Source organism: Sorex fumeus, unplaced genomic scaffold (assembly GCF_029834395.1).
Source record: "Sorex fumeus unplaced genomic scaffold, SorFum_2.1 ptg000055l, whole genome shotgun sequence".
NCBI lineage: Eukaryota > Metazoa > Chordata > Mammalia > Eulipotyphla > Soricidae > Sorex > Sorex fumeus.
The window spans coordinates 1,619,567-1,763,745 of record NW_026606112.1 but is presented as its reverse complement, the minus strand read 5'-3'; the positions used below and the strand labels follow the sequence as shown (position 1 = coordinate 1,763,745).

Sequence of the window (144,179 nt, the reverse complement as noted above, 5' to 3'; positions counted from 1 at the left end):
TTTTAAATGGCTAATTAGGTTTTGCACAGAAAAATTAGATTTAACATTGCTTACATTGCCTACATTTTCAGTGGATGCTCCGGTAATTTCGGATAGGCCGGGCAACCGCCATGCAAAAAGATAATAAAAAAATTAACTATTTTAACATATATTACAGCTCTCCTATACCGAAATAAAGCAAAGGATATTTTCATGATCAAATATTATATACATAAAACTAATTATCTTTTTTCCGGCTGCCTCCATCAATTACCAGGGAGGGAGGAGTGTCGTGCGCCCTCTGGTGGACATCGTGGTGAACAGGCTCAGCTTTCAACCAAACGGAATTAAAGGGGAAATTAAATTCTTTTTCCCCAACCCTCCTTTCATCCATCCTTTGGAAGTTTTCGGCGGCGTGTTAAATCGCTCTTGTTTATTTTCCACTCCGAACCAACCAAGAGCGGTAACTCAAAACAGCTTCCAGCATCTGGATAGATTAAGGTGCCTACTAAATTAAAATGCATCCTTTCCGCGTTTAAGAGGTAACATGGAAGGTCAAACCTACAATCTGATTTGGGGACTGAGGGAAAAACCTGTCGCCCTTTTGTTTAGGACACACTATCTGAGCCGATTTCACTGTGGCACGAATACCTAAACAACCGCAAATCCCACCGGGCTCAGAAAGTGTATAGTGAAATTCACCCCGGTTGTTGTCTCCAGGTTAATATAAAAGAAACCCTCCTGGACATTGGGGCATTTGCTGAGCAGAGAATATTAGCGCCTCCTTTCCCAACTGGCATTGCCTAGAACAAAATTCAGCATTTTGTTTTGCTGTTCCTCCCTGGCCTCCAGGCCTAACGTTCTGCAGCTGGGCCCTGGCCCTAGGATGGATTAGGATCTTGCTTTCCCCAGCCGGAATGGTTGATGGTGGGATGGAGCGGGAAGAACGTCCTCGCACTCTTAGTCCCGGAAACAAACCACCATGCAGAGAAGTGGGAGAGCTATTTGGGGAAAAGGTGTTAGCAAAGTGAATTTCTTACAAGGACAAAATAGAACTGAGGCCCAAGAGACTAAGATACCAACAATAAAAGGGCCAGGTAAGAGGCAAGGAACAAAATAATAACAAAAATTCTCTGGGGAGTAAAGCATATGTCCTGTATGTCTAGGTCACGCCAAGCACCTTTCTTCCGTTGACTCTGTTTCATTATTGCACCTGGAGTTTGTCTTGAGGAGGGAGAAATTGGGTCACACCCCCAGTGCTCAGGGCATACTCCTGGCTCTATTGAGAATTCACTCTTGGCAGTGCTCTGGGGACCTTATGCAGTGCTGGGGGATTGTAAGGCTTTTACTTTGTACTCGAGTCCAAGCTTGTCATTTTTTTCAACCCTTCCTCCCAAACAGACTTGCAAATTAGCACTACGGAAGGGGAGGCCCTGAGTTATTAGGTGCACTCTCTCCCCTAAGATTTTCTAATATATCCCAGTGAGAGACCATGAAATCAACCAAAGAACCTAGCTTCCTGCCAGCCACACATGGTTATTGGGTCTGACCCCACAGTGGGGGTAACTAGTGCCTTGGTGCTATTTTGGTCTGTGGGTGGGCAATTTCCTTTGCAACACCACCAGAGCCTTTTTTTTTCATAGCCAAGAGCAGCTCTGAGAAGGTTTGGATTTTTTTGTTTGATTTATTTTTCAGGAAGATGAGAGAGAGAGAGAGAGAGAGAGAGAGAGAGAGAGAGAGAGAGAGAGAGAGCAAGGCTCCACAGAATGGATTTGACTGGCCCTCTTCCTAAACAAATATCTGGTATTACAGAGTCTGGTGGTTCCGGGAGGCAGGGTTTTATGAGCTAATCGCACCCTGGGGGGGATTTGGTTGTGTGGAGTGTCATCTCACCCTAGGGTAACCACACCCACCTGTCATGCTTTATTTCATGACTAATAAATCACTACAAATGATGGGATCCATGCAGTCCCTGAGCCCCATGTTCTCCCCTGCCACATACAAGCAGTTTGCACTGCTGTGGAGAGAATGGTATTCTCGGAATCTAATCTCCCAGCTTGCTCTTTGTGGCAAAAAAAAAAAAGTTCAATTAGGGTGTGTTTTCGCTATACTGATTTTCTTCTGCGCTGGTGTGTGTGTGTGGAGGGGGGGGAGGAGCACATTCCCAAGAGGTTCCAGATTCGGCTGGCAGCCCGAGTCTCTGTAAGCTAAGCGCCATCAATCCCTTTGGTTCCCAGAAGGGTGTCCAATCAGGCATTTGGCAGATGGCTCCCAGAATTCAACGTGAGATTCCTCTTGGTTTCTGGTTCTTTGGGAATGGAAGGCAAGCAGACTTTTGTGTCTTTGGGTCTTTTTCAAGGGTGCACGTGTTTTTTAGCTGCCTTTCAGCAGGACCACTGTCATTGCTATTGTCCTGGGCTTCCCGCAGCCTCGTTTTCTCGCCCTCCCTGTGTTCCATCTTCCTCAGGAAAGCATTCATTTGCTTTAGCTTCACCTAGGCTAATTGACAGGCTCTATTGTTGTCAACTGCAAACTTTTGTTCTTCTGTTTTTTTTTTATCTGCCAAGTGAGAATGCCAGGTCCAACCTTTTACTTTATTTTAGTTGTTTTCTGTTGCTGGGACTGTGTCCAGGCAAGACATAGCCTCCGTGGAAGGCAATTATTGGTCTTGGGACAGTGATAGAGCTTTCCCTGATGAGGCCACCAGCCAGACCGTCACTGAACCCCAGCCTCTGAGATCTGGCCAAGATCAAGAAGACACATCTATGAGAGGGGAGTTCTGGTTTACTGGGGGCATTTCAAAGGGAAGGAAACTGTGGGCTTAAGCAGGGAAGTTGCCTGGTTTTCACACATGGTAGATGCGCTGAGAGAATGTGCTACCAAATTTGGGGAAGATTTGGTCTAAGAGAGGGTTTTGTCTCTAAGGTCAGCTGTCAGAGGAAACAATAATCCTGCCAACAAGTGTGGCCAAGATAGCCAGAAGGTTTACCTATGTTTGTTATTGTTTGTTTGTTTGTCTTTTTTATTTTGGAGTTGCACACAGAGCTTTTGTGGGCTATTCCTGGTGATGCTGGGGAACTATCTGAGATGTAATGGGTATTGAACCTGAGGCTCTTGCATACAAAGCCTGTGTCCCAGACCTCTGAGCCTTTTTTTTTTTTTTTGCTTTTTGGGTCACACCTGACGATGCACCAGGGTTACTCCTGTACTCCTGGCTCATGCACTCAGGAATTACTCCTGGGGGTGCTCGGGGGACCATATGGGATGCTCAGAATCAAACCCAGGTTGACCATGTGCAAGGCAAACACCCTACTCGCTGTGCTATCACTCCAGCCCTCAGGAATTAGTTCTGGTGGTACTCAGGGGGAACCATATGGGATGCTGGGAATCCAACCCCGGTGGGCCACGTGCAAGGCAAATCCCCAGGGGTGTCGGGAGCCACGAGGACTATACACAGCAGTGCTCAGGAGGCCAAGTAGTGCCAGGGATTGAACTCAGTGCCTTGTGTTGCTGTACTATCACTCCAGCCCCCTTCTGAGCCTTTTCTGCACACCAGGTTTGCCTCTTTTGTGTGTGTCTGGTTTGGGGATTCACACCCTCCGGTGCTCGGAGGCTTTTTCTGGTTCTGTGCTCAGGACCAACCCCTGGTGGTGCTTAGAGGATATATGCGGTATTCAGGATTGACCAGGGGCTGGCAGGGTGCAAGGTAAGTACTTAAACCCCTGTACTATCACTCTGGCCCTCTTATTCAGAATTATTCTGGCAGTTTTGGCCTGCTCTTCAGCGCCCATGGTTAGAGGTGGTTTCTGTCCAGTGCCCGGCCTGCAGCACTTGTTGCCAAGTTGGACCCTGAGGGCTAGAGCATGGCTTAAAGCACTTCACCAGGAGAGCATGAGCAAGAACTTATATATTTTGCAATTTTATTTTTCTGACCGTGGCACTTTCTGACTTTGTTTTCTTCCTGTGGCCCCTTTCTTGTTTGACTGGTGATCCCCCTGAGTCTCATGTTGGGGCCTTTCATGGATGTCATTTTTTCACCAGTTGCCCCCTTTCAATCTCCTGGAGTCCCCAGGTCTCTCTGCCAAAAAACACTGCTCTGGAGACTCCTATCCATACCTCCTGGGACAATTTCACTCCAGCAAAAAGTTTTCTCTTGCAGTGGCCTTGGAGCCAAGAGTCAGCTATGAGCTTGGCTGGATTCTACTCCATGGGCTCAAACAGATTTAGTCTCTGATTGCTCCCATGCCCATATTCATATAAAACTCCCTCCTAGGTCCACCTCTCTGGCTGGCAGGAATTATTATCCCAAGAGTGCAGCCTGCCACGCTGATGAACCTGTCCTTCTGCTATTACAAAAATTCCATGCAGGGGCTGGAGCAGTAGCACAGCCGGTAGGGTGTTTGCCTTGTATGCAGCTGACCCGGGTTCAATTCCCAGCATCCCATATGGTCCCCCGAGCACCACCAGGAGTAATTCCTGAGTGCAAAGGCAGGAATAACCCCTGCGCATCACTGGGTGTGAGCCCCCTCCCCCCCCCAAAAAAAAAACAACCTCCATGTAGTCCCACAGGTTTCAAAGCATCCTGCTCTTGATATTTGAAAGTGGAGATCAGGGATGCTTCATGCTGGTGTGTTCCCATGCGTATGGAAAGTGAGCCAGCTCGCACATGGATCCATTTGCTCTTGCCCGACCCTCTACTTCCCCCCATCGTGCTCCTTCAACCTTGTGCTTTCCTGGCAATCCACTACTTGGACCATCCTCCATAGTTTATTTTATTTCATTTGTTCTTTTTAATGGTGTGTGGGGAAGCCTCCCCAGGGGTGTCAGGAGCCACGAGGACTATACACAGCGGTGCTCAGGAGGCCAAGTAGTGCCAGGGATTGAACTCAGTGCCTTGTGTTGCTGGACACCCATCCCAGCCTTTGAGCTGGGCCCCGTCCCTTTATCTTTTGCTTTATGGCCTTTTCCTTCTCGTTGTTGGAAGCCTTACATCAGAGGACTAATAGTACTGGGGAAACGACTTGAGCTATCCCCAGCCGGGCTCAGAGCTTATTCCTGGCTCTTTGCTCCTTGGCTCACTTCTGGTGGTTCTCAGAGGATGGAGATTGTATGTGGTGCCGGGGATCAAATCTAGGTCAACGCACATGCAAGGAAAGCACTCTACTCACTGTGCTCTCTGTCTAGCCACCAGGGATAGATACTATCTACAGGTGGCAGCATGATAGCAGAAGGAGCATTGCCCAGGGACCAGAAGGAGCAGGTTTGAGTTCTTGTTCTGCCCAGATTCCCTGCAGAGAGCCCAGATTCCCTGCAGAGAGCGTGGGAGAGAAGGAAGCCCCTGTGGCACTGGTTGGGGTTCTGAGCCTTTGCATGTGGAAGAAAGCCTCAGGGCCAAGAACCTCTGCTCCCTGCTGCTCCCTGCCAGTCCCTCGAGCTCTGTGAAATCTCAGGTCTAGGGCCAAAGTCTGAGAAAGGTGGTTGGGGAGCAGCTGACGGATGTGGAATAACTTGCCGGACATTTGGGGACAACTCGGGGTGAGGATTGAGACTCCGAGACTTGGCCCAAATGGGATGAGTGATGGGGCGTCCCCCTCCCCCAAGCTCCTCCTTTGGCTACCCAGCAATAGTTCTCCCCTCCGGTAAACGGTAAACGTGAGCTCAGTAAAGCAACGCCAGGGGACAGTTGAGGTAACAGGGGTTCAGCCAAAAGGAATCAACATCCTGTCTTAACCTTGCTTTCACTCTACACAAGCGCATTCTTTACTTCGTGCAAATACGTTCTGGAAGACTCCTAAGATGTTTGCTTCTTGCCCCTGATGGTATTTCTTGCCCCTGCTTGCAACCAATGAGCTGTCTCTCTGAAGTGCTCCCCGAGTGCGTGTCTTTCTTATGCCTCCGCGTACTCAGTCTCCTTCTGAGGCCGCACAGAGCGAGGAGAGCTGCCATGACTGGCCTCCCTGTCAGTCTGGTGACTCCTGCATGTCGAGAGGTATCGACAGGTGACTCCTCCCTGTCCCTTTAAGCCACTGGGGTATGTGCACAGTTTGCTGGGGAGCTCCCTGGTACTGCCCCAGGGATGCCCTGTGATGGTGCTCCCCAGCTGCAGGCACCAGACGCCTCCATGATCTCCTTAGACACACGCAGGCAGCACCTGGGATTGAACTTGCAGCCTCAGACCCACCATCCCCAGCCACCCCTATTTGTGTTTTATATGCAGTGCTGGAGATCAGACCCAGGTGCTCTACCACTGAACCACACCCCTCACCCCTCACCCACCTTGTTATATTCTTTTTTGGCGGGGAAAGGTCCTGCAAGCAAGACTCAGGAGGCTCAGGGGCCACTCCAGGTCATGCTCAGCTAAGCAGGCAGGTGAGTCAGTGCTGGGTCCGAGGGTGGGGTGTTGCCCAGGCTGGGCAGTGCTTGGAGGATGCCAGAGCCACACCTGGAAGTACTAACCCCTGGGGCAATATCCCTGTCCCCTTATTTATTTATTTATTTATTTTTTATGTAGGAGTACTGCTATTTATTCCACCACTGATTAGCTGATTGAATTATCCCTGCCCCCTTTATATATATGTGTATATATATATATGTATATATATATATACACACACACAGACACACACACACAGATATATACAGCTACTTGCGAGCCACATCCAGAGGCACTTAGTCCTGGCTCTTTGTTCAGGGATCATACCAGGAGAGCTGGGAATTGAACCCAGGTCCACCACGTGCTAGGCAAGTACCCTACCTGATGAACTATCTCTCAGCTCTCTCCCCGTTGTTATATTTTTAAGAGAAAAGAACTTCCTACTTATGGCACAGTTTCTGTTTATTGTAACTGGTGTCTCGGAATATGCATGGGAGAGAAAAAGAAAAGAACTATCAGCTCAAGTCTAGACTTGGACCTGCAAAGCAGTAGCTTTGCATAAGTCACTTTTTATCTCTTGGATCTCAGCTTTTTCCTTCTTGGGGAGAGTGGTGGGTGTTGGGGGGCCAGAGCCAGTGGTTTTCATGGGCCCCTCTGGACAGTGCTTGGGGATCTGTCTCAAGGGCCATGCAGTGCTGGGATGGAACACTGGTCTCCGGCATGCAAGGCACCCTGATGCTGTTTTGCTAGCCTTCAGGGCTTCAATAACTGACACCGGGGAGGTGACAATTGAGGGCACAGTACAGCAAGTGCCCACCAACACTCAGGTGCTTCCTGTGAATTGTCTTGGTTAACTCTTGCATAGTACCCACTGAGGAAGATCTTGCAGGGAGACATTGCATTGAAAGTATGCATTGAGGGGAGAGCAATAGTACAGCGGAGAGGGTGTTTGCCTTGCACATGGCCAACTTGTATTCAATCCCCAGCATCTCATAAGGTCCCCCAAGCACCGCCAGGAGTAATTCCTGAGCATAGCTGGGGTTAGCCCAAAAACCAAAACCAAAAACAAACAAACAAGAAAGAAAACATGCATTGAAATTTGAAATGCATTTCATTTCCCATTTGACCTTGGAAAAGCTTCCTGAATATGGGATACAATCATACCCCACAGGTGGAAAAACATAGTTCTGACTCAATGGTATATATTCCTTATGCCTTAAAGTATTATCCCCTGATAGTTTTCCAAACCTCTCTTACACACACACAGACACACACACACACACACACACACACACACACGTTTTTGTGGTGCCAAGGATAGAACCCAGGTCCTCTGCATGAGAGGCCTGCAGTCGACCATTGAGCCACATTTTCAGCCCACTCTCACATCCATATTGCCTGAGGTTACATAACATAACTGAAAAGATGAGGCACCTCGGATTTATAGCTGTCTCCTTCAAACCGCCTCTCTATTAACTGCTTCCAGCTAGTTGCAAATTACAGCCTATTTGGATTCAACTGTCTCTTAGCTTCTTGCTGGACAGAGTGGGATCCATGGGCTGCCTCGCCCAAATCCTGACTGTTTTCTGGCAGTGATACCCATCTGCAATGGGACTAAAGGTCAATTCTGGGCACATAAAATATGACCATCCATTGTGGATGGGGGTGTTGATTTGTCCAACCTCTTTGGAAAACAATGTAATACGGACATCTCTCAAAAAAATAAGAGTTGACCTTCCATGTGATCCAGCAATCCCACTTCATGGCATTTACCCCAAGGGCCCAAGAACACTAGTTTGAAAAATACTACTCCTTTGTGTTCCTGTTTGCACTCCTACGTTCACTGCAGCACTAATCACAGTAGCAAAGATCTGGGAACAACCCAAGTGTCATGGCATATATACACAAAAGAATAAATAGTACTTGGCTATAAGGGAAGAGAAAATTATACAATTTGCTGTTATATATATATGTATATATATATATATATATGGATCTATAAGGGTTCAGGTTGAGTTAAGTAAGTCAAGAAGGAGAGGCACAGAAATGGAATGATCTCTCATTTGCGGGATATAAAGAAATGTGATAGGGGAATAACAAAGGCATCAGAACCTAAGAGCTGGTTGACAGAACTGAGTTTACCAAGGTCAGGGAATAGGGGTCAGCTGGGAGGGGACCCTGAGACATGGTGGAGGGAAAAGAACACTCCGGTGGGGGGTGTGGTATTGAAATGTTGTATGCATGAAACCCTATCATACAGGATTGTAAACCACGGGTGCCTCAAAAAATCTTATCTGTGTATGTGTATGTGTATGTGTATGTGTATGTGTATGTGTATGTGAATGTGTATGTGTTTGTGTGTGTGTGTGTGTGTGTGTTTGGGTGTGTAGCCACAGTCAGCAGTTTTTAGGCCTGGCTTTTTGCTCAGGGATCACTCCTGGAAGGCTCAGGGGACCACATGATGTATTAGGGGTAGAACTCAGATCAGTTGTGTACAGGGCAAGTACAAGCCACTGTACTATGGCTGCAGTCCGTGTGTGTGTGTGTGTGTGTGTGTGTGTGTGTGCATGTATTTGTGTATATTTAAAGATGTACATTTAAATATGATCATTGATTTGAGTGTAAATTTCTTTAGATTTGCCTAAATGTATGCTAGTAATCTGGAACTTGAGGTTATAATACTTAGAAGCTCATTATTGTTTTTGCTTTATAGCTATTCTCTCACCAAAGTTTTAAAATAAAACATCCTTTGAGGACCATGTACTTAAAAACCTGAATTTTCTAGAGCCAGAGAGATAGTAGGTTATACTCTTGCCTTGCACAGAGCACGCATATTTGATCCCTGGCACCCCATAAGGTCCCCCTATCCCTGCCAGAAGTGATTCCTGAACTCAGAGTCAGGAGTAAGGCCTGAGAACCATTGGGGATAGCCCAAAACCAAAACCAAAATCAAAACTGAAATCTCCCACCAATTGTCACTAATTATCTTGCATTTAAACACAACTGTTCTGAACGCCAGGGGTAGCTCAATGGTAGAGCACCAGCTGTGCAGGGGTAAGGCCCTGAGCCTTCTGCAATCTGGCAACCTTGACTCTGTGTTCCCGCATAAGTCTCCTGTGCACCACGACCAGTATGTGTGTGCATTGCAGCCAAAAACATGAGACCCCTGTCATACCAACCACTACAGCAACAAGGGGACAAGAAGAGGGAACTAAATACTATTCTTTGCTGTGACTTTGTATCTGTGTGTGCTTAGCCTTGGTATCTGATCGAAACTGGATTTAGATTTGTTTTTCCTCTTCCTTTATCCTGTCTCTGGATCACCCATTCATCAGAAGGACCCCATCTTCCATGTGGCTGCAGCGCTAGTAAAAGGTTTATTGAAACTGAAACTGCTTTAAAATGTGATTTGCCCCCACCTTTTAGGTTGAAGGATTTAATTTCTTCTGGTCATTTCTAGCCCTGGTTTCAATGAGTGGACTGCCCCCTGGTGGAGAAATGTCTAGCTCACATGAACACTTGTTTGTTTTGGCTACTTTCGGTAATACTATGAATCATTTCTCTTCAATGAAGTATATTCACATATTCACATAGACAGTCATAATTAAGTCCCGACTATGTCCAAGAATTTAAATACAGAGATCTTATGTTCCTCCTGGGACTCCTGGAATATCTTCAAGCTGGTATTTGAACGGTTTTTTAGTAAATCTAGAAAGGGAAACCATTTCAGCTGACAATGTCATATTATATATTTTATTTTTTAATTGAATTATTTTTTGGGGGGGCCACACCCTGATGGTGCTCAGGAGAATATCTGAGCAGCCGTGGACTGAACCCAGGTCTGCCATATGCAAGGCAAGCATCCTACCTGCTGTACTATCTCTCTGGCCTCTGTCAATATAAATTTTTTTGTTTGTTTGTTTGTTTGGACCGACACACAGTGATGCTCTAGGGTTACTCCTAGCTTTGTGCTCAGGGATCACTCTTGGAGGTGCACGGGGATCACATCGGGTACTGGGAATCGAACCCAGGCCAACTGTGTGCAAGACAAAAAATGCCTTACCCACTGTACTATCACTCCGGCCTCTACCAATGTAACTTCAAAGCTTTGTATTTCATACAGACATCAAAAATAAAATCCTAATGGAAGTCAGAAGTGAAGTTCTCATCAGGTTCTATATCAAATATCATTAATGCAGGCTTTAATTAAGATTTCTTCCCCTTCCTCCCCAGCTGGGAGGGGGCAACCTTGCCATCTGCATTCATGCAGAAGCACAAGCATGATTGAAATCAGACTGTCTGGGTGTTGGGGACACAAAAGAAACCTTTGAAAGCTCTGATCTGCACACATGAGTGTCAAGAACCAGCCCCCCCACCCTTACCGCCCAAACAGAACCAATCCAAATGTGCCACGCTGTTTCCATTCACGCAGCATCAATGTGCCTCTTTAGTAGTTTCTCAAAATCCCAGGAAATTGTGATTACATGGCATTAGCTTTTCATTTTCTAAAGAATGGATGAAAAGCGTGCAAGTCGTCTCCACAATGTGAAGAGAAGTATTTTTGGTCCTGGTAACTTCTGCTATTCTCTGATCAAAACTACACAGAAAATGCCTTTACGATACCACACAATTCTACACATAATTGGAGCTCTATAGTGTTGGGACTAGGGACACTAAAACCTAATCCAGCCTGGAAAAGACCCCCAAATGGCTATTTCCCCCCAAATGGCCACTTTGTCAGGGATGGTATTCATTTTAGTGATAGCAGGATTTTTTCCCCTTTCTCCAGAGATCCACCACAATTTTCCATGGGGGGAAGAGATATTTTCAATAATGTTTTGGTGGAAATGTCTTTCATCTCATGGAACACTCATTTGCTCTATAGATGAGTTCCATGATGTAGACACATTGGAGGAATAACACATGCCCAGGTGTACAATGGGCATCGTTGCGGCTTAACTACCCAAAGCACCAAGGATTGAACCGTATTGACAGTGGCTTCAAAAGATCTTTGCAGAAACCTGAAGTTTCCTTCAAAGGTTCAGAAATCTTTTTCTGTTTTGTTTTATTTTGAGACCACACCCAGCAGTGCTCTGGAGTCACTCTGGGTAAGGCTGGCAGGACCATAGGTAGTACCAGGGATTGAATCTGAGTCAACTATGTGCAGGGCAAGCATCTTCCCACTGTGATATCTCTCCAAGATCTAGAAATCTTGAACATATTGGAATCTTCCAGAAACCTAAATCAGCACTTCTCTATCACTAATAGTTTCCTTAGAAAACTGGTTGCAGGGGCTGGAGAAATAGTACAGTAGATAAGGCAAAGCTCTTATTACAATATAAGATGCATGTTGCTGACCCAGATTCAATCCCTGGAATCCTATATGATCCCTAAAGCCCACCAGGAGTGATTCCTGAGCGCAAAGCCAGAAGTAACCCTTAAGCACTGTCAGGTGTCGCCTCAAAACAAAGAAACAAACTCCCACAAAAATGAAAACAAAAATCACACACAGACTTGGTTTCAGCAGAGTTGGTGTGTGAAAGAAAACTACCTTTTGGAGCAGAGAAGGAAGTGGGGAACTCAAAGTCAGTGCTCACTGTCTCTGGGATGAGACCTTCATGCAGAAGGCACTGAGTATCTGCTGCCAATAATAGCCTATAGGAAGACTCTTTGGACATTTGCTTTGTAGCAGCTCAAGAAGTTTGAGGTTCAGGGATGGAAAGAGAGTGGACGGGGTAAGGCACTTGTTTTGTATGCAGGTAACCCTGGTTCAAATCCCCCAACATCACGTCTAGGAGTCACTCTTGAGCACAGAACCAGGAGTAGTTCTTCAGCACCATGGTGTGTGGCCCAGGAACAATAGAATAGATAAGTGTGAGCTTTGATATGTCCCAACACTGAGCTGTTGGCCTCAGATTGACCAACAAAAGGTTCTTGGACCAGTTCATCAGATCATTCTTCTGAATATAGAAAGACGATGACTGACGGGCCACTGAGGATGAAAGTCACAGGGTTTTGAGCCCAGGTGCTGCTGGAGTGAGCCCCTCTATACCTGCCAATAGGAGCTGAGAGGCCTATGAATAGCAAACATAGGCCTTTAGGGGAAGAATTTTTTTCCATGCATTTCTGGCTTGGGAGAGCCGCAAAGTTAAGTTTCTTCACTGTCATTTCTGGGGAAAAGTTCATTCTTATCTTCTGATACTGAGAGCATTTTCATCCAAGCTGGGAGTGAACTTTGACAAAAACCTTCATCAGCAGGACTGTGCCAGGCTTATTAATCTGGTATTCAGCAAGAAACTGATTTCTTTTGCACTCAGTGCATTTTATGTTTTTCTTTCTAGCAGCCAAAATTTGTTAGGTTCTCCCTTTTAAACAGTGAGTTACAAATACCTGTTATAGCCTCCAGGAAAAAGAAGATTATATAAAAGCCTATGATCTTGTAGGACACTTTTGGGTGTTTGCCATAGCTGGGGGTGGGTGTTCTTCACCAGTGTAAGAGACCTGAGGCCAATGACAAGACGGGAGGAAGCCTGAGGATGGACAACTGATTCTTTCGGAAGCAGAAGGTGCTAAATATTTCACAAACGCTTTAAATATTGACCAGAGCCCCAGCACTGTGCTGCATCGTCAAGTGTCTTCTTTGTCCCTGTCACTGCAGTCTCTGGGGCCACAAAAAGTGAGTGACTCACTCATTATGCACAGCCCTGTACCACAATATCTGTGTGATCCCCCCTCCCTTCCCTAGACATTGCAACAATAGCAACAAAACAGGGAAGGAAAAACACATATATTGATAAGTAAAAAATTTGCCTAGATTTCTCTTTTCCACTATAATTAATAATGGCTATATTGAATAAGAGCTTTGCCCTAAATTCTGCTTAAATATTGATAACATTTGACATATTTACATGATACATGTAAAGTAAACACAGGCACCAACAGCCCTGGTCCAGATATGCAACAACCAGTCCAGGACGGCACCGCAGCACCAGAGATAATACCAAGCTAATTTCACCAGGGCACCCCAGATGAAGCAGGTGCAGTCTCCCCACCTACTCCAGATGGAACCCTGGCGTTCAAGAGCTTCCACAAGCAAGGCCCAGGTATGTGGTTGCCAGGTCTGAATCTCCAGGCTGCATGGCCGCAGAAGCCGTGCGGTCCCTCCCAGGCTGGCCGCCTCCTCTGTGGCCTAGCTGTCACACCCATGAGCATCAGCTGGGTGTGCCATCTTGGTGCACCAACATGCCTGGCCCAGAGACTCCCAATTGAATTCCAAAATAGATTAGTGCCCTACAGAGATTTCTCTGGAACCCAACCATCTACAACCTTGGATCCCAAAACTCTCATGATATTCAAAATGAGCAATGGAAAATAAATTATTTGGCAGGCAGGCTTGATTGGTGGTGGGAAAATTCGGGAAAAACATAATACCCAAAAGGAGAGAGAAAGAGAGAATATTGGGGAAATTGCCTGCCATAGAGGCAGGGTAAGGACTGGGATTTGGTGGGAGGGGGGCGGGGATACTGGGAACATTGTTGGTGGAAAATGTGCACTGGTGGAGGATGGGTGTTGGATTATAGTACGGCTGAATGTCAAACATGTATCTGTACTTGTAGCTTTGTAACTATATCTCATGGTGATTCAATAAAATAATTTTAAAAAATAGTTATAAACACATACAGGCATATGTGCTTGCATGGTGTAGTCACACAGGTTTGCATGCACACAGATTAATGACACAGAGATTAATTCATGTTTGGGGGTTACATGGATGATAGCCAGGAGCTACTTCCCAGCACAGTGGTAGCGGGGGAATGAAAAATAGGTTTCCTGCGTGCAGACTGTGAGCTCAGCCTGTTGAGTTCCATCTGCAGCCTGAATCGTATCTCGTTTTGAAGAGCCTGAATTCACACAAGTTCCTGAACTCTTTGGGCTATAATATGAGTGCTCAATAGCAGAAGAGTGGAAGATAAAGGTGCACAAAGCACATTTGATATCATCTTGATATCCAACTTATGTTGTAGGACCATGTGCTCCCCCTTTCTGCCCCCACCCCCCCCCCCCCGGCCCAGCTTAGGGCGTCAAGGAATACTGTTGGAACTGTTGGGTGGAAGGATGGTATCTTTAGACTCTCACCAGTTCACACCATGAGTTGGGAGACTTGACCTGCATTACTACTCTTATCCTGATACCTTTCATCTCAACCCAGGGAGACGAATGGGATTGCTTTCTGGCTTTCAGGACTATAACCAGTGGGACCAGAGAAATAGTACAGGGTTGGGGGAAGTGCTTGTTTCTTATGAAACTGATCCCATTTTTTGAATCCTCGGCATTATGAATGGTCCTTAGAGCAATACCTGTGATCAGGCAATCATAGAGCTAGTAGGAAGTTTATAGCAACACTGTGTGAGCCCCCAAACAGGCGCAGAACAAACAGAATTGTTACCTAGTAAAAAGATTTGTGTTTCCTCAAGCCAACAAAAGTGTAGTGACTCTTAACAGCAGCAACAGAAAACTAACATAATAGGAAAGTGTTGTATTGCTGTAGTTTATATACAATTTACAGGTTTTGCAAAGTGGCCGAGGGATGGGCTTCTGGAGGGATAGGACAGTGCATGAGGACAACCTCGTTTCGATCCCTGGCACCACTTATGGTCCTCTCAGCCCTGCCAGAAATGATCTCTAAATACAAAGCCAGGATTGAGCCCTAAGCAACCCCCTCCTGAAAAAAAGAAAACCTCAGAAAAGACAAAGGCACACACGACACATTACAGACACTTAATTAAATGCAGTCATACTTATGCTGCACTCTCAAAGCTCATGGAACTTACTTTTCAGACAGCAAATACAGGTAGGAATGTATTTCTAATGAGATGAATGATTTAGTACTAGCAAATGCAAATGTGCCCTGTCCAACCACAGGCTCATTAATCACTGGGGGAAGAGAAATGAGCAAATTGATGACTTGATGGTTCAGTAGAATCCCCATTGAAAACTGGGAAGAGCCAACTCATCAATAATTCTGGAATCAATTCCTCCTCCATCAGCCAATTTCTAGCCAAAGGAGTAATGGCCTCTTGATAAACCGTTGCTTCAACTTGAGGGTTAGTGTTATAATACAATTTCTTTTCTTCAATTAAAATCAGTTGGGTAACACATACACGTGAGCCTTCATCTTATGGAAACTCTTTTCAAGTAAAAATAGACAGAGCATATTTTAAAAATAAGATTAAAAATGATCATTGGAGTAGAATTATATTATTTTGTTTTCTTGACAACCATACCTCCTTCTATAGCAACATACTGAAAAGTTTTGAATGAGGCTGGCTTTCAAACAAGAGTGGGTGAATTTGATCCAAACCTGGTCCATGTTTCTCAATTAATGGACCCAATTTTCAAAAAAAATTTTGGGAAAGAACTAGCCCTACTGAACTGTGTGGAGATCATTATTTGAAAGTATACAGAAAGATGCCCTTTCTATAGACTGGTCTGACTGGTAAATATGGCCTAAGGTTGAGGAAAATAAGCTTGACAGTGATGTCAGCTCAGCAGATGAAATGAAAACACAGACCTCTTCGATAATTGTACTTTTTAATAAAAATTTGGTTTTTAGACAATACCCAGTAATGCTCAGGGCTTACTTCTGGCCCCACAATCAGAACTCACTCCTGGTGGTGACTGGGGGAACCATATGTGGTGCTGGGGATAAAGTTCTGTTGGCCCCATGCACAGCAAGCACCCTACCTGTTGTAGTATTGTTCCAGCCTCTCATTTGTATTGTTGTTTTCCTAGGGATGGTACATGCAGTGATGTTTGGGGGTTAAGGAAGCAGGAGGTAGGGGAGAAAGACCCTTTCAGTGGTACTCAGCAGGTGCTGGGGTGATGGGATCAGTGATGGGACCACTAAGATGATAAGGGATTCCAGGGATTAAACTCAAGCTTTGTACACCAATAAGCATGGGCTCTACCAGTTTGAGTCATAGCCCTGTACCCATCATTTGTACTGTTAAGTCCATATGCTTATTATTAAAATCCTTTGCTCTTGAAATTTGAACTACTTGGTGGGTGGGGTGTAACTAAGAGGAATTGAGGGCAGAAAGGTTAAAGGATTGACACCTCCCCCATTGAAAATTTATAATTTTTTATTTTCTCAAAATTTAGTTACAGTTGTCTCATGATCTCATAGGGGATTGGTTTCAGGATGCCCAAGGATACCAAAGCCGATGCTGCTCAAGTCCTCTTATGATCAGTTCCCTATATCCAGTTTCATGCCCCCCAATTTTTTTAATTTATTTTTTTGTATTGAATCACTGTGAGATAGTTACAAGCTTTCATGTTTGGGTTACAATCACACAATGATCAAACACCCACCCCTCCACCAGTGCACATTCCCCACCACCAATATCCCCGGTATTCCCCCCTTTCCCACCCTCCCTCTGCCTCCACAGCAGACATGATTCCCCATAATCTCTCTCTACTTTTGCCATGTACCCAAATTTAACCAATCTGTGTCCAAGTTTGGTTGAACCTGTGACCATGGAACCCTCAGAGCCAAATGTACTGAAGAAAAAAAAAACACATATCAAGTGGAAAGTTCAAACCAATGTTATTTAAGCAAGAGTCAACTATTTTGCTTCCAGAAGTCTTTTTGGCTTAATCTCTGTCGTTTGCAATCAAGAGATCCTAAATGTGACATATGGTGCCATAGTGATAATACAGCAGGGAGGGCATTTGCTTTGCATGTTGCCAACCCAGGTTCAATCGCCAGCATCCCATAAAATCCTCCAAGCCTGCCAGGAATGATTCCTGAGTGCAGAGGCAGGAGATAGCCTGAGAACCACCAGGTATGACCCCAAAACGAACAAACCCAAAAAGATTTTTGAAATATATTTCAGAAATTTTCTCACTACTTTTACAAGATAAACTGAGTCATATTAAAAATATATTAAGAGAGCCTAGATCCTGAGTCAATCCTTATCATTGCATGGTCTCTTAAACACCTCTGAAAAGTGACCCCAAAGTACCGAGCCAGAGTGGTTCCCAAAGTGAGTGACCCCCCCCCAATCTAAAAATAAATAAATCCTTTAAAGAAAGAGAGTTCATTTGAGTAAAACTCTGTCTGGATCAACAAGCATCAGTCCAAAAGTTATGTGAAATACTCCAAAGAAGCTAGAGGAGAGACTTTTACAAACAGGGTAAACAAAACAAGAAAATGATCTCAGGGGTTATAGCTCAAATTGGCAAAGATCTTATTTGGCAGAGCCTGGTTGGCTGTTAGTGGTCCAGGCCCTCTTACATGCCAAATATATGACCTCCTGCTAAGCTTTTTCCCTGGCCCCGGATCTGATTTCTTTAGCCTGAATGCACTAATAGGCTTTTGATTTTGGACTTTATTTGTTTATGTAGGCTGCTAAGGGTTTAGAGTCATTTTAGTCCAACAGCCTTCTAGTTTGATTTTCATTATTACTATTATTATTGTTATCATTTTATATACATTTATTTATAGCAGAGCCTGGCAAGCTACCCATGACATATTCCATATGCCAAACACAGTAACAACAAGTCTCAAAATGGAGACGTTACTGGGCCCGCTCGAGCAAATCGATGAACAATGGGAGGACAGTGTGCAGTATGCTTTATTTATATGCATTTTCTGTCCCTCTTGGAGAGCCCAGCAAGCTACCGAGAGTATCCCGCCCACACGGCAGAGCGTGGCAAGCTCCTTGTGGTGTATTCGATATGCCAAAAACAGTAACAATAATGGGTCTCATTCCCCTGACCCTGAAAGAGCATCCAATACGACACCATTGGGAAGGACGAGTAAGGAGAGGCTGCTAAAATCTCAGGGCTGGGACAAACGGAGACATTACTGGTGCCCGCTAGAGCAAATTGATGAACAACGGGATGACAGTGATACAGTGATACAGTGATTATTTTATGGAGGAGGGAGTTATATGCTTGGTGGCTCATCTTGGATCAGTGCTTTGGGGAATACCATGTTGCTGGGGATTGTACCCAGGACTCTAGCACAGAAGTCATATGCCTGACACTTTAATCTGTCCCTGCACCCCATCCCAATAATATTTCATTTTTATTTCAGGGGAGTGGTTGTGTTATATGAAGTGGTGCTCAAAATTTACTCCTGGGTTTGTACTCTGGAATCACTCCTGGCACTGCTCAGGGAATCATTTATTGCCAGGGATCAAACTGGCTTTGTCCATATTGAAGACAAGCCCCTTACCTCTGCGATATCTCTTAGACTTGCCCAATACAACTTTTACGTCATCAAGGAAGGAAGGAAGGAATTAAAAAAAGGAAGACCTGTTTCCATTGTTTAAAGCAAAAAGAGAGAGGCTAAAGATCATCCATATGTAAAGCAAAACACAAAACATAATTCTCCCTACTTCTTGCTAAAAAACAAAATGATAGCTATTGCTGTATTTAATAATTAACATTAACCACTAAAAGGTTTTGCAGAAAGTGGCTTCAACTTCTCCCACTTTGGCCTCAGGATATTTTATATTGTCCTTAAATTGCCTGAACCCACATCAGCAGCAATTGTCTTGCTGGAAACCTTGGGGAAAGTCCCAGAAACGGAGACTTTATATTCTGCCCAGAGACTGACGCCCCACGGAGAGGCAAGAGAAGGGAAGAGGACAATCAGGCTATTACTAAAAGTGAGCACCGCTTAAAAGACTAACCAGAGTATAAATCTGATAAACTCTTTGCCCCTCGTTTTAGTCCACTCAAAACAAACTCTTCTATGAATCCTTTCTAAAACCTGCACAGTGGCCCTGTCTGTGATCCTTTATGGGCTTTCTTTGGCACATCTGAGCCGGCAGAAGCAAGGGGAATGAAATCAAAATAACTCAATTATTAGAATAATAGGATTAAGTTGATTTAGTCAGCAAAATGAAGTCAAGCTATTAAAAAGAGTTTTAATGGGAAGTATCATCTTTCATAAATCAGCCAAACAAACTCAGAACCATTTGAAAAGCAACCTCGTGGCTGCCCCCTTTTCCTTTCTTTTGATTTTGCAGCTTCATGGAGCCAGGGACCGGCAGTTTCAAACCCAAGTTGATGTTTAAGGTTGTGTAGGACAGACTGTTTCTCTCTCCCTCATGCTTAGGGCCACTTACTGCTTTAATTCAGCTTTGAAAATAAATGGCAAAAGTTTGGACTTCTAACAAAAGGCTAGTATCAAAATACAATTTTAAGATAGAGACATAGATTTTTAAACTCGAACAAACCAATATTAATGGGTAAATATAAAAGATAACCCAATAGGGGGCTGGAGCGATAGCACAGCGGGTAGGGCATTTGCCTTGCATATGGCTGACCCAGATTCGATTCCCAGCATGCCATATGGTCCCCCGAGGAATTACTCAGGAATTACTCAGGAGTAATTCCTGAGTGCATGAGCCAGGAGTAACCCCTGTGCATCGCTAGGTGTGATCCAAAAAGCAAAAAAAAAAAAAAAAAAAAGCATATTTCTCTGAAAAGATACTTTAAATAACCAAAAAAGGTTCAAGGTGAAAATATGAAAATAAGGTGGAGAGATAGTATAAGATAGAAGTAGATAATAGAAGGTGGAGAGACAAGGCACTTGCCTAACCTATAAAAATGAATACAAAGCCACGGTGCTCTCTTACAGCCTGTGTTCAGTGGTCTCAGGCCACTTACCCCACCCAGGATGGCCAATGGCAATGGGTGGATGAAGGAGAAAATGAGGGCCAGGCAGGTTGGTGATCAGTTGCAGTTTATTCCAATCCTGTCCCGATTCTCCTCGATTCTCCTCAATTCTCCTCCCCTTATCCTCCATCCTCCTTTTTTTCTTCTCCATCCCCCTTCCTGTTCATTTTTACAATCTTAGTTATATCCCAAATTATTAGGGGTTGGGATAGCAATTACACATAGGTGTGGTCATACAACAACAGATGTAAACTCCTTCCCTCAGAGGAAACTTTTTCTAGGACAAATTCTCATTTAGCAAGATGACCCCTGAGGGGGAAATATCATCCAGGGGTGTGTTTCTCCTTCCCTCAGTCCAACAACCATTTAAACATTCATCTTAATTCTACTTCTTAATAATATTAGTCATTTTGTATGGACACAGTAAGAAATGCACTAAGCTTATAGGCTGACTCTCCTGGGACATCTCGCATATAAATTTCAGACTACAGTTCTCAGTCCAGATTAGTCTTTCCTAATCCTAGAAGGCTCCTAATCCAGTTGTTACTCTTTGGATCATGAAGAATTTGTCCATGATCATGCTCTTAACTTATAGTTTAGTATTATGGCACTTGGCCTGACCCATTTTGATGCCAGGGTAGCTCCCAGCTTGCCCTGCGTCTATGCAGTTCCTCATCAGAACCCTGCTTCTGGGGTGCTAGGAACTAAGGGCAACTGAGGCTTAAGTTGAGAAAACACATGCCCAAGAATAAATATTACTCAGAATCAATTAACTCCCAAGTTACAAAAGCATAGCATTAATGTCTTCCTGTGTCTATACAAAAAGGACATTGCTCTAAATTAACTATGCAAAGGAGATAAAGAGAAGAAAAAAGAAGTATCTCACTTACAAATCCAAATCCAATGTCCTAGAAGGATATGACCTTACAGGTTAACAGAGTCTGATTTGGGGATAAAGGTGATTGACTGGTTGGGGAGGCAGAGCACAAAGAAAGAGGTTACAGATAAACACAGAGGAATGGGAGTGCCTCGGGAGTACTGTGATGGGTGTAACCCAATAAACCTAAGCTCCTTGTGGCAAGGGAGAAAGGACATACCAATGTTAAACCTAAAATGTTTAGAGCTATATTCCAATAAACTGTAGTTCCAATAAACTATAGTTCAAGGAACACAGAGGAATGGGAGTGTCTCAGGAGCACTGTGGTGGGTGTAACCCAATAAACCTAAGCTCCCTGGGCCAGGGAGAAAGGACAAATCAGTGTTATCCAATTGACTCCAGTTTGATGCCCAGTACCTAATGACCCCTTCCCGAGCCACTGGGTGTGGTCCAGATTAAAGTTCAAGTGTGTTATCTGATGCTCTTACATTGTGACAAGCATTTAAAAATTGAGTAAGTAGGGGCTGGAAAGCTAGTACAGTGGATAGGGCACTTGGTTTGCTTGAGGCAGACTCAGATTCAATACCCTGTATCCCATATGGTCCCCCAGCATATCAGGAGTAATTCCTGAGTGAATTGGCAGGTGTAGCCCATCATATGCCCCCTCCCCCCAAAAAAGAGTAAATCCTTTTCTAAGCTTCAACAGTTACTATGCAATTCAGTAAAGATGTTGATTACAACACTGTTGGAGAGGGATGTTTCATTCTGTCTCAGTTGTTTCACTTTCATTTTGTTCCTTAATGAAGGTATGAAACAACATTAGGGGAATCATATGTGTATGTGTTCATTAACTGCAACTATATATTTCAACAAATACAAGAGTCCGATCAAAATAAAAAGCACAAGTGTTTTGTGAACATCAATATGGTATATGAAATTTGTTGTAGGGGACACAACATTTTAATGATTTACATAAGAGGGTTCTTCAAATCGGTAAAAGATACATATATATGTAATAAGCATATTGCTGTGAACTGAATATAAGGACACTTACAATTTAGGAAGAAACTGGATTGGGGACTCAGGGTCAAGTGCCTGCTTTGCTGACATGAGATCCTTGACTCTGCCCCATTTGTATAGTGTCATCCCAGTCTCATAATCCATGTGCCCCATGGGTAAGCAGTCTATGGGGCACTACAACCAAGTATGTGCCCCTCACTCGTCACAAACAGAATCACCACAATGAACAGGAAAGGGGAAAATAATCATATTATAAAAGAAGAAAGTGGATTTATCCAACAGGGAGACCTAGAGTCACTAATAACATGGCTATAGTTTCTGTTTGTAATCAGACAGAGGCATCTTGGAGACTAGGAAGATGGCTGAGGGTCAAAGGCTCTGTCTCCCCATGCACCAGGAAGCGAGTTTGATCCATGGAATTATCTCACATGCTGAATTCAATGCAACATCACTGCTGTTGATGATCCCTGGCTCCATTAGCGAAAGTATTTGTACAATGAAAATGGGTATGAATTCCAGCACCCAACCTGGTGTGTCCAACTAAAGTGTCACGGCTCGCAAGTGTACAAACTTGATTCATCCCAAACAATAACATCAAGGAAAGTAAAGGGGGACAAAGAATAGTCTTTACAATAAAGGATTTTTAAGATAACGAGAAATTCTACATTAAGTAACTTTAATAATAGTGTGAAAGAAAAAGATTATATTGAAGCTTCTATTTCCTAAGTTATATGTCTTGGTCATCTTCTCCACAGCTTGCTTAACTCTTTATATACTACTAAAGTATATATGTTAGGCTGGATCAATAGCACAACAGGTAGGGCACTTGCCTTGCATACGTGTCTGATCCAAATACAATATTTGGTACCACATATGGCCCCGCCCCTCCGCCCCCTGAACCCTCCAGGAATGATCTCTGAGCTTGGAGCCAGGAGTAAGTTCTCAGTACTGCTGGGTGTGACCCCCAAACAAACAAAACAAAACAAAACAAAAAGTCTTGCTCTAGGGTTGGGGATGTAGCTCAGCAGTAGAGCACTTGCCTTGCATATGACAGACATAAAGTTTGATTCACAGCACCTCAAACAATAACAAGAAAAAGAGTCTTGTTCTTGATTTTGAGTATGATCATATATGCTGTAATTACTCTAACTTCCTCAAACTTAATGCCTGAAAGCTTCATAAATTCAAACTATTCACCTTATTAAAATAATTTATAAAACATTAGCAGGGGGAAAGAAAGACGGCGGCCGCACGGGAGCCTTGTGGACAGCAGGTTTGAGCCGGGGGCGGGGGGCAGCGGGGGCCTCATGGGAAGGGGGGCGTTTTGGGCCGTCCCTCACGCCCGACCGAGGTAACCGGCTGCCCCCCACCAGCGGCTCTCCGGCACGGCCACGGCCCCGGAGGCACAAGGACTTAGCACAGAGAACCAGCCGCTTGGAGCAGAAAAGCAAATGGACTTTGTGTTAAACCGCGCCACCAAGCCTGCCCGGAGGGGAAAGGGTGTTGACCGGCCCGCCCGCTCCTCTCTGGAAAGAAAGATGGCGGCCGCACGGGAGCCTTGTGGACAGCAGGTTTGAGCCGGGGGTGGGAGCGGCAGGGACCTCATGGGAAGGGGGGGGGGGGCGTTCTGGGCCGTCCTTCACGCCCGACCGAGGTCACCAGCTACCCCCCACGAGCGGCTCTCCGGCACGGCCACGACTCCAGAGCACAGAAACCAATCTCTTAACTATCTAACTTTTAATAGAAATACTTCCAGGGTTAATAAGTGAAACAGCAGAAATCCAAAACCGCGCGGCCACTATCGCGGCCGCGCGACATCATTTTATTCTTAAACCAAGCTGTAGAAAGCAAATCATTTCACAACACTGTTTCAGCATATCTGATTGGGGGGGGGGGGTCGTAAACTCTAAACAATAATTGTGTATCTTCTATCGAAACAATGTATCTAGTCAAAGTAGATAGAGTATTAACTAGAACTCATCTGCCTCACAGGAATTGGGAGGGGTGGGAGGTGGGGTTCTATTGGGGTTCACGGTTAAAAATAAGTATTGGAAAAGGGAAATGTGTTTGATACTTACATGACTGAGACCTAAACCTGAAAGCTCTGTAACTTTTCCCACAGTGATTCAATAAAGAAATAAACTATTAAAAAAAAATAAAGTAAAAGTTTTGAAGTTAAAAAAAAACATTAGCAGGGTTTTTTTTTTGTCACAAAATTAGATGTATTGTGAAAATGTAGTCTGGCAAAACTAAAGGGGCTGGAGAGTCAGTACAGAGAGTAAGGGGGTTGCCTTGTTTCTAGCCAACCCAGTTCAATCCCTCCTACCACATGTGGTTCCCCCTGAGAACCACCACGGGGCACTCCTGAGCACAGAACCAGAAATAGCTCCTGAGCAACTCTGGGTATGGCCCCAAACTCAAAAAGTGAGACAGAGACAGCGACTGGCTAAGCTTTCTCTTTTCCCTCCTTCACTTCACATATATACCTACCAGGGAAAGAACTTGGGAGCATACAGTGAAATGAAGATCATGTACAAGTCAAAAAGAGAGGTCTCAGACTGAAGCCTGCATTCATTGCCAGCACTGATTCTTGGACTTACCAGCCTTCAATACTGTGAGAAATGCATTTTTTATTTAATCACCCAGCCAACAGTATTTCATTACAGCTGTTCAAGTGCATGCATGCTCTCTCTCTCTCTCTCTCTCTCTCTCTCTCTCTCTCTCTCTCTCTCTTTCTCTTCTCTCTCTCTTTCTCTCTCTAGTTATTGGTGCTGTAAATGATACGTGAATCATGCAAAGCAGGTGGCATTTTAGCTTAGCTAGGGGAAAGGTAATCTAAGCTGAAGAACTTGCAGTCCTGAATGTGGTTAGTGGCCACAGAAAAACACAAATTGGGATGTGATTCAGTGATAGAGCACTTGTCTTGCCAGTGTGAGATCCTAGATTTGATTCCAGTATCCTCCAACCCCTCCCTGACACCCTCCCCAACACACACACAATTTGGAGGACCCAAGAGATGACTTCTGAGCACCACTGCAAGTGGGCACAAAACCACAAATATACAGAGAAAAGGAAAGGAAAAATAAGTTTACAAGAGAGCACCATTTGCTTGATCTGCTATTATGACTAGTGCCAGCAGTACTGATTAGCACCAAGGATATTGATTAAAATCCCTCATCAGAGAGCCAGGGACAGTGGCTCATGGTTTTCTTTCTTTCTTTCTTTCTTTCTTTCTTTTTCTTTCTTTCTTTCTTTTCTTTTTTTTTTTTTTGCTTTTGGGTCACATCTGGTAATGCACAGGGGTTACTCCTGGCTCATGCACTCAGGAATTACTCCTGGCGGTGCTTGGGGGACCATATGGGATCCTGGGAATTGAACCTGGGTCGGCCGTGTGCAAGGCAAACACCCTACCCGCTGTGCTATCGCTCCAGTCCCGGTTCACGGTTTTCAAGTGGGGTCTGCAGCACTATATATGTTTTGTCAGTTTTTTTCATAACCCGCTTAGAATTTGTTCTCAATCAACTATTTTAATTCTCCCTTTTTCACAGTTCTTCAGATTTCCAAAGATGATCTAACCTCCCAATCCAAGTGAGTCACCAAATCTTGGATGGCTTCTTCAAGTCATCTCTTCTCCCACAATCTCAGAACTGCCTCAGTTCAAGAATTTCATTACTTTTCTCCTTTATGTATGTAATGGCTTCAATACATCATTTAATAATCTGGCTTCTTTGCTTACACCTTGATCATGTTGTCTCTGCTCAGAATAGTCTTTCTATATATCAGGATGTCACATTTCTGCTAAAAAAAGTCCTTTGGGGGCTGGAAGAAGAGTATAGGGTTATTGAGGCACTTCGATTGGCTAATACAGCTCAATCACTAGCACCATACTGTTCCAAAGCCCTGCTGGGAGAGACCTAACCCTGAGCACAGAACAAGCTGTAGACCCCCAAGGACCTGAGGGTGTGAGCTACATCCTCCCCTCCCCAAACTGTACCCTGTTTTTCTGGTTTCAGGTTGAAGTTCAGAGCCTTCCCTCAGTACACCTGCCTCCCTCTCCAATCTAGACATTTTGCTGGCACGTCATTCTGACCATATTGATGAGGTCCTGTTGCCCAAGGCGTTCTGTTCTTCTACCTTGAATCCCCTCCTCAGTTTGGCCAACTTCTCCTCAAAGCTTAGAGCCAGAATTCCTTTTTTCCACGAAATCTGCCTTGATCTCATATGATCTAGACCTCCTTCTACATATGTCTGTGGTTAACTGGCTCTCTATCTATATTATACAATTACTGAACTGACATTTCTATTTCCTTGTCTGTTCCACTTGCAGTCTGTGTCACCTTCATCTTTCAATCCTCCATGCCCAGCACGACGTCTATCACATAACAGATTCATTAGGGGCTGAGGGAAATAATTTTAGAAACGAACACTATCGGTCTTGCTCAGCTGGAGAAAACGGCAGGCTTTTCTAGACTTCTGCATGATAGAGTCGGGAAAGTTTGTCGTTTGAACACAGGCAAGACAGGAAGACCATCAGTGAGACAGAGATAAAGAGGAAACTGGCGGGCCAATTTTGAATCGAGGAAGTCAATTGAAGTGCGGGGGGGGGGGGGGGGGGGGGGGCGGGGCGGGGGTAACCTCAGGAGGGAAAGAACTACATTTCCCGTGATGCCTCGGGACACTGGGCCCGCCTCCTGGTCGCGGCCTCTTCCGGGACCAAAGTGCCAGGAGTACTTCCGGGTCGCGCCTTAACCCGGAGCGGGCGGCATTGGCTCGGCCCCGCGAGCCTCGCTCCGAAGCTCCTCCTCCGTTCCGGTCTTTCTAGAAACTCATCTTTGCTCCCGACCGCGCCGGACAGGTACTTCCCGGCCCCCGTGAGCACCCCGGGGAGAAGAGGGCTGCCTTGGGACGGTCGGGTGGGCTCCCCGCGGAGGCTGGAGCGCCCGGAGGGGGACCCCGGCGCTGACAGCACCCCCGTCATTCTTTCTTTCTTTTCTTCTTTTCTTTCTTTCTCCTTTCCGCTTGCAGCGTCCCCGGCGCTCGCGAATCCCGGATGGCGGATACGACCCCGAACGGCCCGCAGGGGGCCGGCGCCGTGGTGAGTGAGCGCGGGGTCCGCGTCGGGACGGGGCGGGGGGCGCTCGCAGGCTGGGGCCGGGCGCTCGGTGCGTGCGGCGGCCCGGCCGGGTGCAGGGACCGGAGCGCGGGCGAGGCTCCCGGTGCAGGTCCCCGAGGCTGCACCTGGCCGCCTACCTGTGCCCACGGCGACGGAACCGCCTCCTCCTCCTGCCCGGCTCCCCGGTGCCCAGGTGGAATGTGCCCCCGGAGCCGGCGAGGCGGCATCGCGCCTCCTTCCGCAGCGGCGTGTGCAGGCGGAGACGGTGTCGAAGGGCTTTCTAGAAACTCAGCTTCGCTCCGGACCGTGCCGGGCTCGGTATTTCCCGGCCCCTGTGGTGCGGGTACCCCCCCCTCCCCCGGGAATTATGTAAAAATTTACGAAAAACGGAGTGATCAGTTTTTTTTTTTTTTAACTCCTTTCGTCATTTTGCCTCTTCTTGTGAAAAGCAATAGACGCTCCTGTACATTCTCCCGCCCCCCCCCCCCCCCCCTTTATTCCTAAGATGCAAATCTCCGGCTTTTGTGGGCTAAGCATTGTTGCCTCTTTTCAGGAAACACTATGGCCAGGTTGTGAGTTCAGCGGGAAGCTTTTCTTTTTGAGCATTTTTTTTTTGTAGTATCTATTCTGGACACACTTTTTTTGTGTGTTTTGCTGAACCGTTGGAGAGTTTGTTTGTATGCATCATTTGAACCTGTCAAATTCTTAAGTGTTCTACAGGACCATAATGCAGCCATTAGTCTTTGTTGTTAAATTGGGGAAATTAACAGTGAGTCACGTTTCTAATAATACAGTCCGTGTTCAGATTTCATCAGTTGCATCTTAAGGTTGTTCCTTCTTATTCTGGAGATTCCGTCAAAAAGCATGCATGGTGGTACCACAGTGGTAGAACAGCGGATAGAGCACTTGTCTTGCATACAGCTGACCTGGATAGTTCCCCCCACTCTCTATATGGTCCCAAGCCCTGCCAGGAGTGATGCTTGAGATTAGAATCAGGGGTAAGCCTTGACCACCACCAGGTGTGACCAAAAAAAACCCAAACATGCATGCTGTCTTTGGTTTCTTTCAGTCTAGACCAAGTTTCCTTGTTATAATGTTCTTTATATTGGAGTCTGGGGGGGCTTTTATTTTTTCTGATGGCTAGAATTCTGGTGACTAGAATTAAGTTAAACATTTAACATGAACAATTGCACAAGTGATACTCTGCTTCTCAGTGCATTGTTTGTCAGAAAGCATTTTGTGTTCAGTTCTACCATCACTATAGGTGTCGGACTTGGTGATTTGGTTTAATGATGTCCCTCAGGTTCTCCTCCTCACCCACTGTGATATCTGTGGTGTGATAATTTGAGGTGCTAAATAGCTTCTCACACAGATATTCATTGTTACTTTTTGCCTAAACTATTTATGGCATGCTGGGCATTTGACTCTTAGAATGTAAACACTTTTAAAAACCTTTTTTATTGTATAACGAAATATATATCCATAAAAGTGTACAAAATGAAATGCGTAGCTCAGTGATTTATCACAAAGTGAAGACCCCAAACAAAATACCCTTGAATTTTTATTTAATTTTTATTTTTGGGTCACACTTGATGCTCAGGGCCTCCACTCTGAGGAATCACTCCTGGCGGTGCCAGGGATCAAACCCAGGTCTACCCCACCTTCTTATTATCTCTCCAGCCCCACCATTGAATATTTAGATGTACTTGGGTCCCTCCCACAAAGTTTCTAAAACTTTGAAAATGGTTAGTGTCTTTTTTTTTCCAAAGATAGATTTCATAATATAGTTGGAGGGGCGTTGGTTGTTTTTTTTTTTTAATTGCATCTCCATGAGATACACAGTTACAAAGTTGTTCATGATTGTGTTTCAGTGATACAAGTTTCAATACCCACCCCTTAACCAGTGTATGTTTCCCCTATTCCCCCCGTGGTAGTCTTTCTCTCCCTCTCTCTTCCCCCTCTCTCTCCCTCTCCCCCCTCCCTCTCCCCCAAAGGATAGTAATGCTTTAAGAAGTTTTTGCTTGATCTGAGTGTTGGGGTAAAAAATCCCAAATAATGTGGGTCTGGTGTCAAAATATTGAATGTAATCAAAGTAGAGCGAGAGTAATGTGGAAATCATCTGCCCCACAGGTAGGGGGAGGGTGTTGGATGGGGGTATACTGGGGTTTTTGGGAGTGGAAAATGGGCACTGGTGAAGGTACAGGTGTTTCATTGTATGACCGAGACTTAAACCCGAAAGCTTTGTAACTGTTCTCATGGTGATTCAATAAATAAAATTATAAAAAATGAAAAAAAAAAGTTTTTGCTTATATCCCCACATGTATTGATACTGGGTTTGATGTAAAGGGAGGAAAATGTGATTTATAAAAATAATTTGGGGGGAAGCATTCCCAGCTCTATGCTTGGGGGGTGGGTGTCACTCCAAGTACTGGGAGGACCATGAACCAATGTGGGGCCATCGATTAAACCTGGGTCTGCAACATACCAGACTCACCTCTGACCCTGTACGGTCTCTTTGGCTCTGAGTCTTATTCTTATAGATCCTATTCGATATATGGACCACTGTACAAGTTGAGCATGAGATACATTTTGACAGAATTGGCTATTGTGTTTGTGGTAACGGACCCATTCTTTGGCCAAAAAGCAGCAAAGGAAGTGCCAGAATGAGAAGAAAGGGTACGTGGAGGTATAGTTAGAATCCCTGAAACTAGGCTAAGACTGTGGAGAGGCGCATTTCAAAGTGAAGAATAAGGTAAGTATCCCGGAGGCAGGTGCCTTTTGACTCCTGACAGCCGGATATTGAGCACTTACAGTGTATCTGGTCCTGTGTGTGGACAGTCATCTGTAGGCCAACGAGTTCATTAGTGAGTGACTAATACTGTGGTTTCACGGTTCTTCATTGTGAAGGAATTTATTTGATGTTTTTCAGTTATTTTTTTTTCCCCCTTTCTCTCTGGTGGGATTGAACCCAGGGCCCTTGCAGCGCCTGTGCCCTACCACTTGGTCCATGTCAAAAAGGGACCAGGAGTCTTTTTTACTCAGATCTAAGACTTACCTATTTGAATTTGAGACTTTTCTAAGAATAGATATTTCAGTACTCTTGAGAGCAATTAGTTCCTATTTAGCACTCTTTATAATAGGTGAAGCTAGTATTACAAGTGTTAAAGGAATATAGACAATCATAAATTCTCAGATTATTTTTTCCCCAGATTCATTTTTTTGTTAATGCCAACTGGTATTTTTTTCTCTGTAAGTACCTCGCATGCTTTCTACTTTCCCAAACAATAAGGTGCTTGGATCTGTCCTGAATACCTACATGAACTGTTGACTTTACAGTGTCCACTTACCCTGAGCGCTTGCCAGGTGTGGCCCTAACTTCCCACCCTCATTTTTTTTTCCCCTTAATGATCCTTTTGGGGGGAAAAAGTTACTAGTTATTGAAACGTGAATAAGAATAAGACTACATGATCTTATGCTTTAAAATGGTTTGCAGGCCTAGTTTACAAAGTTTTTTCTTTTCCAACTTAGCAATTCATGATGACCAACAAACTGGACACGGCAATGTGGCTCTCTCGCCTGTTCACTGTTTACTGCTCTGCTTTGTTTGTTCTGCCTCTTCTTGGGTATGTATTATGTGTCTTTAAGTGTGTTAGTGTGTACTTTCCATTGAACATGTGGGGGGAATGGATGTGCAGGGATGGGATGAGCCCTTTGAGTTTGTGTTGTTCCATTGCTTTAGAAAATCCAATTGGGTATTTATAGGAAGTGATGCTTCTAAGACGGTGTAGTCTCAAGTCATTTTTTTTCTTTTGCTAAGTAATAGATTTAGGTGTTGTGCAATTATGATGCAATTCACAAAGGAGGAAGAAATGTGGTAGTTGTTTGTCTCCTGATAACCTCTCCTCTGGCAATTTGCAGGTTGCACGAAGCGGCAAGCTTTTACCAGCGGGCTTTGCTGGCAAATGCTCTTACCAGTGCTCTGAGGCTGCACCAGAGATTACCGCACTTCCAGCTCAGCAGAGCATTCCTGGCCCAGGCCTTGTTAGAAGACAGCTGCCACTACCTGTTGTATTCACTCATCTTTGTCAACTCCTACCCTGTTACAAGTATCCTTTTGCACCTTCAGAAGTGGAATAGCCTGCCAAGCATTGAGCCTCTCACTTTTGGCTGTTGGGAGGACTCAGTAGTGAAGCAGGGCACGAAAAAGCCTGGGTGGTGGTTTGGCATTTCGCTTTCATCAGGGTATATTTAGTTTGACATTTCTGGCTTGAAAGTGTAAAATCAGAGTTTTGTAGAACTCATGAGGGTATTTTCTTACCATTGTGTGCGTGTGTTTTGGGACTACACTGCTAGGGGGTGGGGCCAGGGGCATGCACACAGACGGATCACTCCCCAGGGTGCTTGGTGGTGCCAGGGATTGAACCAGGCCTCCAGCATGCAAAGCACACACTCAGCCCCCAAAGGTCTCTCTCTCTCTCTCTCTCTGACTCTGGTAAGGGAGTTTTATTTTTATTTGATTATTTTGGCTTGGGGGTCACTTATGGCAGTGCGTTGGGGGGGGGTCATTTGCAAGAGTGCTAGAGACCAAGACATATGTGTGTGCTGAGGATCTTACCAGGACTGGCCATGTGCATGGGAAGCACCTTAGCGCCCCTGCACACTCTGTCCCTTCAGTAAGACTGTCTAAACTTAATATGTTCATTCTTACCTCTGGTAGAGTTTCCAGCAGCAGTGATTATTTTAAAATTCAGATTCAATGTTTAGACTTGTGGGGGAATTATTTTAATATTTACTCTTTTCTTTACAGTCTTCTTTATTGTAGGACCTTCATTATGCTAATACACATTATGAGGCTAGCAGGAATTTTCCTAATCTTGTCAGTTCAAGACCCAAACCCCTGGGTTGTAGATCATCCTCAAAATTTTTGGTTTTATTTTGGGGCCATACCTAGCAGTGCACGGGTATCACTTCTGGGGTTGCTTAGGTGGTACTGGGGATTGAACCGGGGTTAGCCGCATGTAAGTCTAGTGACCTACCTGCTGTACTATATCTTTGGACCCTAGAAAAAGTATTTTTTGAATTTAGGCGGTAGTGCTCTTAGGAGTTCTTGAGGGGCTGGGAAGGTGGCTCAGAGCTGAAGTAGAGCATGTGGCAGGCCCAGGTTCATTCCCCGACACTGCTTGATCTCCAGAGCACTGCTAGGTATGGCTCCAAAATAAATATGAAGGTTTTTAAGGTCAGAGATGTGGCTTAGTGGTTGAGTACCTGCCTTATATGTGTGAGGCCCTGGGTTCAATCCCGTGCACCACACAATACATGAAAGGTTTTGAATATTTAAGACACAACTATACTTAATGGGAAGCACTAAAGCAATGTCTAAGACATACTTCCTTATTGAGAGATTTTCTATGTGTTATATCAGACTTTTATAAGTCTTGGGGAAAAGAAAAAAGGAGAAAGTAACATTTTTTGTCACAAATCTTGAGAGTGTATCTGAATGGGACATACCACATCCTGGCCATACCCTGAGGAAAAATACCATATATCTCATATTATGTATTGAAGCTCAATACCCCTACCACTGCACTCTTGGGCTTTTGCATTGAACCTGGCCTAGTGGCCGAGAATTGCTAGGAACTCTGCCTGGGAGATGACCAAAGTTGAAAAGATGCCCCCCAAAGTTGAAAATTGCTTCCCTGATGTCACATTGGTTAATAAGTAGTAATGCCGGCAAGTAGTGATGTCTGGCCTGAAAGGTATATCTAATCTAGAGTGTGAACAGATACACAGCTTCTTATTAGTTTAGAAATAATTCTGTCTGTCCTTGTACACATAATAGATATGGAGACCCTGGTTTTGTTGTTTGTTTGCGCACCGGCAGTGCTTGATAGCCATACCTAGTAGTGTCAGGGTGCATATCTGTAGAGAAAGAAGTAGGAATGGTAGAAACTGTATTTTTCAGATAATATAAAATTAACCAGTTACATCGGTAACCAGTTATATACTGACCTTGGGGTCAGTATGTGCCCAGAGCAGGTAGTAAGTTTAGTTACTTCTGATGGTGCTAAATGAAACTTGTGACTTAGAAGTATTTACCTCTAGTATTTCTATGTACGTGGTTATTTGCAAGCCCTTTTCTATGGAAAAGATTACTTATTATATTCTTAAGGGAGGGGAGTAGGGAACCAGAGGAATAATAGTATCTGGTAGTTATCAAATGCTCATTGGACTCCTAAGATAGCGGGATAGTATGTTCTTAAATAAAACGGTGAGCTTTCTGTCATTTTACACATTCCTTTGCTATCTGCAATGGTGATATCTTGTATTTAGCAGTGACAGGTACCGAGGGTTTAAATTGTAGATTTTTTACCTATATTTTTTATCTAAACAGTTTAAAGGTGACATTTAGGGACCAGAGAAAACAGGTGAGGTTCTCACTTTGCATGCGGCCAACTGGGAAACAATCCCTGCCACCACATATGATCCCCAAACTTGCCAGGCGTGGTCCCTGAGAGCAGAGCCAGATATGACCCAAAAAACAAAAACTAAAAGGTGACATTAAAAGCTAACACTGGAGCAATAGTACAGCAGTTAGGGCGTTTGCCTTGCACGCAGCTGACCCGGGTTCGATTCCCAGCATCCCACATGGTCCTCTGAGCACCGCCAGGTGTAATTCCTGAGTGTATGAGCCAGGAGTAACCCCCGTGCATTGCCGGGTGAGACCCAAAAAAAAAAGGAAAAAGCTAATACTGTCTAGTTCAAGCCTTTGGAGAAGTTTGTAGCTTCATTAATTTGAAAGGGATCTAGTAGTCATTTAAAAAGTAAATCAAAAATAAATAATTGAAAGTGTAAAGCTGTTATAGGTAGTGTGTGTTTGTGTATGTGTGTGTACATAGAGGAAATTGGCATTTTACTTCATTTTTATGAGTGACAGAATAGTTACTATCTTATTGGCATCTTGAGTTGAATATTAAGAACCTATGGGCCTTAAAATAGGATTGCAGTGAATTTAGTATTCAGAACTACTTGATATTACCCTGGCTGAAGAAATTGGGGTGAATGAGGTCTTCTGGGAAATTTTCATTTTTTTTTTAGAAAGCTGAATTTAAAATTTTACATCCATAGAACTTTGAAGTTTTTAGTTGGTAGCATATAAACCCAAACATACACATTTTTTTTTAATATTTGCAAATTAAAACAGATTACCCACTTGATAGGTGCAGTGTTTGTGTCCCTCACTAGTAAATGAGAAAGGCTCTTTGGTGGTGGGCTCTATCTTGCAGGCAAGAAGCCCTGACTTCCTGTTCCACCAGCTGTAGCCCTGAGGGGCACCCAGGACCAGTAGGGAGGTCATTCCCCCATCCCCCACTTCCTCCTGAAAAAAAAAAAATCTTTAGTGGAAAATTTGGAAACTACCCTCTACACTATTACCCAGATTCTTTCCTAAGCATTGATATGATGAAAGCACCCCAGAAAGATTATTTGTATTTGAAGGTTAAACTGTTTTGGCCAGAATGGCATTTGTGGGTTTTTTTCAGTATTTTCTTCATAAAAAGGACAGCAAGTTCTAGAAAATAAAATATTTTACCTTTCTATAGATTAAAGAAGTGAACTTTATTTGGTTGCTAAGTTTATAGTAAAACAAAAGCCATCTGAAAAACAACTCATCTTGGTAGATAGCCACTTTAGATCTGTTTGGACATGATCTGGTCTGTTTTGCAAAGTTACTTCGTGCTTTTTCCATATTTTCCTTGATCGTTCTCTTCAGTGAGTATTTTCCCAGTCTTGCTGTTCTCTTTGCTTCACGCGGCTACATACACGAAAAAGGTCCTTGATGTAAGTAAAAGCTGTGCTTTTTTTAAAATTATTTTTTAAACACACAGTTGACTTGCACTTGAATTCTAAAAGATTTTGGCATTTGTTACAAAGGTTCTATTTTTTATGAACTGCTACCTTATTTAGTGATTTGAAAAGTTTTAAGTTTGGAATTTTGAATATTTTAGTGATAATTTTGCAAAGTATATTTTATAGATAAAAGATTATGCTTGAAATTGTCCTGATTCCCAAAGGAAATTTTGAAGTTTAAAATAGATCTTTCCGTTTTGTTTTTTTTTTTTTTTTTTAAAAAACTAATCCAACCTTTTAGATTTGATAAGTTGTCAGAGATCTTTTGTTCTGTCAGTGTTTAATTCTATTATCAGGTAAGTAAAATGTACTGAGTTTCTTTTAGACTGATACTCAGAATTGCCGCTTCGTAAAATTTATTCCCCGGGAATATTCAGCCTAACTTCATTCTGCTGGGAAGATTGATTGCATGTGTGCTGATACTGGAATAAAAATTGCCAATTTTCTCCTGTATAGTGAGCTTTTGCTTTTCGTCTACAGTTCTTTGGTGAAAGCTTAATTTTTTTTTTACCTTTAGTTTACCTCCAATTTTTACCTTTAGTTAACTAGGAGGTCACAAATACTTCATCTCTGTTACTGGGTAAGAAGCATCTTATTTTGGCTGGAGAAAAATAACTTTTTTTTTTTTTGCTTTTTGGGTCACACCCAGTGATGCACAGGGGCTACTCCTGGCTCTGCACTCAGGAACTACCCCTGGTGGTGCTCAGGAGACCATATGGGATGCTGGGAATTGAACCCGGGTCGGTCGTGTGCAAGACAAACGCCCTACCCGCTGTGCTATCACTCCAGCCCCAAGTTGGTTTTGTTTTTGATTCTTCAAACTCTCAAAGTAGAATAAGGCAGGTAACCGTGCTAACTTGAGTCCTTAAGTAGTTTATGAACTTTTATATCATTTCTAAATAATTGTCCTTTGGCTCTATTATTTGTGGGACAGGCTGGTCATCTAAAAAAGATTGAGGGACCAAAACGCTTTCTTCTGATGATTTTTTCTTATGTTTCAGGCAAAGGGTTCAAATAGTTTACCTCTACTGAGATCTGTCTTGGATAAATTAAGTGCTAATCAACAAAATATCCTGAAATTCATTGCATGTAATGAAATATTCTTGATGCCTGCTACAGTCTTTATGCTTTTTAGGTAAGAGTAAAAATATATTGTCTGGGGTGACTAATGACGTAAGTGAACGTGTTAAACGTATTAACTTGAATTTTATGCTGCTTAAATCTGTACAGGTGTAGTTCAAGTATAGATAAGCATAGCTAGATAGATCGTAGCAGTTCTTTCACTTTATAGCAAGAAGAGAACATGTGCTCTTAAACTTAGGAACTTATTTATTTCTTCGAAGTATCGTCATTTCTGCTGTTATTGGGAGTTCTTTTCTCAACACAGAGAAAAACTTACAATTCTTAAAAATTATGGTCATATTAGTAATTGCCTTTACCTGTCCGTTTTTATTTTGGCTTGGTTTGGTTTTGGGTCTACAGCAGCGATGCTCAGGGGCTACTCCTGGCTTAGTGCTTGGGAGGTTGTTCCTGGCAGTGGTAGAAAACCATGCACTGTTGGAGAGAATATGGGGCTTCTAAAACTTGGGCAGTAGCCCTCAGTCCCCCTCCCTGACCCTGACTGCCTCCATATTTTTTTGTATTTTAATTATGGAAGCAATGTGTGAATAAAGAAAACCTTTTAAAATATTAGAACGTTTAGCTAGTACTGCTTGGTTACCAATATCTCTAAGTTTCAGAATTGTGTTTCTAACCAAATTATTTGGGCTTTTTAAATTTTAGTTTCACTAGTACTACCACATTGCAGAAAAAGCTAAATTAATTGATTAGGAATCCTAGTTGCAATTTTGTCCTTTCTTCTAGGAGTTAATTAAGGTGCTCAATATGGATACAAAAGTATTTTTTTTGTTGTTGTTGTTTTTTAATCAAACCATGCTACACTCAGGGCTTACTCCTAGGCCAGTTTGGGAGATCATATGTGTTGTGGAGAATTGAACCCGGGTTGCCTGCATGCAAGGCAAGCACCCTACCCATTGTGTAGTTACCTATGTGTAGTCTTTTACAAGTCCTCATACAAGGGCCAGACACAAACTTCAGAAAGCCAGAGCACACCTTCCCAGGAGGAGCCCCAGCACCACCTGGTCCTCGCAGAGACCATGGAGCAGTGAGCAGAAACAGTCCTGGAGCACTTCTGGGCATGACCCAGAAACCAAAACAGCAAAACCTATGTAGAAAATACATGGCGGGGGGGGGGGGTGGTGGTGGTGTAGATTTTGTTTCTTTCCATTTTATGTTTGTTTGTTTTCATTTTTCTTTTTTTCTTTTTTTTTTTTTTTTTGCTTTTTGGGTCACACCCGGCGATGCTCAGGGGTTACTCCTGGCTCATGCACTCAGGAATCACTCCTGGCGGTGCTCGGGGGACCATATGGGATGCTGGGAATCGAATCTGTATCAGCCATCTTGGCTGCGTGCAAGGCAAACGCCCTACCCGCTGTGCTGTCGCTCCAGCCCTGTTTGTTTGTTTTCTTGTAAATCCAATATACTCTGTTATAACACATCAGTTGTTTACTTTTTTTTTTCACCCATAGTGTGTTTCCATGACCCAGTCATGTTGACACACACAGTTCTTTTTTTTTTTTTAATTTATATAGAACCTGGAGTAGGCTTTTGAGTACTGCTGATGTGACCCCCAAACAAGCCTTTAATCTCTGTCCGCTGTCAAGAAAATAAAAGCAGTTCCAGCTCTGTAACAGTATTCAGGGATCACTCCCAGCGAGTGCTACTTGGGGTGGGGGGTTGGGGAGGCAGGTGATGCCAGGGATGGAACCTGAGGCTCCTGAATATAAAGCTTATGCTCCAGCCTTTTGAGCTGTCTTCCAGACCCCAGCGTTTTACTCTAGCAATAGTTATTGCTAGGAACATTTGATAGATTTCTTTTGTTGTTGTTGTTTTGGTTTTTGGCCACATCCACAATGCTCAGGGGTTACTCCTGGCTCTGCACTCTGGAATTACTCCTGGTGGTGCTCGGGGGACTGTAAGGGAAGCAGGGGATCGAACAAGGGTCAGCCATGTACAAGCTAGCACCCTACCCACTGTACTATCTAGCCCTCAGATTTTTGATGTTCTTCATTTAAATTGCCTTTAGATTTTGTGAGTATACTTATGAATTTGTAATACATATTTCTTGTCCTGTGTTGGTTTATTTCAGTGGTCAAGGAAGTTTACTCCAGCCATTTATATACTATAGATTTCTTACTCTTCGGTATTCCTCGAGAAGAAATCCTTATTGTCGGTAAGCTGATTGGTTTAGTCTTGTTTTACTTGTCAGATATGTTGTGAGGTGAGATATGGTTTGGTGAGGAGATGGATGTATTTTTCAGAAACTGGTGAGACTCAAATTAACCAACTCTAAAACAGTATCAGAAATTTCAAGAAATTTAAAACTGTGTGGGAAACTTTTCTAGTTGTAAAAACAAAGCACATGTGAGATAATAAAAGAGTAGAGCCCATGATGCTTTATTAACAAGGTGAGAATTGGTCAGTGATAGAGAACCATGTGCAAAGTATATGCTCCAGCTCTTTGAGCCTCAAGTGTTTGATTTATTTGGTATGAATCCATAGGAGTATGAAGATGTAAGAACCAGGAAAGGTTCAAAATAGAGTTTTAACATGATTTGGAAGGGTTAAAACCTTTAAGACAGGTTTATTATAAAAACCTTTATTATAATAAGGGGGAAAATGGTTTATTTTCAATTTTTTAATTATCTTTGGTTTCGGGCCACACCTGACTGTGCTCAGGGCTTTTCCCTGACTATAGTCAGGGATCACTTTTGGTGGGGCTTGGGAGACCATATGGGGCACTGGGGATTGAACCCAGGTCATCCGCTTGCAGGGCAAACACCCTGCCCACTGCATTCCTCGGGCCCCGGGAAATCCGGTTTAGATTAGAGGAATACAGAAATATGAGTCATATTAACGGGGCATCGAGGGGCTAGCACTGAGGGTTGGAGTGCAGGCCTGGGTCTTGTTTTGGTCCCTGGCACCCAGTGACATCCCATTCCTAAGCAATGCTGATTGTGGCTTGGTGGCCCCCCGCATCACTATACTCAAGCAGCATCTTGCCCTCGGTGACTGGCCCCAGCACTGACCCATCAGGCCTGTGCAGCCTGGCTGAATAAGACGCGGGTGGCCCTGGGCTCATCTGAGCACTATTTGGGTGTTTCCCAATCCCAAGTACGTTGGGTGACATCATGTGTGACTCTAATGGAGATTTTAAATGATGAGTGGTTGGAGCTAAGATTACAAAGGCATATTGGAACCATAGAAAACATTTTTTGAGTTTTTAGGTAAGAAGTTGCTATCTTTTAGATAAAGATTTGGCAGAATTTTCTCAGATTATTTATACCCTTTTCTTCGCCACACATTTCTTCATATATCCTCAGACTATACGAGAAACGTAGATATGTTCAGATGAATGGATAAAAGGAACAACAGTAAGTCAAGGTTATACAAATATGTGCTAATATAGGTCTTCAATGAAGAGCACACATTTCACTCAAAACCAAGAAAAGCCATTGAAAGTACATTAGTCTCACTAATATAATGGAATACTAATGTATATGGTAGCGTTCTTATTGTATTTCCTGTACTGTTAAAGGAGATAGCTTTATCTCCATTTTATACCACTTACACCCATCATTATATTTATTCTCATGTTTCTTACTATCATTCCCTCGAGATTGCCTATTGTCGGTGACCTGACCTGTCCTCCCAGTACTGTGGCCACTGGCCACACATATCTGTTTGGATTAATCACAGCACATGAAATTAAAGCCTTGGTTCTGAGTCTTCCTAACCACCTTCCCTCCACCTCCAAAATAAAATAAATTTCTGTTGTTGGCTTGCTTCAAAGGAACTCTGATTTGTTCTTGATTATACCATAATCTAGAAGTGTTGGAGCTTATTCTCTTAAGAGAATAAGCCATAAAACTTCAGACAGGCCCTTGGCCTCGTCGGGTCTCATCCGTTCCCTGAGGATGTTTGATGAGGATGCTTTTCATTTGGGTGCCAGGATTCAACTTGGACATTATAGAGTTTTTTATTTTATATTTCTGAAATAAAATATTCTATCTTGCAGGACTTTGTTTAATGAACTACGGATTGTTGTTGAACATATAATAATGAAACCTGCTTGCCCCCTGTTTGTGAGAAGACTTTGTCTCCAGAGCATTGCCTTTATAAGCAGACTGGCTCCAACAGTTGCGTAGTTTGATATCCAGCTAAGTTATCTATAATCTTAGCATTCTTAGCAGCTGGTACTTCTGTTAGGGATTGTTAATTCCAAATGTAACACTGACCTCAATCTAATTTACATAATTCACATAAATGCATCTCAATGGAAATCATGTACCTGGCATGTTAAATCAAGCCTTCTGAAAAAAGTTCCCGAGAAAAAGTTTTCTGTGCTCTGTTGTTAATGATTAAGGAAGTTTGTATATTATGATCATTGTATCAAAAATTTTTAGATGCTGCTGTGCCTTTATCATGAAGTACATTTATTTCTCTTGTGGAGCTCTAAAATTTATTTAGACCTAATTGGTAATCTGAATTTATATCTGGCCTGAGTTCATTACGGTGATATTAAAACATAGATGAATTCAGTATATTTTGAGACAGTATTTTGCCATTCAGTAATTTTAGTTGATGATTTTGACACTGTATTTAATTTCAAATTATTTAAAGTGATTTTGTGCTGCTTTGTTGGGACAAGTTTATTTTGGATGTACTGTTTTCAGGAATTTTCTCTGTGTCTTAGGCTGTGACCTTGCAAAATTTTGTTTCCATCATTTTTTCTGTGACTTTTTTAAAAAATTTTAAGCTTATTAGCCAGTAGGTTAATATTTGGGGTCACCTACCCATTTTACATCAGAAAGCAGTAGTCATACAGCTTGCTTTCAGAGACGCATTGAGTAAGTGAAATTTCTCAAATACGAAACTCTTTTCCTAGGTTGTTAGTATTATTTTAAGTTATAGAGTTACCTACATAAGATTCTTGACTGCCAATTTTCTTGGTTTCTTAGGCTTGACTTTTCATAGACAAATGCAGCAGTTCAGATGCCTTTGAAAGGAATGTAGCTGAAGATTGAGCATGTGAACTATACTTGGTTTCTGTTCAGAAATAATAATGAAGATTATCCTATAAATTACATATTTACCCATCAAATTTGATTTAAAAGGTTAGATCAAAAGGTAATGATTAAGAAGGATGCTGGAGAAGAGGTTGGGGTAAAGTGTGCATTTTAGTTTCGTAAAACATAGATAATTTTGATGGAATTAGGTTTATTATGCAACTGTGATTTGAGTTGTAGAAGATGTTAAATTGTTTGTTGAGCTTCCATATATTTCTTTATAAATTCACTCTGATCTTCATTATCGTTGCATGATTGAAAATGTTTAAAACATGCAAAAGTTTTAGTATAATGTAATGGTTTTTGTGACCAATTTTCTTCTGTCTGCATGTAATATGGATTTCTCCAATACACACACTACTAACTTACCAATAACATTAGTTTTCCTTCATTCAACTCCCAGTCTATAAAAATGTGATCTGCCTTGATAACTCAACTGTAACCATCTATTTTTGTATTTTTGTAATATTTATCTACTAAGTTAGAGAAATTGCTTCTTACCATTTAGTTGATGTGTGTATGTATGTGTGTGTGGGCTAGCCACATTTTCACTCTATGTGTGTTCTGATGGTTTTAAGAACTAAATTTTTTAGAGCAATAAAGTAACTATAATGTTAAGTAACCAGTATATTATTGATTTCTAGTGATGTTTTTAAAAATTAAGTGTTATATTACGAAAAATTGGCAGCTGAAATATTTTTTAAGTTAGTAGGTTTTTTTTGTTTCCTCCCATTTTTCCCCCTAAAACTTGAGATAATTTTAAAATGTATAAAAAAAAGCTGCAAAACTAGTACAGAGATTCCTGTGTGTTTCTGTGTGCTCTTTACTCTGTAGTCTTACTCAGCTTCATGTATGACAGTTAATATCTTACATAACTATACAACGTTTATCAAATTGGAGGAACTAACTCTGGAATGAAACTATTAACTAAAGTATAGAGTTTACTCAGATTTCACCAGTTTTTCCATATTTTAGAATCCTTTTTTGTATGCTTTGTTTTTACCATAATTGTCGTATACTTTTATTGATGTATAACTATGCCTCTTTGAATTTTTCCTCCTATTTTGAAAATTACAATCAAAAACATTTTCTTAAATAATTTGTCTTAACACAAAGAATTTTATTAAAGCTATTATAATTTAAGCACCCTGTTTTTGAAAGTTGAGGCTTTTAATCACATAACATTTGTCTATTACTGATATACCTGTGTTTATTCTTTAAAGAGGCTTGGTTTGAACTTTTTCATGGCTTTAAACTCATGAAAAAATACACTTTAAAATTGGAGCATTATTAGATGATGTTTGCATGAATTTGTAGGTAGAAATTCTGCAAAATGAGTATGTTCAATATACTAATTGATTTGACATCTGAAATTACAGTTTAGCATGCACAGCTGTCACATGAAAATTTAGGAAATAAAATCGCAGAATTAATGCAGAAGAAATTAATATAACTGCATAACTCAACTTATTTTCATTTGCAGGGTAAAAAATTAAGTTGATTTAACATCCAGAATATCTGATTCTTCAGGAAGCGGTAGAGTGCTATTGGTGTTCTAGCACTTTTAGATTTGATGATAAGATAGACATTAAACCCTCTTCGATAGATGGAAACCACATTCAAAATCTAATTGCTCTAACAAGGATTCTGTTTCTTTTATGTACTTGATTCTTCACAAGTTAAACTTTGATTTAATATGAGTAGAGAAAGTTAACAATTTATATTTAATTTTTTTGGAAATAAAGTTTGTTGGTAGTTTCTTTTGGAAATAAGCAAGAAAAATTTTTTAAAATTAAATTTAGAAAGAAGCCTCAGAGATAGTACAGTAGATAAGGTCTTGCCATGCATGTGGCCGATCTGTTATTAAATCCCCAGCATCCCATATGGTCCCCTGAGCACTTCCAAGAGTGAGTGCAGAACCAGAAATAACTCCTGAGCATCATTGAATGTGGCCCTAGAGCTCCCCACTCCCCCCATTAAGATCTTAAGGAAACCCTTATAGAGAAAATCAGCTTGCAACTATCAAAGAAGTTATAAAAGTTAAAATTGGGGCTGGAATGATAGTACAGTGGGTAGGGCGTTTGCCTTGCACCTGTCCTGGGTTTGATTCCCAGCATCCCATATGGTTCCCTGAGCACCACCAGGACTAATTCCTGAGAGCAAAAGCCAGGAGTAATCCCTGTGTATCGCCGGTGTGACCCTAAAGACCAAAAATAATAATAATAATAATAAGTTAAAGTTATCAAAATTCTTTCTTCTGGGATAAATGAACCCAGGTTAGCTTTCCAAGTTTAGGATATGAGTAGTGTTCATCTTAATATTAAAAGTCAAAATATATGCAACAAGTAGAATGAGAGATGTTGTTTTTTTTAAGTTTGCGATCAGAATGAATGAAATTAAGCTTTTGTTTGTTCTTGGGCCACACCTGGCTGTGCTCAGGGTATCCAGTTCTGGCCCATTGCTTAGGAGACCATGAAGTGCTGGGAATCTTAAGACTTGTTTGCTAAGAATGCACTCTGATCCCTGAATGAATTTTAATTTGGAAGGATTGTGACAAAAATTCTTATTTAATGCTAAGAGGTTTTTTCTGATCATTATAGTTTTCTGAAGTTCCTCCCACAGATCCCCTTAGGATCTGTGAGAATCAAAACTATGACCCCCGTTTAGACTACTTTTGATACTTGTCCTCAAGACCTCCAGGGAGAAAGTAAACAGGGGTAGTTTCATTCCTGATGTGTACTCCACAAGTAGTACCCCACCCTGGGTTTTTACATGCCATGTTGGAAAATGAAGCACTCAGAAGTGCTGAGTTAGCTATCAGCTAAGCATCTGAATTCCATGATGCTCTTTAGGCATTTCCTTTGAATACGTTTTTTAAAATAAGAAAATGTTCCAAAGCTGAAAGATGCAGCCTGTTAATAACTGCTTTCAAGTAAGCAGTGTGCAGTAGACCACTGTTGGGAGTGACATCATTCAGGTCATGATCTTCCAGGTGTTGCCTTTTTATTGCAAGTGCCTATGCCTCCATCCCTCGAGCATACCAGATAGTAAAACTGTCTTTCGTTTTCAGGTGTGTACGAAAGTGGTACTTAGAAAAAAAAAATTACGGTCATTATAGGTCTAGTTTGCTTCAGCATCTTGAATTTTGGGCTATAATGTCAGGAATAATACCCAGATTTGAACGTTTAGCACAAGGTGCAGAGATAACTAACACTTCACAGTTATATTTCTAGGCATAGGAGAGTGTTCTCAGAGACTCTCAGGTAGTAATGCGCAATAGACAGTAAATACCAAAGTCATGCATTTCCGAGTCCAAGAGTTTCCAGACTCTTCCAAAGCAGTCACCTAAGGATCTGAGTGGAAAGCTGCTGAACCAAGGAGCTGCTCAATGTTTGAGAGGATTCCTGGGAGTAGTAATTCTAGGACATGTTTTTCTTTCCAAGGGATATTAAGGTGGGTTCTGAGAAGTAACTTGGTGTCCTGTGGGCACATTTACCCTCTCTTCTTAGGAGAAAATTTATATTTCAAATTATAAAATAAGTCGAAAAATTTTATAAAATAAAATCCAAGACTGGCTTGCAGTGCACTTGAGATTATCTGTGTGATGAGAAACATGTACAGTATTGTTTAATTAAAAAGCAGTTTTTTTTTCTTAGAAAATGTTAGGGAGAAAAATGATTGCTATCTTTCCTAGAATATCAAAGTTCGCTTATAATCCGGGAGATAAATGGGCCCAAGAGTTTGTTTTTCCTTCCTTTCCTAGCTTTCTGAAGCTATTCTTGTTTTAATGTACTTGGTACTTTTACACTAACTTTTTTTCTTGATTTATAACAGTTTGATTCCAAACTTTGACTATTTTCTTTTGTAGTTACAAAACAGCACAAATGTTTTTAAATGTGAAATTTTGCCTTCATACTGATTAAGACCAAACGGGCAGTCTTGGGTAGGTAACATCTGTTACCCATGTGCGCGTGCGTGCATGCGTGCGTGCGCGCGCCGCGCACACGTATTGTGTTGGAGCAAGTGTAAGAGGGTTGCAAATTTAGGAGGAGTCATAAAACTGCTTGATTTATAAATGCATTACTTCTGGTGCTTTATATAATGGGATATATTGAACTAAAGAATTTGTATATACAGTATGTCAGCATTTCTTAGGAACGTCTCCTTAATCCATTTTTAATATCTAATACTGTGCAGGTTGGGGAGTTACACTCTTCAAAAAAGCCAGTACTATCTGGACTATATAAATTTATAAAATAAATTGAAAAATTCATCATTCCCTAGTATTCAGACCAAAGCACATAAATGCTAATGTAAGGCTCAGAGGGGAAATATATTTCTCCTGGATGTTTGAGAAAATGTGAAGTCCTTTCAAGAAAATCTAATAAACATAATAATCATAGCCTGCTGACACTAAGGAAAAAGGGCTTCATTCGCTCTTTCTTTTATGCAGCGATTTACTGGTCCCTACTGATTTCCAAATTGGATCACTGTAGTAAATTATCTATGCCGGTACCTGTGAAAGTAAGCCCTGAGATCCATATTTGTTTTGTGTTCTGCTTAAATCAGCAAGAATGATAAATTTGATGGTGTGAAATTGGAAGTGTCAAGGGCTTTCGTTGGTGATTGAGCAAAATAATGTTGTCACTTGTAATTTATTGTGACCCTTTTTCCACTGTATGTGCTTTGTATATTTAATATTTATTTCAATACAAATTAAATTGTTCCTTCATCTGTATTGTTATATCTGAGATTTTATTGATGTAAAAATCAAAATGAGTAATAAGATCTTTAAATTTGAGCAGATTCTAAAATGTTACATTGCGAGAAATAGAATTCAGTATTCCATTTTATTTTATTGTTAAGAGTAAGGTGAATTTGAATGTATCCATTGTTCTCAACTCATCACATGTTAATAAAAATGGCGCCATCTTGTAGTCTAGTATAAAACAACAGCAACAAAAAATGTGATCTAAGATGAGACTAGGGGAAAAAATTACACCACATCTTACAGATGTTTGTTTCCTTGCTTCTGTACTTGTGTTGGGTGAAATGTATAGCCCAATGGCTGAGAGCTTTATTACTCAAAAAATTATTTATAGCCAAAGTTAACATGAGGTAGCATCAAGGAATGTGTTTTCCTTCTTGGTGTTTAGAGTTGGCAGTATGTCCTGTGACAGTTTTAACCACCGATGGTAAGCAAAACGCTCCACAAGCAACTTAAATCTCTTTCCACTTTAGGTTACCACCTAAGAGACATGATAGAAATCCGTTGTGTAAATGCAATTCTGATAAACAACGGTAGGGATAGATCCTATAACTTGATCTTAGCGGGAAGACTGAGAAGCAGTAATAAATAATGGAGTAGTAAATGAATTGTCCAAATAAGAGGAAAAGTATATGACAGCCCAGTACATCTTAAAAGTATCAAGAAAATTGATTTCCTGAAGATTAATGGTGTAAAGTCTAAATGACATACATGTTACTGATTCATAATGCTCTTTAGCATGTGAGAATATGTGGAACTGTTTATGAAATCATATTTGTATTTTGGGAAAGGAAGGACCATCACTTCAGTCTTAGGGAATAATCAGGCAGACGATTGTCAAACTTTTTAAAAAGTTTTAATATGGTGAGTATTGAGCATAAAAATAGAAGAGTATATTGAATGTTTAGATTATGATCCAGCCCTCACACTCTTCCAGCACCATCAGGCATGCCTTTTGTAAACTCTCTTAAGCCATAAACTCCTGGTTTAAATTCACATTTCCTATTAGTGAAATGCTGTGCCTCTAAACGGCTTTTTTTCTTTTTTCTTTTTTTTTAGTTGTACATTTAGGAGCCGGAGCCATAACACAGAGGGTAGGGCGTTTGCCTTGCACAGGGCCAGCCTGGATTTGATCCCCAGCATCCCATATGGTTCCCCCATGCCAGGAGTGATTTCTGAGTGTAGACCCAGGAGTGACTCCTGAGCCTTGCTGGGTGTGACCCAAAAACAGAAACAAAAAAAGTGCATACTGGAGCCCCAAGTTAAATCCCAAAGTCCACCTGCACTGCCATCATGATTGACAAAGGATCATTTTCATGAAATTCTGCAAATTTAAAACTATTACTCCCTAAAGCATCAAGTGCAATTCCTTAATAAAAATGCTCTCAAGATGAAGCACAGTGATTCAGAATAAAATTCATGTCCTTTAAAAAAAATCATAAAAGGGTTGTATATACAGGTTTTTCAGTGGTCCTTTTGAAGTATTTAGAAATTATATTTTCAGTGGACCTTTTGAAGTATTTATATTATATATATAGAAATTATATTTAGAATATATATAGAAATTATATATAGAAATTATATTATATATTATATATAGAAATTATATTATATATTATATATAGAAATTATATTTTCTTCGTGCTCCAACTTGAATGGAACTGGAGGATATTTTGTTAAGTGAATTAAGTCTGAGGAACAAATGCTAGATGCTCTCACTCATTTGTGGAGTATAGAACAAAAAAAAGAATGGCACCAAACAGTGACAAACACTGCCTGGCAATACGGTGGGGGTTGGGGGGTGAAGGGGCTGTGGTGGAATAAAGATTGGATTAGAAGTGACCTGGACAGTGGTGGAGGGGTGCAGATACTTTGTATATCAATGGCATAAACTTTATTGTAACCTTGTTAGCTGAATTAATATCAAATTTTTTTAATTAAAGAAGAGCCTTTTCCTCTTTATCTAGAAATCTCCCCCCCCCTCACCTTTATTTGGCATGTGTTTGGGTGATTATTGTACTCAAGCATGTTTTGAGTTAATGTGTTACTTTGTGCTGTCAGGGATCAAACCAATGGCCTCACATGTACAAGCAAGTGTTATACTGCTTAGCTACATCTCCCAGCCTCTGATTTCATGTGTTTTTTAAATAAACATCAGATTCTTTTTCCAGGACTATAAAAGCTGCGGGGTGGGGGGTGGAAGATGGGAGAGCCGGGATGTAGATGTCCATGTCTTGTGGTACAGTACCTGCCTACCCCTGGCTCTACTTGGGATGGGACTGTGATATGCTGTGGTCAGAACCGGGGCCTCTTCCATAGACAAGGCAAGTGTCTCAGCCCCTAAACTCACTCTCTGGACCCAGAAGCAGAACATTTATTTTTGTTTGTTTTGGGGCCACATCCAGCAGCACTCAGGGCTTTCTGCTAGCTCTGTGCTCAGAAATTACTCCCGGTACGGCTCAGGGAACCATATTTGATGCCAGGTATTGAACACATCCAAGGCAAGCAGCCCTACCCGCTTGTATTATCTCAGGTCCAGAGGTAGAACATTTTTTTTTTAAGGTTTTTGGGTCACACCTGGCGATGCACAGGAGTTACTCCTGGCTCATGTACTCATTAATTACTCCTGGCGGTGCTTGGGGTACCATATGGGATGCTGGGAATCAAACCCAGGTTGGCTGTGTGCAAGGCAAACACCCTACCCGCTGTGCTATCACTCCAGCTCCAGAGGCAGAACATTTCCTACCACGGTGTTGGAATAGTTTTTGAAAAAAAAAGAACCAGTTTAATCTTGACTTTTTCACATAAGCATGCTTTATGTGAGTGTATGTATATATGTATATCTGGGAATGATTTAATATTTCAAAATGAGTAGTAAACATTTGCCCTAATGATGAGCCTGTCAGACCTGTCTTTGTTCCTGTCTTTGTCTTTTCTCTCCTTTCTCATTCTCCCATTTTAAACATCAGAGTCTTTTTCCAGGACTATAAAAGCTGCAGGGGTGGTGGGTGTGTGTGTGTGTGATATCCGTGCCCTGTGTGCCACAGGACCTGCCTACCTCTGGCTCTGCTTGGAGCCCCACAGCCCCACTCCAAGCACAGAGCTGCATCCAGTGTTGCTCGTCGGCCCCTTCTGGCTCTATTTGTGAAGGTTGCTCCCCATAGTGCTCAGGAAACCGTGCTGAGCATCGGGCCTGGGGCGTCCACATGGAAGCGTGGACTCCAGCCCTATGTGCTCTCTTCTTGGTTTCACCTTTGCCACTCAGTGTTTCAGCAAAACCAAAGTATCTGTAAGACTTGGTACAACTTTCTTAGGTTTTTTTGTGTTCATTAATTATTTTAAGATGGTTTTGGGCAGGAGTCATGAATACCTTCCTTGGCATCAGTATCTCTTAGCCCTTTGATATTTAAAATGCACAGATCACCTTGACACAGATTTGTGACATCATTCTTGGTTTATGGAAAATAAACATTTAACACCAGTAGTTAACTAGATAATCAAATTTTAAAAATCAGACAAACTGCCCCCTGGTGGTTGCTTCTGAAAATAATCCTAGTGGCTCTCAACTTGCAGTAATGAAAAACCCGAGATGGGGAAAGACATCTAAGTTAATCATTTTGCTTGTTTGGGGCCACACTTGGCAATCCTTGGAGGCCACTCCGAGCTGAGCTCAGGCATATGTGTGTGTGTGTGTGTGTGTGTGTGTGTGGCCGGGGTGGAGGGCGTGCTCGGGGTTGGTTGTGCTTGCTGTGTCCAAGGGCCTAAATGTGCTCAGCACATGTGCTACCACTGGAGCTATTCCCCCAGCTCTGTTGGTGATTTTTCTTTTCAGGGTGGGGAATAGAACCCAGGTCTCATGCATGCAAGCAGGCACTGAGTCACTGAACAACACCCCCAATACCTCATAAGGAATTTTTGTTTTGTTTTGGGGCTGCATCTGAGGATACTCAGGGCTTACTCCAGGCTCTGTACTGAGAGATCACTCCTGGCGGGGCTCGTATGGGGTGCTGGCAATCGGACCAGGGTCAACTGTGTGCAAGGCAAATGCCCTGTCTGCTGTATTATCACTCCGGACTCCGTTATTACGAATTCTTAAGGGAGATTTTTCTCACTTGCCCCTTGCACCAAGGTTGAAAAAAGGTTGAAAAACTTTTATGTGCTGTCTCTCTAGACTTCAAACACAAGCGTTTGCTATGCAGACATACCCTATGACTGATGGTCACTCGAATGGTCCCTCTCCTGCCTGGTTTCCAGGTCTGGTTCCCATCTGTTCTCTCACATTTGTAAAGATCTTCTACTAAGCTGTAAAATAATTTACATTTTGCCATCCAGGACCTACTACCCATGTATGTGTGGTGAAGCTGCACACATTTTTCCATTCTAATATAATGTGACTATGTAAACAAAGAAATTTCATGTATTTCATGAATTTCCCAGTGTATGACTTTACCACTGAGCCACATCTCCAGCCAGATATGACTTTTTTTTTTTTTTTTTTTGCTTTTTGAGTCCCACCCAGCGATCCACAGGGGCTACTCCTGGCTTTGTACTCAGAAATCACTCCTGGCAGTGCTTAGGGGACCATATGGGATGCTGGGAATCGAACCTGGGTTGGCCATGTGCAAGGCAAACCCCAACCTGCTGTACTATCTCTCCAGCCCCCACATGTGACTTCCTTTTTTTTTTTTTTTTGCTTTTTGGGTCACACCCAGCGATGCACAGGGGTTACTCCTGGTTCATGCACTCAGGAATTACTACTGGCGGTGCTCAAACCATATAGGATCCAGGGAATTGAACCCGGGTCAGGTCGCATGAAAGGCAAATGCCTTACCCGCTGTGCTATCACTCCAGCCTCCAGATGTGACTTTTTAAAGGATAGTTTAGCTAAAATATTTCTTGGGAGTGTCTAGTTGACCATATTACTAGAAAATCAGCACAAAGTTAGATCTTGAGGTTTATCCATTCTGTCATTTACTTTGTTTTATTTTTGTTTTGGGAGCCACACTCAGCAGTACTGGGTTCTGCTGCTGGTTTACTACGTAGGGTCACGCTCCTGGTAGTGCTCAGGAGATCACCATGTGGTGCCAGGGATCAAACCTGGGGTTCTCACATTTAAGACATACTTGGTAATCCTTTGAGCTACCTCCCTGGTCCCTACCTTGAAACTTAAAACAAGTAGCATTAACCAAAGGAAAATCTGTCCGGGAAGTATCTAAAGACATGTTCTTCAACCTTCCAAAGTGACCCCTGTCGACCTACTTTCATTTCCCGGTGGCCTCCATGTTCATGTTTTTCACCTGTGACACCCTTGGAACATCCTGGGATGAGAAATGGCCTATCTAAAGGAACTGGATTTTCTCTAAAGACTGATGGGATGGAAATGCCTGTTACAAATGGAACTTACTGCAAGGCAGTAAGTTGGGGGGGAAATGTGGTGAATGGGCAAGGACCCAGCAGAGAAATGGCCTGTCATCTGGGGTGACTATGATGTGATCTGCCAAGAGGTTCCATGGAACTGTTAGGGTCCAAGCTCAGGACAGCCTCACCTGTCAAGGAAAACTCTTGAGAGACCAAGTCCATGCAAAAGCAAGAGGTTTATTCGAGCATGCTCGGGCTCACAGCATGACCGCAAACCGTCAGTGACTGAGAGCCCCGAGCCTCTTCAAAGGGGGCTTTTTATAGGGCATCTTCCCGCGCATTTCAGAAAGCCCACGCACAAATCACCGAATACATTTGAATTATCATATTAGATGCTGCACACAGGCAGCCAGTCATTTTGCAACAAGCCATCAGCACCAGCCACTCTCTTCTGTACAGATCACCAGGCCATCCCAATGGGCAGCCAATTAGGCCTTTTCTGGTCTTATGGCGATATTAGGTGAATTCCAGGGAAATACCTTATTAGGCCCTCTCTGGCCCTGTGGCCTTATTAGGCGGATTCCAAGGCAAGGAAATACTTCATTAGGCCTTCTCCAGCCTTGTGGCCTTACCTGGCAAATTTCCAGGGGCAAGGAGGAGATGGGGGTACTTAGTGTTGTCAGCTTGCCGCAGCTGCAGGGCAGGATATGGGCTGGGACTTGCTTTGCTAGGGCCCAATTGTCATGGGGCTATCTTTCAGAACAAGGCAGGGAAGGCTCTGCTATGTTCTCTGAGCTCATTTTTTTGTGGGGGGTGTGGGAGAACATCATGTGATGCTCTGGGGTTACTCCTGGCTCTGCACTCAGGGATCAGCCCTAGAGGGGCTCCAGGGACCATATGGGATGCCGGGGATTGAACCCAGGTCAGCCGCATGCAAGGTAGATGCCCTACACTCTGTACTAGCAGTCCGGCTCACATTCTCTTAAGTTCTTAATTGATTTAGGTATCTCGGGTTTTCTTTCTGGTGATGTAGTCAACTGACTTGTTAGGTCAATTGTTAAAAAAACGCTCAGGGAGATAGCTCAAGGGCTTGAGCAAGTACAAGACCATGGTCCCTAGCACTGAATGTTTCTCCAGCACCTCAGGGTGTGGCACCAGCACTGATGAACTAAAACTTACTGAGCCATCGAGATGGCCTATTGACCGAGTATCCTCAAGGGTGGTTCCTGGGTCCCTGGAGCTTGGCAAGTCGTAAAACAGAAACAACCTCAAAATGGCATGTGCGCGTGCGTACACACACACACACACACACACACAACCAAGGAATATATACAATGTCATAAGTACCCTCGGAATGTCCATAAATAATAACTCCGGGTATTCTCTTATTTTTCTTGGACCTCAATTTCCTCATTTTTGGGAAGTTATTAATTTCTTTATTGAGGGGAGCTTCCAAGGGGGGCTCAGGTGGGACTGGGGGCTTCCATTCAGGCAATTCGCAGGTAATTGGTTCCACAATTCAATGTCAGGGTTCAAGAATGTGCTGCTGCTCTGGCTCTGTGGTGCTGGGGTTTTCCAAAACTACTCCAGTTGTGTTTGGGGGTCTTCAGTACTACATCCAGTAGTGCTTTGCGTGGTGGAGTGGGGGGGGGGGAGGGAGAGGGGAATGGTGCTGGGGATTGAACCAGTGCTGTGTGTGAATCATAATCTAAGTATCTTCTCATCCCTAGGAAGTTACTTTGAGAATTGTTTGAGGTGACAAAGTCCATTAATATTTTACATGCTTTATATAATATTATGCTTGCCATTTTACCATAGGAGATCCTGGGATTCTTGGAATAAAAACGCTTCCCTCTAGAACCTACTTGATGAGTCATTGTGGTTGCAGTTTATATTACCATGTTTAAGTTAGTAACATTCTAGTCAAAAGTGGAACGCTGAACCTGTTAAAAGAATTTTTCCTCTTTAAAGCACAAACTTTGTATTGAGTGGTTTGCGCGTGCGTGCGTGTGTGTGTGTGTGTGTGTGTGTGTGTGAAGCAAGATAGTTTTTAATGAAACTTAGATGTGAAAGGAGAGAATAAGAGGAAGTACATGTCAAAGAGAGAACAGCAGACTTCTCCAGAGTGGAAAAAGCAGAGACAAGTCAGATATGTGTTCAATGTTTCTTTAGCAAACCACGACAAACAAAAGGAGAGAGAGAACAAAAGGGAATGCCCTGCCACAGAGGCAGGAGGGGATGGGGGGGATGGGGGTGGGAGAGAGACCCGTGGTGGTGGAAAATGGGCACTGGTGGAGGGATGGGTTGGGTATTTGATCATTGTATAATTGAAATCCAAGCACAAAAATTTGTAAGTCTACAACTGTACCTCATGGTGTTTCACTAATTTAAAAAAAAAAAAAAAGGATGCCCCATGTGGAGGGAAAAAAAAAAAGAAAATGGGCTTGAAAAGCTAGCATGAACTTTTTTTTTTTTTTGGCGGGGGGGAGATTTTAAAACATTTTTATAAAATTGTTCACAATATTTGATTACATTTAATATTTGAACACCAATCCCACTACCGTTACACCTTCCTATCACCATGTTTCCATCCTGAACCCCAAACCCTGCCCCCTATGCAGAACCAAAATAATTTATTTTGTATTGCTTCTTATGAATAATCCAAATGAGACAAAAAAGATTTCTTAGAGGAAAGTGTGAAGATTGTTGTATTTCACCCAGGAGCCATTAAGTCCTTCTATATGAGATTAGTAACATGTTGTTAAAGGTTGAGTCTTGTGTGCATATGTATATACGTATATATCACTTAATCACTTAACTTCCCGTTAGTCGTCGATTTGCTCGAGCGGGCGCCAGTAACGTCTCCATTTGTCCCTGTCGCGTGCTAGTGTAGCCCAATGGCATCTCTTCGCTCCGGGAACATGGAGGGCCTCAAACCGATCGTTCATGACCTTGACAAAGAAGTCTGACCATCTGGTAGGTGGGCGGCCACGCGGTCTCTTGACATCCCGTGGAATCCAATCAGTAACAGCTCTAGTCCAACGGTCGTCTTTAAATCTCATTACGTGACCAGCCCATCTGATTTTCGACACCTTGGCAAATGAGACAGCGTCCCTGATCCTTGATCGTCGACGGATGTCAGAACTCCGGATTCGTTCTCTCATTTGAGTGAAACGTGATATTCCAAGCATAGCTCTTTCTATTCTTCTTTGGGAGACCTGAATGGCGTTCTCATCTTGTTTGCGTAGGGCCCAGGTCTCTGAGGCATATGTTAATGCAGGAAGAACAGTGGAATCAAAGAGATGTGCCCGGAGCCGGAGGTTCTTCGTCCTCTTAGCTATTTCTTCGACGTTCTTGAAGGCGTTCCAAGCCGCTCTCTTCCTCCTGCGCAGCTCGGGTGCCAGGTCATTTGTCATGTTGACTTCTCGACCTAGGTACACATAGCTGTTGCATTCGGAGATGGTTGTTCCATTGAGAGCGAATGGGGCGTCAGGAACAAGGCTGTTTCTCATAAACATTGTCTTCGTAAGATTCAGCTGTAGTCCTACCTTTCCACACTCACGGTCAAAGTCGGCCAGCATTTGTGCCGCTTGGCTGATGTTTGGTGTTATTAAAACAATGTCATCAGCAAAGCGGAGGTGGTGTAGTTGCCGACCATCTATCTTCACTCCCATTCCTTCCCATTCCAGTCGTCGCATGATGTTCTCGAGGGTGGCACTGAAGAGTTTCGGTGAAATGGTATCACCCTGCCGCACCCCTCTCTTGACATCAACGATCACTTCTTTGTAGAATGGTGAGATCCTGGTAGTGAATCCGCAATACAGCTCACGGAGGATCCTGATGTATTGGGCTTGAATGCCCTGATTGGCTAGGGCTTCAATGACCGCTTCCGTCTCAACAGAATCAAAGGCCTTCTTTAAATCAATGAACGTTAAGCAGAGCGGCATCTTGAACTCCTGAGAAACCTCAATGAGTTTGGTTATCGTGTGGATATGGTCGATGGTGCTGAATCCTTTGCGGAACCCTGCTTGCTCACATGGTTGTCCTTCATCTAGTGTTCTGCCAATCCTATTCAGGATGACTCGAGTGAACAACTTGTAGATGACAGACAATAGGCAGATCGGGCGATAGTTGCCAATGTCATGGATGTCTCCCTTCTTGAACAGTAGTACGGTCCTGCTGGTTTTCCATTGAGATGGAACCTTGCATTCAGACAGGTAGCGAGTGAAGAGCCGAGCCAGTGTATTGATGAGTACTGACGGCAGGTTCTTCAGGTGTTCAGGTCTGACCTTGTCTGGGCCGGGTGCTGTTTGCTTCTTTACTGACGAAATGGCGTGTCGGATTTCGGAAGGGAGAACGTTGGGAACGACATACCCATCCTGTGGAATTTGGTATGTCGGCAAGTGGACATGGCTATCGAAGAGATTTGAGTAGAAGTCATGGATAATCTTCTCCATTGCCGTTCTGGAGGATGTGATGGATCCATCAGGACGTCGGAGGGCAGTCATCTTGGTCTTATAGTTGGCGAAGGACAGGCGGGCGTTACGAATACTTTTCCCGGCTTCTGCCGCATCTACCAGTACTTCTGCTCTTCTCTCTTTGAGGTCTTCCTTGATCGCATCTCTGCACTGCTTTGCAAGCTCGGACGTTAGCTTGCGGTTGCCTGAGGCATGCGCCAAACCACGCTGGCGAATTAGCTCAAGAGTTTTCGAAGATAGGCGACTTTTTGTGGCTATCTCTCTCATGGCGTTCCTCGCACATTCATGGAGGTGCTGAACCAGTCGATCGTATTCCTCGTCAATGTTGTCAACAATGGCATCTTCCCATGTTGCCGCAATAGTACCAAAGAGTTCCCAGTTGGTGGTCGTTCTGGGAGTTCTCTTTTTGAACTTTGCAGCCCTTTCTCCCCGCTCTGTGAAGTAGAATTTTGCACGAAGGAGACGGTGGTCCGATCCCGTTCGAAATTTTGGGACAACAGCGACATCAGTCAGGCAAAACCGTCGATTGAATATGATGTGGTCTATTTCGTTGTGGAATCGTCCACCGGGAGACTTCCATGTCCATCGTTTAGATTCTGCCTTCTGGAACTGTGAGTTACCATGAATGGTCTTGGTTGACATGATGAACTCAGACAGTCTCTCACCCTGTTCGTTCCATTCTAGGCCATGGGTTCCGATGTGAAGTTCTTCAGCTGATCTTCTCGGTCCTATCTTGGCATTAAAATCACCCACAATGATCTTGTAGAAGGTGTGGTCTTCTACTTCCACTACCCAGCCGTCGCCACACTCCAGGACGCTTTCCGGACCCGCGCGGCAGCTCCGGCCGAGACCCACACACAACTGAAGACCCACAGAACAAGGTAAGCGGAACTCTCTGAGACCTTGGACTCCAGGCTCGGTGGACCCAGGGACAGAGCTTCTCTGCTTGCTCCCACCACCACAGGTGACAAAGGGATTCTAATCAGGAGCCCCACCCTACCCTGCCCTGTCTGCTTCCATCAACCACCCAGGGATCGAATTGTGCACAGGAGACCCACCCTACCCAGATAAATACCCCACTGGCAGACTTCCACTCTCGACACTACTTCCACTACCCAGCCGTCGCCACACTCCAGGATGCTTTCCGGCCGCGCGACACATCATAAGACACTAAATACCCGTCTTCTGGAATTGTCGTACCATATTTGATAGGGTTCAAATATGGTAACACCTACAAGGGTGATTAGAGGTCACCCCAAAAGCCTCTATACCTCTCGGAAAGACTGGCAAGCTACCGAGAGTATTCCGCCCGCACGGAAGAGCCTGGCAAGCTATCCGCTGTGTATTCGATATGCCAAAACCAGTAACTACAACTGGTCTCATTCACCTGACCCTGAAGGCTTCACCGACATGGCAGCACTGAGAAGGATGAGAAAGGAGAGGCCGACAAAATCTCAAGGCCGACCTAGGCTGCCACAACGAAGGAAGACAAAAATGATCGTCTGTACTTTCAATGCACGTACGCTAGCATCAGATGCATCCATCGAGGACCTGATGGTACAAGCGCGAATGATCAAGTACGACATCATTGGTCTGACCGAGACAAGAAGACACGAATCTCACCATGCCGTTTTCGACACTGGAGAAGAATTGTTCCTCGGAACATGCGATAAAAGAGGTGTTGGAGGCGTCGGTGTCCTTATCAACACAAATTTGGCCAAGAGCATTGATTCATTCGAATGCCTAACAACCCGAATCGGACGTTTACATTTGAATAGATGTGGCTCACTGCCTGCAGTTTCTATCTTCGTTGTCTACGCACCAACATCTCATTATGATGAAAGAGAAATCGAGAAGTTCTACATGGAGCTAGAGAAATTCTATACGTATATATATGTTATGTATATATGTGTGTGTACATATATATATCTAAACATATTTCCCTTATCGATTGGTTGCCTTCTACTTTAAGCCCCATCAAATGTGGTGTGCTACTTACTCTTGGTATATTGATGGTGTAAAGTATGAGGTGTCCAGGAATAGATTTCCTTATAGGCGAGGCTCGACCTGAGCATGTGGAGAGTGGCCATGAGCATGCAGTGGTTGAGTTCTGAAGGTTTATGGCTGCTGAGGCTGGCTCCATTGGGTGGGGAAGGGGAACTCACTTGCCCCTCCCCTCCAGGTTAACTCTGAATGAAACAGCGTGGTGGCCAGGAGTCCAGCGGTATGGCTATGGCATGTCGTTCTGTACTCTCTTCTGAGAGATTTATATGGAGTCTCTTGATCATGGCCATTAATGAGATTATATGGCAGCTTGTGGGAATGACTGCCAAGCTACCGGAAATAGGGGTGATAGGGGCAGGTCACCCATTCCCATTCTGTTGAGCCTGGAATTTTCAGTCACAAGTCCCGCATATCTGGGTTTTTCTGATTAACTTTTTTTTTGATTTTCACAATTTTAGGGATGTACTAGCTTATGGAAGGGGGAAAGCAAAGGTGCCATTACTTAGCAAAATTAGATTCGCTTCTGTAACAAGAGCTCTCTCTAAAAGTACATCTTCAAAATGAGTAAGCAACAGAGTACTCATCAAACTGTGCTCTCTTCACTATCTCAAATGCTTGAGAAGAAGGCAAATATTGCTGATGAAGTGCTCAGAACTGAATTTATCTTTAACATACAGATACCAAATCCAGAATTAGAATTCTATTTTTTCTTAGAGAACCTGACTGTAAATACGGGTGATTTGATTCTCTGTTTTGTTGTTTTTAGTTGTGGGGAGAACCAGGGGAGGACATGGTTCTCTAGACAGTATTCATGGGCCATGGGGCCCACTGCAGCAATGCCTTCAACTTCCAGGGATCTGTGTGTTGCCAGGGATCAAACCCAGAGTATCATAGAACATGATATATACTCTACCACTTAAATTGTATCTTTAGCTTGATTCCTTATGGGGGGAGGATCACACCCATCAAGGCTTAGCGGTTACTTCTGCCTCTTTACTCAGGAATTACTCCTGACAGTGCTTGGGGGACCATATGGGTTGCTTGGACATCGAACCCAGATTGGTTGAGTGCAAGGCAAGCACCTTACCCACTGTAGGATAACATTGGTTTGTCCTTTCTGCCTTGCCACAGGGAGCTTAGGTTTATTGGGGTTACTCCCATCATAGTGTTCCCATTCATCTCTGTGTATTTGTAACCTCTTTCTTTGTGCTCTGCTTCCCCAACTGGTCAATCCCCTTTATCTCCTAATCAGACTCTGTTCATTTGTAAATATTGCTTTTCTCTTCTATGTAAATCCTTTGCATAGTTAATTCAGACCAATGTCCTTTTTATATGGACACCTGAAGGCAGTTAATGCTATGCTTTTGTATCTTGGGAGATTTGACTCCGAATGATATTCACTCCTGGGCTTCTGTTTCTGGACTTAAACCTTGGTTACCCTTACTTCCTAGCACCCCAAAAGCAAGGTACCGACAAGGGACGAGATGGACCCAGGGCAAGCTCTGAGCTACCCTGGCATTGAAATGGGCCAGACCAAAGCGCCGTAATACTTAATACTTAAAAGTTGAGAGCATGGTCATGGACAAATTCTGTCATGATCCAAAAAGTAACAATTAGATTAGGACCCTGTTAAGATTAGGAAAGATTAATCTGGCTTGAGCACTGTAGTCTGAGATCTATAGCGAGATGTCCCCAGGAGAACCACCCTACACGCTTCATGTATCTCTTACTGTGTCCATACAAAATAACTAATATTACGAAGTAGAATTAAGATGTTAATTAAGTTATTGGACCAAGGAAAGGAGAAAAACCCCTAAATGGCATTTCACCTTTGAGCTTGACCCCCTGGCTGCAGACGATCAGGAAGGGCTTTCATATGTTGATTGTGCTACCCCCAAATAAGGGAGTTGGATTTGGAGAGAAACTAGAGAGAGATCTGGACGGCAAATTGAAGTGTGGAGAGACAAGCAAGAAAGACAGGAGGAGATGGGAATGAGGGGTAGTGTGAGACTAGAATGGGGAGCTTAGGGAGATTGGAACAGGTACGTGGGGAGGATGGAATAAATGGCAGCTGGGCCCTCGTTTCCTCCTTCCTCCGCCCATGGCATCAACTGTCCCTGGTGGGGGAGCAGCGAGACCACTGAACGCAGGTGGCGCGCGCACGAGAGAGAGAGAGAGAGAGAGAGAGAGAGAGAGAGAGAGAGAGAGAGAGCCCTGCCAGCTTGTCCTTTGACCCACACACAACCCACTATACTATCTCTCCCCCTCCTTCTCCCCTTCCCTGGCTTGATTCTTATTCAAAATGAGATACCTAGGAAGTAGCAAAGATGAAACAATTATCACCAGAAATCAGTAGAGCCTGGCCAAGCTCTCGTTCTTTCAGACTGAATTCTGACAAATTTAGTTTTAGCACTTCTTAGCTGTGTATTCAGTTTCTCCTCACACTGATAAAATCAGCAAACAGAATGTTTAGCATGGAGTACTTTTACTTAAAAGGCTTTAAAACATTTTGGCTGTCATTTGTAAGTTAGCCATGATTTTGTAGAGTGCTTTATTGAATAAAGTGAGTGTTGAATATGATTTTCTACTTATCTATATCCTAAGCAGTAGAAAATAGATATTGTTATATTCCTAGTACTGTTTAATCATTATCAATGTTTGTAATGTGACCAGGTCCCACTTTTCCCACCCAGTCAAACTTTGAACTGTCAAAGTTTAAAGTTTGGAAATTATATTAAATTGTGATACAATGGCAAGAATATAGAATAAGGGGATTAGCGGAACAAGAGAAGTAGTACAGTGGGCAGGCCACTTGCCATGGCTAATGTGGGTTTAATCCCCAGCATACCATATAGTCTCCTGAGCCTGCCAGGATTGATTCCTGAGTACAGAGTAGGGATAACTCCTGACGGTCACTGAGTGTGACCCAGAAACAAAAAGAAAACTGAAAGCAAACAAAAAAGAATAAGGGGGCTAAAATCCACGCTTTAATAGTAACCACTTGATACAGAACTTGGGTAATACACCAAACATATTAATGTACGTATGGCTTTTCTTCCTTGCCAACCTCTTCCATTTTCTAGAATGTTGACTCTTTGAAGGCTACATTAACATTAAAAAACTGCATCACTTTCTTGCTTTGTTTTATTTCAGGGCCACTGAGTATCATCCCCTTAACACTACCAGGCGTGTTCCGCCCTCCCTCTCAGTTACCCTTCCCAAGAGGCCATTTTTAGAGGCTAGAAGATAGCTCAAATGGTAGCATACAAATGATAGGTCACTTGGAAGTCTCTGAGTTCTGTCCCTGAAATCACTTGGCCCCAGGAGTGGAACTTGCTACCTCCCACCCCCCAGCATTTGAATATGATCCCTATGAAAATAAGGAAAAATAGATCCCACAAATGAATGCAGACATTCTATGTCTGTCTCTTTCCTGACTCATTTCACTGAGTATGATACTCTTCATGTTCATCCATTTATAAGCAAATTTCATGACTTCATTTTTTTCTAACTTTAAAAAAATATACAAATTTAATTGAAATATATGTATAAAAATGTGTATTGCCAGCCTGAGTACCAAACCATCAGACCCAGAGAGTTGAGGAACTATCACTGAAAGTGGCCACAAGACCTCTTGAGCAATGTTGTGGAGGCCTCCATATAACTGAAACCCAAGCACAAAAATTTCTAAGTCTATAACTGTACCTCATGGTGTTTCACTAATAAAAAAAAAAGTAAGTAGATTTTATAGTTTTCATAGGTAATCAAAGAAGAGGGAGTTGAGTAATGACTGCATTTATTTTGGTAACTACTTGGGAATGGAGAGTGAAGGAGAAATTGAGTGTGGAAACTCCAGGAAGCAGGATCAAAATGGCAGGAGGAAACAGGTACTGCAATTCCAGTTGAGGAATGACCGCTATACAGAAGAGGAGAAAGAGAGTGATTCAAAATGAAGGAATAGGAAGGAATTAGGTAAGGATAAAACTCTCAGAGCTTTACCCTAAAATTCCTGGCAGCCACCAACTTTCAGAACTGAATGAGAAGTGCAGATACGTGGGTTCAAACTGAATGAGAAGTGCAGATACGTGGGTTCAAACTCCAGGCCTCAAGGGATAGGGGATGGGCTGCTCCCTCTCATCCCTCCCTCCTCTTGGGACCCTGGAGGTCGTGCCCACAAACTGCCTCGGGCTGCTACTTAGCTCCTTAATGACCATGATCCAGAGACACACAAAAGACCCTCGAAATTGAGCAGCTAGCCAGAGACATTTCTCCAGACCCTAATTATCTAAAATTTTAGAATTCCAGGAGCATGAGGCCGAGACATCTTATGCTATTCATAACAAGCAATACAAAAGAGAGTACAGGAGAGATTGTCTGCTATAGTCGGGAGGGTTGGGAAGGGGAGTATACTGGGGACATTGGTGATGGAAGATGTGCACTGGTGGAGGGTTGGATGTTCGATAATTGTAATGATAGAAATTCAAACAGGAAAGCCTTGTAACTATCTCATGGTGATTAAATAAAAAAATAAATTAGTTTTCTGAATTTAAAAAAAAATGTAATGTGGAGTTCATGCCCAATTCAAGGAGCTTAATCAATGGCTGAATAAACAGCAGTATTCCTACATTATAAAAGATAAATTCTCAGAGCTTTAGGCCAAGTTGAATATAATTCAATTTTTTAAAAAAAGTAAGAAAAAATAGAACTGTTTTCAGGGCTAGAGTGATAGTACAATTGAGTAGGCGTTTGCCTGGCATGCGGCTGACCCAGGTTTGATTCCTGGCATCCCATATTGTTCCCAGAACAACAACACCAGGAGTAATTCCTGAGCACAGAGTCAGGAGTAACTCCTGAGCATTGCCTGGTGTGACCCAAAGAGAAAAAAGAAAGAACTGTTTTGTAGTTTTGTTTTTATAAATTAAATTCTCTTTCTCTTCCATAATTTATTAGTCTGTTCAGGTGCCATAACAAAATAGTAGTGAGTGGTCAACTTCAATAACAGTGGATATGTTTCATTAGGACGGAATCATGTTCTGGCCAGGCATGTAGCCCAGTGGTAGCAAGCAGGGTTAGTATGTATGAAGCCCTGGGTTTGTTCCCATTCAGCCCACCCCTCTTTCAACTCACACTCCCGTCCCTCACTGTTGCTTCTATTGTGTTTCCATTGGAAACAGTCACTACTCTCTTAAACTTCTATGCCTGACACCTCTGAAAATTGAATGGATCTTTGCCTCATACATCTCCGCTTGTTAAATTATATTTCATTAGATGACTTGCTTTCCTGTTGTTTTCCAACCAAAGTCTGTGGTAGATTTTTTTTCCTTCCTTCCTTCCTTCCTTCCTTCCTTCCTTCCTTCCTTCCTTCCTTCCTTCCTTCTCTCTCTCTCTCTCTCTCTCTTCTCTCTCTCTCTTTCTTTCTTTTCTCTTTGGGTCACACTGGGTGATGCACTGGGTGATGCAGCAGGCTCATGTACTCAGCAATTACTCCTGGTAGTGCTCAGGGGACCATATGGGATGCTGGGAATTGAACCTGGGTTGGCCATGTGCAAGGCAAACACCCTATCTGCTGTGCTATTGCTCCAGCCTGTGTGGAAGATTTCTGATGGCAAAAGCCATTTCCTTCAGCCTTCTTCCTTGTGAGGTAGAATCATAAGGTAGGAAATTCCCTGGATAGTGGAAGACTGTTTAAAATATGACCAGAAGCCTACAAAACATGAAAAATGTCTTCCCTAGCACTGTATTCTATCATAAAATTCAGGGCAGGAGACCTGAAATGAGTTTTAATTGATTTCCAATAGCAACTGTCAATCTGTTTTCAAATGTTCTTCACTCCTATCTTGCTTCAATAGTTTATCAGTCACATTTTTCTCATTTGAGAAAAATGGTACATGGTAGCCAAAACTCATTTGTGTCAGGTGTGGTTTGCATCATAAATCCTAGACTCCTTGGATGGGAGGTGAAATGAATAAAACTAATACTTTACTTACGGACACAGAAGTTCGTATGTAAAGCCCATTACCAGAAAAAGCAGCAAGGGTGTAAAATATGGGCTGTTTCAGAGATTCTTCTTTTTCTTTTTCTTTCTTTTTTTTGATTCTTGAGCCACACCTAGCATGCTCAGAACTTACGCCTAACACTAGATATACTCAGGGACCACTCTTGGTAGGCTTGGAGGAATTTATTTGCATCAGTCATGTGCCAGGCAAGTGCCTTAACCTCTGTACTATCTTTCTAACTCCTATTTCAGAACTTCTCTTTTATATAGTACTGATTCTTCGACTAGTTCTCATACCAGTTATTCTAGTACACTTACTTTTTATATGTGAGTTTTTTCCAACATGAAACAGGAGTAGCTCAGTAAACAATTGGATATTAATGTTTAGAATTCACTGTTAACAGCACAGCTTAGTTGCTGAAATATCATGTCATTGATGCTACAAGTTAATGAATAATTAATTTCTCTTCTGTACTCTGGCCTCTGCAAATCATTTGTCACAGCCATGTGAGGTTAGTCATTATTCCTTTGACACATTCTAAAATGTAATTTTAGCTTTTCCAAAAGCATTTTTGCTGCTTATTTTAAATTTTTCCTTTTATAATTGTTTAGTTCCTTTCTGTTTATTTGGTCCTTCCATTTATCCCAATTCTTTGGAAATTTTCATGGCTCATGGATCCACTGTTTCGAGGGAGGAGGAATGTGAACTCCTTAAGTAACTAATTCCTTATTATCAATATGCCAAAGACATGGTCAAGTGTGTTTTCCATTTCATGGGTAGTTCGGTCTTCATCTTTGAAGGCTGTATTTTCAGTGTTCTCCCAAAAAGGACCAAATTATATCCTCTTCCTCCTCAGTTTCTCTCTTTCATTTCTCTCTTCAGACTGAAAAGAGTTTGGTCTCTGTTGATCAAAGAGTAACTTGATTTCCCCAACTATATCTCTATAATCCCATTGAGTTTGAGGAAAGGAGAGGGAGGAAAGCACATGGTAGAATGTTTTTTCCCCCCTCCTTACTGGGTGAATTACAGAACTGTATTATTGGAGATTGTATACAATTGTATAATTGTATAATCTCCTGCCTGAAAGTCAGCCTTGTTAATGAATTTTATGCATTTTACAAACATTTGTCTCTTGGTAAATAGGATTATATAATCTATTATATATCTATATATATAGTACACATTTTATACTGGAGCGATAGCACAGTGGGTAGGGCATTTGCTTTGCATGTGGCCGAACTGGGTTTGATTCCTCTGTCCCTGTCGGAGAGCCAGGCAAGCTACCAAGAGTATCCCTCCCGCATGGCAGAGCCTAGCAAGCTTCCCGTAGTGTAGTTGATATGCCAAAAACAGTAACAAGTCTCACAATGGAGACATTACTGGTGCCCGCTTGAGCAAATTGATGAACAGGAGGACAGTGCTACAGTGCTATTTTGAAGTGGGAGGCATTCTTTTTTCCTCCTTTATTATCTCCTCAGGAACTCTAAAACTAACATTGTCTTCATTTTCAGAACTTGGGGAGATTTTGAAAATTGTCGTATGTTTTGTAAAGCAACTTAGAGGAATTTGAAAACAATCTCTGTGTTCACTTCATTTGTGTCAACCTCTTGCTACTGGTGATATGCAGAATCCCGAGCCCAGCATCATGAAGCTTATTTCCTATTCAAGAGATAGATGCTAAAACCCACCATTTATCAAAATAAACTGTAAGATCTAACAGACCTTAATTCCATGATCCATGAGTCCAGCCTGTGTCAACTCACAAGTAGATTAAGAGTCGCTCAAAATAGAAGGGTTTTAGAATCAGAGAGTTGGATAATGTTATTAGAGGAAATAATTCTTTTAGGATGGAGAGCTTAAAGGCTGAATACAGGCGGGCATACGGGATACTGGGGTTTGAGTCCCAGCAGTGTGTGATCCCGCCAGTGCTGCTGAGAATGACTCACCAGGATAGAGCTAGGGTAGCTGCTAACCCAGGGCCGGGTGTAGCCCCCCCTATACAAAGTCATATTCCCTAAGACACCTGCTTTTTTTTTTTTTAACACATTAAAACAACAACAACAACAAAACCCAGATAACTTCACATAGTGATAGTGTTTCCTAGCATCGGGTTGGAGAATAAACAGGTTTATGCTAAGGTGGGTGGGCAGACGGGCAAATCCTCTGCCGTTAGAGCTGAATTTCAGCTGAGCAAGTGCACATACAGATTTAGAGCTTAAAGCCGTGGAAAAGACCTTGCAGGTCTGGGACCAGACTGTCTACCGTTCCCTGCACACCTGCACATCTGCACACCTCCCGTTACCCAGACCCCAAACAAATCTGTGTCGTCTATCACTCTTATTACGGGGAAGAATTGGAGGTTTAAAAGTTAAGATAGGCAAGTAAGTGGTTCCGACTCGCCTTCATGGAACTGGCTACACAATGGTGCAACCAAACATCATTTGGAGACAACGTACTGGGGCAAAAAAGGCTCAGAGAGCACTGAGAGCAGGGCATCCTCTGCTGGCGCGCCCCAGGCTCCGCCGAGAGGACACGCTTCCCCCACTTTCCACTTCCAATACAGTGGCCCCGGCGTCGAGCTCAGAAACAAAGAAAGAGGGAAGGACGCCCGCAGAGCGTTCACTTTCCCAGGCTTTTCGGAAGATGAAAGAGCTCGCTGACTTCCAAGTCCAGCGGGCGGACCTGGCCAACACCTTCCATCAGCCACCTGCAGCCCAGCTCGGCCCGCAGCAGCGACGAAGCCTCGCAATTGGCTGCCCCCGCACTGACGTCACGTCCGCCGCCTGGGCCGGCCCGCGGCGTAAATACAGTTAGTACTTCCGGGTCCCTAGGCCGCCGGTGGCGGCGCCGGCTTCGCTCTTGGCAGGTGACCGGTCTATGGAGTCCAGCGGTGCCGGCTGCGGCGCCGAGGCAGGAGGCGGTGTCCGAGTGGGGATCTTGACCCCGCCAGGATGTTACCGGGCTTGGCCGCCGCCGCCGCGGCCCACCGATGTAGCTGGTCCCCCCTGTGCCGGCTGCGTGTGCGCGGCGGGGCGGCGGCCTCCAGCCACCTCCAGGGTGAGTGTCCCGCGCCGGCCGCTGCTGACGGCACAAGCCGGGCCGGGTGGCAGGAGCCGCTCGGGCCGCGCGTGGGCTTGGACTCGTGGGCTCTCCCGGGCCCACGCCCAGAAAGAACCTTTCTCCTAGGCCGCCCTGCCCGTGCACTCCCGCCCGGGCCTCCCGGGGCTCGGGGCTCACCCAAGTGCCCCGCGTTGGTTGACTCGGCGGACTGGGTCACTGCCCTGAAGATGTGCCAAAGGAAAAACGCGCGACGTGCGCGATCTGGTGTCCCTGGTCCCCCGCTCCTCCACCCCAGTCGATTTCTTCTCAATCTTAGTTACAAGGTAGTTAAATTTTTTAAGGACCTTAACCACGATTTATTTCGTGCCGTCATGCCCCGAAAGTGCCCTGAACTGCTCGCGGGATCACCTTTAGGGAGTGTACATCCAATGTAATTGACGAGCTTTATCGGGAGTCCGGAGGCTGCTCGCAGATACTCAGTGCAACTATGAGCCTGGGGTCTCAGTGCTGGACTTGGAAGGAAGGAAGGAACATCGCTGACTTCCAGTTTTGTCGCACACGAGTTTTAGGGGAATGGGTGGGAGGAGAGGTGTGTACATCCGTCAGATGCTCAGGGGTTATGCTTCTGGCTCTGCGCTCAAAGGATCGCTCCTTGTGGGCCTTGGGGGACCATATGGGGTGCTGAGGATGGAATCCCAATATGGGGTGCTGAGGATGGAATCCCAAACCTGAACTGTTCGTGTGCAAGTCAAGCGCCCTATCTAGTCCCTCGCCCACAATTCCTTTTTTTGTTTTGTTTTGTTTTGTCTGGTTTTTTTTTTTTTGTTTTTGTTTTTTGCTTTTTGGGTCATATGGTGATTCAGAGGTTACTCCTTTTATCTGCACTCAGGAATTGTTCCTGCTGGGGGGGGGGACCTGGCGGTGCTGGTGGGGGGGACCATATGGGATGCTGAGAATCGAGCTTGGGTCAGCGGCGTGCAAGGCAAACGCCCTTCCCGCTGTGCTGTCTATTGCTCCAGCCCCTCTCGCACAATTCTTAATCGAGCACCTTTGCGGGGAAGTGTCTGCCGTGACCTAGAGAAAGAAAAAGGCAGTTGACAGAGGCTCTTGCCCCTCTTCGCCATCAACAATCCTGTTTCAGTTGGCAGCATCTACTCGTTTCCAAAATAATAGTGAATTTAGTTCCCTTCCGTCAGTCTCGCGCGGCTCCCGCCCCCGCTTTGGCGGGGCGGTGTGTCCCGACGCCTGGTCCACTGTTCTGGCTGAGCTGTCAAGATTCCTCGGGAAGGCAGGAGCCTTTGCAGAGACGTTTCCCCGCACAACTCTCGCTTAGAAAGACTCTTCACGCCGGTTTGGGACCTCCAAGGGGTTGTTGGGAATTGCCGCCCTTCGAATTTATACGTGTGATAGAAATTGGAGGCATTTCCTGTTGCTGTGCGATGAATTAATTCGTAGCTTATTTGCAATGCATGTGAAAGCCATCAATCAGGTGGGCAGAATTTTAAAATTAATTTCAGAGGGCAGAATTTAAAATTCCACCTGACAGCACTATTCCCAGCACTTTTCAGTAGAGAGAGAAAAGCAAATCCTCTTGACCATTCCACTCCCCCATTAACAGTGTACCTTGAACAGCATGAGTTTTTTTCAGTTCTGCCGTTTTTCCAAAGTCAGCCGAGTAAATTTCCTAGCATGGTAACTTCAAGTGACCACAGCATTTCAGTGTTTTACATTTAAATTAGGTTTTAGGAAGGTGGCTAAATTTTAAATTGCCCTTTGAGTTTTTGTTGAAAGGAGTTGCAATAGTTTAACTTGTAAATCCCTATTCTCTGTAGCTGTCCTGTCGAAAATGCTGCCTTTGTCTCATTCCTGAACTTAGAATAGTTATCTGTTCCACTAGTCAGTATAACTTTGCAAAGTTCTTTGGAATGCTTATGGCCATGGAAAATTAAGATGTGTTTTCACACTTCAGACACTCATTAGGTTTTAAAAATAACCAGGTCTGTGAAAATTTAGCCCCAGTGACACTGAAATGATTTTTCAAAGGTCAAAATTTATGGTAAAATTTAGAAACTGTTTAGAAACCGAGCAATATTTGAATTGTCTATGCTGTAGGAAGAAAAGAATAGTTGAAGAACTTTTTTGGGAAATTAAAAACTAGGCTTCTTTTTCAGAGATAAAATTAGCTTATGCTTCTAGAATTTCTTTAACAAGCTTTATAAAAATTAAGGAGGGGAAACTTTGAGGGAAGCAATTGCTTTGTTCAATAAAAATGAGTGATGTCTATGTCAGAGTAATAAAAATTATTTAAGTGAAAGCAGTATTCTAGAGCATCACTGCTAGGTGTTACAGTTTTGAGTTGTTTGAAAACTATTACAAAGGTAAAAGCAACTGAAATTATTTTTTCCAATATATTAAAAATACTTAAATATATTACAGTAAAATTTGATCATTTATAATGTTTGTACCAGATCTTCAAAGAACAGTGTACATTTCCTACTTCCAGTTTGTCTTTGGACTAGGTACATTTCAGTAGAGTGACTGCTAATATTTTCGAATAATAAGAAATGAAATTTCTACTTTGTCTTTAATCTGCTGGTATTACCACATTCCTTGACACTCTTCCTCTTGAACAAGTAGGAGCATTGACAGAGAAGTCTGTACTGGTAGGCTAACAGTATAATTATGTTAATTGTTAATATTTGTTGTTTTGGAGGTGCTGGGGGTTAAACCCAGGGCTTTAGGCACAAGGCATGCGCCTTGCTGCTGAGCCCGGGGGCCTCTGCAGAGATAGAATTTTTAATGTGTGATAGAATTAACTGTAAAACATACCAGCTTAGCAGTGGTAAGTTCCTCGTTCTTCGTAGGGTTTTTGTGAGAGAACCGTTCAGGAAAGAAGTGCCAGGACTGGTATTTGATGGTGGTGTAGTGCCGAATGAGAAGACACATCTAGGTGCTCTAATAGAGAAGGAAGCAGGGTGAGGCCCAGCGTTCCATGAAACATACTGTTCTAGGACTCCAGCTTTTCCGAGGAAACGTAGTGGGCCAGGTGAATATCTGGGATCAAGAGGAACCCTAGAGGTCAGACCAGTTGTCCGCAGAAGCAGAAATAAGCCTGCTGCCGCTGGGAGAGGGTGAGAGGTGATAGATTCCTGAAGACCATAGGACTTCTTTTCCCATTTTCTTTTAAAAGGCTTTGTTTTAAAAGCACCACTTATGTGTGGAAAATGAATCGAGCAGGGCTGCGTGTCAGTAGAGTAGGAGGCTGGGAAAGAGCAAGGCAGATGCTGGGTGAGCCAGGGTAGTTAGCGGAGATGGAGAAATGAAGTTACTGATGTGATTTGTGAGTGGATTTTGCATCCTATCACATTATAAATTGTAAAACATTCAGGACCATATCGGGCACTAGGTAAATCCTAAATATAATAGATTCTATTACTGTTTTTACTTTTTTCTATGTGAATATTAAAAAGAGTTAAGGCAGTAGAAATGTGTGCAGTGCAGAAACTTTTCAGTGTCTCCTATTTTATACACTTAAAAAGGATTTCCTCTTGCTTAGTCAGTATATTCTGGAGAAAAATCATGGAGGTTCTCCAGGCTCAGCTGCCTTGTCTTAGTCACACTTGCTTTCTAGATTAGTTATAAAAGTTTTTCTTTATGTTTGTTTAACTGAAAGCATCAAAGTATACAGATAATCATTGTGGTAATATTAAAGTCACTTAGCTGTGGATTAATTTTAGGTTTTGAAATTCTGGGCTTTTTTTTTTAATACAGAAAAGCATCAGGTATACAGTAAAAATTATGCACAGTTCAAATATTTCACCACTCACATTTTGATATAAGTTAAATACACTGTGAAATCATACTGTAGTTGACCTCCTTCTTTTCCCCTGCAGTATTAGGACATTTTTTTCCTGTGTTACTGTAAGGTTTCTTTTGGAGTTTTTTTTTTTTGGTCACAACTTGCGATGCACAGGGGCCACTCCTGGGCTCTGTACTCAGGAATTACCCATGGGGACCATATGGGATGCTGGGAATCGAACCTGGGTCGGCTGCGTGCAAGGCAAACACCCTACCCGCTGTACTATCGCTCCAGCCTGGAGTTTTTTTTTTTTTTTTTTGTGAGACCACCCCTGGGGGTGCTTTGTGATTGCTCCTGGTTCTCTGATTGGGGGTTGCTGTCAGCCATGCTTGGGCCAGTAGATGTCAGGTCCTCATGGAAAGCATGTGCTCTAACTTTTTGAACCACCTCCCTTCTCCATTTTTTGTCTTTAAAATGCACACTGTAAGTATAATATTTATTGGGCTTTTCTTGTCAGTGTTTTTTTTTTTTCCTTTTTTTTTGGTAGGGGAGGGCAGCACACCAAGCGATGCTCAGAGGTTACTCCTTGCTCTGCACCTAAGGATCACTCCTAGCTGGACTTCAGTGACCTTATGGGGTACGAGAGATTGAATCTGGGTCAGCTGCGTGCAAGGAAGATGACCTGCCTCCTGCACTGTTTTTCCATCCCCCCGAATTAAAGGAGTCCTTGTCTTTTTTTTTTTCTTTTTGGGTCACACCTGATGTTGTACAGGGGTTACTCCTGGCTCTGCACTCTGGAGTTACTCCTGGCGGTGCTCAGGGGACCATATGGGATGCTGGGAATTGAACCCGGGTCGACCGCGTGCAAGGCAAACGCCCTACCCGCTGTGCTATCTCTCCAGCCCCAGGAGTCCTTGTCTTGCATATGACTGATTCTGACTCAATCCCTGTATATTGTATATATATAAATATATCTATTACATATATATAAATCTCTATATATATATGTTGGTGCTTTTTAAATTAAAAATGACAAAAATTAAATTGAAATCAAAATTATATTGACAAATCTGAAACTACTGCATTGGTCTTTTCAAAACCTGATCTCTAGAAGTCTTACATTAAAAGCTGAACTCTGATCCTGAAATTTGAAATAACACACTGCAACCTCAAGGAATCTTTCTGTTTTTGATGCAAAACCTATATAGTTGACGGAATTGTCAATTTGCATGGGTGAAAAGAAGTTTCTGGCTTGTTATTCTGATAAAAATGACTGAATTTCCTCCAAGAGGTGAAGGTGGTAGATTTGAATCGGGTGATGTTTGTCACTGGTAGATAACAAACCCGATTACGGTGAGGATGGCGGGTGGTGGCTCGTAGCAGTGATCCTCAGCTACAGAAGAAATGTCACTGTCACTGTCCTCCTGTTGTTCATTGATTTGCTCGAGCGGGCCCAGTAACGTCTCCATTGGAGACTTTGTTGTTACTATGTCTGGCATATCGAATACGTCAGAGGGAGCTTGCCAGGCTCTGCCGGGTGGGCGAGATACTCTCGGTAGCTTGCCGGGCTCTCCAAGAGGGGTGGAGGAATCGAACTCGGTTCGGCCATGTTGTCTGCGTGCAAGGCAAATGCCCTACCACTGTGCTATCACTCCAGCCCACAGAAGAAATATGATAAAATAAAAGCAGAGACAGTGACCACTGTGAGCCTGTGATAAGTCCCAGTAGCTCAGCAGCCTATGAAGCAACAGCCCTTCTACACACAGATGTGAGCTCCAGTTGATGGGGCCTGTGGACTAGTGCCACATTAAAAACTAACCTTTTGGGGCTGGAGCAATAGCACAGCGGGTAGGGCGTTTGCCTTGCATGTGGCCGACCTGGAATTGATTCCCAACATCCGATATGATCCCCCGAGCACTGCCAGGAGTAATTCCTGAGTGCAGAGCCAGGAGTAACCCCTGAGCATCGCTGGGTGTGACCCAAAAAGTGGAAAAAAAAGACCTTTCTTCTCTGGGAAGCTCATTGTAGAAGTCACCATGAAGAAAGAATAATGATGTTATGTAGTGTGTGTGTGTGTGTGTGTGTGTGTGTAACTATATGCCTCTTAGAATTTGGTAATTCATTCAGCAAAGTTTTGTTCCTACTTCTTTATTTTCATAATGATGTATTTTTTAAAAGGTGGGATCAAGTGCCTCATCTCTATTTTTAGAATATAAGATGTTAATGGCAGTAATGTATTCAGATTTTGTATAACTTTTGGCCTTGTATTAGTGTCAGATGTGTACTTAAAAGGTTTGTATTAGTGCCACATGTGTACTTGTAAGGTTGCTAATACCTGAAATTCTACTGCAGTTAAAAATTAAGAACTTTTAAGCTCAGCTAATAAGGACGCTATCAGAGATTGCTAGGATAGTGTCAAAAGGCAGGAGTAAATTTAAAGAGACCCCTACTGGCCAAAACTGAGACAGTTTGAGCATCAGGATAACTAAAATGGATTGAACATCAAATAATTGATGAAATTATAAAGTTATACACTGCTTCATTTATAGAAGGCTATAAACTTATTATTTTGAGTAACTGGTAGGAATATATGAAGTATAAAGTAGATGAAGTATACTGCTGGATTGCCAAATAAATGAGAGAATTTTTTTATTGAAGTATTCAAACTAATAAATAAATGATAAAATTACCACCTAAAGAATGAATGATTTCAGGCATTGACCAACAAACACTATCACAGATAAAAAGACAATTATACGCGGGTCTGAATGAAAGGACTCATCCATGCTTAATACCTAGCGTTGTCCTAATGAAGTATGAGGGGCCGGCTGATAGCTCAGTGGGCTGGAGCACTTGCTTTAGGTGCTGGAGGCCTGCATTTGATCCTCAGCAACTCATGGTCCCTCAGGTACTGCTGAGAGTGACCCCTGTGCACTGCTAGGTATGGCTCCAAAGCATCACCAACAAAAACCAACATCATGATTTGGAACAAAATGTTCTAAGTTTAAATTGATAAAAACTATAAAACTATATAAACGAAGCTATGTGAATCCACTTAACAATATTCTGGGAAACAGCCAAGACAAAAATCTAGGAAAAACACGTTGGTATCTTCAGTGTAAAAATTGCACTAAACAAATAGACATCTGTAGCTTAAGTTAGTTAAGTTAAAGTTAAAGGCCCTCCCATTGATCGTCGATTTGCTCGAGCGGGCCCAGTAACATCTCCATTGGAGACTTTGTTGTTACTGTGTTTGGCATATCGAATACTCTCGGTAGCTTGCCGGGCTCTCTGAGAGGGGCGGAGGAATCGAACTCGGGTCGGCCATTGTTGGCCGCTTGTAAGGCGAACGCCCTAATCATTTGCTTAATTTAATATTTAATGAATAAAATTCTTTTGTATGAGATTGGCATTAAATTAATAGTCCATGCATAGGTTAGATAGGAGGTAAGGTGCTTGTCTTGCATGTGGCTGATCCGCATTCAATCCCTGGCCTTGCATCTGGTCCCCCAAGCACACCAGGGGTCACACTTGAGGAGAGAGTTAGGAATAGCCTCCCCCAAACCACTAGGTATGATGTCACCCAAAAGACAAAACACAGAAAAATAGCTAATATGGAGCATTATTGAAGTAAATACTGTAAGAACTAAAGACTGTATTGGTGAAAAGTAGAGGCAAAATTGGGTAGAGAGATAAAATGTTATATAAAAAGTTGCCATGGAAGTTAGGAGATGCTGCTGGTAGGTAGAGACGAAGGAGATTTGGCTGTGAGTTGGTAATTGTTGAGAAGGGCAGTTCCATGAAAGTTTAGACATCTTCCCACTGTCCAGCTGTTTCATCAGTGGGCAAAAAAAGATGTTAGGAGCATCGTGTCCATATAAGTAATAATCAGAGAACGATCTGCTAGGGCTGACATGTCAGAACCCCAGTGACCCTGGTAAAGTAGCTTTCCTGTGGAATAGGGTTCTCTGGAAAATACAACCTTAGCACTCTTTCACTAATTTTATTAATAGGCTACACATTTTAGTGTGTTGAAATATAAAATTGTATTTGCTTTACTTAGCATTATGAAATAGAGGCAAGTAACCAAAAGCATGCTGGACCTTCAACAGTTATTTACCAAATATTTGGTTGTGTTGTTTCCTGCACAACCTTCAGATTATTTTCACTGTTCACAGTACCTGTGGTTAATGTTTCCTGATGCATTCTCTGAAGTGTCAAAATGTTTTTTATTTCAAAAGACACAGACATCTATGTGTATAGACATGTATGTATACATATACTAATTTACATTTCTGTATTAATACAAATAGTATTTTCATGTCAGTCATTTAGAAAAGTTTGTGGGTTTTTAAGAAAAAAAGCTTCAATTTTTTAAAGTTTGAGCCACCAGAGAGCAATCCCTGGGCTCACACATGCAAGGAAAGTCCTCTACTGCTGAGCTGCATCCCTGGCCTAGAAAAGTTTCAAGGTTTATTTGTTCGGTTTTTGGGTCACACCTTGCCATACTCAGGGCTTAGTCCTGACTCTATATTCAGGGATCATTCCCGGTGGGTTCGGGGGATCCTGTAGGGTGGCGGATATCAAATCCAGGTCAGCTGCATAGAAAACAACTACCCTACTTGCTGTAAGATCTCTCTGGTCCACTAGTTTCAATTTTTAAACGCTTAACCCTAAACTCTTAGAAAAATTCACTGTCTCTTAATGATATAATTTTATTATTTCACCTAAAGTTCTATTAATTTTTAAATTTTGCCTTTTGGATCACACCTGCCTTGGTGCTTGGGGGTGGTGGTTCACTGCAGCCGTGCTCAGGCGACCATAGGTTCCAGGGATCTAACTGGGCCTCCTATATGCCAAGTGTGTGCTCTGGCTCATTGAGCTATTAACTTCCAGTTAGGAAAAATGCAAATTATATTCAGATAAGGTTTGATAGCTCTAAAAACTCATAGTTAAGAAAAGAGACTTTTCTATCTCTTCTATCTCCTCTATGGAATATATATATATATATGTATATTTTGCATTTCAGCTTTCCAACACCCACACTCAACCCAGAGGCAGCAGCTGAAGTGCTTCATAATTAGTCTTCTATTTTTCCCCTCAAATAAAATTCCCGTATATTGAGAAATTACACCAAATGTTGATCTAATTATCTGATTAAAAAATCAGTGACTGTACAAGTGACTGATTAATATAATCACTTATTATTGTGAAATGAAAAAGGAATAAGTCTCCAGCTAGCACAAGGGGATATGGGTAATTTTTTTTCCCTCTTTTTTCTTCTCTTGTATTCCCCCATTCAGTCTGGGCTGCCAGAATCAGACAGTCAGAAAGCGCGAGGACTTTTTTCTTGCATCCATAGAGACATGGGTAATTTTGAGGAAGTTTTCCTTACCCTTGCCCTCAGTTTTCTATTCTGAAAGTATATTACAGTATGCCAAATGTTTGTTTTTTGTTTTTTTTTTTATAATTTTTTTTTTTATTAGTGAAACACCATGAGGTACAGTTGTAGATTTACAGTTTTTTGTGCTTGGGTTTCGATTATACAATGATCAGATACCCATCCCTCCACCAGTGCCCATTTTCCACCACCATGGATAATATCCCCCCCCACCCCATCCCCCATCCCCCCCTGCCTCTGTGGCAGGGCAATCCCCTGTGTTCTCTCTCTCCTTTTGGGTGTTGTGGTCTGCAAAAGAGGCATTGAGTGATTATGCCAAATGTTTTAATATAAGTAGCAGACAAAGTAGAATCACTATTTCACTTGATTTTTTTCTTTTATTTTGGTTTTGGGATACATTTGGTGCTCAGGGCTTACTCATGGCTCTGTATTCAGGAATCAATCCTGGCAGGAATCAGTCTTATACCTAAGGAATAACTATGAAATACTTTATTAAATACCAATATTAAACCTTTACTTTAGGGGGTCAAATGGAATGCTGGGAATCAAATTGGGGTAGGTTGTGTGTAGGCAAACACCCTATCGTATTACCACTCCGGCTTCCATATTTTACTTGTTCACATACATATATATTAAAGCTTTCACATAAATAAGTTTATAAACTAGAGAAAACAGGTTCTTATGTTTACATTGGGGCCATTAAACACTCTTGTGTTGAGAACTGAGAGACTTGATATGATGCATTTGGATTTCTAGCAGTATGACAGTTGTATTGCTATTTTGTTATTCTGTTTTATCTCTGTTAATTCACTATAAAATTACCTTTTACTCATAGTAGTTATGTTTTATTGAGTATAAGGTTCTTATTGTGCATTTGTTTGCCTTTTTTTTTTGTTTTTGCTTTAGAATGGCGGAATTTAGTGACATTTGGAAACTTTTCAAGTATAGTTCCCTTCAGTCACCCATACATCCATGCCCAGAGTCAAGTCAAGTTGTACTCTACAAATGATCAGAAAGGACAGGGATCACAGGGTCACAGAGATGGAAAAGTACAGTCCCTTGATGAAGCAGGTACGTATGAAACTTTTTAACTTTTCTTCCCCGTATACATACGTTTTCTCCCTGAATCCTTGGCATAAGATCATTTGTTTCTAGAGTCTCAGTTTGATGAAACTTACCTATAAAACTCTGGATTAGTGTTTTCTTTGTCAAGCTATTTCAACTGCTGATTTAATGAAAACTTTTTTTTCCCCTATTTTTTCCCATTGTTGGTTGTCTTTCCCTCCCTAAGAACTTGCCCACATAGTTTAAATTAAACATTTTAGCATAAAGTTGTTGATGCTCTTTTTATATGCTGAATAATTAAGTATGTGATATGTTTTCATTCTTTTTTGTTTGTTTGTTTGTTTTTTGTTTTTGGCTTTTTGGGTCACACCTGGCGATGCACAGAGGTTACTCCTGGCTCTGCACTCAGGAATTAGCCCTGGTGGTGCTCAGGGGACCATATGGGCTCCTGGGAATCGAACCCGGGTCCGCCGTGTGCAAGGCAAACACCCTACCCGCTGTACTATTGCTCCAGCCCCATATGTTTTCATTCTTAATGTTGTTTATCTTATGGACTACACCCTGTGATGCTCAGCAATCTTATTGTTTACTTAGGGTATATTTTTGACTCTGCACTCAGGAATTACTCCTGGGATGCTCAGTGGACCATAAGGGGTGCTGGGGATTGAGCCTGGGTTGGCCATGCTCAAATGACCTATCTACTGTAATGTCTCTCTGGCCTGTTTATCTTATTTTTAGATTAATCCCATCAGTTTTGTTCATTTTATTATTTTTTTCAAGCTATATATTTTTTTAATGTGTTGGTGCTGATGTGTACCACTGGTGGCTTAAACTATTTGAATGTGGTTTTATTAAAAAAATTTTTTTTTGGCGAGGAGGGTATTTATTCATTTACTTATTTAATTTTGTTTTTATAAAGTTGTTTTCAATAATTTATTACACTTAATATTCTAACACCAATCCCACCATCATATTTGAATGTTTCTAACACCTTCCCACCACCATATTTGAATGTTTCTACCCCAACCCTTAAAGCAGAACCTAAATAATTTATTTTGTATTGTTTGTTATGAATAATTCACTAAAAATAAAGGCCCTCCTGTTGTTCGCCGATTTGCTCGAGCGGGCCCAGTAACGTCTCCATTGGATACGTTGTTGTTACTGTGTCTTGCATATGGAATATGTCACGGGGAGCTTGCCAGGCTCTGCCCTGCGGGCGAGATACTCTCGGTAGCTTGCCGGGCTCTCCGAGAGGGGCGGAGGAATCGAACTCGGGTTGGCCATGTTGGCTGCGTGCAAGGCAAACGCCCTACCGCTGTGCTATCCCTCCAGCCCAAATAATCCAAAAAAGTTTCCTTAGAGGAAAGTGTGTGAAGATTGTTTATTTCACCCTGGAGCCATTAGCTCTTGCCTTGGTGCGTCAGTGGATTAGAGTATGCGATGTCACAAAGCTGTGGGCTCCAGGAATTTAAAAATTTTAAATACAGGGATATGCCTGAGGTTAATTAAATTTTTTTTTAAACTGGATGTGACTTCGGGGTCCGGAGGCATCTCTGCAGCATGTTGCTCTCTGCTGAGAGATTTGTGAGGCCTATTGGGGCAGGTGGGGCACCTCCTCTACCCCTCTCTGGATGAGACAGCCTGGGATCCAGAGGCATCTTTGTGGCGTGTTGCTCTCCTTGAATGTGGTTTAAACAACACAAATGGCAGTACCCATGTCAATGTGTTAAACCTTTATGTCATATGTTTCCTGTTTAATTAATCTCGTGAGTAAGGGGCATGTGGATGAGGAACAGCAGCTTTGAGGGCAAGCAAATTCCAAGCGGATAGGATACTACAAGAGTGTATCTGAAGAATAAAAACTTCATGATAGTATTTCCTTTCAATGACTGTTTTTCCTGGGACAATGGTACAGATTTCTTGGGAAATCTATTTTGTGAAGTTTTCATTCTTTTCCCTGCGTCCCATCCTCACTTTCGCCTTCCTGTGCAGTTCGAGCCATTCTTTTTTTCTTTTCCATGTAGTGATAGAGAACTACTGGAGTAAACGTTGGAAGTTTGGTATAGAGGATGAAGGAATGGAGAACTACTAAGTCCCTAAGTCCCTAAGTTCCAGAGATAAACATTTATCAGATCATAGAATGGGAGAAGAAACAGATAATAAAGGAATGCAGTTAAGAGTGAAAATACCTGGTAATGTTTTTTCTGTGGTGAACATAGGCTCAGACAAATACATTTAATGGTGGTTCTAATATAGAAGCGCTTAAAGTGAAAAATCAAGTAGTTTTTCTTTCTGCTGGCCGGAATAAAGATGTTAGTTTATTTTCTTGTACTAGAAATATATTATTTTAAAATTTTTATCTGGGCTCCATTTTTCAGCATTTGGTTGGCCATATTAGACCTTGTTAGCCATCAGTGAGACAAGCAAGTAATTGCTTGATTGAAAGATAATTTGTGCATTTAAGGATTTGAGATCAACTTTTGAATAATTCAAATCACACGATCAAGTCAGGAATAGCTCATTAAGAGGCAGAGACTTACTAAAGAATCCTTAAGTTTTTAAGGAGCATTCAGATGTTTTAAATTTTAGTAAAATTAGTTTTAATTTTGTTAATGACAGCAGATGTGTGGCAAGCAGCCAGGGCGTGAGCTTTAAAGAAAATGTTTAGAGGTAGTCATGAGTAGAATATCTGGTTACTTGCTGGAATCATAAAGATTCTACTCCAGAGAGACCATGTGAGTTTAATTCAGATGGTGGTTTGTAAAATGAGTATTCATACCTGAGCTTGAGTCAATTATGAGTATTTCTTTTCTATGATTCTTAACATTGTATAATTAGTAACACCTAGACAGGTTTTAGTAAGAAAATTATCCAGAAATACCATTCTTGGAGCTGCTCATTTTGTTTGATTTGGTTGAATGGCTTTGATCACTGTGGAGAAAAGGGCTGTCTCTTAAACTTAGGACAAGATTTTAGTTGTTCCGACATTGGGTGAATATTAAAAGCCAATTATTCCACTGCACTGCTTTTCCTTTTTTTCTGTCTTTTCCTCTGTTCCCCCAAAGAAAACCATTAAGAAATTGATACATAGGGCCTATAAAGATGCTTTAGCTTCTGCTTGCTATGTTTAGACCAAAAAAATAAATCATAATAATTATTTGATTATTTAATTTCTATTGCTAAAAACTAGTTTTTAACTGAATAGAATTGTTTTTACAGCTTTCAGTAATGGTGTGGCCTGATGGTTCTGTGAGCATACACCCTATGAGGCACTGCTCCTCATCCCTTTGGGGCTGGGAATGACCAAAGCCTTACCTGGAATGAGATATGCCATGCCAGGGATCAAACTCAGGCACCTTGGTTATGCAAGACAGCCCTTTGAGCTGTCTCCCAGGCCTCAAATATTAATAAACTCTTATATATATGACTATTCTGAATTTTATTTTTTTGGTCTCTTAATTAAAGGGGGGAAAAACAATTGGATGTAGACATTTGTATAAATCTCTCTCTAGCGTATGCTTTTTTATGGTAGTATATTGTCTTTTTTCTTTTGTGATATACTTTTTTCATTAAATTTTGTTGCTAAGATTTATCCTAATGGTAAATGTGTCTAGTTCATTAAGTTTCATGGAGATAATTGTGGCGTGTATCTTTAATAGTTGTTGTTATGATTTAAAAGAATCGATTCATGTAAAGTACTCAGGAATATTGCTTGCATACAGTAAGGACCGAAAGAGACCATTATTAAGTTTATTATTATTCATTGCTGCATGAAGTGTTGTCTAAATATAACGGGATATTTATCTCTTAAGGATATTTGATTTTCTAGTTGAAACAACAGATCATATTTCTGCTCTGAACATTGATATACCTCTCATTGTGTCCTTGTACAAATTTCTGTAAACCAAGTACACTGCCCTGGAAGTATTTTACTTGGTCATAAATTATGCTTGTATTCAGCTATGTTAGATAATGCCAACTTGTTTCCCAAGATAATATTTTCATTTCTCCAAATCTGATAATTGTAAAATGATGTCCTTTGGTTTCATTTGGATCTTGTTCATAGTGAGACAGTCATTATGTTTGTTGGATATTTATATTTCTTCTTTTAAGGAAGTGTTTTCTTCCTTGTTTTTTTTTAGTGTGTTGTTTTTCTTATTACAACAAACAAACAAATACTGTCCTCCTGTTGTTCATTGATTTGCTTGAGCAGGCCCAGTAACGTCTCCATTTTGAGACTTGTTACTGTGTTTGGCATATTGAATACGTCATGGGTAGCTTGCCAGGCTTTGCCGTGTGGGCAAGATACTCTGGGTAGCTTGACGGGCTCTCCGAGAGGGGTGGAGGAATCGAACCCGGCTCAGCCAGGTTTGTTGCGTGCAAGGCAAATGCCCTACCTCTGTGCTATTAAATTTTATTGATACTTTGTTGATTCTATTGTTGATGAAATTTTACTTTCCCCCTTTATTTTAATAGGATCTTTTGGTGGAAAAAATGTTCCAGAAATTAATTTGGCAGAATTTATCCCATTTTTCCTTATACTGTTTACGTCTGATTTAAGAAATGTTTTTCTTGGCCTGGGGATATAACTTAGCCATAGAGCACTTGCCTTACATGTGGGAAGCTCTGGGTTTGATCCCTGGCATGTAAAGAAGGAAGGAAGAAAGGAAAGAGGGAAAGAAAGAGGCAACATAAAAATATTCTGTATTGTCATCTGTGAGGCATGTACACACCTTAACATTTAAGTCATTGATTTTCCTAGAACGATTGTGTTGTAAGGTAGCCTCCAGTTTCTATTTATTTACTTTTCTTTTTTACTTTTTAATTTTTGGAGAGTACTGTTGTTTCCCCAGGTTCGATTCCTCTGCCCTCTTGGAGAGCCCGGCAAGCTACTGAGAGTATCCTGCCCACACTGCAGAGCCTGGCAGGCTCCCTGTGGCATATTTGATATGCCAAAAACAGTAACAAGTCTCACAATGGAGATGTTACTGGTGCCTGCTCGAGCAAATCGATGAACAACCGGGAGGACAGTGCTGCAGTGCTGCTGCTACTGTTGTTTCAGTAATCGTTTAATGAGCATCCTTTCTTCACTGTATAGTATATAATAATTTTAAGTGGAGAAATCAATAATGTGTGCGCTTGTTTTTCCTTTGTTTAGAGAAATCATCTTATGCTTCACCATGAATGCAGTACTTGTTATGTATTTGTTTTACCCTTTACGGAAATGCCTTTTGTTTTAATTTTTTAAAAGTGTTTGAAAGTTACATGATTAATTAGATTTTATAAAATTCTTCTTCTTTGACTTCTGAAATGATTTTTATAGCTTTAATTTGTTAATGAGAGAAAGTAATAGCTTTTCTGTTTTCTTATTTATGCATTCATAGGATAGAGCTAACTTGATCTATGATAAACCTATCTTAATTTTAAAAAAATATTTAGTTTAGGTAATATGAAACGTCCCCTCCCCCCTTGATTTAATTTTTGAGTCATACCTGGTGATGCTCAGGAGTTAGTCCTTGCTCTGACTCAGGAATTACTCCTGGTGGTGCTTAGGGGACCATATGGGATACCAGGGATTAAACCTGGGTCAAATGCGTGCAAGACAAGCACCCTACTTGCTGTACTATCCCTCTGGCCTCAAGTAGCGCTAACTTTTATGTTTTTAATTAGTAAGCTACTAAACTTTTGCCACCACCTGCTTGCCTGAGACCCTCTCCCACTGACCTCCTGTCACTTCTATTTTGCCTCTTTTATTCCTCCTCCTGCTCCTTGCTTGGGAATCTCAGTTTTGTAATCTTAGTCCAGGGGCTTGTGATTATTTGATCTTATCTATTATTTTGTTTCTCCGTATGCCACTGATGAGTTAGGGTCATCTGGTATTGTTCCCATTCCTCTACCTTACACCACTGATGAATAGGGTCATCTGGTACTGTTCCCATTCCTCTATCTTATTTCACTTAGCATGATACTCTCCAGTTGCTTTCAAATTTCAGGAAAACGAATTCATCTTTTTTTAAAGCTGTGTAATACTCCATTGTGTATCTGTCACTGTCACTGCCCTCCCATTGTTCATCGATTTGCTCGAGCGGGCCCAGTAACATCTCTATTGTGACAATTGTTACTGTGTTTGGCATATTGAATACATCACTGGTAGCTTGCCAGGCTTTGCCATGCGGACAAGATACTCTCGGTAGCTTGCCGGGCTCTCCGAGAGGGGCGGAGGAATCGAGCTCAGATTGGCCATGTTGGCCACTTGCAAGGCAAACGCCCTACCACTGTGCTATCGCTCCAGCCCCCATTGTGTATATCTACCACAATTCTTTATCCATTGCTCAGTCATTGGACATTTGGGTTTCCGTGTCCTGACTATTGTAATTAGTGCTGCAGTGAACTACGTATGCATATATATATTTTCAAACTTATGTTTTTGTATTCTTGGGGCAGGTATCAAGAAGTGGTATCATTTGGTTCATATGGAAACTCCCTTCTTATTTTTTGGAGAAGTTTCACCACTGTTTTCCATTGAGGTTGAACCAGATGACATTCCCATATACAGCGAACGAGAGTTTCTTTTTTACCACATTTCTGCCAACACTGGCTGTTTTCAGTTTTTGTCTGTATGGTATTCTCACTGGCAGGGGATGGATGTACTATCCTCTATATATTGCTACATTGTTAGCTGATGATAATTTTTTAGGTCTGTATGAAAGTAAGGGCTCAATGTTAACATTTTAAAAATTCCTTTGTAGCAGAAAATATAGGTGACGAGCTCAAAGCTCCACTTTTGAAGAAGGACCCTCTCCAAGTAAGAGGTAAGTATATTTTATTTATGTTTTGTAATAATGGTCTTTTGAATGATATATGTATATGTATACTTAGTTTATGTAGCGCTCTTTATGATTGTATTATTGAAAGTATAGCTCATATTTACTTTTACTTAAATATACTGAGGGGCCATGGTAGATACGGATCAATGGTAGAGCACATGCCTTGCATGTATGATGCCCTAGATTCGGTCATCAGCATTACGTATACAGCAGTAGACACACTGCATGTTTATATAGTTTAGGGTTTAGTCTGAATTTTTACTTTGAAGTTGAATCACAAATTTTACAGTAATTATTTTTTTAAGCCCAAAATAATTATAGATGACATAAACCATTGATTGCTTTATCAGTTTTAGAAAAGTAATATGATAAGAAAAGGAAAAAAAATCATCTTCCAGCTGCAGCTACAGTTATTCTGAATATTAAAATTCAGGCAGACATTGGGCATTATTGCTTCCTAGGAGCAGCTGAGGGATATGAATTCCCATTTGCAGATCCTTATAGAAGCATATGGTTTCCCTCTCCAAAGTAGTGAGTTCCACAGGGTGAGGACTATGAGCCACTCTATGTGCCTGTAATTAGGAATACTGAAGTTTGTGCTTTGGGGGAGCAGGCCGAATTCCATTTATGGTTTAGCACCATTCACTGCATGGCCATGGGAAATTTACTTCTCTGAGCATTCTTTTTTTTTTTCTTTTTGGGTCACACCCAGTGATGCTCAGGGTTACTCCTGGTTCTGCACTCAGGAATTACTCCTGGCGGGGCTCAGGGGGACCATATGGGATGCTGGGGATTGAACCCAGTTGGCCGTGTGCAAGGCAAACGCTCTCCCCGCTGTGCTATCACTCTGGCCCCGAGCATTCTTTCTTAATGAACAGGTGTTTTTTTAGTATAGATTTGAAGATGATATACAGTATCCAACCTTAATTAAGAGTAATGTTGTGATAGCATTCGCCATCATCGCTGAGGCTGGCAAGGGTTTCTTGCTGCTTTAAAGTACTAAACGTCAACCTCAGTGTATGTGGGGCAGAGAGTAGATAAGATAGAGAAGGGATCGGTGTGAATAGTAGCTGGAAATGATCACGCTGGACAAGAACTGAGTGTTAAAAGTAGGCAAAGGGATATACCTGATAACCTTTCAGTATCTGTTTTGCAAACCACAGTGCCTAAAAGTGAGAGTGAGAGAGAAGGAGAGGGCAAGGAGGAGGGAGAGGGGAGGGAGAGAGAATAGAAAAGCACCTGCCATAGAGACAGGCTGGTGGGGGGTGGAATGGGAGGTGGGATACTGGTGCTGGGAAGTGTACACTGGTGGAGGGATGGGTGTTGGATACTCTGTGACTTGTATGACTGAAACCTAATCATGAACGGCTTTGTAAGGGTCTATCTTACAGTGATTCAATAATTTTAAGTACTAAAAAACAGAGGAAGCAAAAACATCTTTTTATTTATTTTGGTAATCCTGGAAATTGAGCCCAGGGCCTCACACAGTGCAGGGCAAGTGCTCTACTGCTTTATAGTAGTACTCCGGCCTCCTTCCTGGCTCTGTGCTCAGGGATCACTCCTGGAGGACTCAGGTAATGAAATGTAGCTCTGGGGATTGAACCAAGGTTGGCCGCAGGCAAGCAGGCAAGCACCACACCTGTTGTACTGTCACTCTGGAACTACATTTATTTGTTTTTAATTTTTAATTATTTTGGTTTTGGGGCCACACATGGTGGTACTCACAGGCTACTCCCAGCTTGGTGCTCACGAACCAAATATGGGACTTCAGCGTGCAGTGCTTGTACTCTGACCTTTTGAGCTATCTCTTACCCCTTATATAAGGAATTTAAATTGTATTTGAACAGTTTAGACAGACCAGTAATAACCGTACAAGCAAGGTGTCCATCAGGCATTTTGATGTCAGTTAACATACGGAATGTGGAACCAAAAGTTAAATGGCTGCAAACATAATTTTCTGCACAGAGAACTTTATTTATTTATTTTTCCTGATGCAGCATGAAGAAAAATATCAGTAATGTGTGGCGTTTGCAACCCTCAGAATATATTCATCCTTCAATGTGATGTTCATTGTATATAATACCTGTTTGGTTTTATTTACTGATTTTTGGACCTCATCTGCCAGTGTTGGGGGCCTTTTCCCAGCTGTGCTCAGGGACCATATGGTGCTGGGGACCAAACCCAGGATTCTATCATGTCAAGCATGCCCTCCGGCCCTTATAGCTATCTTCCAGACCATCACTAACTATTTTTATATATTCTTTATATTTTTAAATTTAGTCAAAGCAGTCCTTAAGAAGAGGGAATATGGACCAAAGTATACTAAGAATAATTTCATCACTGGAGTCAGAGCAATGAATGAGTTCTGCCTTAAATCCAGGTATGGACTTTTATTTTTTAATGTGGTCATTCGATTTGTCTGAACAACCACTTATTTCTTAGCATGTTACATGCTATTAATCATGTAAAACCTTTCCCATGCCTCTTTCTTAGCCTGAGAAAATATTTTTGCTCAGTGAAATAAATGTCAACATCGTTATCTTATGAAACTGAATTTTGCTGTGACATGAACAATTTTAATTTTTCTGAACCTTTAAATTAATAAAAGACAAGTTCTTCAAGAACCTCTGTGTTATACAGGAATTTGTTTGGTTGCTATGTTACATGTAATAGAATTAATAGTAATATTTTCAGATTAGACTGTTTTTACTTTTTAAAACAATTTTCATCGATTTGCTCAAGCAGGCACCAGCAACGTCTCCATTGTGAGATTTGTTACTAGCAGAGTCTCCTGCCCCTGCGCCTGGCTGTTCTCACCGGGGTCCCTTGGAGGGGGGTGGGTTGAGTTTCCCTCCCTGCCCCGAGCAGAGCCCCAGCAGCTGAAGACCTCTGGAATCCAGCCACAGCCATGCCAAGACCACTCTCCACATGCTCAGACAAACCTCACACATGAAGGAACCGGCGGAGGAACCCAGGTGTGCGGGACCTGGGGCTGAGGTCTCCAAGGATGCTCGGAATGGGACTGGGCCTCCTCCACCCAGATCCCCCATCTTCTAGTAACTCGACAGTTTCACCCACTAACTGCCCCCGGTGCTGGTAATCCCATCAAGGGCCAAGATCCAAAGACTATAAAACCAAGTTCCCAGAAGACCTCTTATTGACTAGTTCTCACTCTCAGAGAACCCAGCAGGCTACCGAGAGTATTCTGCCCACAGGGCAGAGTCTGGCAAGCTCCCCACACCATGGCATATTCAACAGGCCAAAACCCACTAACGATGATGGGTCTCATTCCCCTGACCCTGAAAGAGCCTCCAATGTGGCACTTGCTAAAATCTCAGGGCTAGGACGAATGGAGACATTACTGGTGCCTGCTCGAGGAAATCGATGATCAACGGGATGACAGTGATAGTGACAGTGAAAAAAATTTTAACTAGCAGAGTTGAATACATTTATTTATCTTTATGTGCATAGACTGTTGTTTCTTTTAGGCATACATTATTTTCCGTTATCTTTTGTTATAAATTCTTATAATCAGATTTAAATTATATATTTTATATATTAAAGGTTTTCCTTTTTGTGTTACTAGGGAAGCAGTATTTGTGTGGAAAATTACTTAACTTTTCAGAGTGATCAGAAGTCAGCCTTTTTGTCCTCCTCTTTATAGTCATGCGTTCTGTGGTTTAGTATCAAAAATATATAGAAATAAGGATTTCTGTAATCAATTTTATAATTTAAATATCAAAACAATATAGTATTGTTACTGATTCTTGTGTTATTTTTCTTTGATGAGTCTTTTATTTCAACTTTTAGAAAGGATCTGTGAATTAAATAACTTAGATTTTGCTGTCTCTAGATAATAGTCCCGGGACACAGTAAAGATGTCAGTGACCCACCTTGTTCAGTGAGTTTGTGACAGATTATAAACAAGTACATATTTTTTGGTACCTGTTCTCAATTTTTCTGTACCTTTTCAGAATTTTCTTGTGAAGACCAGTGTTCAAATAAATGCTGTTCAGCAATTTATTTGATGAAAGTTTATATCTAAACCTTTTAGAATTTAAGAAAAAGGAAAATAGTTTAGTAACATAATTTCACAATACTCTATTTTTATCTTTGGGTGTTTTTTTTTCCCAGTGAAGCAATATAGTTCTATTAAAAGAAATTTAGAGGCATGCGAAGGAGAGAAAGAGAGCATGTTACTTGTTCAAAAGAAAACATGAGTTTCTTAAGTCCCTTTGGGCTGTATTGCCATGTAGTATTAATTTGGATTTGAACAAAAATTTAAACAATATGGATGTAAATTTCAAGTTTTGTGGTGGCCCTCCCCAACAGTGATGGGCTTACAGCCACTGGTGCCTGGGCAGTATTTGGGGAGCAGTGTGGTGACGGGCCCAAACCTGCAGTTCCTGCTGGTAAGGGATACACTCCAGCCCCTGAACTGCCTGCTCCCTAATTTCAGTGTTTTTTTTTTTGCATTTTGTGTCATACCTGGCGATGCTCAAGGGTTACTCCTGGCTCTGCACTCAGGAATTACCTGTAGCGGTGCTCGGAATCAAACCCTGGTGGGTCATGCGTGCAAGGCAAATACCCTACCCGCTGTACTATTGCTTTGGCAATAATTTCAAATTTTTTGATTGAAGACTGATACTTTATGTTCTTTTCATTACTCCCCCTCCCCTTTATATATTGCATTGCACGGAGTATGAATTACATCCACCATAAGGGATTGCATCTCTGCATATTATGTTAATCGCTTGTATATTGAGCTCTATGAATTTTTTTCCCTTGTTTCTAGGCCAGTTTTGGTGTCAAATGCAGTCTTTCTACTGCTTTAAAAACTATATATTTCTGTATTCTAAAGATGAGAATCAATGTTATCTTCATAACAGAATCAATCTTATCTGACTTTAGCATTCTTCTTAAGTACATAAACCATTTGAAGTTTATCTGAATACTCCAACAAATCTTTTTCTTCAGTGATCTAGATCAGCTTCGAAAAATCAGACGACGAAGTCCTCATGAAGATACTGAGTCTTTCACTGTGTTTTTGAGATCAGATGTGGAAGCAAAGTAAGAACACAGTTGGTGTTTTTTTTTAGTACAATCTGAAATTGGGATTAATGAAAATACATTGCAGATATATTAAAAGATTTTTAAAATAACTTATTTTAAAAGCAGAATGTTGTATCTGCAAACTTAATTACTTAAAGTTACTAGTATGTCATAGCTAAAATAGCTATAATTTGTAAGACATTTGATATTGAGTTTATATTACAAATTTAATTTTGAAAAGTTCTTTAAGTACCTTATAGTTTTCTTTTTCCTTTATAATTTTTATTTTAAACACCATGATTTACAAAATGCGTACAATAGGGTTTCAGCTATAAAGTGTTTCCAGCTCTAATCCCATCACCCCATGACCTTATTCCTCTGCCAGTGACCTCAGGTTCTTCCCATCCGCTCTCCTGGCACCTTAACAGATAAATTTTAAGCTTAATGATTGTAGTTTGGGTCCCAAGTTTTCTACTTTGTTTGGTCTAGTGGTTTAGTGATGTACAGATGCCTTACTGCTGTACCACAGAGACCCCAAGGCCCCTGGTCCTTGTCCCTCTGTTGTTTCCAGGTCTCTTATTGCCCACTCCTTGTTTTCTCTCCTTCGTTGGTGTTGTTGTTTTTTTTTGTTTGTTTGTTTTTTCTGTTATCTAGAGCTAGTGTTTTGCCTACCTTTGATACCCTCTATTCCTTAGACAGGTTCTTTTATAAACCACAGAGTAGTGAGAACATCCTGTAGTTTTGTCCTTCTGTCTTACTTCACTTAATGTAAGATCCTCCAGTAACATCCAGGTTGCAGCATACCTCATAATTTTATCACTTCTCGTGGCTGCATAGTATTCCATCATGTGTGTATGCCACAACTTCATTATCATCCTTTTCCCAAACAGATCTGTTCTTTGTAAGATTCTCCTGTGTATTACATCTAGATTTAAATATGATTTAGTAAAATGATAAAATTGGCTTTGTGTTTGTGTGCACAGATCTTTGGAAGTGTGGGGAAGTCTTGAAGCTCTTGCCAGAGAGAAAAAACTGCGTAAGGAAGCAGAAATAGAATACCGAGAAAGTGAGTATAATAAACTGAAGCTGAGTATGTGAGAAGCAGCATGTAGGCTGCATCCGTGGGTCTGTACCTATGATAACTGTGTATTCTCTTTCGGTTTCATATCTTTTAGTTTTGGCTCTGTTGGTTCTAACAAATAAGTTTCTATTTTGATATTCAATTCTTTTGTAGGAATTAAAATTTTTTTTGAGGTGGGGAGCATCTCTGGCAATGCTCATGGGCCACATCTGACTCAGTGCTCAGGGGCCACACCTGGTTCTGTGCCTGGTGGTTCTTGGGGGACCATACCCAGTGCAGGGATTTGAACCAGGATTGTGGCTACAGCCACGTCCGCAGCAGGCACTTTAATGTTTAAACTATCTTTCTGGCCCAGAATTATTATTTTGTTTTCTTGTATGACTTTAAAGACGAGGACAGGAAAAGAAGCTGGTTTGTGGTTTCTGTGTATATAACATGAATATTAAAACTTACCTGATAGGAAGATTATACTTGTTCTAAAAGTGATAGAATAGTTCTTGCAGAAAAGCATGTGAATTCAGCTACCATATTTCAAATGAATTCCTTCAGCGTAATCTGCCTCCTCCTCATCTTCCCCCTCCTTCCCTTCTAAGGTAACCATTCTATTACCAGTGTTTGCTAGTTTCTTTTTTTGACTCTTCTTTAATTTTATAGTCTTATTTATACTATGTGTAAAATGGGCTTTATTCCCTTCCATTGTCTTAAAAATTAAAACAAGAAATTTGCAGCAGATGCGTTCTCTAACCCCAGAACCTATACTTTCAGAGTACTTTTCAGACACAAGGAAACTTCCACATTAAAAAGCCATTGACTGGAGCTTACACTTAATCTTCACTTGGAAAGTAATTAATGCAATGTGATGATGTGCCAAAATGCAAATGTAAAAAAGAACCAAACTTAGTAGATTTCTAGAAATGTTTTCTGAGTAAGGAATATGCTTACTTGAAATCATATGAGGAGGGGGAGGAGTAGCCAAGAGATAGTACAGTGGATAAGGCACTTACCTGCACGGAGCTGACCTTGGTCAATCCCTGGCACCACAAATAGACTCCTGTGTACCACCAATTGTGGCCCCAAACCAAAGGGAAAAACAGTCATACTAGGAGCTAGAGAGATAGTATGGTGATTAAGGTACATCCAGCTACCCAGGACAGTTCCTGGTACAGTACAGTTCTCTTGGTATTGCCACCACAGGGCCTGAGCTATACCAAATCCACGCATTGAACCTAGGACCCAAATGACCCGGAATTGCTGGGAGTGATCCTGGGTCTTCTAAGCACTTCTTGGAGTTGTACACCTGTCGTTGCCCCTCACCACCCACCCTAGTCAAATACTGATTCTAGTTCTTGGTCATTCTTTCCTGTAAGAAATTTCAAATATGGGAAATCCAGAATTTCATTACTGACTCTAAGCATTAACAGATGAATATTTGCAGTTGGGAAAATATTAGCTTTGTCCTTTTAGGGTCTCTGACTAGGTTTGAGAATTGAATGCCATAAAATCTATTAGCAGGAGAAAAATACGGATTTTTGGATTGAAGTTTTTATGAGACATGTTAGCTTTTAGAAGGAAACTTTTTTCCTACATAAACTTTTTTTTCTTTTTTTTTTAATCTTGATTGAATAAAGAGAGGCAATTATGGAAAAGTAAGTAAAAGAGGTGAAAAGTCAAAGGAGATAAAAGTTCTTTTTAAAAGAAATTTTACGGAGGGCACACTGAACAGTGCTGGGGCCTGCTCCTAGAGACGCTTGTCTTGGTCGTGCAGGTCTTACCCCAGGTGCTCAAACCCAGCAGTACTCAGGGGTACCAGCAGTGCTGGGGGATATGTGTGGTGTCACAGATCAAATCCATGGTTTTGCATGTACCAGGTGTGTGCTCTACCATTTAGCTACAGCACCACCAAGAGTAACTTTGATAAGGTATGTTTATACAAAATTCTCTCCGCCTTGATGCCTATCTTTGGGGATAGGAATTTTTCTTTGCTGATATGTTTTACATGGGGACTTTTATCTCCTGCTTTTAGGAAGGAAAGGGGAGATCAGAATGCATAAGACGTTCAGAAGTGTTAGGTATATTCACATTGTCATGAAATGCATCTCCAGAACCTTTTTTTCATACAGCAGAATTGAAAATATATCCATAAATAACAATTTCTTAACATCCCTCCCAACACCTCCAGCCACTGGTAACCTCCATTCTTATTTGTTCCTATGAACTTGAATTTCAGTACACATGTGTAATATCTCACATATAAATATTTATCTTACTTTGGCAGTGGTGGTTGGGGATACACCTAGCAGGGCTCAGGGACTTTTCTCAATTCTGCTAGGTCTCACTGCTGGTGGTGCTCAAGGACCAGGCAGATGTGTTGCTAGGAATCAAACCAGGGCTGGGAGCAGGCAAGGCAAACACCTTAACCCCTATACTCCAGCTCCCCTATTAGTTTTTCTTACTTATTTCATTTAGCTTCATGCTCATCCATGACAGGACTGTCTTCCTTTAGGTTAGTAATTCCATTGTATGTATTTAACATTGTTTTTCCATTCATCTTGAATGAATATTTTGAATATTTTGGTTACTTCTACTTCTTGGCAGTTATGAATCATGCTGCTGTGAACATGGTGTATCCCTTTGAGAACCTGCTTCAGATTTTGGTCAATGGGGAGGATCTTCCCAAATCGTGCTCAGGTGGCCTGAGAGCCCCTCCCAGCAATACTCAGCCAACTGGGCTGGCAGTTCAAGACTAGGTCCCAAGGATGTTGTTCTGCAGATCACCATGGCCACTCCAAAGTGCTGGAGACCCTCAGGGACACACTTGTCTATTACACTTAGTGTAGTGTTCATGTAGTGTTGGGGATTAAACTTGGGTTGGCACGTACCTTCCATACTATCTCCTGGCGCTCCATTTTAATTAGTTAATTTTAGCCATAGCCATTGTTGCTCAGGATTTTGTTCTAGTCCTTTGCTCAGCGGTTACTCCTGGCAGGCTTGGGGGGACCAGATGTGGTGCCGGGGATCAAACCCTGGTTTGCTGTGTGCAAGTCAAACACTTACCTGCTATACTATCATTCCAAATTCAGATTTCTTATATTCCCCACATGCTGGGGTGCTGGGATCAGAACAGGGCTACCTCTGGTGTGGAGTGTATGTGGGGTGGGGGTAGGGGGCAGGACATTTGCTATTTTGGGAATGGAACCTAGGTCTTAATACATGTAAGATATGTGTTCTGCCTCTTGAACTACACCCCTTGCCTCTGTAATCTGGTGTTTGTGGTGGTAGCTAGTGGGGCATATTTTAACACGACCTTAAAGAGAACAGTTGTGATCATCTAAGGTGGCTGGTGAGATAGCTCAGGTGATAGAGAACAGGTGAGCATATGTGAGGCCGTGGTTTTATCTCTAGCTTTGCCGGTGTGTCCCTTGAGGTCCTCCCCACCAACGTAACCTGCCAAAGCACTGTGAGCACCACACCACGAGGTCTGAGCACGGAGCTACAGGGCTGAGCGTGTTGGGAGTGGCCTGGGGCCTCTGAGCAGTGCAGAGGGTAACCCATAATAATGTAGGATAAAGTATATGACAAGAATATTCACAAATTAAATATGTTATAAAATTCCTTTCTCACAGGACTATTTAGAAACCAGAAAATCTTAAGAGAATATACAGATTTCCTGGGAAACACTAAGGTAAAGGTATCTCTCTGATAATGTTGTATGGGGGTTGCAAAGTGAAATTCTAGCATCCATGTATTGTGAAATTCTACCATGTCTGAGATCCTAGTCCAGAGACTTGGTAATTTACTGATTTTTAGCCTGTTTCTGTTTAACTTTTTTGAAATTAAAAAGTTTTGATTTAAAGATGTAAGTTTTATTTAAATATGTAACAATTATAATCCGTAAACATAGATTAGAAGAGGGACAGTTAATGAGTCTTTAGTGTAATTAAGATCTTTCAGATCCACTGTTTTCTTTATTTTTTTATTTCTACCTCTTTTTTGTTGTTGTTTTGGCCCACACCTGGTGGTACACAGGGCTTACTCCTGATCTGTGCTTAGGGATTACTCCTGGCAGGGCTCAGAGTATCTTATGCTATTCCTTGTTTAGAAGTTATTTAAAGGAATAGAAAAAAGTTAGTGGTTCAGAAAGATAACTCAAAGGGCTGAACACATACTTTGCCTAATGAAGGCCTGGATTCAGCGCTTTGAGCTACTTTGCTGACCTTAATTGCTGCTTTATTTTCGAAATCTAAAAAAACAATCTGGACACAAAGAAATAAGGAAGTCTTGTTATCGAAAGGTTTGGATAGAAGAAATACTTTCTGTCAGAATTGCTTCTGAATGTTTTAAATTGTTTTATGGGAAGTTTTAGAGAAGATTCTTTTTTTTTTTTTCCCAATAGCCACGCTCCAGACCAACATCAGTTTTTTTAAAGGGGCCAGGAAAAGTGGTAATGGTTGCCATTTGTATGTGAGTACTGAACAAATAAATCTTTTAAAATAGAAATACTTTAATTTTTAATGTGTATATATTTGACTTTATACATTTAGTACATGTATCTAGATGAAGAATTGGAACCTTATATTTTTTAGGAGGAAGTATGAATAAATCCTTGTTTTTGCTAGTATAGTTTTTGGGGAAAGAGGTCACATATCTATTCTTTTGCTGGATGTATTTTCTTATATGGTTAAGATCTCAGAGTACTTGCTTAAAACATTGCTTTAAGGGCTCGAGTGTATCCTTTGCATGTGGGAGCTTTAGATTTGATACCTGATACCACATGGTGCTCTGAACATCACTGGAAGTGACCCCTGAGCACAGTACCACTAGGTGTGGGCCCCAGGGCAAAAATGTAAAATGCCATGATCAAGTTGTATATGACTTGATATGTGTATTTGTAAAGTTGTTTACAATAATTGATTGCTTTTAATATTTGAACACCAATTCCATCACCATTACACCTTCCCACCCACCACCATATTTCGAATATTTCTATCCTGAACCCCAAGTCCTGCTCCCAAAGCAGAACCAAAATAATTTATTTTGTATTGCTTAGTATGAATAATCCACTAAAAATTATCCAAAAACATTTTTTTAGAGAAAAATGTGTGAAGATTATTGTATTTCACCCAGGAACCCAGGAACCAGGAACTAGTTCTATAATCGATTAGTAAGATGTTGTTAAAGGTTGAACCATATGTGCTCGGCCTGAGCATGTGGAGAGCAGCCGTGAGCATGGTGGTGATTGGGCTCTGGAGGCTTTTGGTTGCTGGGAGGGACTGGCTCCTTTGGGACAGAGAGGGAAACTCACCCACCCTACTCCGGGTTGCCCCGAATGAAACAGCCTGGCTCGGGGTCTGGAGGCATCTCTATGATGTATCGTTCTACCAGCATTCCTTTTGGAATCTGAGCCATCAGCTTATACAGAGCAGACCATGCTCACTTTAGCATCTTTCATCCTCTAGTGTGTCCCTTTCATCCTCTAGGTGCTTGGCTGGCATCCATCTGCCCTGTAGAAACAGACTGTGTCCAAAGTCTTGATTTTATTTTTATTTATTTATTTATTTTTTCTTTTTGGGTCACACCCAGCGATGCACAGGGGTTATTCCTGGCTCATGCACTCAGGAATTACTCCTGACAGTGCTTGGGGGACCATATGGGATGCTGGGAATCGAACCTGGGTCGGCTGCCTGCAAGGCAAACACCCTACCCGCTGTGCTATCGCTCCAGCCCCTATTTTTATTAGTTTTATTTTTTATTTTTTGCTTTTGGGGTCACACCCAGTAATGCTCAGGGTTTACTCCTGACTCTGCACTCAGGAATTATTCCTGGCAGTGCTTGGGGGACCATATGGGGTACTGGGGATCGAACCCAGGTCAGCTGCATACAAGGCAAATGCCGTAACCCTCTGTACTATCGCTCCGGCCCCTAAAAATCTTGATTTTCATATTGGTCTCCTACAGGGTGTTTTAAACTTTTCTCGAGACCCCTTTTTGCCTGAGAAATGTCATATGGGGGAGCATAGCCAGTAACACCTTAGATTCATTATGCAGTTGATTTTGAATTAACTTTTGGTCAAAGTCTTCAGAAACTTTTTTTTTGTTGCTGAAGTTTTCATGACCCCTGCCCCACATTTAGTTACTGGGTCGGGACCCACAGTTAAAGAAGCCAGGGCCTATAGAAAAAATCAAAGTGTGTATCTTCTTTTACCAACCCCAGAAACATAATTTCTTATATCATCTGCCCTCCTAATAGTTCTCAAAAAGCACTTAATCTGTTGACATATCTTATAACTCCTTGAGCAGTGATACCATAATCTTTATTTTTCAAATTTGTATTTTAAAACAAAGTTCCAAAAAACTAGGAATACTCATTAATTTATTTCAAGTAGATTCTCTAGTATGAAGTCTATACGCTGATTTAAGCATTTTGATGAAATTTTTATCCATACCTACTACTAAAAAAATGTTGTCTTTTTTCTTCTAGCAATGGGTTAAACGCCTTCTTTAAATTTCTAGCCTGGATATATACGGGTTCAGCAAGTATGTTCTCTGAAGCTATACACTCTTTATCAGATACTTGTAATCAGGTGAGGAATGAGCTTTTTTTTCCTTCTTTTTTTCCCCTTTCCCTTTATTGTTGATGTTGGGGGTCTGTATGTTTGGGTATGGTGCTCACTACTTGATTGAGGTGTGCCAGAGTTCACACTTGTGTTACTAGTAAATGCAGTTAGTGAAGCCAGAGAGCAGATTCTTATCCTCACGTTTGCAAGGTGCGAAGCCCTTACCATTGAATCATATCCCTTGCATCCCTTAGTGTTTGTAAGATAGGTGTTTTTTGTTTGTTTGTTTGTTTGTTTAAAGACTTTCATCTAAAAGTTGATCTATTTAAACAAAACCAACCCAGGACCAGAACGATAGTACAACGGTGGGTTAGGTGCTTGCCTTGCATGCAGCTGGTCCTAGCATCTCATATGTATCTCATACAGTGGGTAGGGTATGCACATGACCAATCCGGGTTTGTCCCTGATATCCCATGAGGTCCCCTGAGCACCACCAGGAGTAATTCCTGAGTGCAGAGCCAGGAGTAACCCCTGAGCATCACCGGATGTGACCCCAAAACCAAACCCAAACCAAACCAGAAAAATAACCTTTCAAATAAGTGTTTTCCATCTTTCAGATAAATACCTAAGAATGGTATTGCTGAGTCATATGGAATTTCCATTTTTATGTATTTTTTTCAGGTCTTCATGCTGTTTTTTCTAGTAGCTATGTCAGTCAGCATTCCACTAAATCATTCCCATCAGCAGTGTACCAGAGGTTCCTTTTCTCCTCATTGTTTTGATACAGGCCATTCCTGCCAGTGGGAGGTGATAATCTCCCATTGTGGTTTTGATTTGCATTTCCCTATGGAGTGATGTGGAGCATCTTTCCCTCTCCATGTGTCAGTGAGCCCTCTGAAGGCATTTTGTGGGAGAGGACCTCGCAAGTAGTGCTCAGGAGGCCCAGCAGCCTCTCCAAGTGAGGCATGGCCTAGGTGCTGAGGAGAAACTTGAGTAGCTAGGCTCAGGCCTGGGGGTGCTGGGGCTATGGGACTCAATTCAGTGGTTCTCTAGGGGCTGTGCTACTCTTGGGGTCCTCCTTAGCCCTGCTGCAAGTTAGGTAGGTGTTCCACACTTTGAAGGATCTTCCTGACTCTGAGATTTTTACAAATTAAAATACCTTCTTCAGTCCATCTTTTGGTAAAAAAGAAAAGAAAAATAAACCCCATCTTTGATCTTTACATACCCTGGTTCAATCCGTAATGCTACAAGGTTCCCTGAACACCACTGGGAGCGACTCTGAGAACAGTGCCAGGAGTAGCCCCTGAATACCACTGGGTGTTATCCAAAATTGTTATCTGTTACCCTCCCCCCACGCTTGGCTATAATTATATGACCATATGACATGGGGAGTCATCATTGATTATCTCAAGTCAATAGAAGACTCATACCTTATCAGGGCTGAATAAACTTTGATGTAAAAGCAGTTCTAGAATTTTCCTAACAGAAACTCCAGAACTGGCTGGTGAATACCTTATTCACATATAAGGTCCGTGAAATCATTTGGTCTGACTCTGGTACAGAATGAACATGCATGTTTCTAAGTGATAATGTCTGTGGCACCTCTGCCTTTATTGTATGGTAAATGGAATTATAAATATCCAAATGCCCTTGACTACAGGTAAAAAGATTCCCCAAAACTGCTTTAAAGGATCATGTTGGTTCATAAGTAACTTAATTACCTTATAATAATTCACAAGGGAAGACAAAATATATACATTCAGTATAATAACACAGTATACACCATCTAATAAAAACAAATCATTAGACAGCCAAAATTTGACCCAAACCAGGAGAAAAAGCAGTAGAAACACTCAGCGCCAGAGCCCTATTATACAGCAGATAGGGTTCTTTCCTTGCATGCAGTCAATCTGTGTTTGATCCCTGGAACCCATGTGGTCCCCTGAGCCTGCCAGGAGTGATCCCCGAGTATAGAGCCAGGAATAAGCCCTGAGCACTGCTGGGTTGTGACCCCCCAAACAAAAGATAAAAGCAAAAACAAAAGCACTGTGGAAACACTCATTAATGGATGACAGCTCTCTTAAAGAGCTGGGACCAGGGAGATGGTATAGGAGTTAAGGAAGGCTCTTGCCTTCCGACCCCAGCTGACCTCAGTTGGATCTTCAGCACTGCTTGTGGTGCCCAGGCATAACCAGAAGTCACTCAACACAACCCTGTGCCCCTCCCCTCCAACAAACAAAACAACAACTATGGTCATCCTACTGTTCTTAGAGGTATAAACAGTAAATTGTGTATTCTGCTAATCTGTCTCCTGTGCTTTATTAGGAGGCAGGTTGTAGTTTTGGGTATAATGCAGGCAGTGGGCTTGGGAGGCAGAGTGACACTTTGTTTGCTTAAAGAATATAGATTTGTAGAGAGGTGAGCCATTTCCCCTCCACCCCCCATACTGGTGGTAGGTCAAGTAAATTTGAACCTGTTTTTACTTTTAAAAATATACTTGTTTTAGTATTTTTGCCACACCCAGTGATGCTCGGGTTATTTCTGGCTCTGAGCTCAGAAATTACTGCTGGTGAGCTCAGGGGACCATATGGGATGCTGGGAATAAATAGAACCCGGATGGGCTGGTGTGCAAGGCAAGCTCCCTATCCAGTGTTCTTTCACTCCAGTCCCTATTGGACCTGTTCAAAACTATTGTAGGAGTAATTCATGGTGTGACTAGACCTTCATTTGCCTTTACTCACTGATGATTTCTAGATTTTTCTTTTATATAAATAGTAACTTTTGAACCCTTCTGCATTCATCTTTGTTTTCCTAAGGTAAGTCTTGGAGTCCAGAGTTGCTAGACTATTGCACATGCCTATCCCAAATCTTTCTTGGTCATCTTCAGATTGTGCCCTTCATATTATTGGCTTTACTCACTGTATTCCCATCTTGCTAATGATTTGTTTATTCTTGTTTTTTTCTTCTCCATAGGGTTTACTAGCAGTGGGCATCAGTAAGTCTATTCAAACACCAGATTCTACTCATCCGTAAGGAAATTGTCTTTATTTTGTTTCTATGTTTTTTGGTCGTAGGTCTTCAAAATTAAAAAGGGGAAAATGCAACTGAATTTTAGAAATATTCCATAATTTTTATAAACCTGTAATTTTGTGTTAAAGAATTGGTTTGGGGACTGAAGCAATAGTACATTGCCTTATCTATTGTATGAGTGCTCCAGTCCTACTATTTTCTTCTTAATAATATATTAATAATATATTTTGAATATTCTAGAAATATTGGTAAGCTAGTATAGAGGACATTTATCTTTCTAACTACATATTTACAGTACATTATGTCAAGAAAACAATTTTGCATGACCAGTTATATATATATGTATATATATATATAGCACTATCTTCCCGTTGTTCATCGATTTGCTTGAGCGGGCCCAGTAACGTCTCCATCTGAGACTTGTTGTTACTGTGTTTGGCATATTGAATACTTCATGGGTAGCTTGCCAGGCTTTGCTGTGCGGGCGGGATACTCTCAGTAGCTTGCCAGGCTCGCCAAGAGGAGCGAAGGAATCCAACCTGCCTCGGCCGGGTCAGCTGCGCACAAGGCAAACGCCCTACCGCCGTGCTATTGCTCCAGCACATATATATATATATATATATATATATATATATATATATACACACACACATACATATATATATATACATACATATATATGATATATGTTATCCAGAATTTTAAAATATAGTAAACTTTTTGTACATTTTTGTTTCTAAAGTTTTCTTTCCAAGGTATTTTCAGTAATATACTTTAGTGCTGCCAAATAGAATTTTCTTCAGTGCTAGAAATAGATTGGTTTATTATGTTTTGTTACTTAAGACTGAAGAGTACTTGAGATGTGGCTAGTTTGATTGGAGAACTACGTTTTAAATTTTATTTAGTTTCAGTATTATATAGATTTACGTGGCTGGTGATATATTAAGCAGTACAGAGCAAAATAATTGAAATTTTCACTTAGAACCTGTAAATTCTTTAAAAGTATAAAATGACAATAATGTTATTTAGCTTGAAAGTAACAAATCATAGTCCCGTCTTTTTATTTATTTATTTTTTGCTTTTTGGGTCACACCCAGCAATGCCCAGGGGTTACTCCTGGCTCTGCACTCAGGGATCACCCCTGGTGGTGCTCAGGGGACCATATGGGACACTGTGAATCGAAACCCTGGTCGACCACGTGCAAGGCAAATGCCCTACCCGCTGTGCTATTGCTTCAACCCAGTCCTGTCTTTTTAAAGTATATTTTCAGATATCTTGAAACGTTTATCACTTTGCTGATTTTTTGATTAGATGTGAGCGTGGCACTCACAGTTTACTTAAATAAAAGATCATAGTATCTTGATACTGTAAGAAGTTTAAAATTTTTGTCATATGTACTGAAGACTCTTTATATTTCTCCTAAAGTACATTATCATTTTTATTTTTCAGGTATGGATTTTCAAATATGCGTTATATTTCTTCACTGATTAGTGGTGTTGGAATATTCATGATGGGTGCAGGATTATCTTGGTACCATGGAATCATGGGATTGCTTCATCCTCAGCCAATAGAATCCCTTCTATGGGTAATTTTTTCCCCTTGCTCTGTTTTGAAGTAATATGAAATAGGGATTAAGTATGCTAGAATTTTTTTCTCATATTGATGTAAAACATTGGGCATATCTTTTGTCAAATGATTCAGTGATGTTGAACAATGTCTCTAGAGTTGCAAGTCAGCACTGCTTCTTTGTTAAACTCTTGGGCAGTTTCATTTATTTCTCGACTTCCTGTTGTAGATTTAGACTTCTCTTTATTCTTGTGCCAGGAGAAATCCTTCAGTAAGTAATATGTTCAGTTCCACTCGTCCATCTCATACAGTATTATGTTCATAGGCAAAAACAGTCAAATCACTCTGAATTCAGTGACTTATTAGCTAACTTCTCAATTGTGTGTGAATTTTAAGGTTTCTGGAACCTCATGTGTCTTTCCGTAACTAAATAGGAACAGTTCCATCAGACTACAACTCTAACTTAATAAGTAATGTATTCAGGGGCCGGGAAGATGGCTCAGTTTTCAGGGCTGCCTGGAACATGGCCCCTTGACTGCCATAGGTGTACCTTGGGAATTCCCGAGTACTGCCGTATGTGGCCCCAGAGGACCCCAATTACCACCAGAGTGGTCCTAGCAGCCCTGGCATGGAGCCACCTGACTCAGGTGACTTGAGTGCCATCCGTTGTGTTTTCTGGGCCCCCTTACACATCTGGGCTGAGTTCAGTGTCCCACAGGCCATTTTATGTTTGTTAAGTATTATCTCAGACTTTTGGTTGATTTATCCTGTCTCCTTTTATTTATTGGGTGATAAGGAGATCTTAAGTCCATTCTCAAGCAGAGAGGATTAAAAAGAATTGTGTGGCCAACACTTAGTTCAAGTGGTCGAGTCCCTACCTAGTAGTACTTATGAGTTGCTCAGTTCAAATGCCAGCACCACTGGACTCCTCTAGCACTCTTGGGTGTTGCCTGAGATGGTGAGCAGCTCTACGTTGTTAGACCAGAACACCAGCCCAGCAGACCTGCACCACCAGGCGAGTGAGCACTGCTGCTTGAGCACCTCCAGGTGTGGCCCCGGCATAAAGAAAAAGCTTAATTGCTTTGTTTCAGATTGGCAATAAGAGGCAGTGTAAAAAGCTTAGAATTGAGAATTGAGATGGAAAAGCCTATATTCTAGTTCTTAAACTGGTGTTATTTCTGTGTACTCAAGCAAATCATGTAGTTCCTAACAATATGAGTATTGGACTAGGTTCAAAATGTTCAAATCTCTATTTTAGGGAAGTCTGGTATCTGAAAGAATAATGTTGAAAATTGTACAGATGGTTGGTTAAGAGTTTTGATTAAAAATTTATTAAAGTTTGTCTGCTACTTTAGCTTTTTATATATTCTTAAATATATAAAATATATACATTTTAAAAGTTTTATTGATACCTATAATTCAGAAGTATCCTGCATACTGCAAGGAAAGAGATACTCCCCCCCCCAATTGAATGTATATTGACTATATATAATTACTTAATTTTCTGAACCAGGATTTAGGAAAGATTGCCTTGGTACTGGGTATTCAGATATATCGATCCAGAAATTCCTCTGGGTGTAGATCTCAGAGTCTCTGATAGTCACAGTCCCAACGTTTAAAACATTCTGGTCTCTAATGTTTCTGTTTATTTCAAATTTCAATAGTTATAAGCTAATCTTTTATTACATTAGCTCAGGTTCTGTTATAATATTCTATAGATTTGGCTATATAGATTATTATAATATGACCATTATAATCTTAAATTTTTTTTATAATCTTAAATTTTTATCTACTTCTTCTGAAAATGCTCTCTACTCACTGTTCACATTTGATCTATTTCTCATCAAGATTCTTACCTGAATTGGATTCAAATTTATGTTTTGTTTACTTACTTGGTTTGGTTTTAAGAGTACTTGTGTTGGTATTTGGGGAACTGTGTGGTGTCGGGGCTTGAACCCGGGCCTCCTGCATGCTTTGCATGTATTCTAGCCATTGAACCATCTTTCGGGCCCCTGTGATTTTGTTTTAAACTGCATAAGCAGTTGTGAGTCTTTAGCAAAACATTGACTTTTTTTTATTGTAATGTTTTCTAGGCCTATTGTATTTTAGCAGGATCATTGGTATCTGAAGGAGGTATGTACTATTATGTACTATTATGTACTATTAACATTTCTTCAATCTTAATTTAGTAATACATATTCAACAATCTCTTAAAATTCCATTAAAATGATGGGAATAGGTGTCTATGTTTTGTTTATTTTAAGGGAGCAAATGCTTAGTTGTTTCTGTCTTGGGGACAGAAATGACTGGGACACATGTCAAGAGAACTATTTTGCCTTTTTTTCCTTTCTTCTTTTTTTTTTTTTGCAGTGCTAGGAATTGAGTCCATGCCTTATGCATTGGAGACATCTTATGCATTGGAGACATGAACTTATCCCTGAGCCACATCTCTCTAATCCTTATTTTTATTTATTTATTTTTGTTTTCGTATCAGATCATAGTGCTCAAAACATCTGAAGTGGCACCTGAAAACAGTCTAATTATACTGAATCTCTGAAGCTCAGGCTTTAGTAGCTCTAATCAGAGAAAGCTGTCTTTTTGTAATACAATATTTCAGACTTTCTGAAAGCTTTCGGTGTAGAAGTATTAGGACAGAGAAGTGTTATTGTCATGTATGAATGCCTAATTTACTGCTCTGCTCAGAATGTGTTTACTTCAGAAACACTGCCACTTTCTATGCATAGTGTTCCCTTCATCTTTGACAGTTTGTAAAATGGGATAATACCACCTGCCTCCAGAGGCTCGGGAATCAAAAGTGATTGTGCGTATTGTAGTGTCTGATGTGTAGTAGGAATCCAGCAAATTAATGTGGTGGTGGTGGTGGTGGTAGAATTCTATAAATTGTTGTGATTTGGAAATGTAGGTTTGTTATATTTTGATGATTAATTGGACCTAGAGAATAACTAGTTAAGATAGATATTCTCAACACTCTGAAAGTGCCTCTAAAGTACAGCATCTTTTTGAGATGTCCTGTTTAAAATTTGGAGGCATGAAGTTTCTGCCTTGCGGATAATGAATGCTTTTTTTCCCCCTGCAGCAACTCTGCTTGTTGCTTTAAATGAACTTCGTAGGAGTGCTCGGGCCAAAGGAATGTCCTTTTATAAGTATGGTATGTCATTTAGAAACCAGATGTTTTATTTCAGTACCCTTTATTTGCTTAAAATTACCTTAGTGTCATTGCTTTGTTCATTATAATATGCATACCTAGAATATACCTGTCATTATAGAGACAAAATATGTCTCCCTTATGTGGCTTCTTTATGTGCTTCTTACACATTCATCAGCACTTTTTAAAAAAAGATGTATGTTATATATGTATTATCAGAACAACAATACTTTCTATTTGATTTAATTTGTGAGCTGAAATATTTCTCTAAATGCTTATATGACTTGTAAAAGCAATTTGACTTTAAATATCAGTTTATGTTAGTATTTAAACCAATAATTATGTTTACATTGATCAAAAATCAAGATCTTAAACATGTTTTTCTTAATTTGTATGTTAGTTTAAAATGGATACTTATAAATATTTCTTATAATAGGTAAGATTTTATTAAGTTTTTTTTTTTCTCCCTCTTTCTATTCCCAATAATTAAGTAATGGAAAGTCGAGATCCTAGTACAAATGTTATATTATTGGAAGATACTGCAGCCGTCTTGGGGGTGATAATAGCAGCCACTTGTATGGGCCTTACTTCTCTAACAGGTAAATATTTCTTAAAGTACAGGTGATCTATTTGTTTTATTTTAAATGATTCTCTAAAATGTATGTTTTTATTCTACATTTTAAATGGTATATTATGCCAGAAGGGCTGGAGTAATAGCACAGCAGGTAGTGAGTTTGCCTTGCACACGGCTGACCTGGTTTCAATTCCTCCTCCCCTCTTGGAGCCGGGCAAGCTACCTAGAGTATCCCTTTCACACGGCAAAGCCTGGCAAGCTACCTGTGACTTATTCGATAAGCCAAAAACAGTAACAAGTCTCACAATGGAGACGTTACTGGTGCCTGCTTGAGCAAATTGATGAACAACGGGAGGACAGTGCTACAGTGCTATTTTATTTTATTGCGGTGGGCTCATATGTAGTGCTAAGAATGCCCTAATATACCTCGTATATAGTGCTAAGTGGGGCCAGCAGTACAGTGGAGGTAGTGCTGCCTGGGGCCACATGGCCTGGGATCACCAGACCTGGTCTCACTGGTGCTGAACTCCAGGGCCACACCCAGCAATGCTTGGGAGCCCAAGACTATATCCAGAGAGACATGGGTGGCCATGTGTGCTGGGGATTGAACTTGGCATGCACCCTAACCTCTCTATATTATCTCCCCTGTCCCCCACTGTGATTTTATTTATTTATTTTTTAATGCAGGAGTACTGCTGTTTATTCAGCCATTAATTAAGCTGATTGAACTGGACATGAACTCCACATTACTTTTTTTTTTTTTTAGATTTTAAAATTGGATATCTATGAGATAGACCATTACAAAACTGTTCATTGTTGGGTTTCAGTCATACAATGATCCAGCACCCATCCCTCCACCAGTGTACATTTCCCACCACCAGTGTTCCCTGTTTCCCTACCACCATCCCTCAACACCCCAACCCCACCTCCAGACTCCCTCTATGGGAGGCACTTTCCTTCTTGCTCTCTCTCTCCTTTTCCTTTTGTGCAATATGGTTTGCAATACAGGTGTCAAGAGGTCATGGTGTTTGTTCAGGGCATTCGGTATTTTTATCAGGACAGTAAGGCTTGAGTAGCTTTTCTCTTGGGAGGCAGCTTTGGGGTGTGGATATGACTGCTGAGGCTTCTGGAAGTACAGGCAGGTGGGGGGAGGTAGCCCATCCCAAACCTCAAGAAACTCACAAAACCTTCATACCAGAAATTTTAGTAGATTATATCTTGGAGAGGCCCTTCCTGAGACAGTGGATTCAGGCCAGGAGTATGGCAGCGATTTTGGATTGTGGAAGCAAGTGGCTGATGGGGGCTCTGCTTGGGCAGGCACAGGCCAACCTGCCCCCCTTCGATTTACCCCAGTCTGTTCAGCCATGCGTGGGTCCGAGAGATTAATTGTGGCTTTTGATCTCTTTTGAGATTTATTTATGGGTCTCTGAAGCAAGTAGTGGAGCTTACAGGATGGCGCTGGAGTTGGTTTGTGGGGGCTACTGCGAGTGCTTCCATGAGTATTGGAAGTGGGGGGAGGTAGCCCATCGCAACTCTGAAAAAGCCTGGAGATTTCAGTCACAAAACCCGCATACCAGAATTTTCAGCAGATTATATCTTGGTGAGGTCTGTTCTGAGAGGGTAGAGTCAGTCCGGGGGGTATGGCGGTGATTTTAGATTGTAGATGCAAGTGGCTGTTGGGGCTTTGCTTGGGTGAGCACAGGCCAACCCGCCCCCCTCCAATTTACCCCAGTCTGTTCAGCCATTCATGGGTCCAAGTGTAACTGCGACTTTTGATCTTTTTTGATATTTATCTATGGGTTTCTGAAATAAGGCCAATAAACAAGTGTATATAGCTGAGCTGTAGGTGGTTTGTGGGCATGGCTCCCACATACGTAACTTCTGGGCATTTAATTTCTTAGTAAAGTTGGTCCCAAGTAGTTGGGGTCCAGCCAAACACACAGCAGCAATTTGGGGGTGTCCGGAAGCCTGAAGGCACCATCAGGCTGCTGATGCACTCGCCCTGCAGGTATAGGTTGACCTGTTGGCAGCACCATACCTTCTGCAGTAATCATTTCATTTGTGCTAGGATATTTGGTGAGTAAAAATGTTCAGAGTTCCCAGGCAGAAAGATAGTATAGCAGGTAGGGCATTTGCCTTGCTCAAGGCTGACCAGCTTATTTCCCCAAAATCCCATATGGTCCCCCAAGCACCACCAGGAGTATTGCAGAGCCAGAAGTAACCTCTGAGCACCAGAGTGTGACCCAAATGTTCAGAGTTCTGAGTTAGAAGTTTCTCTTTGTTAGAATAAAGGGGTCTGTAAGTTAGGTAGCTCAAAGGGGTGGAGCAGGCAAGTCTCCAAAGTTGGCACCTTATCTCAGGGCACTGCTGAGAAGGCATTACTTAGGTATTAGAATATTTCTATAATGCTCTGAACCTTTCTAGCTGCGTGACTTGATGGGTAATATAACACTCTGAGCTTTAAGTTCTTTACCTTACAAAATTTTGAGAGACTGGGAATATGGTGCAGCTCACATATACTTTAAGTTCCTGGGTTCAGTCTCTGGCACCATACACATAAAAGGAAGTATTTATGGTATTTGTCTTCATGACCACGTAAGTTCAGACAAGATAGGAGAGAAAAGTAATAAATTGTGAAATTCAAAGTACTAAGTAAATAAAATATTGTAGCTGTTGTTCATTTGTTTTTTGTTTTTCTAATATTAGTGTTAATATAGTAACTTTTGTTTTTCGTGACTCTCAAGTTATTTTTGCCCTCATTTTAGTATCTAGTAAAGCAATGTTTACATATCCATACCTCTGAAAGGACAGTATAATAGAGGTGAATGAGAATACAGGGAAATTGATTTTATCTTCTAAATTAAAAAAAAATTAGTATGAAAGATTCAATTTCTAAAGTTGGGATTTTCTTAGAATGTAACTTTTCCACTCCTAGCCTTTAGTCCTGGCATATTTAAAATAATTTTAGGTGATGAGCTTCCATAGTTCTGTAGTTTCTTAAAATAGTCTCCAATATGAATAGGTGTTTCTCATTAGGCTGTATATTTTAAAACTAGCAGTTTGAAGTTTACTTTGATCCCAAATGTTTCTGAAAGTTTAGATTGTTCATAAGGCTAACCTTACCAACCTTACTATTTTAGATAATTTTTGGATATAAATGAGACTTAGTTTAAAAGGGTGACTTGATGAATAAGTCAACTTTTAATGGATTTTTTCTTATGATAATTAGTCAAATCAAACATTTAAAAAATGTTAGAACGTTTTCTGTAAATTAAATTTTATTGAATTAAATACATGCCAAGAAATAAATATTTCCAGCTAATATTCTTGTGATTTTTTTAAAGATTATTTTTTAAAAATAAAAGTAGTAAAAATTTGGGTCTAGGGGATAGTATAGCAGGTAGAGCATTTGCCTGGCACCTGACTGACCTGGGTTTTGGTCCAGGTTCGATCTCCGGCATCCCATATGGTTCCTGGCATTCCATATAGTTCTCAGCATCCCATATGGTCTCTGAGCACCACCAGAAGTAATTCCTGAATGCTGGGTAACCCCTGAGCTTCAACGGTGTGGTCCCAGAACCAAAAAGTAAAAAATTTCATGAACAGTGTTTCATTTTAAATAGTAATTACAAATCTTTTGGTGTACTATATTTTGAGCAGTTTCACATACACATGAATCTGTTTATTTGTAATGTTACATTTTGATGGAATTCTTAGTAAGACTAAGTTGATTTTCTTAAGTAAAATTATTTCTTATCGCTGGAGCGATGGCACAGCGGGTAGGGCGTTCGCCTTACACGCGGCCAACATGGCCGACCCGAGTTCGATTCCTCCGCCCCTCTCAGAGAGCCCGGCAAGCTACCGAGAGTATTGGATATGCCAGACACAGTAACAACAAAGTCTCCAATGGAGACGTTACTGGGTCCGCTCGAGCAAATCGACGATCAACGGGAGGGCCTTTACTTTACAAGCAGTAATAAAGTTAAGTTTGGGGGAAGGAGCTGGGGGAAAGGTTGAATTTCAACTTAAAATATGACATTTCATGTTTAGAATAAAAACATTTTTAATCATAAAAACCGCATATGTAAAATTTGTTGTAAACATGGACCTATATATTCATGGTTAAGCTTTTCTGATTGGTTCTGGAAGAGAATTAAGTTCTGTAAACACAAGCAAACACTAGAATCAAAATTACCTGGGGAGTTTTCGAAGATGAGGAACACTGGATCCCACTTCTCGAGTTTCTTGCTTTCTTTTTTTGGGCATACCCAGAGCTGCAGTTATTGGGGACCACCCTTGGGGATAGTTGGGGATCATGTTCAAGATCCCATTCAAAACACGTGTTCCAATCCTTTGAACCATTTCTCACCCCAGAATTCACATTTCTGTCAAATGTTGGAATAATGCTGATGCTGCTAGCTAAGAGATCACCCCTTGAGAACCACAGCGTGTACTCATGGCATGCAGTGAAGTAAGCTGTTTCCTTTTTTCAGTGTCTGGAATGGTAATAGCTATGTATACTGTTTAGGGGAATAAGTAAGAGTGACCTGTATTATCATTCATTTTTCTTGTGGGCGCTCCCTGCAGTGCTTGGGGACCAGGCAATTCTGGAGATCCTGTACACTAAGCATCTGCCCCAGCCCTTGGCGTCATCTCCCTGCCCCCCAATCCTTAGCATTTTTTTAAATTATGTTTTAATTCTTTCAGAGAAGCCTGGTAAGATTAAGACATAAAACACGGTTATTTCAGCTGTTGATCTCACCATTATTTTGTCATTGCAGCCTAGGAAAAATGCTACTGACATATCTGAAGGAAATGGAACCTTCACTCTGTTATTTACATGTGTATGATGTTTCTCATCTGAAAAATAGCACATGCAAGAAACATCTCAAAAGAATCACACCATATAATGTACTTTTCCTATATAAGATACTATTCCCATTTTGTAGTGTAGTTGTTAGGAAGAATTTATTAAAGGAATTGGGAAAGAATTTCAGGTCCCTTGACTTTATAAATTCTGGCTCTCTGCTTACAAGACTTGCGTAGAACCATGGAAGAGGCCAGAGAACTGACTGGTTGTGTTATGTGCTTCGTCCAGGCAATCCGCTGTATGACAGCCTCGGTTCTTTGGGTGTGGGCACCTTGTTAGGTGCTGTCTCGGCATTCCTCATCTACACCAACACAGAAGCACTCTTGGGGAGGTCCATCCAGCCGGATCAGCTGCAGCGGCTCACTGAGCTCCTGGAGAACGACCCATCAGTCAGGTCAGCTTGTGCCTCTGGCACTGTTAAAGAGTCTAAAACTTTTTAAGAAATGGAAATGTTTGCTTGTCACACACTTCTAGGAGGGATTTTGGATCCTTCACCTTCAGAACACTGTGCTCTACTACTTTTTCTTTTTTTTTTCTTTTTTTTTTTTCTTCTTTGAAAGAGGTTGTACAAACTTTATTTGAAAGCATTGCTTCCAGTTGAATCTATAAATGCAGGGTGTGTTCATCCTCACATTTCACAACCAAGTCCAAGCCGAATTTATTAAACTGACTATCTTTGGGGAATTTTTCTTTTAAAATTATAGAAGGTCGCTAAAGTTTACGAAAGATGAGCCCTTTCATGGACACTGACTCTTTTTATAGTAGCTTTGTTGCTTCAAGGGTAGGGCTAAGGACCCAGGTATGGGCAACCTTATGTGGGACCTCCTCACTCCATCCTGCTTCTAACTGAAGCCTGCAGGCTGGATTGGGCACAGGGAACAGGCAGTGGCCTGGCAGCTTCAGTGCACCCTGTCCTCATTTAATCGCCAGCATTCCATGAGGTGAATACTATATTCACATGGAATAGCATCCTTTCAAGAAAGCAGTTTAGTTGTCTCAATAAGTTTCCTTTAACATTCTCTATATTTAAATATTTAGAATAAAGAATAAACTATTATTCTGGCAGGAATAGATGTTTGCGAAGTTGTTGTCCTTTTTAATTTTTCTTTTTTTGGTGGGGTGGAGGAGGTGGATGGGAAGGGGCATACATGGTGTTGGTGTTGCTCAGGATTTTACTCTTGGCTCTGAGCTCAGGAATCACTCATGGCGGTTTTTGTGGACGATGTGGGGCATCAGGAATTAAACCCAGGTCAGCCATGTGCAAGATGGTGGGTTAAATTTTTACTTGTTACTGTTCTTTTTTTTTGGGGGGGGGGGTCACACCCGGTCATTGCAGGGGGTTTACTCCTGGTTCATGCACTCAGGAATTTCTCCTGGAGGTGCTCAGGGGACCATATGGGATGCTGGGGATCGAACTCGGGTCAGCTGCGCACAAGGCAAACGCCCTACCCGCTGTGCTATTGCTCCAGCCCTGTTCTTCTTTTTTAAATATAGGCTCTTGCTGTTCTAAAATTTCCTCTAAGCACTAGGCTTACTGCATCCTATCAGTTTTGATATATCTTTATTTTTTTTTTCACTTTTTCAGTGTATTTTCTATTTTCACAATTGATTTATTCTTTGGCCATTGGTTACTTAGATGTGATGTTTCATTTCTCATGTTTGTGAGTTTCTCAAATGTCTTTCAGTTATTCTACTGTAGTGTCAAGAACGTACTTTGTATTATTTCTGTCCTTTGAAATTTGCTGTGATTTGTTTTATGGCTTAGCATGTGCGCTATCTTGGGTAATGTTTCACGTATTAGAAGAATTAGAAGAATCAGATAGATGACTCTTAGGTGTAGTTGGCCTCTAGTGTTCAAGTGTTCTATTTCTCTGTTGCTGATCTTTCCTAGTTGTTCTGCCCATCATTGGAATTTAGATATAAAACTTCCAGTATTTATTCCATGAGCTTGGAAAATAAGCCTAAACTACACTCCTAAGTACTTATAAAACACCTGAGGCTAATTTTACTTTTATAAAGAAAATATGGTACGATTTTTATCAGAGAAAGAGAAGAATTTCTTAGTGGTTTTCTAGGTAAGTTTGATTCCCGAGGTTTGGAGTAGGAGGTATGAAAAATAGTTATGTTTGAGCGTTTATTCCGTTTCCTAGGAGGCAGAATGGAATAATGGGAAGGCCATTGGGTTTGGGTATTTAAAGACGGGAAGGTAAGTCCATGCTCTGCCACTGATGAACTGAATTCCCTAGGGCAAGTGAGGAATGCCCCTCTGCTACCCTTTTATCATCCATGAATTAAGATGCCATGGTGCTTTATGAATCAAGCTGTTCACGAATTGCCCACTGTGTAATTGGTACCATATTCAGGCATTTTAGATATGCGTTGGTTCACTGTTCCTTGTACCAGCCTTGCTAGGTAGTTGTTTCCTTGTTCTTAATAGAATACTTCATAGAATTGTATAAGGAATTTTAAGGAAGCTATTGATAAAAGAAAAAAGATTATGATATAAAATGGCAACCTTATAGAAGAACAATTTAGAGTTGATATTTCTGGTTTTATTTCTGCGTCACACTTGGCAGTGCTCCAGGCTTACTCCTGACTCTGTACTCAGCAGTGCTCAGGGAACCAGCTAGGGTGCCAGGGATTGAATCTCAATCAGCTGCATGTGAAGCATATACTATATGCCACTATACTATATCTCCAACCCCTAGAGTTGATTTTTTTTTAATCCATAGACTTTCCCATAGACTTTATAAAATTTATATTTACATAAATTACCACAAAATAATGTACATGTTTGTACCTTTATTGACATTCAGCAAAAATGGAACTGTCACTTGTGGGTAACCCTTTCTCTGAAAGTGATACCAGGGTATATTTTTCATCACTGGTGGGAGGAAGAACCATTCTAGACTTTGTATAAAGTATTTTCTAAATTTGTTTTGTTATTGATTGCAGGGCAATTCATGATGTTAAAGCCACAGATATGGGATTAGGTAAAGTAAGATTTAAGGCAGAAGTAGATTTTGATGGACGAGTTGTTACAAGATCATATTTGGAAAAACAAGATTTTGACCAAATGCTACAAGTAAGTTCATGTATTTATTTTTTTTTTAAATATATATGTGTGTGTATACACACACACACAGACACAGTGGTGAGAAAAATAATGTGGTGAGAAAAATGATGTGTTAAGTAAATAAAACTTTTTCTTTTGCAGATATTAAAGTCACTTCAGCTTTCAACTTGTTAGGGCTCCAAAATTGGACAGAGACCCTTTTATTTACCATAGAGTGGGTAGGAGAAGACAGCAGAAGAACAGATTTATTATTAAAGTGCTTTTTATGTGCCAGGCATTTTATATGTGATGTCTAATTTATTCTGTACAAGCTTGCTTGTGAGGTAAATAATATTTTCATTTTGTATATAGGCAAATTGGGACACAGAGATTAACATCAAAACATTGAAAAGCCGTAGTTATGTCAGTTATTAACTTTAGAGCTCTGTGATTCTAGAACTCCTAATTTTTTTTTTAAATTAAGATCAGTTTAAAAGAAAATTTACAGAGGCTAATAGAATAAGCTGCAGAGAAATTACCACTAAGCTTTTGTCAAATCCTAACATCTCTGGATGATATTTGCTTAAGATCTTATATTATTACAAAAAAGATGAATATCCCTGTATTCATCCATCCTTGAGATGAACAGTTATCTTGAATTTAGTACCTATCATTTTCATTCAGAATTTTATGATTTTACATTGTTTTTTCAGCAGAGCATATTTTAAACATTTTTAGGTGTTTAAAAATTGATTTAAATGACATCATACTATTTGATTCTCTGTAGTTAGCTTGGCATCATGTTTTTGAGGATTTTTTTTAAATGTTGTTCAATATATCTTTAGTTATTATTTTTTCTATATAACATTCCATATTGTGACTGCTACAGGTTTTTTTTGCTTTTTGGGTCACACCTGGTGATGCACAGGGGTTACTCCTGTCTCTGCACTCAGGAATCACTTCTGGCATTGTTCAGGGAACCATATGGGATGCCAGGCATTAAAGCCGGGTCAGCCGTATGCAAGGCAAACACCCTACCTGCTGTGCTATCACTCCAGCCCTGCTATAGGTTTTTAATCCACTCTTTAGCTGGTGGGCATTTATATTGTTTATTAAACTATTAGAAATTATAACATTCTCTTTCAAGTTTCTTTTTTTGCATGTGCAAGAATTTTTACACTAATACATATAAATGTAAAATAAGGGGTCATTGAATAGATGTATCTTCAGCTTTCCTATAAATTGGTTAACTTGACTTCAAAGTGTGTCAATTTAACTTTTATTATTAAGTTTCTGTTTCACATTTTTTCTAGGTAGTATTGGCAGAGCATCATGATAAATGTGAAATGGTGTATTATTTTTTAATATAGATTTTCCTGGTAACAGTGAGGTCAGTTAGGAAGCATTGTTGTTTATCAACAATTGGGAATGTCTCTCTCTCTCTTTTTTTTTCCTCTCTTGCATCATACCCAGCGTTGCTTAGGGGTTACTCCTGCTCTGCACTCAGGAATTACTCCTGGCAGTGCTCTGGGAACCATATGGGATGCCAGGGATTGAACCCGGGTTGGCGACATGCCCTACCCACTGTACTGTTGTTTCAGCCCCTGGTTTGTTTAGTTATTCTGAAAAATCTATGAACATTTTTCACATGCTGGGTACTTAATTCTTCTTTAGCAAATATCTTTTTCAGCTTTATGAACTAACATTTCACTTTGTTGTACAGAAGATTTAATGTGTTTTTTAATTTAAATTTATCACCATTTTTGCTGTGCTTTTTATTATGTTTCTTCACATTTTTTATCTCATTATTATAAAGTGTTTTTTTCTCTTCCAAAAATATTATGGTTTATTTTCTATCATTAGGTTTTAATTCATTTAGAATTGTTTGTTAAATTTATCTGAGTTAGGAATTTAATATTTTCTTTTTCTCTTAGAATAGCTCTGGCACTAATTATAATAATTCATTCTTTTCCCCACAAATTTTGTGATATACCTGTTTAATTTTTTCTTGCATCAGTTTTTTAAATTTTGCTTATTTATTTATTAGTGTTTGAATCACACCTATGCTCAGGGGTTACTCCTGGTTCTGCTCTAAGGGATCAATCACTCCCTATGATGTTTAAAATATGTGTTTGTTTTTCTGCTTTCATTTTGTTGTAGGAAATACAAGAAGTAAAAACTCCCGAAGAACTAGAGACTTTCATGCTGAAACATGGAGAAAATATTATTGATACTTTAGGAGCTGAAGTGGATAGACTTGAGAAAGAACTGAAAGTAAGATGTATTCATAATACTTAGGTCAGCTATTTTTTTGGAGTGCATATTCCATGTCAGACACTCTGCTGATTGAATCACATATTCTCCTCAGTTACCTCACAGTAGTATTGGTAATCATGGGTAAGAAAATAACTGGGTGAGGAAATAATTAGGTTTATTTCTCATTTTCCTGAGAAAGTAGAGGAGTTAGGACTTGAACACTAAACTCTGCCTCTAACCGCTATTCTGATAGTTTAGTTTCTAAAGTAGTCAAAGGGCTAAGACATTTTGTAAAGTTTAGAACCACGTCCATTGGTGCTTGGGCTGCCCAGATAACATTGCTGGTGGTACTTGGCCCAAAGGTGCAGGCCTGCAGGGTCAGTGCCCAGCTTTCTTTGTGGTGCTGGAGGTTACCAGGGCTGCACCTGGCAGCAGTTAGGTTGTTTTTATGATTCTGCTTTGTCTGTGGTGTGTGTGGGGAGTATGTGTGTGGGGGAGTAGGGAGTGGACTGGAGGTGGGGGTGGGGGGCCTGACTTGAGCTGTACCTGGGGTGATCAGGAGCTATTCCTGACTCTGTGCTCAGGAGTGACCCTTTTACTATACAGGGAATCATCTATAATGCCATGGATTTGAACCAGGGATGCTGATGCCTCTCTGATCCGCATTTTTAAAAGAATTAATTAGTTTTGGGTTTTAAGGCCACACTCCTGTCTCTCTTTTCAGGGATCAGCCCTGGCAGGGCTCCAGGGACTATATGGGGAGCTGAGTCAAACCTGAGTTAGCCATGCATAAGCAAGCGTCCTACCTGCTGTACTATCTCTCCACAAATCTTATTAATTTTTAAATGAATAGTCCATAAGTTTCTCGAGTTTAGACTTTGATCAAAAGTTAGAAATAAATTGAACTTGATTGTACATTTAAGTACACATCTAGCTTTTCGTACATCTGATTTATTTATTCAAAATACTTTTAAGTGCCTAATTGTTTTCATACATTAAGTGACCCTTGAGTTTTATTTCTTTGCAGTGAACAAAACTTGTAAGTGATCATTAATATATATGGCTTATTGATGACAGTGTATTTTCCTTCAACTGGTGTTAACTATTCTTTAGCTTTGTTAAAAAATAAGGGAAACAAAAACTGAAGAGAAATATTTCTACCACTGTTTCATTATCTTTCATAATCTAGATTCTAGATCGAGCTCATAATAACATTTCTAATAAGGTGATATTAAGGTTAATTTTTTAGTTCACGGGCTTTAGTTCATCAAGCACAGTTTCTGAAGTTTCTAAATGAATATTTGTCAAATATTTTGGTATTAAGCATGGAGAGGCCCACTGGTTTGAGCACATGCTTTGCATGCAGGAGACCCTGGTTTCTGTCTCTGGCACCGCCTGGACCCTTGAGCACCACCAGGAGCAACCCAAGCCTGAGCCAGGACTAACCTCCAAGTATTGTTGTGTGTGGCCCCAAAACCAAAACAGAACAAAACAAAGAAGAGGGTCCAAAGATCTTTTAAGTTATAGTTATTTTACCAAATCATAAAGTACATTTTATTCTGTAAAACACAATAAAACGACATATGTTAATATGAATAATACTTCAATGCTTCAATGTAAGATAGCTGTTTTTCAAAATGAAAAACAATTAGTGTTGCTGTGGATTTTTTTGTGTGTGGATTTTTTTTTGGCTTTTTGGGTCACACCTGGTGATGCACAGGGGTTACTCCTGGCTCATGCACTCAGGAATTATTCTTGGCGGTGCTCAGGGGACCATCTGGGATGCTGGGAATCGAACCTGGGTCGCCCCCATGCAAGGCAAATGCCCTATCCGCTGTACTATTGTGTACTGTTGGTCCAGCCCCAGTGAGTGTTATTGTTTTGCCTTTTTTACAAAACTTGAAGACAATTACATGCCCTCTTTGTTTCTTCATTTTGTTGCCATGCCTTCTTTTGACTTACGAATATAAAGAACAGGAAGAGTCTTTTTAAGTACCCTTAGTCTTCTGAGATCATTGTGAAGGTCTCTTTTGCTATTACAACAAAAACCAACAATTGGTAGCCTCTTACCTTTGTTGCAGTGTGGACTCTGAAGCCACACCAGTGATATTTTTATAAACTGTGAAGCATGCATGGGCATAAGACCATCATCATTTCTAACAGCATTTGCAATTTTTAAAGGGTTCCTAAAGACAACCTTAGGAATGGTAAGTCACTCGGACTCACAGAGCTAGGTGTGTGAATCCTTTGATATTCATGATTAAGGCTTATTACACAAAAGGATGCAGATTAAAGCCAACCAGGGAAGGAGGTTCATGGGCAGAGTTCAGACATGAAAATTCAGTTACCTGCTCCCATGGAGTTACGGTGTGTTTCTCTCTAGACAACCATGTGTGGTAATTTACATGGAATATTTTTGACCAAGGAGGTTCAAATGAATTTTTGGTATCCAGAGATTTTACTGAAACTCCACAGTCCTCTGCCCGAATGACTGACCTTTTGTTTCCAGCTCTCTGAGGAAAAAGTTGACACCTTTTTATTCTGGAGATAGAGCAGATGCTTTGTGGCCAGCGTAAACAAAGTTGTGATTATTGGGCAGGACAATTCATGAGCCTAAAAATTATCTCCTGATAGCTCAGACACCAGACCTCTCTTTAGATATAGTTGATTCTCTATGTTAAAATAGAGATTAGGATTAAAATCTATTAGTCTGGGCCAGGGAGCCAGTTAAATGGTAGATTATGTGGTAAGGCCCGGGCTTCTATCCCCTGCACTGTGTGGCTCCCTGAGTACTGAAGAATGTGGTCCCACGGTGGTCCATGGCTCCCCAACCCCATCCTCTTGTGCCACTAGCTGTATGTGGTCTAAATGGGTCTTTTACCAGTACATAATTCTGTAACGTTGTAGTTGAGCACTTGTGAAATAACTGTTGATTGAATTTGTACTCTGAATGTGTTGCCTTCAGATGAGGTTTTATTGCACAGTTGGGAAACTCTAAGGCTCTTGTTCAAGGATAAACGTTCTAGTCTTGTGATTTTCACTTGAAAACATGCATTTTACTGCCAACTATTATTATTTTTCTTGAAGTAGCAGCAATTTTTTTTTTATTTTAAAGAAGATGCTTGTCAAATAACTCATTTGAATACCAAGAGTGTTTTTGTTTTTTTTTTTTTCTTTTTGGGTTACACCCAACTCAGGCGTTACTCCTGAGTAACTCCTGAGGAGTTAGTTACTCCTGGCTCGGTACTCAGGAATCACTCCTGGTGGTGCTCAGGGGACCATATGGGATACTGGAAATCAAACCCGGGTCGACCTCCTGCAAGGCAAATGCCTACCCACTGTGTTATCACTCCAGCCCCAAGAGTGTGTTATTCTTTCAGGGCAAAGTGGTGTTCACTAAAAAGGCCTCCTACGCCACTCACCACTCAGGCAGGTGTGTTTCCTTGTGACACGTCAGACTTCAGTAGGAAGTGGAGGGCTTCATGCACCCATTTTTGTCACAGAATGCCTTCAAACTGTCCTTAGGGTTGAGGTTAAATACATCAGTGCCTTTCCTACTCCGTGAAGAACACTTTAAAGCGAAACTAGATTCCCCGCCCCCCCCCCCCACCTTGTAGTAACAGTAATCTGTTCTCTCTCTCTCTCTCTCTCTCGCTCTCTCTCTCTCTCTCTCTCTCTCTCTCCCTCCCTCCCTCTCTCCCTTTTCCTTGTATTCGCTGGAGCGATAGCACAGCGGTAGGGCGTTTGGGTAGGGTGTTTGCCTTGCATGCAGCCCATGTGGCCGACCCAAGTTCGATTCCTCTGCCCCTCTCGGAGAGCCCGGCAAGCTACCGAGAGTATCTTGCCCACATGGCAAAGCCTGGCAAGCTACCTGTGACGTATTTGATATGCCGAACACAGTAACAACAAGTCTCACAATGGAGATATTACTGGGCCCGCCCGAGCAGATCGATGAACAATGGGAGCACAGTGCTTCCTTGTATTACGCAAAGTTCCCAGTAGTTCTATTCACCATTGCTTCCTGCAATAGCAGAGGAAATGTCAGCATAGTCTCAAAAGGCAGAGGACATCATAGAGTTATTATGAAAGTAGTTTTGACACCTTGTCGTTCCCCAGGTCTTAGGATCCAGTGATTTTTGAGGTCTAAGTAAGTAAAATGTGAGATTATTATTTTTGTGCAGGATGATATGCAAATTGAATACTTTTTGGTTTTCTAGTCAATCTGCTTTTAATTCCCTGGCAAGGGAAATAATGCATTTTAAAAATAAATCTTTGTTTTGTTTCACACTTGAATAGAAAGTCAGAAGCCAGATTTAAGATAAATTGGTCATTCTCAACAGCATTTACTCTTGTTCCACTAAAATGAATCGGTTTTTATTTGGCTGATTTTTTGCTTTAAAAGAAAATAAGAACTTGAACCATCTCATGGTGTAGTGATTTATATAATAATACCTTTACACCGGTAAGTTAGATTTAACCTGCACTTTCACGTGAGAACATCTTGACTACAGTATTAAGACAGACTTAATTTCAAGACAGGAAGAAAGGTCTTTATAGTGAGGTACCAAACCCAAGAGAATATGAGAATACATGGATATAATTTTTCTTCCTTGCATGAAAATGAGATGATTTTCTTTTGTAAAGTAAAACTCAGTACACTAGCCTATTTCTTCCTTTTTGGCATCTAAGCATAATTGCTTTAATTTTAAATTTTAATAGTTATTAAATTACTGTGGAAATTCTTACTCTGATAAAATTCTGCACAAATCCTGTTAGTTGTATTGACTCATATTGAGTAAGGTCTTTCTGCATACTAGAATAGGTGATATTTGTGACTTACAGCTCATCTGATTCTGTGTGAAGATTTTAGTAATATAAAGTTTCTTATTAGAAATGTGAACTAAAATCTGTTCTTATTTTGAAGTTCTTTGAACTATTAAAATTCTTGTGTGTTCTGTTGCTATGGGTAGACTGTTCTCTTACATGAAGGTTTTTGTGCTGGGAGGAAGTAATTCTTTTGGAAATTAATTTTAAGGAAAGATGCTACAGCACTTGTAAATTCCTTAAAATGCTCTTGGCAAATCATCTTTCCTTTACTCTCTTTCCTCCTGTAGCAATTACTTAACCATGGATGTACAGCATTACAAAATACATAATTTGGTTATTATCTCTTAGGTAAATTGTTGTATTATGAGTGTTGGACTAAAATCAAGTAGAATGTTAATTATTTCAGTTGCATTGAACAGTGACTGAGATATTATGGATCAATATCTATTTGTTGAATGAGGAAATAAAAATTAAATGATAGGCAGCAACCCTGAGTCCCACTGAGTGTGCCCCAAATACTTAAGGAAAAAAAATGAGGGGCATTAGTCCTAGTTCTTTTATTTATTCATTCAAGAATATTGTGTGTCTGTATATTGAATATATTTTAGAAGTTTGGTAGAGAGAGCATAGTATATTAATATTCTTTTTTCTTTAGTTGTTGTTATTAACATATGATACTATCTTTTTTGTTTTGTCCATCCCTTCTTGCATAGGAAATGTATTCCTAGCTTTCTACTTGGGGTCACTCTCAGCAGTGTTTGAGGGACTGTGCAGTAGCAGGGGTTGAACCTGGGCTCCTGAATACAAGCATGCACTCCAGTCTGTCCTGCTCGCCTCGCTCTGGCCCCTGTGTACAATAATCCTAGACTTTCCAGTTAAAACGTTTCCAGTTGTATGGCAATATATAAGGGTAGATTGAAATGGGAAGGTAACATTCATTTCTCCTTTGGGAAATCTTTTTATGCCATCTACATTTTAAGAGATTATGTCTATAATCTGTGGGGAAGAGTGTAAAATACAACATAGAAAAAAAAGTGTCCTCCATGTTTGGTGGCTTCCCATAACTGTGCTCACAGGAGAATCTGAGAAAAGTGCCCTTAGTTACTTGAATGCTAGTGACAAGAAAAATCTCAGTGCACATTGAGTGGAATGCTCTAGCGGGAGTTCAGCTCCACTGTTAGGACCAGCTTTTATTTTATGATGGATTCTTTTCATAAGTTACCAAATGTTTAAAGGATATGTTTATTTCAAAAAAATTAAAAATTATTAATCCTAACTATAATCAGAATCTCACAAAGTTTTCCTTCCCTTACTGATTTTATTACCGAATAACGCATTAAGTTTAGAAAGTCAAAATAGAACTACAAAGTATATAACCTTTAAGAAGTTATTTGTTCTCAATTTAGTAAGTAGTGGAGGGGGCCAGAAAAATAGTACAGGGATTAAGAAGGCACAGCCATGCCTGCAACCAACACCAGCAACCATGGTTCCCTGAGAAACTGCTATGAGCGATCCCTCAGCACAGAGCCATGAGTGATCTTTGAGCACCACTGAATCAGTCCAAATTTCCCACCTCCCCAAAGTTGTGAGGTGTCCAGTGGACTATATTCTTTTTTTTTTTTTTTTTTAATTTTTATTAATTTATTGAATCACTGTGGGAAAGGTTACAAAGCTTTCAGGTTTATGTCTCAGTCATGCAAATATCAAACACATTTCCCTTTACCAATACTTATTTTTTACCATGAAGAACCCCAATAAAACCCCACCCCCCACCCCTCCCCATCCCTGTGAGGCAGATGAATTCTAGTTAACACTCTATCTGCTTTGATTAGATTCATTGTTTCAATAAAAGATTCACCACTATTATTTAGAGTTTACCCCCCCCCCCCAAATCAGACTTGCTGAAAAAGCATTGTGAAGTGATTTGCTTTCTACGGCTGGGTTCAAGAATTAAATGTTGGTTTTGGATTTCTGCTCTTTTACCTATTGACCCTGGAAGTATTTCTATTGAAAGTCAGGTAGTTAAGAAATTGGTTTCTGTGTTCTGGAGTCCTGGCCGTGCTGGAGAGCCGCTCGCGGGGGGCAACCGGTGGCCTCGGTAGGGCGTGAAGGGCGGAGCGAAACGCCCCCCTTCCCATGAGGTTTTAGTCGCCCCCACACTCCCGGCTCATACCTGCTGTCCACAAGGCTCCCATGTGGCCGCCATCTTTCTTTCCAGAGAGGAGAGGGCGAATGGGGCAACACCCTTTCCCCTCCGGCAGACTTGATGGCCTGGATCAATGCATAGTCCGTTCACTTTTCTGCTCCAAGCTGCTGGGTTCTGCATTAAGTCCTTGTGCTTCTGGGGCCGTGGCCGTGCTGGAGAGCCGCTCGCGGGGGGTGACTGGTGACCTCAGTAGGGCATGAAGGACGGACCAGAACGCCCCCCTTCCCATGAGGTTTTAGTCGCCCCCACACCCCCGGCTCATACCTGCTGTCCACAAGGCTCCCATGTGGCCGCCATCTTTCTTTCCAGAGGGAGGAGGGCAGAAAGGAGCAACACCCTTTCCCCTCTGGGCAGAAATGATTGCCTGGATTAACACATAGTCCTTTCACTTTTCTGCTCCAAGCTGCTGGGTTCTGCATTAGGTCATTGTGCTTCTGGGGCTGTGGCCGTGCTGGAGAGCCGCTCGTGGGGGGCAACTGGTGGCCTCGGTAGGGCGTGAAGGGCGGACCGAAACGCCCCCCTTCCCATGAGGTTTTAGTCGCCCCCACACTCCCGGCTCATACCTGCTGTCCACAAGGCTCCCATGTGGCCGCCATCTTTCTTTCCAGAGAGGAGAGGGCGAATGGGGCAACACCCTTTCCCCTCCGGCAGACTTGATGGCCTGGATCAATGCATAGTCCGTTCACTTTTCTGCTCCAAGCTGCTGGGTTCTGCATTAAGTCCTTGTGCTTCTGGGACTGTGGCTGTGCTGGAGAGCCGCTCGTGGGGGGCAACTGGTGACCTCGGTAGGGCGTGAAGGACGGACCAGAACGCCCCCCTTCCCATGAGGTTTTAGTCGCCCCCACACCCCCGGCTCATACCTGCTGTCCACAAGGCCCCCATGTGGCCGCCATCTTTCTTTCCAGAGGGAGGAGGGCGGAAGGGAGCAACACCCTTTCCCCTCTGGGCAGAAATGATTGCCTGGATTAATGCATAGTCCTTTCACTTTTCTGCTCCAAGCTGCTGGGTTCTGCATTAAGCCCTTGCGCTTCTGGGGCTGTGGCCGTGCTGGAGAGCCGCTCGTGGGGGGCAACTGGTGACCTCGGTAGGGCGTGAAGGACGGACCGGAACACCCCCCTTCCCATGAGGTTTTAGTCGCCCCCACACTCCCGGCTCATACCTGCTGTCCACAAGGCTCCCATGTGGCCGCCATCTTTCTTTCCAGGGAGGAGAGGGCGAATGGGGCAACACCCTTTCCCCTCTGGCAGACTTGATGGGCTGGATCAACGCATAGTCCGTTCACTTTTCTGCTCCAAGCTGCTGGGTTCTGCATTAAGTCCTTGTGCTTCTGGGGCCGTGGCCGTGCTGGAGAGCCGCTCGTGAGGGGTGACTGGTGACCTCGGTAGGGCGTGAAGGACGGACTGGAACGCCCCCCTTCCCATGAGATTTTAGTCGCCCCCACACCCCTGGCTCATACCTGCTGTCCACAAGGCTCCCATGTGGCCGCCATCTTTCTTTCCAGAGAGAGGAGGGCGGAAGGGAGCAACACCCTTTCCCCTCTGGGCAGAAATGATTGCCTGGATTAATGCATAGTCCTTTCACTTTTTTGCTCCAAGCTGCTGGGTTCTGCATTAAGCCCTTGTGCTTCTGGGGCTGTGGCCGTGCTGGAGAGCCGCTCGTGGGGGGCAACTGGTGACCTCGGTAGGGCGTGAAGGACGGACCGGAACGCCCCCCTTCCCATGAGGTTTTAGTCGCCCCCACACCCCCGGCTCATACCTGCTGTCCACAAGGCTCCCATGTGGCCGCCATCCTTCTTTCCAGACAAGAGAGGGCGAATGGGGCAACACCCTTTCCCCTCCGGCAGACTTGATGGCCTGGATTAACGCATAGTCCTTTCACTTTTCTGCTCCAAGCTGCCGGGTTCTGCATTAAGTCCTTGTGCTTCTGGGACCGTGGCCGTGCTGGGGAGCCGCTCGTGGGGGGCAACTGGTGACCTCGGTAGGGTGTGAAGGACGGACCAGAACGCCCCTCTTCCCATGAGGTTTTAGTCGCCCCCACACCCCCGGCTCATACCTGCTGTCCACAAGGCTCCCATGTGGCCGCCATCTTTCTTTCCAGAGGGAGGAGGGCGGAAGGGAGCAACACCCTTTCCCCTCTGGGCAGAAATGATTGCCTGGATTAACGCATAGTCCTTTCACTTTTCTGCTCCAAGCTGCTGGGTTCTGCATTAAGCCCTTGTGCTTCTGGGGCTGTGGCCGTGCTGGAGAGCTGCTCGTGGGGGGCAACTGGTGACCTCGGTAGGGCGTGAAGGACGGACCGGAACGCCCCCCTTCCCATGAGGTCTCAGTCGCCCCCACACCCCCGGCTCATACCTGCTGTCCACATGGCTCCCATGCGGCCGCCATCCTTCTCTCCAGAGAAGAGAGGGAGAATGGGGCAACACCCTTTCCCCTCCGGCAGACTTGATGGCCTGGATTAACACATAGTCCTTTCACTTTTCTGCTCCAAGCTGCTGGTTTCTGCATTAAGTCCTTGTGTTTCTGGGGCTGTGGCCATGCTCCAAACTTAACTCTGATTTTCAGGGAGAAAGATTGGGTGGTTTACTTCTCATTGATCACTTTGTATATAGAGAGATGTCGCGCGGCCGCGTAAGCGGCCGTGCGGTTTTGAGAAAAAGTCCTCGTTCCCACATACTCGAGCTGTGTTTGTAGAGGCTTCTGGTCACTAGGGTTCCATCTGGGGGAGGAGGGATGCGGCGCCTACTCCATCTGGAACTTGCCGGTGCTCTCGGCTCTTTTTGGAACCTGTTTTTTCTTTTTTCTTTTCCTCCGGGATCCCGCACCCTCCATGTGTTCCTTCTCTTATTCTGAATGCTTCAAAGATGGCGCTGGGGGGCGGGCTGTGGGCGTGACTTCCGGAATCAGAGGTTACCTGGGAAGTGTAGTCCGGCAGATTTGAGAAAAAGTCCTCGTTCCCACATACTCGAGCTGTGTTTGTAGAGGCTTCTGGTCACCAGGGTTCCATCTGGGGGAGGCGGGATGCGGCGCCTACTCCATCTGGAACTTGCCGGTGCTCTCGGCTCTTTTTGGAACCTGTTTTTTCTTTTTTCTTTTCCTCCGGGATCGAGAGGGAGCTTCTCATGATTCTTTTATGACGCGGAGTGGGAGGCATAATTTCTTCATGTCGATCATCAAAGCCTCTCTCTGAGGCTCGGTGGAGCTCCGTCTCCAGACCCCAGGCGCAGACGAACGGCCCCATCCCTTGCATCAGCCCCGCAGCTGAGTCTTACGATCGTTCTGGCACTGCTGGGACCGGGGCTGTTCTGGCCGGTTGCAGCCATCCCCGTGAACGGCCGGATTATATTCTTAACTCATGTATGTATGGGTTTGAGAATATATATACTCATATATATAAATATTCATATTTATATATATACCCATATATATAAATATATATACTCAAATATATATATAAAGCACCTTATGGTGTATATATATAATATATATATACACTCTTCAGAAATAACCAGGTTTTTTTTCTTTTTTTTCTTGCTTTTTGGTTCATATCTGGCAATGCACAGGGGTTACTCCTGGCTCTGCACTCAGGAATTACCCTTGGCGGTGCTCAGAGGACCATATGGGATGCTGGGAATTGTACCCGGGTTACCCACGTACAAGGCAAACGCCCTACCCGCTGTGCTATTGCTCCAGCCCCATAACCAGTTTTTAATACTTAAGTATCTCTTTTGTGTTTATTGCCATATTCTACATAAAATCCTTTAAATTCCTCCTAATTTAAACATTGTTTTTTCTAGGACTGGATAGATAGGACTTCCGTAAGATGCTTTCCTTGCACAGAGTTGACCTGGCTTTGATCCCTGGCATCCCTCTATGGTCTCCTGAGCCCTGCCAGGATTGATCCCTGAGCTCAGAGCCAGGAGTAGGCCCTGAGTACCATCGGTCATGATCCCAAAACAAAAAACATTGTTTATTCTTTGTTAGTATGATTTGATTATTATATATGTTCTTTCCTGTCTGCCATTTTAATAGACTCATTATATTACATTTTATTGTACTTGTAATTCCCCCTAATTCAGTATCATTCCTATGTGTACTCATGCATGTATGGGAGAAATGCACTTTCCTTGGCTAGGTTTTGAACAGTGTCACTACCTGCTTTCTTTTTTATTGAAACACCTTGAGCTACACTTACAAAGCTTTCATGTTTGAGTTTCAGTCATGCAGTGATCAAACACCCATCCCTACACCATTGTACATTTTCTACCACCAATGTCCCCAGTATCCCTTCCCCCACCCCCTCCACCTTTACCTTCCTCCTGCCTCTATGGCAGACCGTTTCCCTCTTTCTCTCTTCTTATGGGCATTATGGTTTGCACTACAGACAATGACAGGCCATCATGTTTGATCCTCTTATCTACTTTCAGCACACATCTCCCATCCGGAAAGATCCCTCCAACCATCATTGACTTAGTGATCCCTTCTCTATCCCAGCTGCCTTCTCACGCATCTCATGAGTCAGGCTTCCAATCATGGGGCAGTCACCCTGGCCCTGTCTCTACTGTCCTTGGGTATTAGTCTCATATTATGATATTTTATATTCCACAAATGAGTGCAGTCATTCTATGTCTGTCCCTCTCTTTCTGACTCTTTTCACTTAGCATGATACTCTCCATGTCCATCCACTTACAAGCAAATTTCATGACTTCATCTTTCGTAATAGCTGCATAGTATTCTATTGTGTAGATGTACCAAAGTTTCTTTAACCAGTCGTCAGTTCTCGGGCACTCGGGTTATTTCCAGATTCTGGCTATTGTGAACAATGTTGCAATGAACATACAGGTGCAGATCATTTCCACTGTGCTTTTATTGTACGCCAGGGATATATTCCCGGAAGTGGTAATGCTGGGTCATATGGAAACTCAGTTTCTCGTTTTTGAAGCAATGCCCATATTGTTTTCCAAAAAGGCTGGACCAGTTGACATTCCCACCAACAATGAAAGAGAGTCCTTTTCTCCCTACATCTACACCAGCACTGGTTGTTCTTGGTCTTTTTGAGGTGTGCCAGTCTCAGTGATGTGAGATGATATCTTATTGTTGGTTTGATTTGCATCTCCCTGATGATTAGTGATGTAGAGCATTTTTTTCACATGCCTTTTGACTGCCTGCTTTTTTAACCTATAGTTCTCACTAGACGTAACTTCATTATATGCAGGTGATATTTATTTTCTATACTCGTTGCATACTTAGTGTCTGGCATAGAGTGAACATGTAGTGGAAATATCATTTTGTTGTTTTGAATTGAAGTTCATTAAAGTTAGCTTGCCTGTCCCCAGCGGGTCCTCTGCCTGTAATGTCTGGCCCTTTCTGCAGTCTCTCTTTAACAACACACCTTGCTCATGCTGTCTCTTCTAGCTGGACCCCTCCTTTCCCTCCAACACACACACACACACACACACACACACACACACACACACACACACATTCTCTCTCTCTCTCTCTCTCTCTCTCTCTCTCTCTCTCTCATATGACTTAGGCTCTGTGTCTCAGTGAGGTCATCCTTCTCACCCTTTTATTCCTGGGGTTATTATTTAGTGCATTGTAATAGGTGTCCAGGGAGCGGTGGGTGTAGAACCAGGCCTGAAACATATCCTGGCTCTGTCACCTAATCCCTTGTGAAACTGTCAAACAGGCAGTTTCATTTGACTCAAGTCACTGAATTGACAGGCTTATTTCTTCCCACTTTGGTTTCCCCCCCTTATGTAAAATGGAAATCACTATGTTATTGGGAGGATTCCCACACTGAGCACAGTATGACACAAGAGTGAATGCTCATGGGATGTGTTAACTATGACCTTATTGTATGTTACCAAAATTTGACCAGCTGACACTTAAGAGATAACAGGGAGAAGCAGACTTGATCTGGCAAATACCATGAAAACCGAGTTCCAAGCCTCATTCACATGAACGCTTATATACAGCATGCATCAAAGCACATGGAGTGATTAATGCATTAGGTGTTGGGTACACCCTGCTCTAGTTTCCCATAGTTACAGATAACTTTCTCAAAGTTATTTTCGGCAAGCCCTTCCCCCGCTTTTCGATCCTGTATCGACAGTCCCTCAGATCCTGTTTTTGACAGCCTTATCCAGTTCCCCCTTGGTGCTCATCTGATCTCGGGTTGGAATTTACTTTCCATAGCTTTATCTGGTCCATTGATCTTTGGGAGTAACTTACTAACTGCTCAGACCCCATCAACTCCTGAAGTTATTTATCACCCAGACTTTGCTCCTAATACCTGTTTCTGCAGAGAGATTTTCCCATTTTGAATTTCTGTGTCCCAGCTATAGAGATGTAACCTGTGGGTGGTTATGTCTGTACTCATCTCCCTGACTCAGCCTCTCGGAGTCAGGAACAATGTCTTAATAGTCTCTACTTCCCAACACATTGCCTGCCTCAAGACTGTGTACACGTGCAGCAGTTTCAATGACTTATCTGAATTTATTTTGCATCCTCCTTTACAAAATGAGTCTTAGGACAGAGACTGGTCTGCAAGTTGGTATTTCAGAGATCCTGGTCCTGGTTCTGTGCTTTCCAGGGTGCTGCTCTTGGTCATTGCGTATTTGCTTTCCATTGCCCTTGCTGGGAAGGTTACTTTTGCTCTCAGATAGAGAAAGGTAAAGGTAAATGCCCTCCCGTTGTTCGTCGATTTGCTTGAGCGGGCCCAGTAACGTCTCCATTGGAGACTTTGTTGTTACTGTGTCTGGCATATCGAATACGTCACGGGGAGCTTGCCAGGCTCTGCCGTGCGGGCGAGATACTCTCGGTAGCTTGCCGGGCTCTCCGAGAGGGGCGGAGGAATCGAACTCGGGTCGGCCATGTTGGCTGCGTGCAAGGCAAACGCCCTACCGCTGTGCTATATATGAGGCACATAAATGACTTGTCCTGTTCTCTTGGATCTAGTGTTTCTTTTTTTCATTTGGATGTTCTGAGGAGCTGTGGTGGTGGTTGAGGAAGGGGGCAAAGAGAAATGAGAGAGAGGGAGAGAGAGAGAGAGAGGGAGAGAGAGAGAGACAGAGACAGAAAGAGAGAGAGAGAGAGAAAACGAGAGAACGAGAGAACATGGGCTTCTGCAGAGTAGAGAGGTAGCCCCAATATACATCCCCAGCATTAGTCAGGAAAATACACATCTCAGAAGGGGAGATGTGGGCAGCATACATGCTTGGGCACCACACGCAGCAGCACATGGGCTCGGTCAACATCTGTGCTGGACCTAGTATTTCTGGCTTCCTCTGCCCGTTCTCTGACCAAAAGGCTCATCTTCTGAGTTGCAACTTCTGTTTCATCCCTAAGAAACTCTTGGGCCCTCCCTAAAAAACCCTCTGCGCCATTAGCTTCAAATGCTTGAATTTGCTCACGTGAACCCAGCCTAGAATTTCCTGAGAGCCTTTCTTGGAAGCCTTAGGAAGTTCCAAGTGCAGGAGCAGTAAGGGACTCTGGGAGGAGATGGCCACGGACAGAGAGTCTCTTCCTTTCTTAGAGCCATGGGGAGGCTTTCAGGAAAAGAATTATGTCATAGGACCATTATTTTTCTCTTAAAGATAGCGAGTGTTCTTGGGGGAGAGAGATAGTACACCTGGTAAGGTGTTTCGTTCACCTTGCCAGCCCAGGAATGATCTCTGAGCACAGAGCCGAGGAGTAAGCCCCGAGTGCAGCCAGGTGTGGCTCAAATATAATGATGATCAGATATTGAGCATTCCAGAAATGAAAAGTAAAGGTCTGATTGTCGATAGCAAGAAGGTCTGTGTTACTTGTGCAGAGTAAGCAGAGGCTTGGTATTTTACAGAGGGTCTGGGTTGGTCACAAGAAGCAAGAATATGAAGATGGACTGGAGCAGCTCTTAATGGTTCCATTTTCAGAGTCATTTTGCTGAGACTGAGGTGGCCTAGGAAAAGAATGTTCTCTTACTGCTTTATCAAGGGAATTGCAATTGATGAATTGAAAAAAGTTTGCATCTTATACATCTTTTTTTTTTTTTACTGATGCATTTAAAATTTTGTTAATCAACCTTCATCAGATCAAGGGCATTAAACTTACGAAAGTTCGGTGTCAAGAACAATTATTTTTTTTTGTGGTTGAAGCTTGGGATGCATCTGGTGGCGCTCAGGGATCACTCCTGGTGGTGTTCAGGCACTACTGTCGGTAGTGCCAAGGATTGAACCCAAGTTGGTCCTGTGCAAGGCGAGTCCCTTAACCCCTGTACTATCTCTCTGGCCCTGTCAATCATCTTTACATAGCCTATGAAAGCAAAACAATTAAAATTTAAGTTCTCCTTATTTTCCATCTGTATCTGGCTTCTTTTCAAAAACGTATCTTTTTTTAAAAAAAAAAATAGCACATAATTCTGTATACTTACAGTGATGGCACACCATGTCCACCACCAAAGTGCCAGGATCCTGTTATTGTCCCTAGGTCCCTTGTCCTCCCCTCACCTATTTTTTGCTCCCACAGTTCTGTTGCCATACTTCAGGGTTTACCCTGTTTTCCACTGAGGACTGTCGGAATTTCTTGTTTTATTTCTTCATACTCCACATATGAGCGAGACCACTGGGAACTTGTCTATTAAAGAACATGAAAATGAACTCGGGGCTGGAGAGATAGCACAGTGGGTAGGGCGTTTGCCTTGCACGCAACCGACCCGGGTTCGATTCCCAGCATCTCATATGGTCCCCTGTGCACCGCCAGGAGTAACCCCTGTGCATCGCCGGGTGTGACCCAAAAAGCAAAAATAAAGAAAAAAGAAAAAAAAAGAAAATGAACTCAGGAAGGTGGGACTGCTCACAACGCGTCTGCGCGTCCATCGGCCCTATCTTTCCTTCTGTAAATGTGCTTATAGATGCTGCCAAGACAGCTTGACCTGTGTTTTCAGTGCTTTAGTGATGTGAAGGCATATAAGGAAACCGCAGTTTTTCTGTTATGTGAGTAATGTGGTGATTTTTTTTTCCCCTTCCAGGAACGAAATCCTGAAGTTCGACATGTTGATTTGGAGATCTTATAGATTTGACGGCATTGAAGCACAATGGAAGGAGCGTTGGGCGTGGGGCGAGCCTGCTGGGGCCTGCTGAGGGTGTCAGTGCTGTTCTGAAGCCTTTTTTTTTTTTCAAAGATGGGAAATATTTTGTATAAAGGTCCATTCAACAGTCCGCAGAACTAAAGCCACTTCTTATTTCTAAACTGACATATTTCAAGTTAAATCAGTGTGGAAATCATGTTTCTACGTTCCAGTAGGAAAGCTTTTAGTTAACTTCCGTTGTCCCTGATCTCTAACTTTTGCCAGTCAGGGTGTGCTGTACCATGCAATCATGTTTCCTTCCCCACAATGACAAACAGAAGCAGCATAGCCGTGGGATTTTGATTTTTAATTGTGTGGCTACTAAAGCCTGCCCATCTCAGAGCATTCTGGCGAATTCTCAGTCCTGGTTTTTAAGCACTCTGTTTCAGAATATGTCCTTCCTTCTAGACCCAGAGAAATGATTCTACCGAACTTATGATTTTGCCCTCAACAATTCTCCTTACCTAGTTATCCAGAAATGTTCATTCCAGAAATGGCTTAGTTTACCGAGTTGGAAGGAAACATTTCAGTCCATTCTCTCAGGTTTCCCATTTTGTCGTGTTTCTGACCTGCCCTTTGCCTTTCCCCCTAATTTGGTTTCGTTTTTGTAATGGTAAAGTAACTCTCTATGTTTTTCATGAGTCAGGAGTGACTTACTTTTCTGGTGGTTGTTGTGTTTTTTTGTTTTTGTTTTTTTTGTCTTTTTTTAAAACTGGCTTTAGTTCCATAGTGGGTGTTTGCTAGGAGAAAATACATTTGTAAGCATTGAAACATTTTATAAATTGGGCTAGAAATATTTATGATTTTACAGACAGAATGAATGGCTTTTTGTGTTTAATTTATTTAAAAAGAGGCACTACTTATGTAAATCTGAACTACAGGATATTTCTTGCTTTAAAAGAAAGAAAGGTCATTCTCATGCAGAAACTTGTGGTCATGTTCTGTGTAACATCACAGTCAAAGTGTGTCTGTAACGGAGCATCCTGCTGTTCTGAACGGGCACTTAGCATAATGTATGGCTTTAGCATTTATATAAACAGCTTCATCAGTTATCAAGGTGAAACAAGATACAGTCCCGTAATTGAAAATGCAGCAGGAAATGACAGCTCTGTCTCCATCTGAACCACTCACCGGCACTTTAACTTGTTCCGGTAGCTGTGAGTGTGGTCCGTGCGAGAGCCGTCAGCTCTAGATGGGGCAGCGAGTGCTTGGCCAGGGATCTGCCTACCTAGAGGCCTCACTACCTGGAAACTTAGTTTGAAGTTTATTAATTCAGCGAATTGTAATGGTGGAAACAAAAATAAACATTTGATTAAAGGGTTTGTAATGGTAATTTTTCATCCAGAAATGTCATTTACTTTACTGGAAAATCTGCATTCATGTATATACTTTTTACCATTGCATAACATTTTGCTTGCTGTACATTCTAATTAAAATAACATTCCAGCTTTATTTTTTAAGATATAAAATTGTTAGGTACAACTTGTTATGATTTCAGATTCTTCACCCCTAATTTAAAAAATAACACCCCCCCACCCCCCCATTTTAATTTATTCCCAACCTTTCCCTTTCCACCTGCCATTTGTTATTCTCTGTCACTGCCATATGGGAAGGTACCAAATTATATTCAGTTTCCTCCTAGTAAAATTATTCTGAAAAATTTCTCATAGCTAGACAAGAATAATTAGCTCATTATAAAAAGTATCTCAACGTGGATGTGCAGAAGTTATTCTAAATAGTAGCTTTGGTTGTAAGACTTCCCAAAAGAGGCCAATTCCTGATACTTCATTGAGTCTCAAGAATCTGATGTTGAGGCTTTTTCCCCTGGAGAAGCCCGTGTTCTCGCCATCTCCTCCTAGCTCTTTAAATTTCTTTGAATAAAAGCTATTTTGTTTCACTTTATAAAAGGAATCAGATTTTTACTTAGTTCAGACCTATACCCAAAAATTAATTGAAGGCTTATGATCCCATTATTCCTTCCCTGCCCTGTTCTGCACTTATTTTGTAAAATTTGGCATAAGGAAGAACAGCATATCTAGGAATTTGAGTGTTTCTATGGAAGCAGGATCTGCCCTCCCACCCACCCTCTTTCTTTTATATTACCGTGAAATTTGAACTTCAGAAACCAGGGATTTGAGCCGTCTTTCTGTGTTTCTCTACTCTTTCCCCTGCCTGCCCGCACCAGAATCAATCCCGGGTCTCCTGACACATGCAGGACAAGTGCCCTGGTGCTGGGCTGTCTTCTGTCAAAGTCGACGAACAGTGCATCCTTCAGAATTCTTTTTGTTTGCCTCTCCCTCAGTTAGTGCATCTTACTTTATCTTGCCCTGACACACAGTTTTTGAATCTTTATATTTTGATACAGTTTTCAAGGCAAATGGTTTCTCTCTCAAAAGCAGTGGGCAGAGAAGATATCCCAACTCCTCGGAGTAACTTGGAATAGGGAAGTGGATTTGTTTCTCTGACTGGATCCCAAACCAGCTGTAAGCGGCAGCCCCATCATGTCCCTTAGCAGTTTTCCAGAACCAAGGCAGTGGAAGGATGAAGAACCTGTTTTTAATGAACTGTACTGGAAGTCAGCTGTATACAGCCCCAAAGTGATTATTGAACATATGCTGAGGAAACGGAGATTGGATAAGATTGGAAATTTTCCGAACGTTTTCAGAAGCAGTTCATGTCTATGAACTCCTAAACAACCTTCTCCCCAACCCCCCCTTACACACACACACACACACACACACACACACACACACACTATAACCTAGAATGACAATGGCATTCGATTTGAATTTGGGAAATGTGATTTTAATGTTACCTCAAGTTATCTCAAAATTTGAATAATGCCTTTTTTTGGCGGAAATTATACATTATACTATCAAAAGAAAATGACTTAAGTTTTTTTTAAAAAATTTGTTTCTGGGCCATATTCGGTGATGCTCAGTGGTTACTTCTGGTTCTGCACTCAGGAATTAACTTGTGTGTGCACAATGACTGTGCTTGGGGTCTATATGGAATGCAGGGAATCGAACCCTGGGTCAGTCCTGTGAGAGGCAAGCTCCCTACCACTGTGCTATTGTTTGGGCCCCTAAAATTATGCCATTAAAAGAAAATGGCTTAAGTTTGAAATAAGACAACTTTTTTTGAGGTAGAATGTTCGAAACTAAAGCAAATTGCATAGGCATTTCGAATTTATACTGTCTTTCTTAGATTGCATTTGTCAAGCTTTGGCATTTCCTTTAAATGTGATGACCCCCAATTTGCCAAACTGTCAAAAGTCAGTGAAGCAAAGAATTGAAGGTAAAATGTTGATTCAAAGATTCTCTCCCTAAATCCCTCATTTCTGACTCTGAAATAGAACTTTGGAAGGCATTTATATAGAAGATTGGTTTGGCAACCTTTATATTTGCATTTCAGCTTACTAGCATTTTTAGACTTGTTTTTTGTGGAAAAAGAAAATTTTTGTTCCTATTGCATTGTACTAATTTGTCTGATTTCACTGACAAATTAAGATGATCCTGATCCTACAGGATGCTTTCTTCCCCTTAGCAATATCATGTAAATAAGAGCAGTTTACTCAGTAGAGGTATTTTTCCCTGTTAAATGAAAGTCTGTTGAACATAAATAATTCTGTATTTAACGTGCTAAAAAACAATTCTGATCTGATGGATTTTACCTTAAATACACTATCTGTATTTATGAGCAGTTTGTTATAGAGTGTGCTTGTTTGTAAGGTTCCTGGTATGTAACAATTTTTAATTATTTTATATTAACTTTTCAGTATAAAGGAACTATTACTAATAGTTTGTTAGGTAAAGTGTTTTGTACAAGTGTAAATCTAAAAAGTTGTATTTCTTAGTAATATGTATTATCAGTACATTTTGGCAAAAGTAAATTAAACATTAGTTTATTTCTTTTGTGATTTATCTATATTGTATAGGTAGAGGGAGGAAATAAAATGTATAACACCAAAAAGCGACTATCTTCAGCTAGTCTGTACTGGGACTCAAGTTGAATTCTCTGCTAATCCTGTGGGAAGTTCTTTTGTTACTTCCTTTACTATTTTACTTCACAATAAACTTAGCAAAAGTAATTATTCAAAGTAATTTGGTCTTTTGAGAGGATTTAGTTCTTGTCCTCAGATCAAAACATATTGAAAAATAGAATCACTACAGTTTAGAAAATACATAGCAAAATGTAAATTGTGCCTGTGTTTTTAAGTGCTTATAGAGGTTTTTAAATAGTCTTAAAAGTAAAAGCATCCCTATTTTTATTATAATAGCCATCAACAGAATAATTTGAGTTCTTAGTGCCAGGTACTATTTTATGTATATTAACGTATTTAAGAACAAATGAAGTAGGTAGGAGCTGTCACTTTTTGGCAAATAGGAAACATGTATACATGCACATATATATGCTATATACAGATATTATATGTATATAATTGTTCTTGAGAACACAGCTGGGAAGGGACAGAATTAGAAATTGAACTTAAGAGGTTTGACATTACTGAGCTGATAAGCCCAGGATAATTAACATGGTATAGAAAGTGTGAAGAAGTATTTATTATAAAATAAGCAAATGAATTAACTTGAACTTGAATTAATTTGAATTAAAATGAACTTGGTAGAACTAGCTGGATCTGATTTGGCCTACTTAGAAAAGGAGGAATATGGATTTTGAGTGAGACATTGACATTTATGGAAGTGAAGGAATTCTGTTACTTCTGAGATTTATGTTCAAGTATTACAGGCTACTTTTCAAGACATAGCTGGGAGATATTTCCTTCAACTCTGAGTCACTGGTTTGAATCATATAGGAAAGAATACTATGAAATTAGTATTAATTTAAAATTTTCTAAATATTATATTTGCTACTATGAAATGTTTACATAATTCGAAGTTAAGCAGTTCAAACTGATCTGGAGATAAGATGCTCTAAACTGATTTCTAGTTTCCCATTTCCTTTTTTCAGTGATAACTAATTATTAGCTTGGGATAAAGCCTTACAGATTGTGTGCAGTGCGTACATACATACATCTTGATGTATGTCTCCCTATTTTCTGCAGATGGTAAATACATATACATAAATTGTCTTATGATATAAAAATTCAACAACAATTCAATATTTTATTTTTATTATGGTATGAAAATCCAGTATCCAGTGTTTTGTGTTCATTGAAAGTTGCCACAGCCAGAGAATGTAACAGTAGTGTTCTACCCACTAGTAGCCATGTGTGATAACCTGAAGCTATCTGCACTTGAAATTAAAAGATCCCCAGTTACATGAGACAAATGGTCGTGTGTCAAGAGCTCCGTGTGGCTGGTGACAATGTTGTTGGACAGTGTGGGTATAAAACATTTCTATGATCTCAGAAAGGTCTTCAGGTGCTACTGATGGTAAAGTAACCCTAACCTCTAATACTGGAAAACCACTTGCTAGTGTACTCCATATTGTGCCTACTTCCTGTTGGAGGCCACAGGGTGAAATTCTAGCTAGTTCTGAGAAGTGTATTAAGTCATAGTCCAGGGCTATGACTTAAGGCAGGGATGGAGAACTTTTGCCTGTGGGCCCTACAAGGCCCAGGTATCGCGGTCTGGCCCTGGGATGTGACTACATGTATGTGTGCTTATTAGCTGCCTATTAGCCCATCTCTATTATGTGGCCCTTGGATTATGGTTTATGTGTCCAAATAGTCTTCGAAGAAAAAAGTTTCCAGCCTTGATTAAGGCTACCTATGCATGTTACTTTGCATAAGTACATTTCTCATCTTTAAATAATTTGAACTTCATGTTGTTCAAATATATAGTCAACATTCTGAACATGAGGAAACACGTCAAGTCTACATAAGTGTTCCTGAGTTACCAAAAATGCTTACGATAGTTATTAAGTATATGATTTGGGGGGCTAATGCTACTTTACATGGTGTTTCAGCAAAAAGATAAATTATGAAGCCATTTTTCTAGAGGCCTTTGAGATGTAGATGGGATTGGAGGGCCTGAGTGGAAAGGGAAAAGTTTACCACACATCACACAAGATTATATGCCATGCATTAACAAGGTTTACCACATGTAATTTAAAAAGTTTCTGTGAGTTGTGTGAGTTAAATAGTTTTCAGATGTTTTGAAAATCACTGGAAGAGCTCACCAATTAAGGAAAACCCGTCAACCATGTGAATACTGTTTTCTGTTTTCATGTCCAACATTAAGGTCATTGACTTGGTTATTCCTGTGGAATACTGAGTTAGAGTTAGAGGAGCATTAAGAGAATGGGTGATAAAGAGTCTAACAACACCTTCATCACTTGAAGTTCCAAGTACTTCAACTAATAAAGTTTCCTTTACTTTCTCTACAACGGGATAGTCCATATCAGAATTTTTTGACACTTAACTACTGTGATATATGTGATGGATTACATGAGAAAGAGAATGTTAGTGTTATCAATCAAATAAGCTCAGTCATTCCTTCTGGTTGTGGGTGGTACATGCCTCATTCAGATTATTCCCTTTTCTAAGAACTGAAACAGGAGCTATTCATGATAGTGGTCTCTGGTCTTTTTGAGTGTGACTAAAGCCTACCTGGATCAGAATCAGAATCAAGGCCTGAAGTTGGTAAATAGGAACCAGTAAAGGACAGGCTCTTCATAGAAGGTAAGATCCTCATCTGAGGCTGTTTAATGAAGGATGCATTTGGGTTTGATTTTCAGGATTCTCCTAAACTTCTTGGATAATTTTGACACTATAAAACAAACAAAAAAATTTCTAAATTTGTCTAAACATGCTGTTATATTTCTTTCAGCAAACAGCAAACCAAAGCTGCACACACACACACACACACACACACACACACACACACACACACACACTTAGACACACACATCCTGAAAACAAACCTTTCAACTAGTTCCCCACTTTCTTGGAAGCCCACTCTGTTTGGGTCTTAGGCGCTCTCTCCACTAACCTTTTCTGTCCTTGACCTCAGTATTACTATAGATAGTGATCAACCTTATAATCTCCTATCTAACCTATCAGCACCACTTGACACTGCATCTTTGGCTTTAAGAATTCTCTGAAATCTCCCCCTACCCACCTTTGCAGTCATTTTTGGAAGTCCCTCGTTTTCCTGACTTCTAATCAGCAGTCTCTATTCTGTCTACATCAATTCACTGAGTGGTTTGGTTCCTTCATGTGGAAAACAAAACCACCAAACCCCCACATTATTAAAGAAAATCTGAACTCGCCTTAAAACTCCAAAGTTATGTTACTAGTTTCCTACCTAATGTCTCCCTCACCATGATATGGCAGAGTGGCTCGCCCCAATTATTCACCACCCAGACACGAAAACCTGTTGAATAAGCATCTCATTGCCACATGCTCTGCAGTTCCTCTGCTGACATCAGGTTAGTCATACAACAGGCATTAACACATGAACAAACCTGCACGCACCATGTCTAAGCAGGTATGTTAAAAATTGTTGCATGACCTCACCAAGGCTGTTTGCACTCTTCTAGTAGAGTGGCTGGTTCCAGAGGGGCAGGTTTCTCCACCTAGATTGCCCAATGAAAAAGACAGGCAACCAACCATAGCTTATGTAGTATGAGCATCACTGAGATCTGCCCCAAACGCAGTTATCTCAAGTTTCTTCAGAATAAATCTCCTCTTGCCCCTCTTCCCTTCTCAGTTTCATCTACACCTTTGCACAAATCCTGGATTCATGCTCGAATCCTCTCCATTTCTCATGATACGGGCATTCAGCAAAATCCACTGGCTCTCCCTCCAAAATATATAATTTGTTTCTTCCCATCTCAGTTAATATAAATACACACTCAGAGCTGACGGGACTCCCAGGAGTGCTCAGGGAGGGCCAGTGCCAGCAAAACTCTGTCAAGCAAGCCAAACTGATAAGGCCTCAGGCCAGCGAAGTGCAGAGCCAGAGGTGTCGGGGGCCACCAGAGCACCCCAGTGATGCTTGGAAGCTTCCAGGGCTACAACTGGGCCTGTCTGGGGTATATGTGGTGCTGGGGAACAAACTCGGAGTCTTGCACATGCAAGGCTTATGCCCCTGAGTTCTCCTGGCCTCTAAATTACTATCATTGTCAACCATCACTCTAGCTTGCTTGAATTTTCACGATAGCCTCTTAACTGGCTTCACCCATCATCTATACCCACACAAAGATTCTATTCAATGTGTTCTATATCAACGCAGCTGCCGTTTGTGATTTTGTGAAAATGTCAGATTGTGTCTTTTCTCGTGTACTTAAGAGATTTTTTAAAAATTGTTTTGGGCCACACCCAGAAATGCTCAGGGGTCATTCCTGGTTCTGTGCTTAGGAATTACTCCTGGCGAGCTGAGGGGACCATATGGGGTGCTGGTTACCGAACCCAGGTCAGCTGCATGCAAAGCAAGCCTCCTACCTGCTGTACTATTACTTCAGCCCCAACAGCTCTTATCTTACATAGAATAACAGACAAACATCCTGTCTTGGGCCAGAGAGAGTACAGAGGAGTTAAGGTGCTTGTCTTGCATGCAGCTGACCCCAGTTTGACTGTTGGCACTGGGCGTTGCCCAACCACCCCCCCACCCCTCACAGATCATTCCCACTAGCAGTCTCCATGATAAACTGCCCCATTATCTCTCTCACCCCATTTTCTGGAAGGGCAGCTCAACTTGGACTCCAAGAGGCTGGAATACTGGGTTTATGAAAGCATTTATCCATGGCAAGTTGTTTAAGCAAGAGCAAAGAAGTTGATTCAAGGATGTGCCGGTGGGACTGATGCCACAGAGAGGGGTCTGCCCGAACAGCCTCTATTCTTCCTTAGGGTGTCTGGGCAATGGGTTGATACTGAAATACATCTGCAGTTCTGTGGGGTTGTTTGTTTTGGTTTGGGGGCCACACCCAGCAGTGCTCAGGGATCACTTCCAAGAAGTGATCATGGGACCACCAAGAAGTGATCATGGTGCTGGGGATTGAACCCGGGTCAACTGTGGACAGGCAGGTACAGTATCCGGCCCCAGTGTTTGCCTTATTTTACAGACTGTTAGCCAGAATCAGGAAGTGAGTGGCAGCAGCATGCAGAAAATATCTCAGAGAATAGCTCAGAAAATATCTCGGGCATATCTGACAGCTTCATCGGGGACTTCTCCAGCACGTCAGGCATTCTTATGTCTGCATTTCTCACAGGAACCACGCCGGGCATCCTCCCATCATCTATGTTAGACCGCTTCATCCTCTGCAGCCCACTTCCAGCCACTCTGCTGTCTTTCCTGCATCTCATACATTCTCAGACAGGCCTCAGCTCAGGGCCTGAAATATTCTCCTTCCACATATTTGCACAGCAGATATGAATTCTGAATTTAAACACTGTCCCAGTGTCACCTCCTCAAGCAGGTCTTTCCCACTGCTTTGTAGATGAGAGCAGCAAACTCTCTTTTCCCACCCCAGACACCTAGCCCTGAATTTTCCCTTCTTGGCATCTGATCATGGCGTTGACTATTTACCTGCCATGTTCCAATTTCCCCCTTGTTTATTTTATGCCTTCACTTGAATCTTAACATCCCCAAGAGCTAGGACGCCAGCAATTAGAATGACATCAGACACAGTATCAGTGTTTGATAAATCTCTGTTGATGACAGAGTGTTTTCACATGATACCAGTCTCCCCAAATTAGAAATGAAAGCGATGTAGACTTGGTCAACTGTGGCAGGCTAATTGACAAGAGGCTGCCTCATAGAAATGATTACAAGGCTATGGAATAATGTTAATGATCAAGTGTCATTTAAGACAGTGGTCTTCCTCAAGACAAAGTCTGTGAGGGACCAGAGAGTCCAGAGGACTGGAGCACATTCTGTGCATGCGGTGCGAGAGGGACGGCTTGGTCCCTGACACCACATGGTCCCTAGAGCACTTGCCAGGAGCGAGCACTGGACGGCAAGAGTCTCAGAACATGCCAGGTGTTGCTCCCAAACCCAATCCCAAACCAATGAAACCTGACAAAAGCCCGAGCCTGTGATAGAACCTTGAGCTAGTGTGAGCTGAGCTGACCTATCTGGAGGGGAGCTTTGGGTTTTGTTTGTTTATGGGGCCAGAGTAAGGAATGGGTCCGAGGCCTCAGGCTTGCAAGGCAAGTGCTTTACTGTCGAGACGCATCCCCAGCCCACCGATGATCTGTTCTAATTCAGCTGTTTCACTTGGGATACAATCTAAGAAAAGAGATTCCCCTTAATAGGAACAAAATTTAGAAAACTTTGGGGGAATTGGTTAAAATACGGAGTATCTGTATGGTAGGTTGTAATGCTATCTTCCGAGACATTATCTGCAGGATATTTAGTAATGTGGTAAAGTGCTTATGATAGGAAAAAGAATGATGGTAGATCCTTGGCACTTCAAAGTTTTTCTTTATCACTAAGGTTTGGGCTTGGGAGTAGGAGACACATCTGACTTTTCATTCTGCCACTAAAATACTTGTAGCATTTAAGTAATATTTTGTAATACTTGTAAATAAGGGTTGCAAGTAAGGGCAAGTAAGGGTTAAGTTTAGAAAGTGTGTTAGATGTTATTTTTCCCCCCGTGTTACTATGAGAGGTTTCCCACACATGCCCTGTAGATGCCACTGACCACACAAGTGCCCACACATAGTGCCACTACTGGGCTAGAACTCAGTTTCATGCCTGCCAGCCACTTGACCACTGAGCCACATCTCTGAGCTCAGGACCATTTTTTAGTGGGAAAGCAAACACATGATTACTTGGGATAATTTAATTTGGGGGCTGAGGAGGCTGAGCTTTGCATGCAGGAAGTTCAGCTGCTTCTTTTTCTTTTGTTTTTTAATGGAATCACCTTGTGAACTATACAGTTACAGAGTTGTTCAAGATTGAATTTTAGTCAGACAAAATTTCAACACCCATCCCTCCACTAGTGCACATTTCCTGTCAACAATTTCCCCAGTTTCTTTCCTGCCCCCCTTCTCCCTCCTCACCCTCAGCCTGCGTCTATGTCAGATGCTTTTCTCTCTCTCTTTCTCCCTCCCTCCCTCTTTCTCCTTCTCTCTTTTTCCTTCCCTCCTTCCCTCCCTCCTTCCCTCCCTCCCTCTGTCCCTCCCTTCCCCCCTCTCTCTCCTTTTAGACACTACAGTTAAGATACTGTTACTGAAATTAACATGCACATCTCTTAACCCCAGCACTCAGCTCTTCTCAATAGTGATCATTTCCAACTATCATTCCAATGATCACTTTTCTGTCCTACTGCCTTCCCCTCTCCCTTGGTGGCAAGAGGGAGTTCAGTTTCCACTGGGCACTGCAGGGTCCCCGAATTTCCTCTGGGATCAAGCCCCATGCACAGAGCTGGGAGCAGCCGGGAGGGAGCACTGCTGAGTGTGACTCCAAACCAAAACAACCCCCCCAAAAAATCATTTAATTTTGTGTATGTAGAGAATGGGTAAAAGAAATAATTTTGTTATTAACAATTTCCTACATGAGTAATCTGTGGGCTTTTTTTTCCATTTGCAGATTATATGCGTATAAGTTTATCTTGTATAATAAAAAGAGAAAAAAAAACAATTCCTCAGTCTCCTTGATAATTAAGAACATTCCCCTGTGGTTGGAAATTATCAGAAGAGTGTGGGAGGTGGAAGGTAGTTAAGGTAGAGGAGAGTCCATTCCGACAATATTAGTTGGAAATGATCACTCTGGACAAAAGTTGAATGTTGAAAGTAGGTAGAGGGATATACACGATAACCTTTTAAGCATCTGTATTAAAAACTGTAATGAGTTTTCAATGAGAGAGAGAGGAGAGGTACTTGCCATAGATGCAAGTGGGAGTGGGGGGATGGTTTGGAGGGATGAGAGAGAAACTGGGGACACTGGTGCTGGGAAATTACACTGGTAGAGGGATGGGTGTTGGAAAATTGCATCACTGAAACCCAATCATCAACAGCTTTGTAATGCTCTATCTCACGTTGATTCTATTAAAAAAAATCCCTTATCATAAAAGTAAGGCATGAGTATCCTAGAATCCCAATTTAAATTTTAATAAGGAGGTGAGCTGTTTTGTGTAGTATCTTGGCATTTGTATCGATAGTTAAAGTTCATTACAAATAAAACTCCCTTACTGCAAAAAAAGGGAGGTGAGCTACGTTTATTTATAGTCACTTTTTTAAAATAATTTTTATTAGTGAAACACCATGAGGTACAGTTGTAAACTTACAAATTTTTGTGCTTGGGTTTCGATTATACAATGATCAAATACCCATCCCTCCACCAGTGCCCATTTTCCACCACCATGGATCCCAGTATCCCTCCCACCCCCCATCCCCCATCCCACCCTGCCTCTGTGGCAGGGCATTCCCTTTTGTTCTCTCTCTCCTTTTGGGTGTTGTGGTCTGCAAAAGAGGCATTGAGTGGCAATCATGTTCGGTCCATAGTCTACTTTCAACATGCATCTCCCATCCTGGGAGGATCCTCCAAACATCCTTTATTTGGTGCTCCCTTCTCTATCTGAGCTGTCCTTTCCCCTAGAATGCCCGGCTGGCCTCTAAGCCATGGAGTAATCCTCCTGGTACTGATCTCGGCTATTCTTGGGTATTAATCTCCTATTTTGTTACTTTATGACCCCCAGATGAATGCAATCTTTTTGTCTATCCCGCTTTTTCTGTATAGTCACTTTTTTGATGTTGAGTCACACCTGACAGTGCTCAGGGCTTACTCCTGACCCTGTGCTCAGGGATGACTCTCGGTGGGCTGGCTACACGGGGTGCTGAGGACTGAACCCGGGCCAGCCACATGCAAAGAAAGTGCCCACCCGCTGTACTATGGCTCTGAGGTGAGCTAAATTTGATAAGGGAAAGGATGTCTAGAGAGGGGTGCTATTGCTTAGTTCTAAGTTGTCCCCGCCTTCCCTTTCCTGTGGGTTAAAATGTTTTGGCACTGGTGGGGAAGCTG

At 41.8% G+C, this 144,179-nt stretch overlaps 2 protein-coding genes and 1 pseudogene across 2 annotated transcripts; 2 read left to right on the top strand and 1 right to left on the bottom strand.

Moving 5' to 3' along the window:
* Window positions 1–26,681: 26,681 nt before the first annotated feature.
* TMEM33 (transmembrane protein 33) lies at window positions 26,682–41,817 on the top strand. The gene is made up of 8 exons (XM_056125563.1): window positions 26,682–26,796; window positions 26,967–27,036; window positions 30,583–30,677; window positions 30,973–31,160; window positions 34,823–34,890; window positions 35,961–36,094; window positions 38,168–38,251; window positions 40,097–41,817. The coding sequence occupies exons 2-8, from the start codon at window positions 26,992–26,994 to the stop codon at window positions 40,224–40,226; spliced, it is 744 nt and encodes a 247-aa protein (XP_055981538.1). The 5' UTR covers window positions 26,682–26,796; window positions 26,967–26,991; the 3' UTR covers window positions 40,227–41,817.
* Window positions 41,818–66,558: 24,741 nt separating this feature from the next.
* SLC30A9 (solute carrier family 30 member 9) lies at window positions 66,559–135,346 on the top strand. Its single transcript, XM_056125539.1, has 18 exons — window positions 66,559–66,808; window positions 76,918–77,082; window positions 83,826–83,888; window positions 86,184–86,283; window positions 88,881–88,973; window positions 89,939–90,021; window positions 93,660–93,718; window positions 94,430–94,497; window positions 96,514–96,616; window positions 99,563–99,618; window positions 101,069–101,204; window positions 103,279–103,318; window positions 104,283–104,354; window positions 104,843–104,950; window positions 110,024–110,189; window positions 112,751–112,880; window positions 115,011–115,124; window positions 131,149–135,346. The coding sequence occupies exons 1-18, from the start codon at window positions 66,703–66,705 to the stop codon at window positions 131,191–131,193; spliced, it is 1,707 nt and encodes a 568-aa protein (XP_055981514.1). The 5' UTR covers window positions 66,559–66,702; the 3' UTR covers window positions 131,194–135,346.
* Window positions 75,894–75,978, bottom strand: LOC130034055 (uncharacterized; annotated as a pseudogene).
* Window positions 135,347–144,179: the final 8,833 nt, after the last annotated feature.

Coding starts and splice junctions, on each gene's coding strand:
- TMEM33 (XM_056125563.1), top strand. CDS start 26,992: ATGGCGGATACGACCCCGAACGGCCCGCAGGGGGCCGGCGCCGTG. Junction 30,678..30,972: donor TTTGTTCTGCCTCTTCTTGG/GTATGTATTATG, acceptor GGCAATTTGCAG/GTTGCACGAAGCGGCAAGCT. Junction 31,161..34,822: donor CAACTCCTACCCTGTTACAA/GTATCCTTTTGC, acceptor CGTTCTCTTCAG/TGAGTATTTTCCCAGTCTTG.
- SLC30A9 (XM_056125539.1), top strand. CDS start 66,703: ATGTTACCGGGCTTGGCCGCCGCCGCCGCGGCCCACCGATGTAGCTGG. Junction 77,083..83,825: donor ACAGTCCCTTGATGAAGCAG/GTACGTATGAAA, acceptor ATTCCTTTGTAG/CAGAAAATATAGGTGACGAG. Junction 103,319..104,282: donor ATCATTGGTATCTGAAGGAG/GTATGTACTATT, acceptor TTCCCCCTGCAG/CAACTCTGCTTGTTGCTTTA.